Raw genomic sequence first — 132,634 nt, forward strand, 5'->3', positions numbered from 1 at the left:
TAAATGTTAAAGTCGGTCAGATATGGTACAATATATATGGGCACAAAGTTTTGGGACTAAATCTTAAAAAAATTAAAAATATTTCAAACCTCACTGTGTCCCATTTTGGTAGAATGGTCCTATAATAAAATCAAGATAAATCAAGCACTGTGCTTTGGTTTTATTGAGTTTCTTGTCATTAAAAGTGCTCTTTGTAGTTTTGTGAGAGAAATGTTAAAGTGGGAGAAGTGTACAGATTCTGTGGTATATCTTCATAACTCTATACACAAACTGTCCTCAGAGAAAAAGAGAGAAAATGTGGTCCTGTAACACCTTTCGAAGGTAAAATACTACGCGAGAAGGGTTTCCTGTGTTTGTTTATTCTTCACCCATCTGCCCTTCCCCTACAGGGTGCAGCCGGAGCTTGAAAACCTAGGCATGTAAAACCTTAATATTGTTTGAGAGTGCAGAGGGCGAGTGTATACTGTGTCAGGTGTTGTGCGAAAACCTAGGTTTTCGGGACAGGCGTGCAACCTATCTGAAAACCTAGTTCTTACAAAAACCTCGGTAAAGTTTTTCGTTCAAGCTGGATACCATGTGATGTCTTTGCTGCCATTAATTGCAGCCTCCAGTCTGTAAATGTTTTAAATAATAATCAAACAATAATCACCCACTTCCCATTAAACTATATAAAAAAAATCTAAAGTAATGGTTGGTCATCTCTAACATCTCTAAAAAAAGAACTTTACTCAGCTACAGTTTGAACAAAGCCAGACTGAAAAGAAGATGGACAAGTGATCCAGGAGTAAGTGTGTGTGCGTGTGTGTTTGTGTTCCAGTGTGACACATAGCTGTGACCTCTCACAGTATGGTGTGAGGTCTTCAGAGTCACAGTGCTATTGTGTCTTGACCTCTTACAACACAACCAGTCAATATTATTATGGACACACACACACACACACACACACACACACACACACACACACACACACACACACACACACACACACACACACACACACACACACACACACACACACACACACACACACACACACACTCTCTCTCTCTCTCTTTCTGTCTTCTGGTCCAGGTGGTCATTATTGTCTTATTGGTGGGTGTGGGAGGAGGGTGTCACTGGTTCACTGCATGGGAACCAATTGGCTTACATTAGCACTCAATGACCAGTAGTCAATATCTGTTTAACCCCCAGCACGCACGCACGCACGCACGCACGCACACACGCACACACGCACACACGCACACACTTTATTTATAATTAAAGAAACATAGCACTTCCTTTTTGGGTTTGGATCAGTCATTTGAATTTGCCAGTAACAAATAATCCAATACTTTCTCTGTGATAAATTATTCTACAAAATAAATGTATTGTGAAATATTCATCATAATCATTTGAAATCCATAATGATGCCTTCAAAATACAGCAAACAATGTCTACAATGTCTGTAGTCCACTATGACGCCATAATGAGAATATGTGCCTTTACATAAATGCTATGTGTAGTTCGACAGAACAACAACATAAACAAAAGAGCAAACAAACTGGTGAACAGACTACATGACATAACTCGTAATAACATGATCAGAAATTGTAAAACTTCTGTGAAAATGTCTACAGAGAATATAACTCATCACCCTCTCCCCCTCTCTCAAGGAGATTTCTCTTGATTTTATCCTGCATTCTCGCGTTTGCTTACTCAGAAATAACCGGGACAAAAGGGGGCTGGCAGGAAAAACTCTGGAAAAAGTCTGAGTAAAAGATTTGGCAATTTGTATTTAAAAAAAAAAAAAAACTCCTGTTGTTACTCTATAGACTTCAGCTGTTCTTCAGGAGTTTTCTTCAAATATTTAAAGAGATTTTACAATGTGGTTTGCGGAAAAAAAAAAGATGACAATGTTGCGGTGAAAAAAGTTATATATTTGGGTTCACACATGCACAAAACTACTAAAAATGTTGTGCACGTGTGGAAAGGATGTCTTATTGAAAAGTACTAATTAAACAGGAGTTATATTTTCCACCGATCCTCCTTTTTGCTCAACTTTTACTTTTCTGCTGAGTAGTATTAATACGAGCAATATTTAACACTTTTTTTCTTGAGCTACAAGCTGTTTCACACACTGAAGCCACAACTGATTGCAAAGGCCATCAACAACAAGAGCCAGAATTCAAACAAAGTGCCACTAGAGCTACCTCTTTTGTAAAGGCAGGAAAGAAGCTACAGGCAGGATAGAAAAATGATAAAGGGAGCGTTGCTACTGCTTGGGACAGGCAGCTTTCAGTGCACTGTTATGCCAATGCTCTTTCACCAATATGATTAATATTACCAGTAGACTTGCTTTAAGACTTTTAACGTAAATTATTATTTAATTTCTTTATTGACAACTTGAGTGAACACACTTCCATGAGCTGTGGCATGTGCCAGGTTCTGCTTTGCGATCTCGGCATTACTCTAGTAAAGACCATTTGTTGGGCTTAGTATTGGACCTTTTACACTTAAGAAACTGATCTGACGTTGCTCTGCATGCCAAAAATACAATATTTTCTAGATATTTTGAGGCTGTTCACAATGTTAATACATTTTGCAAGTGTTTAGAAACCAAATTACCTGGGTCTTAGGTAAAAAATACTCAGTAACTCATTCTCTATGCTTGGGTTGGGGACCTTCTTTTATGGGCTTCATTTGTGTAAAGCTTAGTCGCTGAGACACAGTATTTAAGTTTGGACCAAAAGGACCTTAAGCATTACGGTTAATATTTTGATTTGACTTTTCATTTTATATTTCAATGTACAGGTTGGCAACACTTAGCAAGTATACACATTGACACTTTTTATTTTACTTTGTCTACTGTATCAGATTCTTCTCTATTTTACTCCACAAACACAGTGACCATCTACCAGCTCATGAGTTTCTATGTTTCCTTTGCGTTTTGTTAAGAAAAAGAGCTTTTTTTAAAAAAACATTTCTTTCTGGGCTTTTTGAGTCTTTATTGGAGAGATGTGATGGAAACCAAGGGGAGAGAGTGAGGACCTATACTGTACGTGCAGGAAAAGAGCCACAAGCCAGACTCAAACGCTGGCTGTCTGTGACAAGGATGATAGCCTCCATAACACGTGCACACTAACCACTGCGCCACCAGCATCCTAATGAAATGAACTTTGTGCAGATAAGAATTAATGAAGTATTATTTGACTCATTAGTGAGCTTTTACTCTATAAGACTTTATTTTAGTTACTGCAACCACACTATTAACAAACACAACTTAGAAGTACTGGGTCAGCGTGATTCCTTTAAAATGTTCTTCATTATGGTTTTCATTATTTCCATCATCATCGTTCTAAACAGGATGTTAAGAATTGTGGTTAAAACACAATTTAACATGAACCAAGTCAGATACTTACAGCCATCCACACACGTTCCCACACTCGGAGGAATTGATCAGTATTGATCACATGTAAATGATATTGATTGTCTCAACCTTTTGTCTTCTATGATTGATTTGTGTGCACTAAAGTGTTAAACCTAACACTGTGTGTGTGTGTGTGTGTGTGTGTGTGTGTGTGTGTGTGTGTGTGTGTGTGTGTGTGTGTGTGTGTGTGTGTGTGTGTGTGTGTGTGTGTGTGTGTGTGTGTGTGTGTGTGTGTGTGTGTGTGTGTGTGTGTGTGTGTGTGTGTGTGTGTGTGTGTGTGTGTGTGTGTGTGTGTGTGTGTGTGTGTGTGTGTGTGTCTCCATCCATCAAAGGCACACCAACTTCTGCCTCAGCAGCAACAAGGATTGTTTTAATACAATAATGACATATTTGAGCAGATTAATGTTTCATTACCATGTTTTCCTTTAGGAGCTAAAAATACATATTCATATTGGAAAGCACAACATCTTATTGTCAAGAGGCATTTCAAATTAAAGAAAACATTCTCACAGATCTTCAATGGAAGATTATTTCTTACTTTATTTATAAACCTAGATGTGGTATCAGCAAAGCCCTTTAGATGACTCATAACTACAATCTAACTGCTTATACTGGCTTCTACCTTAATGGCAGATGTGTAAGCATCATTTTGATCCTGAGTGTCAATATCTCAACATTCAACTCTCAGTTTGCACAATAAGGGAAACACTGTATGCAAGTAAAGAAAAGTATTCAATCTTCAAACGCTTTCCCAATAAATTTGTAAATTCTTCTGTAAATGTTTCTTTTAAATATTATTCACAACTAATCGTGACAATGACTACATAAGCCCATGTGGACAAAAGACTGATGACCAAGAAATCTGCAAGAAATTAAAGTACAGGTCTGTTAACATGCCACCTTTTGATGATTCTGAATGTTATCCTAATACAAATTTAATTGGCAGGATATCATAACGCTATCATAAAGATCACAGCTGTTAGTCACCTTTATTCTGGGTATATCAAAAAAATAACTCAGATCATTACAGCATCCAGTATATAAGGATTTAGCAATACTTAAATACACTCCCAGTTACACTCCATCCAACACAAGACACAGTGGGAGTCAGAGTGAGTATAAAACATTTTTATTGTAGATTATGCATTTAGATTTTGCCCTTTTATTTTGTTATGGCCATGATGTTTATTCTTTAGGCACCAGAATCTCAATGCCAGTGATGTCTGATAAGAGACAGGGGGAGACAGAGGAAAGAGAAAAGTGCCAGGACAGAAACCCCACCCACTCAGGAGGTGGACTGCGGTTTGGAGGAGGAGCGGCACTCGTATCACACTGAGCACAGAGAGAAACTCTCTATATTCTGAGAGAGAGACAGAGGGAGAGAGGAAGGAAACCCTCACAGTGCAGACAAAAGCGGGTTTCTCGCTGGACTTTGTTTACCCCCTCTGCTGCCATTTCCACTCGAACAAGGCGGATTATTGAACCATTCTGCGGGGGTATCTTCAGCGCAAACTCTGGGAATATTTCATTGACATTATTTTTGAACTTTTGTTTTCTGAAGTGTGTGTTTTTCTCACTTTGGACCTCTGGATTCTATTGGACTTGCGGTATTATAATCAAGATATTGTTATTACAGCCAACTTGTCATCGTGTTATTCTCTAAGGCATCGGTGATGGCCCACCACTGACATGCACCATCCGTCCAGGTGAGTTTGTTTTTTGACAATATGCCTTTAGTAAGACGCAGTTTCCCTCCGTGCCGACCGGCATGTCATTTGTCACGCCGCAGTCAGTTGTATTTACCTCATTTAGAGTTTCTAAATACAAAACACAAGACAATCAATTACTTTAACATATTGTGCTCAAGATGTCAAAAGCTGACGTATTCTTTGTGACGAATGTTTATTATGCGTAAAAAGTGACGTAAAACAATTATATAGTGTATTTGATTGTAGTACAATATTTTAAACTGCAGTATTACACAAACTGTTTTTGTGCATAATATGAAGAAGGCTTTTGGAGTATGTTATTGCGTTTTGCAGCGACAGTTTGACGTGCCGGTCTGTTTGTCAACGCAGTGCCATGGCTTAAGTTCCTATTAATAACCCATTAGCCTATACTTAAGAGTGTGTCTACAGGTTTTTAATTCAGAAGGAAATGAACATGTGTCTTAAATAATGTCAAGCTATATACGTGAAAAAACTTACTGTTTCCACTCGAAAGAGTGAGCACATTTTTGTTTACAGATTAGAGAGGGCTTTGTTATGATCGAGGGCACTGAGTTCAGCCGCCTCCTACTTTAACACTCCACGTCAGGTAATGAGTCCACATGAGTTTTTTTAAGAATCATTAAGGCCAGTTAATGTTACACTATTCTGTAATTAACACTTGTGATAATAGTCAAGTAGCCCACCAGACAGTGAAGATTCACGTGAGCGCTGTCTCAGTAAGTTCGCGCGCAGACCTGTGGGAGGCGCACGCGGTTTGGAAAAAAAGAAAAGAAAAAAAAAGTCTGACTTTTCCAAGAGGCACATAGTCAAATATTTAGCACTTTCAGACCTTATCAAATCATTTTTCAGTATCCTGGTGTTATGAGGTTTCCTCTCTCTCTTGCACTTTTTTTTTAATACGTTGATAAGTGTTGTGGCCACCGGTACGTTTTGGTGCCATTCCACTCTAAATGCAGCCTGCACGCTTTACATCTCTCCTTGCAGCGCTTGGGTGTGCAATTAAACCAAAAAGACAAGCTCACGTTTTCATGTGGCTGAAGTATAGACGTCACGTCCAGTTTGAGTGCTGTTTATGTCGCTGTTTCTCCGTGCGTAAAAAGGCGAAAGGACTGTTGACATCAAAGATGGTTAAAAGTGTGTATGCATGTGATCTTCGCGCTGACAAATGTAACGTTTGTGGCCATTTTGGCACAGAAGTAGGTCAATGAAGCTGGGAATCCGTGCGTGTGCGGAACTGTAGTTTAGTCTGGACAAACAGGAAGCGCTGCAGCTAAATAGTTAAAGTTCATTTTTAGAATGTCACGTTTCGTCTGCCATTTTTCAATCCCCAATTTGCAAAGTTGTTTTGTCAATGCAACTCTGCATAAGTTAAATTAAGTGTCAGGATCATAATAGGCTTCTTTGATTAAACTACTTCGTAAAACAGTCATAAGCATACACCTAACAACATAATTGCTTTAGTGGTTTAATTAAAAAAAAAATGAAACATCCAGACGGACTCCGTTCTGTGCATTTATTTCAGGCTGTTTTGTGTGACGCAGTTGAAGTTACTCCAGCCGCTTCCTTCATGCTTGATTATTTTCTCTCCACGAGTCAAACAAATATCTGCTGCAATCAGCAACTTCTGACAAACAATGGAGACGCAATTGGGCCAGTTTGTGCAGGAAACCAGGACTACCTCTTGGACAGCGACATACTGTATTCACTGCACATAAACTGACCCAGCACACGCTGCATAACTCCACATGGAATTCGCTGCAATATGATGTTAAAATACTAGCTATTCGTAAAAGATAACCCCACTGTGTAATGTGTTTTCGCTACGTCCGCGTTTATTGAACAAAAAGTGACCTAGAGGTCCCACAGTTTAGGTGGAAAACTCGAACCCACGAGTCCTGGCACAGCATTGCGCATCAAGCTGCAGCCCCACACCCAGCAGAGACGTGAGGCTGTATAGGCTGTATTGGGAAGAGAGAGGGATGAAAGCCCACCCTGACGGTGCCGCTCTGTTCATCCAACAGACCACCGAACCGGTTGGATGGCTCGCCCACAGTAGCGGAATCACACGGGAGCAGAGGGGAGCCACCACAAACTTCCCGTTCAGACAGCAGCGGGGGGCGAAACTTTGGCCGCACCGATTCCACAGGAGGAGGAGAGCCGGAGTCACCGTCCTGGTGCCGAATCAAACCAGTCTCCCCTCCTGACAGCCTCGGCGTGTTTCAGAAGAGATCTATATTCTACTTCCCTCGCCGCGCCTCAAGTGGATATTTCTCCAACGACGGAGACTCGCTGCCGAGCCCTCCGTTCTCCCCGAGGCCACTGACTGCAGATAAAGCTACACAGACTCCCAGCCCCAGTGGCCAGGTGATGCAACACGCCCTGCAGCACATGACTGAGGCGCACGGAGGAGGACCGGGGATGCAGCAGCAGTACGGTGAGCACAGGCACTTTGCATACTTAACCGGTGAATCGCCCCAGCTAACCACGTGGGGAGGGGTGTGTTGAGGAATGTCATTTCAAAGTCATTTGACATTGGGACTTACAAATACATTTGTGTCTTAAGAGTAGTAAACTGTATCCAGTAGGTGTGTGTAATACAAAGTAGTGCAAATAAATGAATGCACTTCCTGATGCAATACAACTACAGCACTTGTTCTGTGTGAAGTTCTTCACCTGAATCTGCCATAACATGCTGCTCTGGCTGTTTCACTCTGAAATGCTGTTGCTGCTGTGTGGGTGTTCAGCAAAATATGAAACCTGATAGGAGCCCAGTACAGCTCCCTGAAGCTTCTTTTATCACAGATTAGGTGGTGTTGAATGTTAACAGTGATAATAAAAAGATGAACAAACACACACTCAGGATGTTTTTGTTCAACCTTCCCATTATATTTTAATTGCATAACCCTAACTCTTTTTACACCACTTTGTAACGACTAGACCTCACTCTTTTGGCACAAAGGGAAACCTGACAAATTCAGGCTGATACATAGAGTTCAAAACATACTAACATGATTCCACACAGTCAAACCAATTTTAACTCCATTATACAACAGCTCATCTTCCTGCTGAGTCATAGCAGCTGCTTTTTAGTGTGTAAAGCCCTACAAATTCCAGCCCAGAGGAAACACTTAAATCACTCACAAAGCTAATCTGATTGGAAAAACCATAATTTATGCAAAACTTTTGCCAAAATACATATTTTTTTCAGAAGGAGCTGGACAGTTGGGACTAAATCTGCCATATTTCGCGATATAAAACAAGTGATGCCATTAAATCTTAAACCACTGGTCAATAATCAAATGTTCTCTTTTCATTATTCTCTATTTCAAAGAGGTTTTCTACCATTGACATTTTGTCGATATTGTGTAAAGACGGCAACATTTCATTTTTATCTGTCTTTTTGAATGAGTTTTTTAGGAGCCTTTGCAAAGCTACTGATGTTGGTTCGCAGCCTTCAATTCACAATTTTAATGGACTCCTGCTGAGTCAGATTTACAGGAAGGAAGAAGGGTCTTGATTTCTCATTAAATCCACCACACCCTGGGGTTTGTGTGTGTGCGTGTGTGTGTGCGTGAAGGGGTGTGTGTGTTTGTGAGAGGGACAGAGAGAGTACCATGTCAGTGAAAGAAAAGTTATACTCATGGAAAGGATACTCTTTACATGTTTTCACATTGTACTGAACAGTTCTTAGAGGTTTTGACTGAAATGTGGATCTTCTTCTCAAGTAAAAAAAAAAAAAAAAAAAACAGTCTTGTCATCACAAAATAAGCTGAGCCGATTAGGTTGAATCAATGCAACTTTAAATGCAACACAAATGTACCTGCTTACATCAGATCACTTCATTTAGAACAGATCCTGTTTTTTGTTGTTTATATAAAAACAGAATAGGACTGATGTTTTTTTAGGCAGACGAGCATGACAGGGGCAGAAGCTTTGTGCGGCTACTTTAATATTTAAACTTATGAATGCACTTACTCTTCTAAATGATGATAAAAATAAGGAACTGTTTTTAGATGAAAGCAATATTTTACTCCAAAAATAAATCCTGTCCTTAGTTGTTCCCGCCTGCAGTGGTGCTGTATGAATGCTTTCGACCAAAGTTTTCTATTGTGTTGCCTGGTAACAAACAAAACGGAGGCATGAGGCACAAAAAAAGATCTATCAAAGTAAATCCCCTCATAGCGTTGTTGCTTTATATGATAGATCAATAACGTTGTAATGACAGTTTCTCTTATCATGCAATGATTTAGAAAACTTGTTTTCTCCTTACTCAATTGCAGAGACAAGTCCTTTTGCATGTTCGAATTGTGTGAAATGTACAAATGTAAACCTTTGCTTGTGCTGCATTTATATCAAACTGCATTTTTAAAGGGTTTCCTCTGAGGGTGGCTTTATTGTTAGGTAAAAAAGTAATGTATGGAGGCTAAAGCAAAACTTCCTCAGTGTATTGTAACCTCTTTATGTGTGACTCTGCTTTTTATAATAGCTGTGATTAGCCTCACTGATTGCTTTGTGTCTCTTTTATTGTTTCTCATTGTAGCCAGACAGACAAGATGCCAGTCAAAACAGATCACTGTGTGTGTGTGTGACATTCATTAAGCACGCCAATCAAAATGGGCCTCAGTTTGTGTGTGTGTGAGTGCGTACGTGCATGTGTGTGTGTGTGTGTGTGTGTGTGTGCGTGTGTGTGCGTGTGTGTGTGTGTGTGTGCGTGTGTGTGTGTGTGTGTGTGTGTGTGTGTGTGTGTGTGTGTGTGTGTGTGTATAGCAGTCAAAATAGGCCTGCAGGTCTTTTGTAATAAGCAGACAGAAATCCTTTGCCTCTCATTCAGTCTGTTACATCCATCAGAAAAAACAGATCAGAGATAAACACACACACACACACACACACACACACACACACACACACACACACAGGCATACAAAACATCGTACATTGTCCTCTGAGTAAAAGAACCATCTGAGTTATCGAGACTCCTGGCATGATGTTGTGTAAAGGAGCTAGATAAGATGCTGGAGCTTAAACAGGAATCTGTTTATCATCCTGTTGTTGTCTCTCTTTGACAGCGTGATTATAGCCTCACTATCAAAACACAACTCCTGCTGCAGGAAGATCACACCTTCAGTCAGGTTGCTTCGGTTGCAGCCAGAGTGGAACTGCAGACTTTTTATGCACTTTTGTATCTGAATTTTTCATGTATGAATATATATATAAATGTGTACAATTGAATTTGAACACAGCTCCAGTGGACAGTGATGGCCTTTATATTGGCTTACAAATAAATGTAAGAGAGACATCCTTGTTCATTGTTTGCAAAGACATACATGATTGTCTCAGGAAGGAGTAATTCATTTTGTATTCAGGGGAAATCAAGACGTACTTTATGTGACGGTTTATGTTTTGTGGAATATCTTTATATGGAAATTAGAGTCATCCAAAATATGACTCTAAATATGTTGGCTTTTAATTGCTTGTCATGCAGCATGATCAACCCACTGTGAACATGTCTATTGTGTCATCATATATCCTTTTATTTTGTCCTTATAAAACAACTGAAAGCAAAGAGGCATCGCTGGCATCTTGCGGTACACATAACGTAAGCATCGGGCTAGAATTCAAATGCAAACCAGCAACGAGCTCTTGTGGATGTTGTGGGTGATTTTTTTTTGGAGTGACTGGAAAGCAGCCACTGTATTTCTATGTTTGACTATTGGAGGATGTGAGAAATAATATGTCTGGGTTTCATAACATGCATGAGTCATAAGTGAAGATGGGTGAAAGGGTCAAAGCCTTTCATAGTCATACAAGATTTCAGATTGAAAATATAACAGATAACCACGAAAACACACACATATATTCAGTTACCCTTCACACTGTTATTCAGCTAATCATACGTACGCAAACAACACAAATACGTCATACAGGATTCTTGAAGATCATATTCCTTTCAATCCTTTTATATCTTTCTTTTGCACATCCACTGCTAGGTGATGCCCGCTGTTTGAAATGTGAGGGCTCCCACAAGTGGGCCACAGGCTCACTCAACATTGACTTTACTTAATTGGCACAAGATTGTGATTGAACTAGTTTAATTGGCTAAAAATCATCTCCAAAATCAATCGCACATAAAGCTGCAGACTCCATTCTACTACATTTTGTTCTTCACATGTCTCAGTTGATGGGCTTCAAGTGTTTCATTATTAGAAAACCGTACGAAACTAATAACATTTATGTTATTTATCTGTGTTCCAGGGCACTCTCCTAGCCTCTCTAGCCCGCGACAACGAACTGCAGCAGGGGACATGCAGGCAGAGGCTATTGGACGAGAGCTCCGACTCATTGGAGACGACTTCAATAGACTACTTTTAACGGTCAGTGATTACAGAAAGTGTGTGTGTGCGTGTGCTTCCATCCATGAGGATTAAATTATTTCTTTGTACGCCACCATCAATCAGTCATTTTTTGGTCAAGTAACTGCAATCTGAAGCACAGAAATCAAAGAAAACCACAATTAACATCATAACAGCACACGCAGTTTTATAGGATGTTGAACGGTATTTAAAATGAACAATGTGCTCAGGGGGCAAGAAGCAACATTGGGGGGATTTGGACAAAATGTCCCAAAAAATGTTGCCATGGGTGACCTAAGGGAGCCTGAGACCAGCTGTTTGTTACCACTGCTATTGGGGTTAGAAAATAGAAAATGACTTTTCATCAGTAAATAAGAAGACAGCCTGAAGCAGCAGAAAATCCAGATGCCACCGTTACCACTTCATAAACAAAACAGCAACATGAAACAAGAAAATACACCATGCACCCATAAGCTCTTTTTGAGAAGTGGGAAAGAAACAACAATAAAACAGGAAGTTATATAGCTTGTAAGTGTTTAAAATGTTAGCACATTGTGATAGCATTAATGCAAAAATTGTGTTTCATGGAAAATCGGCTTTCAGAGTTTTCTACTGTCGTGATTAAGAAACAGAGAAAAAGTTTCATCAGGGACTTGCTTTGCAGTTTTGACCACTAGGAGAGCTCCAGAGGATTGAGCCGCAAACATGTAAGTTGCATGGAAAAGAAAAAAAAACTAGTTAAAAAGTGTCATTCTGTGACTGAAGAGATTCAGCAGGGAATATAAATAGTCCAGTTAATATCACTGTAAAGTTTATTTCCTCTTGGATTCCAATGCTTTGGCAATATTTCTGCTTCTTGCATCATCACTGCTTTACTCGTCTATTGAAGAGCTGACTGGAGCTTTGGGAAGTCAGTGAGGGAGAAGGAAAAAAATCACCCAAGTCTTTAATACCAGTGGAGAAACAGAATTTTTGAATAAAGCTAAAGCAGACTCAACAGGACTCTTTTTAAGCCTGGAGCATAAAAGGCTCCATTGGTGTCAAAAGCTTAACAGTGAAAAAGCTACAACTCACCGGCCGAGCAGTCTCTATTGAACCCTCTGGCTGCAATTGAGAAGTATGTTTAATCCTCTCTGCATGTTTTAATTCTGCATTTCCCCCCCCTCAAAAAAAAAAGAAAAGAAAAAAAGAAAAGAAAGCGGGCACACACAGTCCTTAACCAAGATGTCATGGGAGGCCTTAAAGGATGTGCTTTAAGTGCTCTTGTGGTTCCAGCAGTCATCACCTTGCTCTCAGACCCATCATTTACTCAACAGGGTTACTCATTTATCTTTCAAGTTTCAGATTTGATCAATCCCTGAATTAATCTGCCCGCTCAGTGATCTAACGTGCTCCTTTTACGAACATTTTACCAAGTAAGATTTTGTTTTGCCTGCTGCGTCACTCAAGAATTGTAAAAACTCCTGGAAGCTGAGATGAGTAACATGTCAGGATTTATTTGAGACAAAGCGGGCTTGGCGTCCACAGCTGTGACTAAAGCTGCAGAGGAAGAGAAACAGAGGAAGGTTGGAAAAAGATGTGAGAATTTGATGAGTCAAGAATGTGACTCAACACTAAGTAGGTGCCATAAAGACGGGGAAAAAAAAGATTGGACAATAATGTGTCTTTGTATGTCTCATCAAGATACAATTTCTGTTTCTTAAACAGAACAGAACAATGTGTGAAATACATTTGACTTATCTAAGAATGCACAGGTGATTTCACTGGTGAATAACTAAACAGTCTTAAGCAGAAACTTTTAAACAAAGACAAAAAGAGTGCACCATTGTTCACTAATAGGAAGCTAGTAAGCAAGCATGTCTCTGGCGGGTTATTCTGTGTGACATGATGCAGATTACACAACTATGCATTTTTGTGGCATTGCTAACAGTGTGCAAGGACCATAGTACAGGAGATTGTGTAAAGAAAAAGAGAAAATTGTGAAACATTGCTGTTGGATAGCGGACATCTAAAAAAACTGCTGATACACCTTGCATGGGGGAACGATGTCATCGGGTTCAATGTCTGCTTGGAAGCGGTAAACCCACATAATCATGTCTGGTGTCTCACTTGAGATCATCATCATCAGATCATCTCTAAGAGTGATCACATCTGAATTTTCATCAAACTCACCATTGATATTATATCTTCAGGCGTACACTTGACAGTCAAGAGATCTTAGAGCTAGATGATGGAGTTTCTCAGCTACGGAAGAAGTTTTTAACGATGCAGTGAACTGCTCTGCTCTGGAACTGGCCCATCAGGATGGATGAATCATTATGAATCACCGACGTGGTTCAGCATTGGTTTTACTTTATTTTTTTTGTCACTGTACTCTCAGCGCTCTCAATTGAAACAAGATTAACTTTAAGAACAGCGCCATGCTTGCCGTTGCCACTTCACCTCCACCAACCAGTAGAAATAAAGAGGTGGGACTTTTTACTTTCGTGACACTTCACAAAACTATCCAAATGATGATGTTTGGTTCTGGTATTCATGGTGACAAGTCGAAGAATCCGTTTGCATAAAGTGTTCCTCTGACTTTCCCTAAATTGTGCCAAGATTTTTAGCTCATTTTTATTTCAATGGTGGTGCCCAGAGGATGAGCCATGATGGTTTTTAGTAATCCTGCTGACTACTTTTCTATAACCACAATAAGATTGACTTGACAGCCTCTCCAAAAACACTATTATAGCCGGAAAGAAATGTGAATATGAAACAAAACAAACAAAGAAAAGATGACACTGATCATATATTAATACAAGAATTGTTGGGAATTATCCATGAATGAATCGACAGGTCGGAAGACAAATTGTTGCACACAATGACGAGTTCTCATATCATTACCAGTTTAGCAGGCAATGACTGTTAAACAATAAGCTGCCAGCCACTGTTGACAGGAGAGCTGTACTCAGTTCTGTTGGCATCATCCAAGAGTCAAAGCTGTATTACTTTAGGCTGTAGAGGCTATAAAATGACTCACATCATCTAAGAATACACTCACACACAAGCACACAGGTGCTTCCTCTCAGCTCAGCTCAGTTAATTTTATTGACAGAGAAACTAAGGAAACAATTGTTAGGAACACTTTTGTATGCAGTACAATTAGAGGTTTTTGGTCTGGAAAATATGCATACAAGTAATCACGCATAAAATCAGTAATTATTTTTTTCTTCTCATTTATCCAGCCTCTCTTGCCCCACTTGCTCTCTCTCAGTTAAACATTTACACAAGTGTGTCTGATTATGCGTGTGTTTTTAATAGTTTGTACCAGAAAAAAAGTATGCAGTGTGTGTTTGTGCGTGTGTGCATGTGTGTGTGTGTGAGACAGTTCAGTATCCGTGACTGTGTAGTTTCATTACGGCTCAGCCCTGTGGTTAAAGAACTCTAAGGGAGCAAAGCACAAGGTCTAATTATCTTGCCAAAACACACAAACACACACATGCACACTTAGAGACAGTCAAACACACACACTCCAATATACAAACTGTCATCTGTCAAAGAGGTGAAGCTCTTTGTCCTGCAGACAGAAATAACTAAGAAACCCTACAGAGCAGTGGACACTCGTCTTTTTTGTTTGTGTCTGGGTGAGTGGGAAAGATGATAGTGGAAAAAATATAGTATATTTTAAACTCTAGTTTAGCCAAGATTCCTTCACTTTTTTCCATTTGTAGAGCTTGGGACCAAACACTATTTAGTTCAGCATCTCGCCTAAAGGAAGATTTTGTTGAATAACACCTGGATCCTGTGGATGATCAAACAGTAAAATACTTGGGGTTTTTTTTTACCATCACTAAGCTCTCTGATAACTCCTTATCAACAATAATGACTTCCTTAGTTATAATTTGTTGACAGAATGCAATGAAACTTAAATATTTTCTCTGTTCAGTTTTAAAACTCAGAGACGTGTACACTATCAGACTCGAAGGAAGACTTGTTAACATATTTCTCTTTCCATTCATAAAGCTTTGAGTAGGTTTTTGAGTTAAGCTGTGTTACTAAGAATATTTTGATCCTTATAATTTCAAAGTTTTAGATTAAATTGACTATTACCCCCTGCTGAAAACAAACGTTTCAGTACATCAGCTCATTGGAACTGATTGAACACTCATAGCTCTCTCCTTCTTTACTCATCGGATTACTATTGCAAACTAATCAGTTCTGTTATTGTCTATACGCTACTTTAACTCAGTGTTTTACATCTGTCCCCCCTTCTTCCTGCTGTGTCCTGCACCAGGTGTTTATCTAGTCCTCTGACTCCCACAGAGACAGGGGTAAACTTTATAAGTGTGGTATCTATTTGCTGTGGTATACTTATTTGGAAACTTGTATCTGAAACATTGAAACAAAAGCAATAGCTGCTGTAGTTAGCCATCCCCAATTACTGTAGGTGGTGCAGGAAATCTTATCTAACCATAGCTGTCTAAAGAAAGGCATGCCTGCTGAAAACTGAATGCGCTTTTCAGTACAGTGTACAGTATTATACTCAGTTCAGTGACAACAACGTATCTAAAGTTTCTACTTAATAAACGTAAAGTCTGTTGTTTGTTCTTTGGTCTCAGTAGAAGGCTCATTTACATAAGCTTACGTAAATAGGACCCGCTGGCAGTGTTCCACTGTGAAGTTTCTGAAGAGGAACTTGGGTTGATTCTAGAATAGCAGTAGCAGTAAAGAATTAGCTTGGCATGACCAAGCTAATGTTGGACAGCTAGGATCAATGAAAGTAGCAAGTAAAAATCCTTCACTGTCACACACCAGCAATGTGCAGTCATTGCAAAGCAAAATGTGCTCATCAACTAACAGTACACCTCTGATTTGTACTGATCGGCCACTGATAAATGGTGCCTGACCTCCTTCATTTTACACACCAAGTTATATTTTTACCTGCATTTAGAGAGTGGCAGGTGCTGATTTTGGACCCTGTGCACAGGTGCTGGTGTTTGATCAGTTTGCATGTAAATGATAACCAACAGACAGATGATAATTGTTTATAGAGAATTGATCACTTAAATTTGTGTTTTTGATGGGTTTTCTTCTGGGCAGCCTTTAAAAAGTCTGAAACTGATTGTGTTAAGTTATGCTTGAATAGTTATGCTTCAAAGCAGAGAGTATAAAAGTAAGAGGAAAAAAGAAAAGAAAAAAAACCCCAACACAGCTTGGGTCAGTTTGAGTGTGTGCACGTGTGCACTAGTTTACTGTGTACTTGTAAGTGTAGCCTTGTTTTGAAAGCTATTTTAAGAGCCAGCATAGTAAGTTGTGGTCACAAAACAAAATCACATGAGCTTCTTGGAATGAACTGACTCAATCTTTCCGTTGTAAAAAAAATAGTCAAATGAGAAATTTGGAAAGATTTGCATCGTAAATCTTTTTTTTTTTTTTTTTCCCAAATGTCAAGATATTGACAGTTTTAAAATAGAAAATTAAAATTAAAAAAACAACATGTGACTAAGTAATGTAGAGAGATGGTATATACATTGTGTTTCTTATTTTGTCTGATTCTGTGCTTCGTTTTTCCAGAACTTCAAATTTTGTAGGAAACACTGAGGAGTCTCATTGGACTTTCTGAATTAATCTGATGTTTCTAATAACATTCAAATAACTCTTCTTCATCATTCTTTGTTAAATAGCTGTAAATTAAAGTTTCTCAGAATTTCATTGTCGTCTGTGGTAAGTATCTCAAACGTCCTGCGCGATGCATAATGTCTAAAACTGCTGATGATCCCTTTCCATAGTTTCATAGTCAGGGATCATCAATACATCAACAATTGAGTATATTACAGTTAAACAGGGTGTCTGTCAGTGTACTTTATGTTGTGAGACCCATACATTTGACAGCATGGCCCCTTCTGTTACTATGAACTCTGCACCATACTGACAGTTAAATCATTACAGGGGTTCGTGAGGTGAGGAAAAAGCACAGGAACTCTGCCAACTTAAAAAACCACAAAGACTGTCTTTCAAAACTGTTTAAATGAGAGACATATCTTGAATAATAACGTGATAAACACTGTGGCAAGTAAATGACCATCTTTTACATAATGTGACGTTTCGTAAATATTTATGTAAGAATGTAAGTCAAAGGGTTTATCTCGAAAATTAAATCTATAGGAGAATTGCATGTTAAAGAACTTGAGTTTAAAATCTATTGCAGCTGTATGCCCAAAACTAAGATGAAGCTCTCAGCAGCAACAAAGCAAAACAAAGTAGTCCCGTGGTGATATTCAGGCAAATAAAGGTTCCATTTAAAGCAGCGTTATGCAACTTTTCCTCCTTTAAATAGTAGTCCAAAAGTGTTTTTGCAGCTCTTAAGTCCTCTCTAACTTATTTGTTGGACTTGATTGGTATCAGAAGCAGAATTAGAAGTAGAATGATTCCACAAAAAAAGGGTTAACTACTCTTCCCCTCACCTGCTTCCTCTTCTGGCAGTCAGGGTTTCTGTGGTTTTGGCTGGCTTTTCACTTTAAACCACAGCTTGATTCCTTTCTAGCTCTCAAAGATCCAGTTTTTTAGAGTCTTGCTCCAGGGAAGGAGGCTTATTCGCTGTCAATGTAGCCGATGTCTGGATGCTAGTGGAAACTCATATATTTGAAGGGCATGATTCTTCGAATATAAACGGATTCCTTGTCTCATAAATGTCTCTCTTATTCTTTGTAAATGCCAAGTTGTAATGTTTTGTTATTCATCTTTGTATATTTTCTGAAGACGGCTAAAATTGTTTTGCCTGATATTATCAGTTTTTGTTGTAATGGTGCCACTGGAAATGGAGATCCCCTCAAACCACAAGGACCCTTGTTTTGTAAGTGTTTTCTTTGTGGAAAGCTTCACGGTGTGTTTCAACAGAGAGGAATTGCACTTCCTCATCTGTCTCGCTGCAGATCAGTGAGAGGTTGCATCTGCTGGTGTGATGGACTGAAGCCAAGGCAGAGGACATCTGACTGCCGTGATAGAGAGTGGAAAGGAAAACACCTGTTTCTCTCAACTGTGTGCCAATTGTGTCAGAAGGACTGCAGATGTGCTAAAGTAGCAAGAGACAAGACATTCTGTTGATGTTACAGTATCACTGCTCAAAATAAAACAAACAAACTTTTTACAGATAATGTGTTGTCTAAAGGAAAAGGCTCCACAGCAGGAGTTATTTAGAATCTAATCACCAGTAAGATGTGTAAATCCAGCTAAATTCAACTTACATTCAGTGGGCCGTCATTGGCTATCGATTTCCAAAATTAGGGGGAAAATTCAGGCCATTACTATTTGAAAAGGTAAAGTAATATGCAGTATGTTGTTAGGAGACTTTAATGGGCTAGTCTAACATTTTTATGCTTTTTTTTTTTTTTTTTTTTTTTTTTTTTACTAAGTTCACTACTCAACAACATAAACAGCCCTAGCTTTGTTTTTTTGCTACAAAGGTTCCTAAACCGTCATCCTGGGCTAGGCCCAAAACTTGAAACTAATATTCAACAGTTGCATTGTGAGAAACAGAGGATCCAGGTGTTGTACCATGACTCTTAGGAGGGATAAGTGTCAGGATATGTCTGCTACTGTTGCTTCGACTTCTACCTCTTTTGTTGTCGACCTTCTGCCACTCTTTTTAACAGTTTAACAGTTGTGCCATTTTAAATAAATGATGTAGCCCCTTGGTGCTACATTAACACCAACAGCTATTAGATGTGATTAAAACACCTGTCATTAAAAATTCAAACATATAAACACATGTTGAGCATATGCATTCATTGATGCACCACCCTGATGAAATCACACCTAGAGACAGGAAGGAAAGGGAGAGTTATTACAGGATGTAGAGAACTGTACTTAACGGCTTCCTAAGGATGTAAACATGCGGTATATGTCTGCGTGTGCGCCTTTGATTCAGGGACTTGGTTTACCTGAACATTTGATTTATATTACATCTAATTCAGAACATTTTATGAAATGTTAGAACAATATCACTGCACCACACTTTCAAATGTTATTAATTTGTTTAGTCATGAATAATATCATGAACTGCCAAGAAATTCTACCTTAATTGGCCAGCTGTTGGCTGGAGTTTGTGCAGGTACAACAACCTCCAACTATCTACTTTTGTCACCAATTAACCACCTTCAAAAAGCAAGGTGTCTTCTTCTTCAATAGCTTACCATTTGTGAAAAATGAGTTAGGCTAATTCTGAAACACTATAGGCAAACAAATGGGGTCATAAACATACATTTTGTGTCTTGTGATACTTGAACTATCTAACAAAAGTAATGATGTTTTAGTATTTGCACATTTTTCTAAAGGATCTGCTGATGGATGCTGTTTACCTATAGCACATTTAGCTTCAGTCATTAAGCACAACATCAGGGACATGGTGGGGACATTCACCCATACAAGAACCTTTGTGAGAGGGTTTCAAAATACAGTAAGTCAGCTGACAAACCAATGACAGTGTTCTCTGCAATGTCATTGAACCAAAGTATGCTTGTTTTGCCTACAGCTGATAAAATCTTCCCCACAACTAATGTCATCTCAACTGGCAACCAGTCATTGACTTGAAAGCTCGAGACAGGATGTCTGATCTTCAACGAACTAATAATTTTGGAGTAAATATCCTATATGTTTTACAAACAACCAGTAATGAACCAGGAAAGACTGGAAAGTTTTACACATAAACATGAGGATAAGCTAATTTTCCAACGAACAAGGATAATCAAAGTGAACATACAGTAGTTGACTTTTCCAATCTATTCTTGTTGCCAAAGCTTTTCTACTGCTGACCATGTTGTGTCAAATTGTGACAAATCTTTTACTGCTCAAAAAACAATGTGAAATTCAGCTTGGTCCATCATGCTTTATGTTCGTAACGTTGTTAATGTGTGTAACTTTATTACAACAACATATTCTATGCTCTCTTCCAGGGAATGGCAGGTAGACATGGTCGGCTTGTGGTCCATCCAAACCAGCAGCCGCACATCCAACCGGAGCCCACCATGCTGTTGTGTGTGGGTCTCCTGATCCTTCTGATTGGACGGATTATCTACTTGCAAGGCAATACAAACAGCCATGACCACTCTCAGGTGTAGCCTTTAGGAAACCCAGCAGACGTAGCATTTTTCTTTTAAAATTTTATCAAATATTGAGACTCCTTTATGCTTATGGGAACATTTTTTCCAAAATTCCTGGCCTTTACAATGGAGGAAGAAGACTTTGGACTATGTTTTTTATTCATGTCAGATGGAGAAACAACTTTGAGGAGCTATAATGCCTGGTTTCTCACCTCTGTTTATTTGTCTTGGCCTGTGAGCCATTGTCATTCAACCAAAGAGCTGGAATTTTGCACTCCGTTCCAGGATTTGTCAATTGACCCTGTGGAAATTTGAAAGTGCCTTGTACAGTTTCACGTTTACTCTTTTAGCTTTTTTAAATATATTTTTATTGTACAGCGATGGTAAGGTGTTTTCCAGGGGTTATTAAAATGTAAGGGTCCAGTTCGACAAATTCCCTCTCTTTTCCCACTAAATTGTTCACATTGGTCATGTCAGATCCAGCATGCAAACTGGCCAAATACATTTTTTATTTCTTTTTTGCATTGTTTATTATCTCACAATGTTCCTGAACGTCTGTGCCAGCTGATGTTTTGTTACTGTAACGTCTAGCTTTGACAATAACATAGGGGACAATAGCTTTCATCAGTGCTATAATCTCTTTTTTCCACAAATGTATATATCTTAATTGCCATTGAGACAGGGTTGATTTTCCAGGGAGAGTTACATATTTTTACATATATTTGCTTTGAGCCCAAGCAAAAAACAAGTATATCAACTGCATAAAATGATAGGGAAGTCTTTGCTTGCAGAAAAAAAAGTGTAATACAGAAAATTAAGACTTTTGAGAGGAAGTAGAAAAAGTACTGGTAAGCATATACAAAAATTAAATTACCTAAAAATTCATCCTATTTGAAAATAACTTAATGCTGGTTATTTCTGAATAATTACGCTTCCTTTTTTTGTCTATGTGTCATATTTCAATACCCTGGTTAAGTCCTATATCTAACTATATCTCCTGACAGATAGGTAAGGACCTTGTCAGGGTCTAACCTTTAGTCTGGTTTATCCTTTTAAAGTACTTCTGTAAGAGTCCTGCAACAGACCAATGAGGTAACCTTTTTAACTAGTCTTAAAGACTTCACAGAAATGTCTAGAATTTGAAAATACATGATTTTTCAAGTTAATGAAAAAATGATGGAAAATTATAGACAATGGGACCTGTTCATGTGAATAGTGAACATGCACAACACAAATGTTATTGGTTGAGATGCATTTAGGATTGATATTGAGACTTTATGGAAGGAGGATGACGAGCTTTGTTTCTGTAACCACTGGATCCAGAATTGATAGTGACAGCAAGTGACTTCCTCCCTTCTGACTTAAGTCTGAATTACCTCTCAATTTGTCTCTATTACAAACACTGTCTCTAGACTTGAATTTGTAAACTTATGATTAGACATAAGAGCACATTTCCTCACTTTTCAATACAATACATTTTTAATTTATGTCAGTAAGTAAAACAGATCAATGGAGTGTAAGTCATAAGCACAAGAAGATAACCTCTTTATAGCATCCTATACATTAAGTGTTTAAAAACTTTCACTAAATTAACATTTTTCAACAATCGCTTACAGTATGTTAAGCCTATATTGAGATTCTGTATCACCGTCAAGCAGTCAGACTGTAGTTTGCATTCCTAGGTCTGTTGACAAGGTCATGCTATCCATTTATTAGCTCAGAGTGTACATTTCGGCCAAGAGTCCCTCACGCCCTGAGAGATTTCTGGAAAACAACCAAGCACTGAATAGTGTGCTAACAGCAGGACATTAAACTGTGGTGATGCAGGTTTTGGTTTAAATTTTTATTTTTGAACTCTCTAGGCTCATCCAAATATATGGTTTATGAGCCACGATGGATGTTTGTATATTGTTGTCTTGACCTCTGTGATACAGGCTTTGATTGTGATAAGTTTTGTTTTAAAACGTAAAAATAAAAATAAAAAGAAGAGAAAGAGATAGTAGTCATAAACGGTACATTAAATGTCTCTATCATAGAGAGTTAAACAACAGAGACATAAAAACCACTAAAGTGATGTCAAACAACCAACAGATGTAAACTACAAAAAAGGAGAGACTCAAGTCAACACCAACATATAGACAAAATATTCACTTAACTGGATTAACCACAAAGAGATGCAAAAACGAGGAGATTGAAAACGAGAGGAAAAAGGCTCAAGACAAGAACAAGGATTCATGAAACATTTAGAGAGACTCACAAAGAGATAAAAAAAAAACACACATCGGTTCAAAACAACGAGAGAAGTACAACATCACCAAAATTTACCCCAACTCCAAAGTAGGCAAAACATCACTCAAGATGCAACTGCAGAGAGACATTATTTGAATGTAAAGGGATATACTGTATGCATAGAGTTAAAACTACGCAAAAATATGAATAATCACAGTGACTCAGAATAACCACACACACATTACTGCAAGGATACAAAAAAAAACCATAAAGAGTAGCAAATGTCATGGGTCTCTCTCCAACCATATATAAGAACCGTAGATGATATATAAACTTGGACGAAGCCTGTGGGATGTCACCTATTAGTTACTGTAGGGGGCTTTTGAATCCAGTCAATAGTGGTTAGCACGCTCGACAACCTGTCTCAGACTAACTTTGTCAATTTAACAACAAGCGAAGAGCTCGAACTGAAGCCAGTCTTAAGCCTTCTGACAAATGGCTTGCTTTTCAGTCATCTCAGCCATGCACTCCGGAATAATTATCCTTTATAAAATAAAAACTAATGAGTTATAAAATGAATTCACCCCTGTTCAGTGGGAGATTACACACTTTTACTTTTTCAACCAGGCTGTAACCCTTTTTTTCTGCCATAAAAACATTACTGTTTGTATATGAAATCTGAATCATAAGTGGACACTTGATGAACTGCAGATTTTTGCACTCCCGCATTGGCTTCATTTTTAAATTGTGGATTCTTTATCCTGGAATCAGTTCAATAACGGTCCTTCTCCCTTTTCAAGGATTTAAAACTGAAAACAAATGATAATTTTAACTTTTATTCTTTTTTGTTTCCTGCTGTACTTTCGCCATGTTCTAATCTGTCACCTTGGAAATGAATACTTCCACATCACCATTGTTTTTTCCTCTACACCCAATTTTTGTAGTTTTCTTTTCCTTCACTGTGATGTATAGAGCGCTGTGACTGTGTGCTGATTTCTGATATTGTGCCATGTGAAACCTAAGACCTCATTTAGAAGTACTGTGTTACAGTTGGAGAGCATGGCCAGATGGAAACTGAAAGATGAATTACTGTCTTTTGAAACTGATATGGAAACTGTGTTTATTCACAGCCTGTGGATGTGGGTGTCACAGTACAGACAAGCTTGTGTCACATTCAGGGCTTTTTGTTGTTTGTTTGTTTGTTAAATAAAAAGTCCATGATCCGTACATGAAAAAAAAACAAAAAAATAAATTCTTGTATTTTTTTAATTGACATGACAAAAAGATAAAACATAAGAGGTAAAGGAGGCACACTGCTGTGTCATGCTATCATGCAAATGCTGTACAGAAATGCATCTTGAGAGTCAGAAACAAACTAATTGGAATGATTCCAAATGACCCAGTTCAACTGTAGCATTAAGTTTTTGTTTATACTTTCATTTTACACTGAATATATTGTAATTGTGCCACTTTGAATTCTTGAAATGCTTTAAACTTTTGTAAATAAAGCTTTTTTACAATGAACTGCAAGACTTTTTTTTATAGATTTGTCATGTTGACAGAAAAATGTCATCAACATCTAGTGTGTTTACATGACTCTTATTCAATTTAGCATTACTTGTACTTTGGTTGAAAGTTACATTTTTTACTTAGGTAATACTTTTTTGCACTTAATCCTCACTGCTTTTAAATGAGAACTATTTTATAATTATTTGTATTCCTCTTTACAGTTTGAGCAGCTGCTTTAGTCACTTCTACAGTACATGTTAGTACACAAATAATGAGAGGCTGCTTCTATTGCCCCAGGTAAAGAGTAAGGGGCTAGGTACTGACCACATTTGAACCTATACCATGACTTTTATTTTTAAAAAGTTGTGTTTGTTTTTAACTCTAAAACAACCCCTAAGGTTGGCTGCATGGTATCAGGGTCATTTTCAGAACATGATGACGATAGTATGAAAGTCATCCTGTCAGAAGAACTCTGTCAAAGGTTTGTTTATTCTGAATTAATCTGACAATACACAGAAATAAATCTGAGAAAGGATTAGCGCACGCGTGTGTAACCTATACAGTGTTCAAGCAGAAGCACAGCAATGTAACAACTTCAACTTTTCAATGAAACTTTAAAAAAAAAAAAAAGTTAAACACAAAACTTGCAGTAATTAACTCAATAACCTAATGTTTTTTTCTACAAACCTATGTTCCTATTTAACAAAGGCTTTACTTCAGAGTTAGTTTTTTTCATGCATTACCAGAAATAAATAAAATATAAAAACATTATTAACTTTCACTTATGTCATATAATGCCACTTTCTTCAGTTCGGTTCGAACAGCACAACGTCTCGGGCTAACTAGCCAAAAATCAGCAGGCTAACCTCCCCCTTTTCTCTTTGCATGTGTGTGTGCCTGTGCATGCAGGAACCGTTTGAGCACAACTCTGTGTTTGTATCAGCTGTGTGTATGTGTGTGTCTGTCAGTGAGTGGGAGATATATAATTATCTGAGCATGTGTTGGTGCCGAGTCGTGGAAGGCACCGTACTTTCCATGTCCTGCAGATGAGCATGCTTCCACACACACACATGCCTCAACACACACATTTTCACACGCGTATGAGTCAGTGCAGCGGTCCAGCCAGGTGGATTCCTCCATCTGCAGAGAAAAGAGAAGTTGCTGTTCAACCCTTTGTGATCACAAGGCGACAGAACACAGGGACGTTTTACTTTCATCATAAACAGTTTTTGTGAAAGTGTTGTGATTACTAGTTACATTATTGCTCTCTGATTATATTTTCTGTTTTTAGTAATCTTTGTTAAATTCACATCATCCGTATTTCACCAACCCTATATCTTTTCCCTAACTTTCCTAATCCATACACTTTGTGTTGAAGTTAGAATAATTAATGTACGCTCTGGGATACAACATAGGATTCAAAGTCTAGAAAGGCTTAAAAGCAAGAGTGATTATGCTTTGAGAGTGCAGTCTTTGGGGCCTGGAGGAAACTGGAGGTTGGGCCACCAGGGAGGGGAGTTATAGTGTGTACACGTATGAAATCTTAAAAACAACAACAAAAAACAGTCTGTTATGTTTTCAGTTGAACCCCAAAATGCAGGGATTGACACAGGATCAAAAGGTTTTAACACTTCTTTCATGTTCAACAAAAAACGTGAAGGCAGGGAGCTGGCTGGCCACAAAAGAACTCCACAACGTCATTCTGGAAGCTGCGGCAGAAATCTGAGGCACACCAGCGAATCTGGAGATAGTGGAGACAAAATCAGGTTCTTATAGGTGAGATGATTACTGAGTAAAGTAAGGTGTGCCTCGTCTGCTGAGTGGAGAAGCCAGCCACACCCCCTGCCACTCACATACCTGCAGAAGACAGGAAACAGAAGGGGGAGGGGGAGAAGGAGAACAAACAAAAACAATCCTCCTGAAACCAAACTGAACCGAATCATCACAAAGTGTTCTGCTCGCCGAGGTAGCTGTCTTAAACATGAGTCACCCACAAGTCTAACCAGCTAAAGGAAGCATCCATAAGTTGATAAATATCATGTTTGTAGCACATTCTGTATATGGGCTGATGCCGTCCTGAGGTCTTTTCAAACTTCTTGTTATGTGTGGTGGGCCATTTAACAAAAATTGACACAGGAGAAAATTGCAGTGTGTCACTGGCTAACAAACCAGTTCACCTTGCTTTAAAATACTTAAGAGAAATGGTTTAAAAAGGAGAAAAGACTTTTATCTGCAATACAGCTTTGAAAACATGAAAGCAAAATCACGTTTGTGTTACAAGAACTGTATACCTGAAGTTCTAAACACTGTGGATAAAATCACCTGCAGGCCCTTGGGTTGGTTTGTGATACTGAAGCACAATTTCAGCTGTCATGAAAAGGGCAGTCATAGGTCTGCCTGACTGTTTTGATTCAATTTTGGCTTTAAGTGTCACATTATTGTATCCTTCATTCATACTGATCTTTTTCCTGTAAATTGTAAAAAAAATACTAAGTTGCTCAACTCTTACTCGCTTTAATCTGCTCCAGTGTGGGAGCAGTTCCTGACTGAGTCCGAACTGGTGCGACTCATATATTAATCATTCTGACACTAAAGCTAAAGAGGACACAGGGAGCTCTGTTTTCAACATTCTAGCACTTTGTGTCGCATCGAAATTACACTGTAGTGTAAATACTACAGCAACCAGATGTGCACATACTTTGCTTTCTTTTACATTTCACTCTCAACATCTCACTATCCGTGTCTCTCCCACACCCACACATGCATACACACACACACGCACGCGCACACACACACACACACACACACACGTGAGCAAGTGCCGGAGCTCTGTATGTTGGTGTTCTCAGCGCTTGGGGCCAAGAGGAGACACATTCAGGATGCTGTGGTTAGAGACCTCCTGTCTTTTCTCTTCCTCTATTGACTGCTTTCAGTGTGTGAGTAGTGTGTCACCAGTGATGAAGGAGGAGCACAAGTAGAAGTTATCACCACAACGATTGTCCTCCTATCGATACTTATTACACTTGACTAAGATCTATATCAATGCGTCATATTATTAATTATCATATTGCTTTGAATGTTGGGGTTAGCGGTTGAGGAAAGGGAAAGGAATGGCCAAGTGAGAAGGGATACATTATTTCTCTTTAAAATCAAGAGGGGTGGAAATAGAAAGTGATGAAATATGAATAAACACAAGTATAACTGTTCTGTACTTGTCATTTATCCCAATGTAAGCTTGGCAGACATTACCATTTTGCTAACCACCTAATTTGGTTTGACATCAAAGGAGAAAACCCAGGTATTAGAACATTAATAATATCTTTGTTCCTCTGTATGGCTGCACCCAATACACCAATACAAAACTGGTACTGTGTCAACCTAGGACTAGGAGGTTTTTGTAATAATCCGTCAGACATAATGTTGTCCTCTGTCCGACTCATGCGTTTTCAAAAAAGGTCTTATCAGCCTCTCTATCCAGATGCACTTGTTATGCACTTGTCCTTGGTACTTTCCAGTAGAGCTGTCATTATATGAATTTGTGCTCATCCTTTTCAGAGCTGGGACACTCCAGGCCAAGCTGCTTTTATCTTAGCATGTGATTTTACTCTTAGTGCTTCAGCTCTATCTGTATTTTACAAGTGCATAGTACATTTCCTAGCCTAAGTGGATTATTTGAAATATATATAATATGCAGCACAAACGCATAGATTTTTTTGGGATATGGGGACAATTTTATAAAAAGCGAGAGGGAGTTGTTACAGCTTGCTGAGTGCCAACAACACTGCTTGGATTGTAAGGGCAGAGAATGTCCTTACAATGTAAGTATGTAAACCATAATCAGGTCCAACACACACACACACACTGAGACTTGACACAACGATGGCTGGAATACAACCTAGCAAAAGCCCAGTAAAAACTGATGGGCGTCGGTTTATCACGATAAACTCCCACACACAGACACTTCCTTGTGCTTCATCAAATACGTTCGGATGTGTGGCAAACAGCACAGCCTTTCTGACACAGCAGATAATATCTTGTTCTTTTTATTACATGGCAGGGTATCTGCACGCACCATGTGGGATCAGCAAGGATTAGTGACGCTGCCAGCTAACACTCACAACAGCTACAAGCAACACAAAGGTATCAGATCTTAACTGTTTATCTGCAGCAGAACGAAAACCGAATATGGAAAAGCAGATGTTAGGTAAGGGTTAGTAAATGCAAAATAGATGTTTGGTTGGCTACTGACTTAAAAATAAAATAAAAATAAAAATGGAAAACAGTTTAGTTTCTACCAGTTGTAGTGGGAACCAGTGTGACTAATAAATGACCAGAATCAGCCTATTTACATGGATGAATGAGGATCAACACTTTCTTTGTATTTATGAAACCTTTTTAAAATGAAACAGGATAATTATTAGTTTTGAGTAAAACTTAATGTTCAATCAAGTCAAAAATAATAGCTGCACTTTTTAAAAATCTCATATTAGCTGCTGCTGCTGTCATCTTTTTTAGTAATGTAAATGTTTCATCAATTGGCACTGATTATCTCAAATTACACCTGCCATTGTTTTGAACATCCTTAACCATGGATGACACTAATGTGATCAATCATATCAGTCAGCCTTAAGCATTAGCTTTCTTGTCACATTAGCTTGCAAACTGTACACCATTATGTGAGCTGGGACTGATAAAAAAAAAAAAAAAAAAAATCGACTAAACACAACAGAGGATCCATTGATTGAAAAAAGGAATGATAATTTTTCTTTACTAACATCATGAAACAATTTGACCTTGAAAAATGGTCTTTTAGAGGTTTATTTGAATTGTAATTGGAAGGGTGATGCTTATTTATTTACATTCAGCACCCTGTACACCTGCTGTAGTACTTTAATTGCAGGGTTAATAGGCTCTCCCAAAAGAAATGCAAAATGCTTAATGCTTTGACTGAACGTTTTTTTTCTCTGTTCAGATGTACGAGCAGAGACAAGGAGACACAAAAGGACATTGACAGTAAAGAGAAAAACAAGAAACAATAAATGTACATGCTGTATATGCTGGTGAGAGAGAGAGAGAGAGAGAGAGAGAGAGAGAGAGAGAGAGAGAGAGAGAGAGAGAGAGAGAGAGAGTTTTGGAAACATTAGTTGGGGAAAAAGAAGCTTTCATTTCTAAATACTCATCCTTTCCTTGTCTCATTAGGACCTCAGTATAAGTAAACCTAGCCAGCTGGTTTGCACGTCTCCTGCAACATTTTCTCTATAAAATCTTTCCTTACAGAAAAGCTTACATCATGTGACCCTGCTGTTTCTTTTGAAAATTGTGCTCACATCTCCTCATTAAGATTTAGAATACTTCCTATGTGATGTCCCTTTGATGAGTGCTGCAGTATAAAAAAAAAAAAAGACAGTTCCTCTTCTGAAGGCTGTTTCTTTCTGAGAGAATCTGCACGTGTGTGCGTGTCCATACACAAACAGCATATGAGCCTGGTTTTTTTGGGGGGGGGGTCTGGTATCAAAGCATGTCTATATGTAAGCAGCTCTGCAGTGTCTGGAGCAAAGTTGCAGCTCTCTGACTCAGTGTTACATCAGCCTCAGTGAAGCAGATAATGCAGCTCTAAAACAGCTCAGAACTTACACCACCAGAGTGAATCGAGCCAGCTGCTTCAGAGCTAACCCTGAAAATCCCACCTCAAGGGTTCAAAACATGAGTGAAATAAGTAAAGGGACTGAAATTTACTTAAATAACCCAAGGTAATGTAATAGGATATTAACCTTTTGTAGATAGTAAATCCACAAAATGACCAACTAAAGGTTTAAGTCTGTTAAAGTGATCCTATGCAAACTAAATTGACCAGCCAACAAACACCAAATTAACTTTCATATCAACCAAATAAGTCAACTATTAAAACCAACCAGCCTTTCTAGCTGAATTAAATTATTTGGACATCAGTGTGCAAAGCTCCAGATCAGATCCAGATGTAACTCTGGTCAGAGTGCTGCAAAGATAGGAGCTGCTCGAGGAATTACACACTGCTGGAGCCTTCCTGGGTGGAGGAAGGAAGCCACATCCGCACGATGCAGGGCTGGACTGGCCATCTGGAACTGGGATTTGATGAGTCAATTTGCCTTCTCTGGTGACATAACTGGTGTTTTGTTTTTTCTCTCTCTCTTCCTCTTAATAGGTTCATGAAAGAGGTAGAACAGACAACAAATATGAGGTGTCGCCTACTGGGATGTGCAGACCCACCCGGAAATCCTTTTTAGCTTGCTCTTGTTACGAGTTTCATAGGTTTTTACAAATTAAATTGTTCTAGCTGTGATTCATATTGACACCAGTTTATGGCAAACTTTGTAATAAAACAGATTAAAATAAACAATGAAGTTTTCCCTTGGATCCATGATTACAAAGAGTAAAGTCAACTTTTATATCCGATCTTAAGTCTGTGATTCATTGTCTCTTTCTCTGTCTGCTTACAAAATGTTAGCCACAGTTTTTATATGCCCTCATAGAAGTACACATTTGTTTTCTTATGATTTTCTAAAACATGCATCAAACTGATGTGAGTTATTGGAAATAATAAGTTGTGTTTGACTGATACACTTCCTGTGCTGGCACTCATGCTCAACTTCACTTCCTGTTTACAACTCCAACATCCCACAATCCCCTGCTCCATTTTATAGGAAATGCTACACGCAGACCGCAAAGCTTGCTGCCACCTGAATTTCAGTAAGTTGCTCAAAGTAAAGTCATGATATGATGGTTAAAAATGGTCATTGTGCTTTTCAGTGAGACCTGTGAGAGTGAACTTCTCACAGAAATACACTAAAGCTTGTGGTGCAGAGAGCAAACACAAGTGGCCCTTTTAAGGTCACATTCTGCTCTTACATGTGTTGGTAGTATTGTGAAAATGCGTTGTTTTGCTAAAAAGCTATGTCAACATAAGCATGTAAAAGCTTCATTTGGTGAACTTATAGGGTAAAATGTAAGATTGATTGAGTATCCTAAAAACAAAAAAATGTTTCAATATGTTGACTGACTGAAAAGATCAAAAAACTTGATGGAGTAGAACAAGGTTAAGAACAAGATGGAGTAAAGTAGAAGAAGTTAACTATTTTGTATAGTAGTTCCACGCTCTAATGAGAAACTTAATGTAAAAATGAATCTGCCAATTGAAGGATTCTCAGAACTCCATAAATACGTTGCTGTCAATCCAGGACATACTTCTGTGCGGTAGGCATCTCTGTGGAAACAGTCGTCTTCTGTAATATTGGTGATTTTATGTATGTCTTTTTTATCGTGTTTGTTTTTGATCTGTTTTCTAATGGACTCTTGAGTCTGTCAACAAAGATGAGGATAACGATGATGATGAAAGTTGTTTTCAAGCTTTAACAATGTTTCTTTTTGTCTGGGGGAACCTGATAACTGAAGTCTGAAAGAGCTACACAGGATCCATTGTCTTCAACAGAAGAAAAGAAAACTCCCCATAGGAGAAAAATCACTTCACCTCCACAGGACATATTTACCTGTGCAGTCATCCTAACTCAAGAAGAGCTGAGGTGATAAAAATAACAAAGGCTGAACAAACTTTATGTTCAGTTTCATGTTGAACCTGGACTAATTCCAGGTTAACGTTTGCTTTGTTGTTCTTCCTATATAAAAAAGGTTGCATGGATATTTTATAATACATTTAGTTTCTGTATTTAGCCTGCCGGAGGGTCTAGTTTCATTCGTTTTTTCTTGAGTACATATTATCTCCCCTACATATCCTATGCTACTTTATTTCACAGTAAATGTGTTAAATGTGGCAAATGTCATGCAAGTCTGAGGGCAAAAGGGCAAAAGTGCTCACATAAATTTCAGGAAGTTTACATCTGATGAAAACAGAAGTCTTTTAAGTGCTTTCAGTTTGAAATGCTGTGTTAATAAATATAGACAACACTTGTAGAGATTCCACTTAAGCATCATATTATATATTATATATATCATATTATTATATATTATATATATTATATAAATATTGGAAATGTGACTTGACTTTGCACTTGGATGTTTGGTTCTCAGGCCGTGCTGCCCTGGTGCCCTTGGGGTTAATGATAGGTTTGTCTCACACAACATATAATCGCTGACAGTTAGCAGAGCAAACACGTCATTCAGTGACTCACAGCAAGATTCAGTGATACTCTGTCTCATTATCTTCCCCAAACAACACAAGCTCTTCTTCCCCACGGCTTAAAAAACATTACATGATTAATTAGACACTTAAAGTAGTCTGTGATATTTTTTCAGACATCTAGATACGAATCAAAGTTAAACTTTTATTAAAAGAATGTACAGAACATTAGATCTGAATATGTCGCCTGGAGGAGCGCCTTAAAAGGGAGAAAATTTAAGACAACTGAAAGGGACCATGACTGACAGGGGCCCTACAAAAATGGCAACATTAGGTAACTTTTATTCATATTAAATTATAAGCGTCTCACTGTAAGTGAAGACTTTCCTATAGTGTTGCTGATGGTTTGGCCTAATGAGATATTTTTTCGTGGGGCCCAGAGTTTCTGATGGCCCCCCATGGTTGTCTGAGTCACAGTCACATCTTAATGGTGCAAGGCTGGTCGGCTTTGTGAAAGATTTCAATCTACACATCTTTTTTAGTTGTTTTTTTTTTTTTTTTTTTCTCTGACTGGTCACAGGGATGATTGCTTGCCCAATCATATCATTAAACCCCTCCCACATTGTATTCATATATCGTTATCCTCATATAGAATAGTTGCTTAAGTCGTATTTTGATCAAATTGTGATAACTGCCTAACTCTACTCTGCCAACACTGCTGACCTTGTATTATTGCCTATATGTTCTCAGCCTATCAATGTGCTTGTTATGCCAAAATCACTATCTGCCTCATGTCTTTGACTTTTGCACTTTTGACGCTAAATACAAATATGGCCGCCTACATGAAAAACAGGGCTCAGCTGACCACAAGTGAAGCATCACAGTAGCTCTTCTCATTGAGTCATCTGGTAAGCTAGTTCATATTTATTAAACCTTCTATACAGTAAATGTACCTTCAGTCGTTCTGAGTTACAAACGATATGGACTCAAGACACATACATTGGACAGTGTTTTTTTCTTCTTTTCTGAAAACCATCAAATATGACTTAGACAAGTGTGCTATGAGGCTAGCAATATGTTCTTTCCCTGATTTGCGTCTACTGATCTCACATATTGTAAACAGAAAATTCTCTTACTGTATTAAACATTGCAGTGCATTTACATATTCAAACCTAACTTGAAAAGTGACGTTTGTTTTAAACATTGAAAAAAATGGCACTAACTGTGAGCAGTTTTAAACTCAGTTACTAAACATTCAGCCTATTTATGAAAATGAACACGTTTAAAATTGACAGAGAAGAATGCTAAATTGGTGAAATAAAAGGATGGACATCCCCATCCATGTGACACTCTGGTTTAAGCTTTAACAAACGTTGAGGTTTTCCATCACAAGACTTCCTGCCATGTGACTCCTCACGCCACTCTGCAATATTTCCTCAGCCGTTTGACTCACTGCACAACTGTAAAGCCGTCACAGACAAATAGATCTAATCTGTGAGAAGCTGGTGGATGGACTCTTAAACCCCACTTAAGTTAAACAAATCAGGTGCTGTTGCAGAAACTTCACCACAGGTTTCAGAATCAAAAGCTTTCACATCTTCAAAAACAAAGAAATCAAAGCTATAGCATCACCTCGGGCAACTAAACAACCTCAGACTCCTGTAATGGATTTTTTCTCCCCGAACTCAGGGGACATGATGTGAGATACACCTGACTTGCACGAGAAGTTGAAAGGCTTGTGCAACAATCTTCTTTAGATTTGTGTTTACTGCTTTTACTCACTTTAGACGTACAGTGTTGTTTTGAGGGTCTGTGTTGCAGAGAGTTGCATTTTGTTCTGCTGTTGTTTTGTTTTTTCGTGTTTTTGAATAGCATTGGGTTGCATTGTGTTGCACTACGTTGTGCGGCATTGTGATAAAAATGCATGAAACTGAGTGTTAAATTTACTCAGGGAACAATAATTGAAGGAAAAATGAGAGTGAATGCATGAACACAATTCACACATCAAAGTCAGGTTACTTGTCACATGGCATACAGTGTTTTTTTTTTACATCTTTGGTTATTGTGTTAAATCACATTTATTATCAGAAGGTCTGAATGACTGAGAATGGAAGTTCTGATAAAAAGATTTTGTGTGCTGCACCAAGGGAATTGTAGTATTTTCAATTTTAACTAAACATTTGGATATGTCACTGCTTTAACTATTTGTTCTTTAAAAAAAAAACTCTGAAGTAAACCTTTGAATGTTTTCAAGAACGCTTTGTTAGCTTTGATGTTGTCATGGTTTACTGGATCAGTGAAAAAGCCTTTTTTGAAATGACTTCACAAGCATATGAAACAGGACATACACTTATATAGTTTATTCTATAACTAATCTAATATTATAATTAGATTATTGTTAATAGCTATAATCTTGGGGTGCATGTGGCCTAGTGGTAGGTGTGCGTGCTCCATGTACAGAGGCTGTGGCCTTCTGAACAGACGGCCCAGGTTCAAATTCAACGTTTGGTTCTTCTCAGATTTCTGACTCTATCCACTGTCCTATCTCTAGAGGCATAAAAAGCCCCAAAATAAATCTTTTAAAAAGCTCACTCAGGGAGGCGCTCATGTGGCTGGATGAGTCAACAAAATTAACAACCAAAGGATTTATCATCTTAAAAATGATGATAAATGTGCGCTTGACATAATGTTTATAAAAAATGTTGCCATTTTATAGAAAACTGACCACAACACATTTATTTCATTTTAAAGACCACTTTTTCTTTTTATGTTATATATGCTTTAAATACGTTACACTTTTAAACATGATTGAATAAGATTTGTCATTCCTGTTTCATAAACTTTCTGGGGGGAAAAAGGAGCTGTCAGAGACAAAAGAGAACTACACATGAAAAGAGGTCAACTTTAAACCTGTTGAGAAAACCTGATGCTTGCCGATTACTCTAAAAACCTTGAATTCCCAGAAAAGACACAATGAGAGTTAAATGAGGAAGTGATGTTCAGCATCAGAAAATGACTAATTCTCAACCACAAGAAAACTGACGTAAAACCATATCAAACAGGCATCATTTGTCAAAAAACACAGCCACACTACATGGTCTCATTTTGAAGCACTTGTACACTCATGATTCCCTTTTCAGAAGCTATACGGCTCTACAGCAGAATTTAAGAAATTCAGGAAGACTATATAATTGCCTTAATTCCTCTTACCCACGCTCACCAACCTTTCTGATGTAATTGCTGGGGCTGTCATTGGGTAATTAGCTGTCCAACCGTAGTACTCGTCTAACCAATTGCATGGCGTTCCTCCCTCATTGTCAGCATATTGGGTTTTTTTCCCCTTTTAAATAGGATTCTTTCTCTGCCTCAGTTTCTAATTGCCAATGTTTTGTGCGCCCCTCCACATCTTTGCAGAATCGTCATCCATATTTTCCACCTGTTCTCGACAAGTCATCAGCTTCAACCTCACTAGTGTCTCTCCATGGGGTATTTATTCTGTTTACGCTCAGAATCGACGTTCTCTCAACACATCAACCACTACATAGAGTCCGAGCGCCACAGTCTTTCTGTCAAGCCACATTTCCATGATATCCAATGTAATAAATCATTGTATTTATTCACTTGTCTCTTCTGATTGACCTTTATCAAAGTCCATAATGTCTTCCTGCATGTAGTCATTGTGAAATAGCTTTTTGTGCTCCACTTCCTGATTCTGAAAAAAATCAAAGATTGTAAGTCAGCATTGTTTTTGTGCAATGGTGATAATCAAAAAGAGTTTATATAAATAAAAAGAGTTTATGTTGTACGGTACAGCTCCTACCTCCTACAGCTACCTGAAATAAATGATTTAAATGCCAGAATTAAGTGTATGTGTTTACATCAGCCTTATTGTTTAATTTCTTCTGACACTGTGAGAGCTATTTGAAGTTACTGCTGACTGGCTGCTTCAGGTATAAACATTTTAAACAATGAAACATGGAGTTTCCTTTTTTTTTATGTCACAGGACTCATTGTTTTTTGTTTGTTTTGTGCTTTTGTTTTTAGTTATGTCATGTGCCCCATGAATGGAGGCTGAGTCCTCATCGCAGCAGCCGATAGTTCGAGTACGACTTCGTCTTTGTAAATATTGCAGGACAAAACAGAAAAAAAGTAGTCACATGAAGGTGTTTCATAAAGGTAGAAGTTCATAAGCAGCACATTTCCAATTCTTCAGCAGCATGACAGTGTTTCATGGCAGAATGGAAACAGATTATAATTGACCAGCATTCTTTGGCTACACTGTCAAAACACTTTAAGCACTTGTTTGGATCATGTTAGATGCTTTTGTGTAGTGTTCAAACTTACCATCCATGCAGCCATAAAAAAAATTTGTTTTATAAGGTTCTGTAAATTTACCTTGAAACAGAATTAAGAGTGCAGTCATTTTACCTATCTGGACGTGCACAGATTCAAAAACAGTTAATTTCTAATGTGAACATAGAACTTGCATTGAGAGGTTGCCGTTGCTAATCCAGGTTCAGGTTGGTTTTCATAAGGAAAATTTGTGGCATTTGTGTGGAAAGTGACTTAAATGTATAGCCATTGCCATTTTGTTTGACATTACTGGCTTCAATGTGCATATGTACATATAACTTGAGTAGAAAGTCCAATATTCAGTGTCCCTGAAAGCAACTGTGGCAGACCTGATGGTGTGGACTTTTTTTTTTTTTTAATCTGGGGAAAAAGATTCAAAAGTATATAAAAAATGTATATAAAATGTTACAATTGTTACATTGTTACAATTTGTATATAAGTAACAGTTAAACAACTATTCCTCTCCTGCCATTAACAGCCCAATTAGGCACCATTTTCAATTAATTCAAAACAATCCAAAATGGTGTTTTACAAACATGATTGTGTTCAATTCATGTCGTGTATGTGGACACAGTCTAGGCTTTAGCCACACCTTAGTGGAGGGCCGTTAAAGGATCCACAGCAAACAATGTTTGGGTGTAAAAGTTTCTATCAATTCACCTCTTGTCCGGTTTTTGAAATGATCCATGAGTAAGTCAAAATTTTCAAATGAAAAAAAAAGAACAAAACTTTTTTTTTCTGTCATATTCTTTCTCCTCTGAAAGGTGCAGTCTTTATCTCCCTCTGGATGAACCTGTGTCAGCCTGCGAAGTATGACTGAGCAGCACTGCTCTGAGTCATTAAACACACAGGTATGTCGCGCAAGAAGCTCTTCAATAGCAGGTGATCAGGTAAATAGACTTTTAAGATTTGTTAGCCAAACACCCGCTCGTCCCCTGAATGAAAAGATCCAAAAATAAAAATGTGTTAGTGGCAATTTTAAAAAAAAATAGAATAAACAACTTGAGTGTCTCCTTAATAAAGATTTTTTTTGTCTCAAAACAAACTGTAAGGCTACAGATAATTATACATAGAAACACACACACACACACACACCTGCACCTACACACAAAATTAAAAACATTTGACCCTGTTTTGACTCCTGGCCCAACAAGAATCTTCAGGTACTTTCCATTAGGATTCTTCCCCATTTACTAGAAATGACACCATACCTAAGCCCTGCCTCTTTTTGTTCTCCATGCACCAAGTTCAGAGTTTTGTGTTTGTTTCTGAGAATGAAGTAATCTGTGAGTCCTGCTGGATGTGCAAAGTGTTTTTCAGGTTCTTCTTCTATCCTGGATATCTAGTTGTTCTGTATGTATGCTATCCCTTCCCTCTCAGTTAATGTTGCTAACTTTTTAGCTCGCTTTGCTAATTCAAGCTTCCTTCCTCATTTGACACGACCTGGCAGCTGCACAACGTCTAATTCCTACTCAACCAGCAGTAATAAAGTTATATTTCTTGTATCTTGCCCAAAAAACATTTCAAGATTTTTTAAGGACCAGAACACCAAAAAGTCTTCAGTTTACAATTGTATCTGTTAAACTTAAATTGAGGTTATACTGACTTGTGCTTATTCTTGTATTTCAAAGATACCATGATAAGTTGTTATGTAGTAATGAAACTGAACAAATGAATAGCTTTAACCATAAGATCTATTATTTGTAGTAACACATAAACCAGTAATAAAGCCAGAAACTTGTGCTGTATGTTAGCTGTCAGAGGTTTTTAGCAACATGCTGTAGAAACCACCATTTACATATTCCATTACAAATGTTTTCCACTGCGAATAGCTTTATGAAAATATTGTATGTTAAAAAAAATCTAAATGTTGTAGTAACCATAGGCTCGTATCGGTTATGTTGTCTTTTAACCAACCCTTTTTTAAGGGTTAACCTAATAACCTTGAATTAAAGCTATAGTAATTAATATTTAATTGGATGATAGTTTTATTAAGAGGTCAAGTAGTGTTCATGAACAAGTGTGAAATACATTGTGAGGAAACAGCTTTCCAGGTCTAGGTTGGAGAAACTAAAGGCCAAAAAGCATTCTGAATCTCAGGACGGCAGAGTCTGGGCTATGAATGAGGTTTACCAACCAGGAAGTAATAGAGGCGAGGCAGTGCATAAAGAGAACCCACTTGACTCCAAGAAAGTTGCAAATCTGCTTATGATTGCACCACATATTGTATGTAGGCATGTAACCTCTGGGAAGTACATGGACACTTCTCATGTGGCATAAGTTGTTGATGGTGTGTTGAGGTAGAAATTCCTTAAAGCTTTGTTATTCATTGACTTCCTGAATTAGTTATTAAAGATATACGTGTAGAAATTCAATATCAAGTTTTTATATGGAGTTATATGGAGACTTACAATAAGCAGGTACTTTAAATAAAATGAGTAACCATAGTTTGACCAGCATACGTTCATGTTTCCCTCCACATCCCAAATGAAACAATGGGGAGAATGACTGGCTGTGGCTTTCATCAGCTGCCTCTGTAAATGAGAGCTCAGTGTTTATTTAAAACCACAAAGTGTTTCATGGAAAGTAAAACCTGTAACGGAGAACCTCTGATGAAGCAAACGTGAAAAAATAATCCCATCTGCGTTAGGAAAAAGAGGGTGGCATAAAGAGAGATTATATGCTATAGTTGCTCTTTGTCTTAAGTCTGCTAAGGCTTTTTAGTGGGAAACTGGACACAACAATGACATATGTACATGGGGCCCAGAGCATTACAAAGTTGCTTAAATCTGGATTTGCAGTCATCTTTATACAAAGAATCCAGTCCCCATAGAGAGCAAAAGCGAGTTTACAATTATTAATTGAACAGTTTAGGAAAAGATATATATGCAATGTCTTTAGCAATTAGACTCTGTCATTAGACTGTCATCATGCTCTCTGAGGAATAGTGAGGCCAACAGCAGGATAGGATACCCCCTATAGAGTCTAGACACTGGTTGTGGTGGTGATAGAAGAATGCGGGATGTGATGAGGAGTGGGTTTATGAGGCTGAAATGACAAACTGACTGCGGAAGAGAAGACAGATTTACAAAATTTAACTGCTGGTTGATTGTTTGAGGTTGTGGCAGAATCGGGTTGGAAACGAGTAAAAGTCCAAAGTCAGCTGATCCCAACACAGGGAGTGGCTAAATTCAATGAAGAAAATTGAACAAGAGAATATAACCAGTCTTCCAGTCAACAAACATTTTAAACATTGTTTTCTATTCTTCTTAAATCTGTCTTCATAAATATTAAATTTCTAATTTGTACAAATACATATCATCAAATCAATATTTAGGCAAACATAAAATCTGTTGATTTAAGGTAAATCCCAAGAAAATTCCAAAAGTAATGGACACTAGAAATGTCTGTGATTACCTTTCATGCTGATGAAAACAATGCAATGGAAAAGGAAGTCTTGACTTTGAGTAGTTTAACATTTACCACTGATATACAAGACACTGGCAAATGTCCCATGTCGTAGGATATCAAGGGTTCCATGATTGGATTTACAGACGTTTATTTTCCTAATAATTAAGGTGAAATAAAAACGCACTCAAGGTTAATCGTCGACACATCCAAAATACACAGACTACTTAACAGCTTTAAAAACAAATCAAAGGTTGTGATCTGCTGAGTTTGAAAAATTGTAAGAAAAGTAAAAACTGTACTCCCCTTTTTAAGTGCAAGTTAATCATTAATTTGTTTCCTTCCAAAACAGGATCTCACTTTGAAGATTCTTGTTTATCATTGGTAAGGGTTTTAACAAATCAGGGGCTGTTGCCTGGTGACTCAGAACTCTTCCACCCTATGAGCTTCATGTCTCTTTACCACATTAGATGAGTCAATGTACCTGTCACTGTTGTCTCATGTGATTGGCTGGGCTATTCTTGTACAAATATAAAACACCAGCAGAGACTTTGTGGATGTATTAGACAGACAGTTAAAGAGAGAGAGGAAGGGAGAGAGTATACAACAGAGAACACAAAATAGTTAACGTATTTTAGAAATGTTGGGCAGCTGGTGTTATTGTATATGTTACGTTAGCTGTGTGAAGTCATTAATACCAAATGACTTGTACTTTTTTGAGTTTATGTTTTCAGTTGAATGTATCTTCTTACAAATAATGTGTGTGTGTGTGTGTGTGTGTGTGTGTGTGTGTGTGTGTGTGTATATATATGGCAAGCCTTTGTTTTCTCAGCTGATCATTTAGCTTAAATAGCTAGAATATAGAAGTGAAACTGTTGTCAGAGCTCTGAACGGCACTTCATGTAGTGTGTGAGGTTTGTTAAAAATAAAATGTATACATGTATACACTTCATGCTTTTCACTCTTTTTGTATTGATTGCAAAAATTCCCATGTTAAAACTCATCAAGAAAACGTCCATCCACCAGAGCAAAGACAACTTCACCTGCTGATAAAGGATGCAGAATTATCCCGATCACTTCCAGGTGTATTTCAGGATGCCAGTGGTCCAGATTAACACACACACACATACACACACACACACACACACACACAACCTTGAATGCTAACACGGAAGTGCAGAACCACAAAATCATCTTCAGTGCTTGATGACTCCGCCTGAAAAAAGTTGCATCCAAACAAAAAACCAGACTCAGTGTGAAAAAGCCTGAAAAGACACAAACAATTAAACCTGTACCAGATAAAATATTGACAAAAGTTTGTGCAAACATGATTGATACTATGTAAGATCTTCTTTTTTTACCATGCAGAAATTTCAGACTAGAACATTGGACTCAGTGTGCAAAGGCTTTTAGTTTATACATTTGTAAATGTCAAAAAAGGACACTTTGTTGTGGTTTCAGCATTTCTTTTTCAAACATGAAGTACATTCTTTTTCAATGGTACGTTTTCTTCTAGCTCATTTTTCTATTGTTTTTAGTGACCTACTTGTACTTCTTTTACCCAAGGATTTTTTTTTTCTTGTGTTCATATTTGAGCAGGGATCAAAGATTGAATTTTCTGCACATTTTGTCAACCTTTTAACAAGATGGAATCGGAAGCATTTATTCTGTATATCAGAATGAAGTCCTTTGAATGAACACAAAGCAACTGTTTTCAACAATCACAATACTTTCAAACTCTGAGGTACTTTAGGCATCTGCAAGTGTGTTATGTTGAAATTTACTAAACAATTCAGTATTAGCGAATGATTGGAACTTTAATTCAAACTTAATTCAGGGGGCAGTTTCACACTTTCAGGAGTATTCAGGACCAGAATTGCGACACTTCCTCTTGATATCACCCACAGCTACGTCAGGCTGAGTATGATTATGCAGTTTCACATTTCAACATGTCCGCCTGATGTCCAGTTTGTCGGAGCAAAAAGACAGCATGTTCCTTCTACACAACAGCAACCTCAACATTGTGTGTGTGTGTGTGTGTGTGTGTGTGTAGGTGTGTGTGTGTGTGTGTGTGTGTGTGTGTGTGTGTGTGTGTGTGTAGGTGTGTGTGTGTGTGTTTTTGTGTGGTTCACAGCAACAAGCTTCTCCATTTTAACCAAAGCTCTGTTAACCGTTTAGGCGAGACATAAGATGCAAAATAATTTTGCAAGCCCTAGTTCAAATAAGATATCCAAAAGTGTTTTTCCTTTAGAGTTCAATTAACGTTATTTTGCTTAGCCACGTGTTATTTTTCAATAATACGTGATAATGCTTCAAAATAAACATTTCTCTTTTTATTCACATGGTAGAAGACAACATTTCAGACTCATTGGTACCCCAGAGTGAGGAGGGCTGCATGGAAAACATTATGAAAATGTATTTCTTTTTAATTTGAATATTATTAATTTTGTACATATTGACTGACTATGTTATTTATAATTACATTTTCATGAGCCTATAAACCAGATATTATTTTTCTGTTCTGCTTAAACTATCCTCTTCTGACGCTGTAGGGCAGAATAAGTACAATATGAAACTTTTTGTAAAACGAAAACATTCTGAAAAGTGACAAAAATAGATTTGACATTTAACATTAGCAGTCACAACACTACATGCCCCACACCACTGATACACATCTAAACTACTCAGCTACTTTCAAAATAGCACATTGTGTTACATCTATGAGTCTGTGTGTGGTTAAACACATGTAATGATAGGATTTAAAGCACGAAAAAGAAATGAGTTCTCAACAATAAACATGAAAATTTGTCGCAACTTGGAAATGAGTTCACCATCCACAGGAATTCTTTTTCAGTTGACTAAACTGCACTCTAATATTTGAGCCTTTGGTTTATTATGTAACTTAACGGTCACTCTGGTAGATGCTGAGTTATTCCAGATTCATGGAAATATGGAATATGGAAAGCAATACATTAATACTCAATATACAGTGTTCACGTCCTAAAGAAAGGGAATGTATTTGTCGTAAGGATAAATTATTCTAGTGGATTTCTCTACTCAAGTCTTGACTGTCTTGTTAAAACACATACAAGAATTTGTGGTTTTGAGTGTTTAACGATAATTCCATTTGTTGCAACACATAATTTTATTTTCCTTAGCTTCCATTGACCTTTTCTGTTTCTAGATATATACAACTTGTAGGCAAGGCAAGTCTACTTGCAACAGGGCAATTCAAAGTGTGTCGCACAAGACATCATGACAAAGACTTTTTTTTTTTAAATCACGAGAACAAACCATCAAAGATCACAGAGAAGGTTAAATATGAAGATATGTTCAAACAGCATACAGCTTAGTTCAGCAACATCACCAGAAAGCCATCTAAAAACTCGAGAAACAAGCACAAAGGAGCGTTCATATTTAATGAGCCAGATAAGTCAACCTTTGACCAAAGCCAACAATGTAATATTAATTATTAAATATGTTCCTCTTTCAACTTTGACCTTACTTACTCAGTCTTTGTTGCAACACTACACTCTATGTATGTATAGCTTTAAGCTCTCCTATTCTTATGAATATCTGAACTTGCAACAATGCTTTGTTTTTAGATGTAAACTCATTAAATCTTGTTTCCACAATTAGTGATGTAGGAGGTTTAACTGGTTATAATAGGTGTTAAAAATATACATACCATGATACATGAAGTGATGGCAGATTATTATAATTATTTTTAATGGATGAAGTTTTGTGGTCTGATATTTCAATTATCTGTTAAAACAAAAGCAAAAATAAAATCATGTAACTGCTGGCATTATCTTTCAAAACTATACTGAATCATTCTCATCTTTATTATATTTATTGACTTATTATACCATACTTGACTTTTGGATTCACTCAGGAGTGAAGGCGGATCCACACCCCTCCATGGGTAGTGTTTTAACAGAAATTCGCAAATTTTACAAACTCTTTTTGCGCATTCCTTTTCATTATTATAGTATTAGCACTTCCATTGAAGCACTGATCGTCGTTCTGCTCTCTCCTGCTGGGTAAGTCTGAAATTCAGCTTCTGGAGAAAAGGAAAATGAAACACAAACTAGTTCCACTTTTACTTAATTTCTCTTTTCTTTTCCTGACACTTCCCTTTAACATAAAGACAAAAGTTACACATGTTGCTGCAGATCTGAACTTTGACAAAATTACAGATTGACTTTATTTCAAATCATTTCTTTTAATTGCTCCTTTTCGGGTGTCCGTTGTTAATTGTACCAAAGCAGTTAGTCCATGGTGTCAAATTTAAGGCTGAATGCAGCCCATCTAATCTGGGCTGTAAATCAACTGGCTATAACCACACTGCACGTGTGTGTTGTGTGTGTCTGTGTGTGTGTGTGTGTGTGTGTGTGTTTACGGAAGCCTGTGTGCTTTGCGTTATGTTAGTTGTGTATCTCAGCCGCATACAGATTTAAAAGTGATTGCGCACATCTGCGTTTCTGTGTGTGTGTGGTTAGGTTGCCCTTAGACATGTCCGGGCGTATTCTCAGTCAGACGCCTGAGGCAATGCACTGACTGAACTACAGATACAGATAGAAAGGGATAGTTTATGGTGAAGCATAAATTAAGTCTTTAATCCTTTAATAGAAAAAGGCAAACAGCAGAAAAGAAATAATTATTAATACTTTCTTTTCATTAAAGACCAATCACACACTTGCTCATGAGATTCTATGGTGTGACTGTGTTTAACCTGTGTTGGCTGTCATCACATTGTTCTACATGAACTCAACACCAACAGTTTGTAACAATGTACCTGTGGTGAACTCTGAGATATTATTTGCTGAAGCAAACTGCAGCTCAAAAGGCAGACTTTGCGAGGCCACTTGGCACACTTTTTTCACAGTTGGTGATAGGTTGGTTGAAGTTAAAACACATTTTGAATTGAAATCAGTGATTAACATGCTCACATATTAAAAAATCTGATAATGGAAGAATGATGGTAATGCAAGCATCATGTATAAGGCTTTGTATTTACACTTTCTGCCATTTTAGGAATACACTTAAAGACAATAAAAAAAGTTGGTAAGTGGTGTTCGATTCCAAGCTCCTGCAGCTATATGTGTAATGAATTTACTCAACGACACTAAACCATTGTCATAATTTTTGAAACAAGTTATTTGGGAGGATGTGTTGAAAGAAATGTCGAGTAATTGAAACATTTGTATAAACCCGCAAAAGCAGAATGAGATTACGGTGGAAAAATGCTATATAGAAACTGAATAGAATTATTCAAATGGGACAGAAAATAACTGGAAAGCCTTTGGATACAAAATATTTCTTCAGAGGGGATTTAAAACAAGACACTAATAGTGAATATAATGTTAACAGATGTATTAAAGTGAAAAGATGGTAGACAAAGAGACAGAGCGAGAGTAGTAGTGAGTCAGCACAGTAAAGAAAGAAACAGCCCTGGTGTCAGAGTACACGTGAGACACATCTCGATGAATATCTGTTTACACTGCTCTTATCATCTCTGACGTCTGCAGGAAAAACACTCCAGTGACTCATCTTTATCAGAGAGTTGTGTTGAAGTATATAGCCTCACCTCGGTCATCCACCTGCCTGCCTTTATTTCCTTATACCTGCTGCACCTGGACACAGTGAATTATTAATTAATTACCTTACTTGTTTTAAAAGACAAAATGACAATACACTAAAACATGATAGAGGCTGTTTAAGATGCGTTCATGTGATGTTGAAATATTTGTGTTTTCAGAAGCATTTTAAGGTTTTGACAAGTTGTCTGTGTGAAATTGCTAAAGTTAAGATTGTCGTAACAGGATATGTGAATGATAGTAACTCGGGTCAAAGGATTCTGTCCACATGGAGTGACCGACATGACTGACATGGATATTGTTTCTACTGTGGCCAAAAAGTCCAAATGACTGTAAATATTAATGGATGAAGCCTGAGTGACTTCAGCCATCTGATACTGCAGGGAGCTCCAGAGGCTCATCGGTAGTCATTCCCATGCTGGAAATCCTGTCTCAGCCTAACTTTCACTCAACCTAACCACAAGCTTAGAGGCAGGTTTCAAGCCCCCTAACAAACCATTACGCCCACCTGTCAATCGTGTTGTCTCCGAGCTTAACTATGGATAACACATATTGCTATCTAAATCAAACCAGAGCCTTTTATTCATGTACCATGCTGTAACCATATGTCGTCATATACGTCATGTGTATGTGACTTTTAGTGTTCCTGTGTTCCAGCCTCATGCCAACACTTAAGAAACTGCAGGATTTTGCACTTTTGCATTGGCGTCATTTTTCAAGAAAGTTACCTCATAGTTACCTCATATTTTTCACCCCAAGTTTATACTAAATAGCTCGTCAATCAAAATGTAATTGCAAAATCTAAGCAAATTTTAATTCTATTTAAACTTTTTGTACGTCACAGATCTTTAGTAATCACTTTTATTGATGACGAATATTAAAAGGTAAAAACACGTTTCAAAATAAAGCACAAAGTCCTTCACCTCTGCACTCCAGCTGACCTTATCTCACTTTCACAGAGCAAACAGAAGTTTATCAACTCTTATTTGTGTTAACATACATTTATGACCTTCTCTAACCACGTAACCAACCATGAACCTTCAAGTCAGATGATGAGTTCATCTTTGCTGCCCACACAAGCCAAAGCTATTTGACCTTTGATGAAATGATCAACTGTTCATTTTAAGAGCTCGTCTCTTGTCACTGGAGTGCGACAGTTATAAACACGTTCACATGCCAACTTGCAGGGAAGCTTCTCACAAAGCCTATTGTGAATTTCTTGGACAATTATTGAAAGTGCAGAAGAAAGTAAGAAGTGTGAGAAAATTAACAACATTGGAATAAAAAGAAGAACGACAACGACAGCTCTTATTTCACTAATTTGAACCAGCACAACTCAGAATAATTGAAATTCATTCCTTAATGCATCTATGCTTTAAGTGGATGTGATCATGTCCTTTACTCACAGTGAAATTAAAAAGGATATTGTTTTTAGGTGTGTGCGCAAGCATGAACAACAACATCAACAACACCAGCACACAGCTTCCTTGTTTTGGAGACATTTTCATGATTTATTGTCTTGACTTCTTACAGACCAGATTCAGTTCTGCTTAAGTTCACACGCCAGACCTGAAATCAGAGAACAAGAAGCCGTAGGAGCTTTATAGGCAGACAAATATAGCTCCTCCTCCTTCTCCTCCTCTCCCTGACTCACTCCTTCTTACTCGCTTTCACACGCACACCTTCATGTTGCCTCTCTTACTTCACTTGTTCACACACTGCCTTACACAAACAAAAAAAAAAATACATCTTGCTGCTCTCACTGCTTCTTTTCTTCTCTCACTTTTGATCTTTTTCTTTATCTGTTATAGTTTCATCTGCTGCTGCTGAAAACCGAAATCACAACCCTCAAACTTAAATCATCTGAAAGGCCTGCTTTGTTAAGATTTTCTTCCGGGCGAAATAGAAAGTCTTCCTTGTAGATGAGATAGAAAGAAGTTACATCATTTTCCAGACTATGCAAAGTAAGAATAGACTGTAATGCTGACACCACCTGCATTCACTTTTTCAACCCTGGTATCTTAATATAAACTATCTAATCAACAAACTTAAGGTCACTCTGTTTTTCAAGCGTTTGTAGGAGATTAATGCCAAGTGAGCAATTAACCCCGTCCCTTTGCTGAATGTCATCCCACCCCACACTTCTTTTGCTCTGTTTTCTTAATTTCTGTTGCATTCTTTCCTTAAGCTTTGTTTTACTGTGTGTCTGTTTTTATGTCTGTAAAGCACTGTGAATTGCCTTGTGTCTGAACAGCGCTACATAAATAAACCTTGCCTCTCTCTCTCTCCTCCCAACGCTTCCTTTCTCTTCAGCTGCCCTTTACAATAAATGCGAAAATGGCTGAAAAGTATCTTAAAACAAATAATTATAATAATAATCACTTGCTTTTTACATGACTTTGGTTCAGGAATTTGAAATATGGAATATGCTGTTTTTGCGTATTGCATGTTGCCTGTCAGCAGTATAATCATGTAGCAGTCATCATTATAAGGATTCATGTTGATAGTCCAAAAATCTCAAAAGTTGATATTCACCATTAACAGGTTGGTTATTGATATGCTAATTGGCAGCATACTGCCTGCTTATCAGTCATTATTAAGCACTCAGCAGTACATTATTCTACATGACCACAGTCAATTGTTTGTTTTTGATTGAGATCTTATTAAAGGTCCTTTTTTTTGTAATAACTTAAAACAAATTTCATATCCATCATTAAGATTGTAGTTTTAAATATTGTAGTCTTATGTCACATTTCTTCCTGAACTCAATCTGCTTATGAAGTGCTTCTTCGACAGATTCAATATTATCAGTCTAGTAACCTTAAAAGTTTTCAGCTCTTAAAGTCCAAAACCTTCCACAAGGGTTTTCATTGAGTGCCTAAAAATAAAATACTATAACTTTACTATATTAGTCTACATGTTACTCTATGGCTGGTTTCCATCTGTTGGCACAAAATCAGTCATAAATCATAAATATGAATGAAGTTTTTAGTGAATATCTCACATGATATTACAGAGCAGGTTACAGTTGTTATGAAAAAAAAAATCAGTGTTTCAGTTTTAACAAGAAAAAAAGACAGCAGGAAATAAATAAAATTACATTTTCTTCAGACGCAAAGTATTGATTCTAACTCCTTTTGTAACTTTTCAATTGAAAGTCTAAATCATAAAATAAAAATATAAAATACCTTAAATAACTGTCTTTTCAAATGTTTGCTTTGAAAGAAAAAAGCCCAGATCAGTGCTTTCCCTTTGTTTTCTTAGCTTGTCTCTTTCATGTATAAATAATCTGTTAACGTTAGAATTTGAACAGCAGAGAGGGATTCATTTACATTTATGTGTTAATGTTGTTTTATATCCAACTGCTGGGATTTGAACTGCATCAGCATGACTTCACTGTTATGACTTGTTTACACATAATCAACTCACAAGCCAGAAAACATTTTGAAAAGACAAAATCCTCAACCAAACTCCCTCCCGCTATGTGACAATAATCAAACTTACTGCCATATAAAACCTCGATGATTTTTTTTCCATTAATCTAGTAAAACATTCACTGAGAAAACAGAGCAGCACTAACTTTTTTTTTTTCCAAGAACCAGCAGCTGAAAAAAACCATACAAAGGTGACGCCTCTCCCGTTGCTGCCTGTGGTCGCCACTCAGCCTCCCCGTCTCATGATGATGATGTCATGACCCTAAACTGACTCAGCTACCTCCTGGCTGTGAAAGAACAGTAGAAAAAAAAACATTTTAAGGATGCAGGGAAAACAAACAGAAACATGTAGAATAAAGGTAAACACAGGAAAATGAGGCTTACAACAAGAGTACATTGCACAAGTGGTACTCAGGTGGCGTCATTAAGTGGTTTATAGGCCTGGTGTGAGCAAATAAAACACAACAGGCTAGAACAGGACACAACGCAATCCAATTTACTATCAGCATTTATTGCGATAAAAGCGTGTTGTTTTTTTCAGAAGTGCAGGAAGGAAACATTTAAAATCTCTCAAAATAAAGCCAATAAAAGGAACACCTTGGATTTACTAACCCTCCTCAGATTGTCTGCAGGTGTTATAACAGAGTATCAACAATAATACAAGAGAACTAGAATTAGCATTAGTAGTGTGCGGTGCGTAAGCTATGACCTGAGTGAGATAGTGCTCTATAAAGGAGCACTGACAATCTGAATTGATAAACACCAAAATCAATTATTCAGTCTCCCCTGAAGGGTCAAAGTTCAAGTAGAATTAAAAATAAATTATAGTAAAAGTCACTCAAGTGTTTTTTGCAAAATCACTGCCTTTAGCAACATAATAACGATACCAAACCAAAAAAACTACTTTACAAATGTGAATGCATCATTTCTTCACCACAACATATATTTAATGAAACATCTGTTCAGAGGCTGTAATCCTTGAATCGAGCAGCCCTGTTCAAATCCGACCTGTGCCTCCTTCCCGCATGTCATCCCTGACTCTCTCTGCCCTTGATTTGATTCTATCCTGTCTCTGCATAAAAAGCCCCCCAAGAAACCTTTAAAAAAAACAAACATCTGCAAACAAAGTTAAAACTGTCAGCTTCCTGCTTTCCTTCAAGAAAGACTGTAAACATGATCTACACACACACACACACACACACACACACACACACACACACACACACACACACACACACACACACACACACACACACACACACACACACACACACACACACACACACACACACACACACACACACACACACACACACACACACACACACACACACACAAGGCAGCATTGGTGAAAACAAAGGAAATGTTAGGCTATGATTTTGACTAAAAATACACCCTAAGTCACAATCCAGAGATGATGTTCCCGCTCTTTATGAAGCAGAATTTTATTTGTTTTTCCTTTTACACTTTGAAGACCCGACAATAAGAGAGGTGAAGAGAGGCAAAGAAAAAAGGAAAAAAAAAACATCTGTATCGCTTCTATTTTACGATCTTTTTTTGCTGACTACCATTTTTTTTTTTTTAATTGTGGGATTATTCTTTGGTGAAAACTGACTGTGCTATAATTGCTCTAAAGAAAAATTGCATGTGTTGGAATCATTTGATGAGAACAACTTTATAAAAAACAACTCCTGTGGACGATCATTGTTCATTTCATGTAACTTAAAAGCAATAGTGAAAATGTAGAGTTATATCACAATATACGCAAGTTTACCTTTTACATCAGCCAGAGAGCAATAGATAAAAGCAACCTGACTGATGTAAATTGTAAAAAAAAAAAAAGGAAATGTCTTTAACCAGCATAGATACATATAATATATTAAGCATTATCTTAAGGAAACAACAAAGGGTTTGCATTAAAACCTGACCAATTAGAGCTACAGTATCCTTGAGAGCCTGAGCTATTAAACTGCTTTCAACATCGCTGTGTTTGAGGCGACACAAACAGAAAATCGCTGTGGCACATAATATGAAAGTGTAATATGAAATGCTTTAAAGTAAAAAAAATAGAAAATAAAAAAAAGTCCTGGTGTTCTCCAGCAATAATAGCACAGATAAGGAGATGTGTGTGTTATGAGGCTGCCTGCAAAGATACTGTACGGCATGCTCTACAAAAGGAAATGGACAACAACATCAACACACAATCTGCAGCACAGACGATGTTCTGATGTCACATCTGCACGAGTATAGCATTCATCTATTTGAGCAACAAAACACCCACCCATGTCCAAAACGGTTCATAAATAATGAGCATGCACGTTTAGCATCATGATGGAATAGAAACTGTTGCATAGAGAAAACAGTATAAAAAGGATCAAAATGTTTCCGTCCTTGTCTCATGAATTTATTTACTTTTAAATGATAGGACTAAACCAAACTTTCCAAATCTAAATCTAAATATACAGTAGGTGTTGTTGATTATATGTATTGACAGGACCTCGGTCAGTATAATTCCTGAAACTGTAAGAAAAAAAAATATATTAAGGAGAAGGTTAGATACGCTCTAAAGAAGAATAATGAGGGTCACTTTGATATTGTATAACCACACTTTGTAAAGTCGTAATAGATCCCCATTGTAAACAGATTAAAGCAAAGTGTTTTCCTTTGAAGAGTTTTCCTTTTTTTTATTCTAGCCTCCCTGCTAGAATAAAAGCTCCTCACACTGCTGACTGTACAAAACAACAATCTGACCTCCACCACTGAGCTTTGTAAAAGATGAAGAAGAAGTTTTACAGTGAATAGAACATCATATGTTTTCTGTTTGTACTACAGATCCTACTTCACAGGGTTTTTTTTTTATATAAATAGTTTTGAACGAAGTGAAGAATCCCACAAAGAAGCCCTGTGGACTTCATACCTGCACCCTAACGCCTGCAGTATTATAAAGCTTGCACATTTATTTCTGGTTAACACATGATGATATCAGTGACTCATTATTGTAGCATTGTTAAAAAGGGATCAGTGAATACAATAAGTCAGTCTGTATGTGTATGTAATATTTTCAGTTCATTCCAATTCATTTGTGTCAAATTCTGAGTCTTATTTTTCTCAAAACAAGTGAAAAACAGAATGTTAACAGTTACTAATTCAATAAGAAAATCTAGTTGTTATCGTAATGTCATTCCAGTGCAGTGATTTGCTTTCTTTGAAGACTTTAAGAGAAAACAACAAGATCTCAATGCTCACAAGTAAACAAAAAATAGTCCCAAAAATGGAGGTTAAATGAAACACGTATGTAATGCACAATAAAATTCCATAGAAACAATACTCTGTATGTCAACATGAGACACTTCTACACAGCCCTGTTCATTGAGACAAATTGCTCATGTTGTACTTTAAAGGATAAATGTCTCTTACTACCTTAGAGTCCTATACTGAAGTTGCATCAGATGATTAAAGACTTTGTAACATGTAAAAGATAAATTGCACTCTTCCATTTATAACCCAGCAGCTCTCCTCTCACACCACATAGCCATTACATTGAGCACAGACCAGACAGTTAAAAAATTGCTCTGCTTCAGTGACACTTTAAATCATCCTGTTTAGAGCTGAGGAGATGAATTAGTCTTTTGACCTCTTTAAATGAAGGAAGACTTAGTTTGAGAGTCAACATGAAGCTGATTTGAAAAAGACAGTTCAATCTTACTCTGAGAGACTTTACATGACTGTGAAAAATAATGTACAAAAAAGTAAAGATACGTTCTGTTATATCCAAAGGCCTTAAAGCCCAGCATGTTCATGACCATTTAAACCTTGACGCCATAAGAAACAGAAACAATGATGCATAGCTGCATGCAAGTCAAGAAAACAAGGAATTACACAAAGCTGCCCTTTCACTTCAGTGTCCTTTTTTACTGAAGGACAAAGACGTATTCCTACGGTGAATAATTTACTGAAGAGAAGAACCAGATGAACCAGTCTGATTGATGAGATGTGATTTGTCTTTCTTCCTGATAAAGTGGATCTGCATATCAGCGCTCTCTAGAGTACATTTATCTAAAAAAGAGAGAGACAGGATGCTTTTAAAGCCTATAGCCCACAATTTTAGATATTTACAGCAGCAATATCTTTATTAACTGCCATCATGCTACAATTGGTAAAGATTGGTAAATATATCTAAGAAAAATTTAAGATGTTCTATGCCCATAATACTGTTTATACAATTAATATTACTTGTAAGTATACGTTTTGAACATGAATTATGTCTGTGATGCACCTGCCTTACATGCCTTACATCTCACTTCACCAATATCTTTCAGGCGCACCTTCAAATCATATTTAGCACCTAAAACTCCTAACTTCACTTACGTTATGTAGCCTAAGAGTGCGAAAACAAATTGCAATTTATAAGATCAGGGGTTAGGCCATGATATCTCTGCTTAATTAATCATTTCATGATTCATTGCTTCTGAAAGGAGTTTAACAACTTTGATGTATGGGTAGATGTTCTGTCTTGTCGTCCTTGTTGATGGATTGGGAACTTGCGTCAGCGTTAAGCAGATGTAAGAGTGCTTAACAGCCCTTGTATATTGGCTGAAGATCAGAGGTGGAGACAGGAGACTTGCGTAGCAGACAAGTCATCCTCCTAGCATTTTGTTTTTTAATACTGCGTGGTTTCTGCGTCATTCAACTGGATATTACAGTTATTGAGTTAATTGCCTTACACAGCCTCCAGGCAAGATCGACGTGTCAATATATTAAAAAAAATCTCTCCTGCTATATGCAGGGGTGTGTCCAGAGGGATGTTCAGCAGCTGCGTCCCCCTTGAAAATGTAAACTGGCCACCCCATGTGCCACCCGAAAATACTTAACGATTGTGTTTTTGTCAGAGGCATCGCTTGAGTTAAAACCAACTATTTATTAACAGTTGCAAAGGAGGAGAATGTATCCATGACAAAATTGCAAGCAAACCCCAAGGGCCCCCCAGGGGGTTGATAGCTGCTAGAAGTATAGAAGTGTTGCATTGGATAGACAAACTTGTAGTTGTCGGCCCCAATAAGTGTGCATACCAGAGAAGCAACACAGCCTCGGTGTAAAGTCACATACAGCTATACAGACAGGGAATGAAGAGTACAAACTGCAGTGATGCCTGTGTGTGTGTGTGTGTGTGTGTGTGTGTGTGTGTTTGTGTGTGTGTGTGTGTGTGTGTGTGTGTGTGTGTGTGTGTATGTGTGTGCGTGTGTGTGTTTGTGTGTGTAGGTGTGTGTGTGAGACCAATAGGTGCATTATGCAAAATTAACCTTTAAACAAAATGCAAATCAAGATGAACTTGACATGACGTGGTTTCTTTGGTTCTTTATCACAAACCTTATATAAGCAGGGAGCCTGAGTGAGAGATTTTAGCTGAATCTGTTTTCAGTGGATTCAGCTTAGAGCTGTTTACTCTGATCACGTCCAGTCGCTCCTGAGGTTTATTAGATCTTAAACCAGGAACTCTGGCCCAAATGGAGTGCCATTTGCCATGTCAGTCCTGGCCACATCTCCAAATACATCTTCAGTGATCCACTTGTGATCCCTTCGTTCTATTGCAAATAAACACGTCATCTCATTTCCCCTTTTAACATTTAGAAAAACAATAACTTACAGAACAAAAACTGATGCAGACGACCTGCAGAGAAGAAAGATGGGGGAATAAGAGAAAAAGAAAGTCACATTAAAAGTAACACTAGGATATAAAAACTTTCTTCGATCATGAGGACAAATGTTGCACTACAGGGATTTTTAAGTGAGTGTGTATACTATGACTAAAGTCTATTGACAGTTAAAAACTGATAAATACATTTTGATTACTTCCATTTTTCTCCTCTGTGAAACGTGAATCATCAAAGTGCTGCATTAATATAATAAACTGTTTGTTATATCAGTCATCCATGTCCAGGCAGGAAGCTGAAGGGGTCTGGATTAATAAGCATGAGTATATGCTGAACAACTGTTCTCAGAACAAATATATGTGGTCTGAGGGATCAGATCTCAACGCATCCTCACTGTAAAACTATCATTAAGACCAGGTGTAAAACTAGGACTTGATTATAGTTCTAAAGGTTACTGTTGCAACACTGGACTCCAACTTCAACAACACTTAAATAATTATTGCCAATGTACGCGAGTCATGCAACCACATTCGAGTTATAGAAAAATAGCTACTGTGCATGAAACCACCCTCATGTTCGAGATGAAACCTTTTTAAAAAATCTCAGTTTTGCTTGCCTTAGCATCGGAACTTCAGCCCTATCTATAACTTTTATGAATACTTTGTCAGCAGCTGTTATTCACGTCTTTATAGCTCTTGGCTCTTGGTATTGCCTCAGTTGCTGGGCAGTTTTTCTCTAAAGCACCAAACATGCATTTACATAAACACACGCAGCGCTGTAATATACAAGCTTCGAGTGTTGGCACATCCTTTTTACCTCCGCCTGACACCATGACACTTATAGTATGGATCATTAGGACTGTGTGATGAATGTATGGACTCCACTTTAGATAATTAATCTGAGCCGCTGCACTCACTGCACTCACTGTCACTCACCTCGCACCAGAGAGTCAACTAAACAGCCAAAATTCAAACAGCAGATGAACGAGGAAAGCTAAAGGATGAGGTAGCAATGTGAAAAAAAGAGGAAGCATGCAGCTTCCAAGATTTGAGTATGGAGGTGTTTATGAAACGTTTGCATTTTGGATCGTTTCTCAGCCCGTTTTCAGTTAGCTGTCGGAGAAAAAGCTTAATTTTCAGCAGGACTTAGTAGCAAGAAAATATATCCAGACATACAAAGTGAAGAATTACATAAAGATTGCATAATTGTGCTGTCAGGGGAGCTGGCTTTCAAGGATTCTGGGAATTAAGGAAGTAGTCAACTGGACAGAGCTGACCAGAGATTTCAATTTGAGTTGCATTAGGACCAGGACTGGTCATTTGTTCCCTTAGTGTAGAGGCTGCACCTTCTGTTTGATGAGATTTTTTGTATGTATTGTGGAGAGAAAAAAACAAAAAAAAACAAAAACAAAAAACATTTGCTTTTCTTTCCTTGTCATTATAAAAAACGGTGCTCAATATTTTCCATTGGATTTTTAACAAATGTATGTTTTTGGTCTCTTCTTTAGATTTCAATAATTGACAGCTTTCATGTAACACAGTGCAGTTAGTATGAAGTGGGTTTTTTATGTGTTAACTGATAATGTCTCAAAAAAATGGACTCAGATCTTAGTCAATAAAACTGCGGTTGGGATATGGACCCATGCTGTGATTCTGGGTGGTCTTGTTTGGCCCTAGTGTTATTCCAGCAGCTTTGTGGGCAGTCTGGTTTATAAACTGTTTTTTTGTTTGTCTTTCTGTAAAAGAATATTCACATGCATATTCATAAAACAAAAAGTTGCCCAAAAGAAGACAGGAGAACTCGAACTTTGTTTCCTTCAAACAAGTCAAAAATTGAGTCTTAGAACACTCTAACCAACAAATAATTATTTAACTGCTTCCCCTTGGTTAAAGTTTTCAATAAGTGTATCATTTAGTCATTATTTAAATACTAAAACACATTTTTTTATTAACCACTTATTATCCCAGCAATCAGAGCCAGAGAAATGTTTTACCTTGACAACACAATATATTAAAGACTGACTATGGGATCAACTGCCTGCATTGTAGGTTACAGTAGTGTTCATATACATTATTGTATGCTATATATACATATGACAATGTTTTAAAATAGCAAGTTTAATATGAAAGTAAAATTCAGCACTCGTATCTATTACTGATTCTACTTCTTGATAGACCTAAGCACCCTCATCGTACCTTTTTTTTAAACACACTTAAAAAATAAAACTACATGTTTTCAACAGTGGACGTATATTCACATCAAAAAAATATTTAACCAGAGCTACAAAAGCATTACAATGTGTAACTTCCAACAAATAGCGAGGTTCAATTTAGAAACTCTATGTAGACGGTTACCAGAGTCGTATAGATTTTCACAAATCAAGTAAGAAAACTTTGCTGATTAATACTGCATGTGTAGTTTTATTCTATTTCCTTTTAATGGAAGTCTTTTGGAATATTTACTGTAAAAAATCTGAACTGACATGTTCAGTAGTCAAGGAAGAACAAGACTTATTGGTCAAGAAAACAGTGTTGAGAGAGAGCCATAATGTCTTGTTAAATAATACTTTATCTCACGGTGTGTGTGTTAGTTTGACACATCAGGCAATGTCTACAAGTCATCCCACACAGGAGAGAGATGATGAGAGGTGTGGGCAGCTTTGTCTCTCAATCTGTCTGTTAGTGCATGTGTGTGTGTGTGTGTGTGTGTGTACATTATTATTATATTTTTATACACTGAGGCATCACAAAATTCTTAGCTTTCATAAATCTTTATTCATGAATATACTTTTTTTCATCACCTAATTCTTATTTCAAGCCTGTGAAGTCAACATCTGTTGTTCTCGTTTGTCTCTGGCTTCAGAAAGCATTAACTATGAATATTTCAAACACAAATAGTTTTTTCACCTCCTGTGGTCTCCCTTTCGTTACATTCTTTGTATGTCTGCATGTTTTGTACCTGTAAATTAAACTTTCTGTGGCTGTCTCATACTTCCCCCTCATGTCTGTCTTTGTTTCTTCTTCCTACGTTGTCATGCACAGACAGTCAAGTGATTTAACAACAATCCTGCCTGAGGGTCACTGTCTGCATCAACACAGAGAGAACATCACATTTCCAAATCCTAAACCTAAACTTGTGTCAAACATTACCTCGTTTCACCTTCAGCCTAAACCTGAGCGCTTGCCCTAAAATGACCCCAGGACACCTTTACTTAAGAGGTGGGTGGTAGCTCATGTGAACATGTGACCTGTCAGTGTCTTTTTGTGTGTGTTGCAGGTTCAGATGATACGCGTTAGAAATGAACTGACAATTCAATTTAAAACTGCCTCAAAGCACAGCAGGTTTACAATTACATTAAAACCTTAATATAGAAAAGTCGAGGTTTATAGATTTATGTTTTTTTCATTTATCTATCGTTCCCTGAATCTCATTGTTCATGCTAGTTTTTATTTTGTAAATTTCCACAATCATGTGGTTGAAATGCTCATTATTTCCCTTTTATTGTTTGGAAATCATATGGTTTATATAGTTTAAAAGCTTTTTTTTCACACAGTAAAGTTGAGCTTTAACAATAGCATGAAACAAATCTTAATCAACCTTATTGCGTGATGTGCTTTCCAAAATATCTGACCATAACCTGCAAGCCACAACTTTCTCACACATATTTTGTGACAGTAGTTTCCATCTACTAATAAGTGTTTTGGAACATTTAAACTTGTTTTAAATGGTTGAGAATGACTCAGCACTAAATGAACCGAGGAGCTGCAGCCTCACGACTGACAAAACAGCTTGCTCAGCAACATCGACACTAATCAAACATAAACCGAGGACCAAAGCTTTGAAAAAAAGGATCCGAGATATTTATGGAAATATGAAAAGAAGGCATCCCTGTCGTTGTGAGTTTTCCACTTAATGACCATTAGAAAAAAATCAGTAAGAGCCTTTAAAAATGTGTGATATGATAATTTAGTACATCATATGTAGGAAAGAAACTCTTCACATCACATGACACAAAGACAACATTAAAGTTTCTCTTCTGACGTGCTGTTATAAAACCTAAAGCTGCTATGAAAAACTTTCAGCCGTGTGTATGATATTACCTCTTATCTCCTGTCTGATCTTGCTCTGTTCATGTGTAAATAGTGTTTTTTTATTTTTTTATTTAAAAAAAAAAAAGTGTGGCTTGCCTTCTTTAAACAGTCCATCTCATCTCTCACTGTGAATTTTTGACATGGGAAATGTACACAAAGGCTGTTTCTGTCGCACAAGCAGTGCTAACAAGCATTCAAATATAAACTCAGAAGTGATCAACATTGTTGCTTATTGCTTTAGTTTGCTCTTATGAAGAGGCATCAATAATGGTTTATGTTGTTTTCAGCTAAATTCTCCATACGGAAGCACTCAGTTTGGTTGGTTCATTCAGGAACATTCAGGTGAAACGATCTCGCATGCAAATCAGAGGCAACTTACCGAAAGTAGATAAATCATCATACCTGGGAAATTCTATTGTATACCACTGTAAACACTGGTGCATGTTAATCCAAACTAAACACGTGCTGAACACATCCTTTTCACAGCAAACTGAGGTATTGTGAGTGAGCAGAGAGGCCTCCAATAAAAATAGCGTGTAGACTGGTAAACAAAGCAACTTCAAAAAGGAAGTGAGAGGTTCAATATCAGTGAATCGCTAAAGCAGCAGAGCTCAGGGAAAATCCAGTCAATGTTTCAATTCTCAGTACATGGCCTACTGTAGCATGTTTACATCCAGCTGAGGTTTGATACAGGTCACAAGTCATCAACAAAGAGTGATTCTTACACAGAAAACAAGCAACAATGAGGCATGTTGATTAAGTAAGACATGAATGAGATGTTTGGGAACCGAAAACGTTTACCATCGTTTTAAATGACCTAACAAGTCTGATTCTGATCTCTTCACGCATGTCTTACAATGCCCACTTTTTTTCATCATCAATGGATTTTGCTCTCCCACGCAGGATCATAAACAGAACACAGAGAATGCAGTGATATCTGGGTAAGAGGATTTCCTGTTCTAATAGACCATTCACATTTCTCTGCTTACTTTAGGTTTTGTTTTTTTTTGTTTTTTCAAACTACACTTAACATGACGTCCAGATGTCCACATTTTTCCTTGACTTGAGGGAGAATGACTTTGTATGCTGAATTTTGTTCTGTAGTTTATACTGCTTTGCTGCATACATGCCTCTCTCACTTTACTATTGTTAATAGCTTGTATAATGTATTTGTGTTTTTATGTGGCGTTTTTTTTAATTACCTGAAGATATCTGTGATGATGTTTCATCCTGGACCCCCTGAATGTTGTTTCTCGGTAGGACTTTCCTGAATAAAAGGATGAAAATATAAAATTAGAATATGCAAATTAACACATGAATGAGGTTTTCAGTCTAGGTTTGAATTGATTATCTCTTCCCAATGTTAAAAACATAAAACAAATGTGTCTCTCGCTCTCTTTTTTTATGCTTGAACTTTGGTAAATGGTCAGTGGATTTGAGATTGACATTTACACATGGCAGAAGCTGCTGAAGTATCCAACAGTAATCCCATTCATACACATTCACACACAACAGTAAGAGCAATACGTTTTTACTCATCCTTAAAACGGTGGTTGCTAACAAGTGGCTAAATGAGACTACTGTGGTTGTCGGGAACATGAAGCATCGTCATTTTTTCATTTAACCAGGAAGAAAAAAAACTAATTGAGATTAAAAATCTCTCTTTCATGAGTGTCCTGGACGAAAACAAGCACCAACAACGAGCAGCCAATAATACAAACACAAAAACACATCCTTGGGTTCCTCATGCCGGGAACTCTCCCATTAGTCCGCCTTACAGCCTCTAATGATGTTTCATGTTTTCAATGCTCTTGCAATGTTATGCAAACAATTTAATAGGCTACGGTTTTGCTAGCTTGTCCCACTTGCTAACACTGAGCAGCTCAGTTGCCCCCTTCCCACTTTCATCCTAGCTCTCTTTCTTTCTCTTTCTCTCTTTCTCTTTCTCTCTCTCTCTCTCTCTCTCTATCTATCTATCTCTCACCAGCTCACTCCCTTCCTCCCACCTCTTTTCCACCCCCAGCCACACACACTACCAGGCCAATCTCGGAATCTTAGAGAGCAGCTTCAGGGAACACGGAATGGTATCAAGGTCTAGCTCTGCAGGGAGAGAGGATAGGCTTTATTGTCCTCATTTGGACACGATAAAGGGTGCATATCCAATGTTAGGCAGTGCCTACACAGCAAAGCTCATTTCTGGTAGCAGTATTAAAGTGTATGTGATTAGGGCTAGGATACAAATATAAAGGGAAAGAAAAAAGACATTCAAAGCTGTCAGGCCTATGGTGTTGGGCATACTGTACAGGAAATGTTTGGAAAAGGGATATCATAAATATTGTTTAAAAGTAGGAACCTTTTTTATTAAATGTCCTTCTATAACCTAAGAAGTGGTTGAGAGAGAAAGTTCACATGTTTTTATTCTAACCCTACACGTACAAAGGTTTTGCAGTGGTGACACTAATCTGCGTATGTGATAAAATGAATGGCCATGAAGAATTATTGTAACAGTTAATGCAGTTAATTTTGTTATGTATATTCTTTATAATTTAATTCCTGTGTCATAAAAACCGTTGAGTGTGTTGTAAATTCATGTTTTTATGAAGACATACGTTATAAACCTTAAATTATAGGAAGGACGTAAGTAATTAAGCCTTTTTTATATAGCACTTTTAAAACAATTAGTTTCAAGGTGCTTTACAAATACAAAAAAGGGAAAAAAAAGTGTCATTGTCAAGAAGACATTGAAAACACGCTTTCATGTCATAATATGTCAGTCTGGCAAGTCAGTGTTTTATATTTAATTGCTAAAGATGATCAGGGGTCTCCAGGACCTTAAACAAAACACAAACAATCATTGATGAACCAACTTTCAAGGAACCCAAAATCATGGGTGGAAAGGGCAGTGACATCGTGATGGTGCTTTATACAATGTTGCATGTAGCTCCTCAAAAAAGTTCACTTTGAAGAGTTGTGAGGCTTCTATTCAAGGTGAACAGAGCATCAGCTTGAAATAGTCTTAGAGCATAACATAGTGCCAGAGTGAGAAAGTGACGCAAGCAGATCGTCATGAATAGGCATGAAATCTTGTCATGTGCCTCACACAGCCATAAACATTCTCTGATTTGAATGTGTAAATGTCAGTTGAGACAGACGAAGAGTCCAGAAGAGGGAACAAGCTGTTTCACTCATCCATGTGCATGCAAATAAACACATATACACACACACACTGCATATTAACACAGAACTATGGTTACTACGCCAGATTATTAAAAAGATCAAATTAATTGTGGTGCAAAAATAAGAATCCAAACCAGCTTCAATACGTCTCAAAATAAAAATAAAATAAAATAAAAATGTATTGAAAAAAAATCTATCTTTTCCAAACATATGTCCTCATATGAGTTTTCATGATGGTGGTGGACCAAAATCTAACTGGTAGCAATCTGGTAATTTTGAAAAACACATGATATGTGACCCTGACTTATATGAATAAAAGAACTTCTTATTGTCATTTACTGGATTTATTTTCTGCTGTTTTGGCATCCTTCACACAATGTTGAGTTCAGTAAACATTACATTTGTAACAGATTTGAGGGTAACATGAACTAAAATAACACAGAAATTGTGTCCTATATATCCGGTCTCATATTGGGTAATTCAACAAACAGGAAGGTTATAAAAAAAAAAAAAAGAACTGTGGGTCACAACAACTAAATGATTAAATACAGTAATTTTAGTGTGTATGATTGTGCTCTCCATTAAGTAGCATTTTCACTTTATCTTCAGATACCTAAGAACTCCCACTTATAGAACCAAATATACTGCCAGATATAAACACAGATACGTTCATTATGAAAGCATACCTGCATGTACACATGTGGTTATACACTTATTGTGCAACAAAGCACACACACACACACACACGCAGACACACACACACACACACACAGAGAGAGAGACATCGTCAATATAGTAATTAGCATATATAATATACAGCCATGCAGTTTACAAAAAAGAAAGCCAAAGTGCACGCAACATGAACACAAATAAGACAAGACCACATTGCATGGACACACACAGTACACCAAAGACTCACAAATGTAATTTTAGTCACAAATAAATGTACCTTATCATTATCAAATACAACAAAATATGCCCCCCCAAAACAAACACACAGACATGCATACAAAGACTCAAAGTGACAAAAAGCACACACTTAGTACTTCTAGACTCCCACAGATGTAACAAAATATTATAATTGCACACTCACACAAGCTAAATGTGTGCAGAAAGACACACACCTGTATACATAAAGAGTTAGAAATAGAAGTAGAACTGTATTAGTTATTGGTAACACACACAGACACACTATGCATTAGTTAGGATATGTACACACACAATAACAGCAGAGAGACAAATGTGACAAATGTGTAAACAAACAAACATACACACTGACAAATATAGATGCACAAAAGATGTGAGAAAAAACCTCCACAAACAAAGTTAAAAAGCACACACACAAAAATAAACTTAAAGAACCCAGTAAGTCCCTCAAGAAGACATCATGCTTTACAAAACTGTTACTGTCATATTATTTGCCACAGGTTATTAAAACACACAAACACACTTGTTGGAAAAACACACATTTCTATACAAATAAATGCACACAAACACAACCTAATCCCAGCCTCATAAACACTTGCACACAAATACACAAAAGACCCACCGAGGTCTCTGGAGAACTGTACATTATGTACACACATGTTCTATATACTGTGCGCGTGCTTCATTTCACACACTCGTACACAGACAGATCAATACACATTTACTGTCACTGCAATCCCACTATACTGTATATAAAAGTAGCTTTATAAATATACACACACACGGAATATGTGAGTGCGGTGATTAGTCAATGCCTTGCTGATGGCAACGATGTGATGCCACCCACGGACTGTAGCATTCAACACTAGCTGACTGAAACCATCAACATGTTTTTAATCACTCATCAGTGAGTCTGACATTTGACATCAGACACAAGATACTGCATGCACAAACTTTCAGAAAAATGACTCAGGAAAATCCTCAGGGTAGAAATAAGGGACAATAACATCACAAAGGGTTTTCATGTTTCACAAAATCCTGTTCATAAAAAATCCCTATCCCGAAGAAAATCTACTTGGCAATAAAAAAAATGTAGAAACACATTTATAGAGACTTCTGAATATGTAACCCCCTCCATTACATTTCAGCATACTAATTATAATGACAAATGATGTTGGAATTTTTACAAGAAGAAAATCAGGTCAACACAGCTTCAGCTAAATTATTAAAAGAGTCCCATAACAAAAAACATTACAATAAATACTATGTTCTGTCATCCCAGCTGGATCATCAATATAATAAATGCTGTCATTATTGTATGTGCACGGTAAGCTGTGAAATATTGTAAATCTCGTTGTGAGATTTGAAACTGCTCATATCAGTCATAAACACAAGATAAAATATCAAATAGACATGTGACATGTGAAACAGAAAATGTATAAATGTGCAAACACTTAAAAACAACCAAAAAGGTGAGTCAAACTGTTTCTTTGAATGACTGTGTGATTCTTTCAAATTATTCCTCTCTGTGTGCAGTAGCAGGATTTACACTTTGAGACATCGCAACAATGATCAGCCTCCCTCGTTTCACTCCTCTTTTTTTTCACTTTTGCATTTGTTGTTGCTGAAAAGGTTAAATACTTCTTTTTTTTTCCAGTCGAAACTGAGTGGGTTGTCAGAGAAAGAACATTTCACGAGGCAAATTTCCCCCAGTGTCTCTGGTAAAATTATCACTCCAAAGCATCACAGTTTCAGTTTGACTTATGGATTTATTTATACGAAGAAAACAAGCCTGACACCAATCCACCCTCAAAACAGTCGCAGGTTATTTATCAGGTACAGTTTATATTTTCAGCCAAACGTACGAAGTGAAAAACATAAATGTCACGTATAGAGTTTCAGTATCTTCTTTCCTATTATGATTGTTTATAGATCACATTTAAGTGAGGTATTGCTCATATTGTGGAATCATAAATTGCCTATTTGATTATTCTGGTTCATTTATAATAAATCTTATCAAATGAAGATCAAGATCAAGATTATAATTTTAATTTAACTTTTGAATTTCATTTCATTTCAGGTGTTAAAAATATGTTAGCAAGGCTGAACTTTGTTGATAGGAATAAACATAGAATAACAAACTATGTGACTTTTTGAATTTTTTGTACCTGAAAATAAATAAATAACCGTTTGCCAACATTTAACAGCACTCCACCCACACCAAAAACGTTATATGTCACCTCTGCAGGATCATCGATAAAAGAAATTCTCCTTCTGATTCAGAGTTTCACTTTTACTGTTACATTTATTTCTAAAAAAAACACTAACCTGATGGTGAGAAACCACACTGTTGTGCACAATCAAAGTTCCAATAATTACTTTGCACTCTTTTCAACTCTCATATCTGCACTTTAACTTTGTTGTTGTTAGTTTATTGCCCGGAGGAAACAGTTAGGGGCCTGTGACAAAACAACAGCAACAATTTTCTGAAGTCCGACAAAAACAGAAGGCACAAAGTCAAATCAGAACTAAGGTTGACAATTTTTCCCCGGACAGCAGAGCTCGAGTTTGACTCCGTGGGACGTAAAGAGCCGATGTTTGAGACCAAAACCTTACCGACCTGTTTCACAAAGTTCACCTTAAAAGCATGACATAATGCAAAATGACTGTCACCTTAAAACACAAGAGGAGACCAATGAAGCTTTACTCAGCGTCTCTTTTTACTATCAAAATTAGTCAGTGAGTAAAGAAGAAGACAACGAGACTGAGCTTTGATGCGATCAGGCAGTGTGTGTGTGTGTGTGTGGCCAAGTGAGTGTGTGTTAGAAAAAGTGAAAAGGGAAGCTGAAAGCATGAGAGAGCAGTGGGCAGAGAAGCTGAAATGCTTTTCCTTTTTTCTCTACTATACCAATAAATATATTGAATTGTAAAAGAGGGAAGCAAACTGAACGAATAGAAGAACAAAAGAGATGCAACCAAGATTAAATTTAAGATTTTCTTCAAATAAGAGCATTTGAAGATGTATTCATTTCTACCTTCAAATAATTCAAAGCTAATTCAAAAGCAGTAATTCTTCTTGTTTGAATTCAGTTTTAGGTATTGAGCTGAATGAAGCAGTTCTCTATTATGTTGTTGGTAGAAGAAGAAAGAAATTAGAGAAACAGACAGATAAAATTAAAGGTGAAGTCAAATCATAAACAGAATGGAAATGTTGGAGACCTTTCTTGTTCTCATTTTTTTTTTAAAAAAGGCTGACATACATATTGCATTATATTCACAACAGTCATACTTCAAATATCAGTATGACTTGTTTTTTTAAAGGGTAAGCTCATTTTGAATCATGTCACCTTTAATGCGTCACCGATCAAAGCACTTCTCTTTTCGGCTCACTTTCACAGCGTGCAGACGAATAGAAAAGGTCTTTTCTCGCTCTCATAATTTGTGCTGTGAATGATTTGCAGCAGAAAAAAAAGTGGGGAGAAAAAAAAGAGGATCAAAAAGTCTCCCTAAAAAAAATAAAAGTAAAAACAGGCTGGTGAAGTTGTGGTGCATGTCGACCTGCTCAGTTGACATAGCAGTGACGTGTGGGAGGCCGAGCAGAGGCCTTGCTGTGGTCTCCATTTTGCAGTGAGATGTGAAAACGATAACGCCCTCTGTTGAAAGTGTTGAAGTAATGAAAGAGGACAAGTGACATGAAAGCCTCGCACACCTCCACAACAACTAAAAATGTCTTGAGAATTCAACCATTGTTGCTGTTTTCTTCAGCTTGTTTGGTATTTTTTTAACAGAGTACCTTAAAGCTTTGTAAGTCTGTGCTACTGATTTTACAAAAAAACAATAATATTCAGGGAGCTCATCCAGTGAAAGTGACAACTGTAATTTAATGATTTCTGAATCGTGGAGCCGAGGATTAAGTAGTGCTACTCATTGTGACTAATAAGTCATTGTGCCTGATTTCTGTGGCTGTAAAATATAGAGTTGAGAAAGTTGAGCTCAGAAATAAGTATGAAAAGTGGATGACTAATCCTCACCCACGCCTTTAAGAAATCATTATAACTCAAACGTGTTTTAATTAGTTTTTTTTAGCAACACCAGGTTTGACAACTGTGATGTGGCTGAAACTATGTTGGTGCCCGTAAAGTAAGTGTTCAATGGATTTGCCCCAAAAAAAAAAAAAAAAAAAATACTGCTCAATTTTGTTCTTTTTCAGGGGATGAAGTAAAGATGAAGAGTGGAGAAGAGTTTGTTTTTTCTTAATTATATGTGTGAGGAGCAAAAAAAAAAAAAAGCCTTTCTTAAGCTGTGAGGGATCTGGAACAGATGAACTGCATCAGTCAAAAATACATGGTCTTCATGAATGAACTCAGAAAAAAAAGGTTTCATAAGCTGATTTTATAAAGCTTTATCTACAAATCAAAAGCCAGCCGAATGACCTAAAATAACTTCTGTTGTTTGCACAACAACAGACCTTGAGAAAACAGGAGCAAACTAAAGTGTCACCAAGCACTGACAGTGTGACTTTAAGTTAGCATTCTCAGCATCAGCACCCTGAAAGTGAAGCACCTCCATAGAAGTCAGCCATCATTGGACCATTTAGCACACCTTCACTTTCTTTACTGTCACATCTCAGAATATCTTTCCTTAAAAAGGCATCAAGAGGGAAACATCCCAGACACAATCTAACATCATACTGTAACTCTCCAGAGTCTGTAAGTACACAGTGTAAAACAAACAAATGCAAAGACTAAAGAAACAGACATACAGAAGACGAAGACACCTAAAACAAGTACAACGCAAGTACAACGCATGTGGCTGTGTCGATGTATACAGATGTGGAACTGTGGTCATAGAATATCCAGTGAGCATAGTATACCAGTGAGAAGTTTTCCTTCTCTTGCCCTCACCATCTGGTCATTTAAGTGCATGCAAAACATATCAGGTGGCTCTTATAGTTCTGAAATGAGCTGCAGAGGACTAAGTACTGAATGTATTTTACCCTCTTAATTTCTTTTAGCGTCTTATACATCTTCCATTCACTTTGTCTTATTTACTATGGTTTACAAGCTGGCCCATGGATGGTTGATTTATCCTTAACACCATTATTGTTAATGAACTAACACAATTTAATTGGAAAATAAGAAGAGGACAGCTGACAGCATCAGGACATTTCACTTGGACATACTCAACATTATGTCTGACCTTTATTGGAAAATCTGGACTTAAATTATGTAGGGTTTTTTAAGTGGTTAAGCTACATTTAGCTACTAACATACATGAGGGAACAGTGGTAGAACTCTTATCCTGGGTAGCATTTGATTGCACAGATGGTCTTAATGTTATGGCTGATTGGTGTGTTTAAAATTGTCTATTTTCTATATATATGTTTCATGTCAGCCATAGTACTGTCGTTACTGTTTCTGTTTTGTATTCTATTTAAATGTTTCCATTGAAACAACAAAACAAAGATCTTGTACGTGTAAAATAAATAGGATAAAAAATCCCATCCCTATCAGGCTTTGCCCTTTAATTCACACTTATATGCCTAATTCTTTCTTAAAGCATAGTTAGCATTATATCCAGTGCACTGTAATGAAATGTGAGCAATGGCTGTTGCAACCATTTAACTTTGAGCATCAGAGTAAGTTTAGGAGAAACCACTGTATTATATCTCCTTCAGTAACCTTTACCTCTCTGTTCACATGAATAAAACCTGAAATAGAAGGAGACTGTTCATCTCTCACCGTGTTCTCATCACCTAATGTGTGTGTGTGTGTGTGTGTGTGTGTGTGTGTGTGTGTGTGTGTGTGTGTGTGTGCGTGTGTGTGTGTGTGTGCGTGTGTGTGTGGCATGCATAAGATGCAGCGCTGTCCTGATGTGAGAGACTGCAAGCCGCCTACAGTCTGGGAGACAAGACAACCACAAGTGGGAGAGGTCTCACACACTTGCTTGTTCACACATAACAGCACAAATCCACTGATAATAAGAGGACCAATATGAAGACACATCTCATTATTTTAAACTTATCCACCTAACAAAGAAACACCTTTTCTTTTTTGTGCCAAATATTATTAATTAATTATTATTTTAAAATTGATCTGCATTGAAGGCCTGTCAGACTTTTCACCCGTTGTATGGAAATCTGCTTCAAAGCACACGACTATAGACAAAAATGACTTGTAGACAACACAATGTGTCTGTATTTCTACCTCCCTTGAAGTGCAGATGAGACACTTTCATTTAAATGTTAAGTGCATGTTTTGGCAATCAAGTGCCATGTAACAAACGCTCAGTAAGATTACTCCAATTTTTACTCACTAGGTTTCATTGATTATAAATAATTACAGTAATTGCACAAGCTGTCATTACTGTAGATATAATAGTGATGAGATAAGGCATATGTTGTTATTGTAACATTCTCTGTGTGTTTAACCTAAAAATGGTGACTCCATCACAGCACAAATGATGATAACAAACTGATTCAGCAGTCATTTCCAACAATGAGGCATTCATGATGAAAGCTTGTGTGCTTTTTAACTTGATCAAAAAAGTGAAGGTTTTTTTAAAAGCTCATTTGTAGATCGTCGTAGTGTAACGCTCTCCAGCAACAGAAACTTAGAGTACAGCATCCCAGAAGAGGCCGATAGTTTTTAACAATGTTTAGAGAGCACCAAAGATAAAAGAAACTTGCGCTGCCTTTAAGGTTGATGGAAAAACACTGAACCGAAACTATTTAACTAATACAGTGCAGTTACAGATGTTATAACAGTGTGTTAGTGTGTTACGTAAAGGCTACAAGAGAGAAATTTAGCCTGTCAAAAAAATAAATTAAATCTGCACACAAGCACAAAAAAAAGTAAAAAAGTAAAAGGCACACCTTCGAGATAATGCTTAAGGTGATGCATTTCACATTAGTTTCCCACAATGCAAACATTCAAACACACCAGTTGCACCAAGAAGTACACGTGATATAACAGGGTACACCACCCAAACGATTGTGTAACTTCAATCCTAGCTTAAAGTTATGAAATATTTGCAAGTCACTATTAAAGGCAGTTCAGGAAAAGCAGAATAGAAATCTGTGACTTTTCTAGCTTTCATTCACTGTTGTAGCTGTGTGATTACATGTACACTTTTAATAGTTTTTGATCAAACTTTTTTTAAGACGAGACTTAATGTAAGCAGCAGATGTGTTGTGTTTTAAAAGGCTGTAGTCTTTCCTCTCAATCCATCCATCACCTGAAAAAAAAATAAAGTCAAAACACTGGTGGCTTTGAGGTCATTGTCAGAAATCCCTGCCAGATTGCAGCTGTGCAGTAAAGTCCTGTCAAGTAATTGACAAAACATGGCTTTTCCCAGCTAACACATGACTCATGAAAGAAAAAACAATAAATATGGCTGAGAGTAAAGTCTTTCTCAAATTGTTTGCCATCTCAGTCACCCCCTCAACCCTTTCTTATTTTTAGTTTGTCATCTGGGAGCTTTCACTGTGACTTAAAGCCGAGCAACAATAAATCAAGATGGCATGTGTGCTTTAGGCTCTGCGTGAAGCAACTAAAGCTCTTTATACTGTATTTTAATTGAGCAGTTCTATCGTTAGCTGACAGGAGATACATACAGCGTATACAGAAAAAAGACTCCACGTAGCATTCCAGCCAATTACCTGCTGCACTCGAGTAGCTTGTTAGAAGCACATCAGTATTACTTAAAAGATTCCAGTTTTTTGGCCACATAGTCTACTTTTATTAGATGAGTACCCTATCAGTCTTTAATTGACCACACCTCCTTAGTTTTTTTTAATACTTCCATCCAGTGTTGTAGTGGTGGCTAAAGAAGTGGGTATACACATAAATTATATCCATGTCATTTCCCATAGGCTGTAGAAAAGAGGATGTATCTCAGTGATGTCAGCCATTAGCTATTAGCTATCGGAAGGCATTTTAGAAGCCCAATGCTTGGGGTCATCATTTTGAAAAAAGGTTAATAATATCAACTTGGACTCTGATGATGTTAACAAGTTGAGCTGTTCGGTTGTGCTGTTAATGGCTGCAAAGTTGTGGGTGGTTGCTAAGAGATGCCATTTTGCCAGAAACAACCAGTGCACTTTGCTGTTGCACTGCCAGGTTGTTGCCACCACAAAGGTGACTGCCACACGCCTTTAAACTTCGCTGGTGCTTTTCCAGCAGGAATAAGTCATGTTCCTAATTAGGCAATACCTCTATCCTTTATAAATCCATGAGTGATGAAAAAAAGCTGATTCTGTAGAACTTCTCTGAGGTATCCTAGGACTTTTGCACAAGAAACAGGGTTGCACCTTTTAAAGGAATAAGAGAATCTGTTGGAGCGCTAGTCTCAGAAAGTTTTTATCCAATCCTTCATGGAGCGACGCACTGCATGTGAGATTTTAAAACAGCTCGCTCGTGAAGAGAAATGTTAATCTATGGATACATTACTGTTGGAACCGAAACAGGATTGCCAAACAGCTAAGGTAAGAGCAGCTGAGATAACAAACATTCACCACATTGAGAACACACACAGAACTTAGAATCATCCAACTCAGCTGAGCAGAGTTAGCTCTGGTCATTGTTCCAGACTAAGATATCGAACACAAAAAAAAATTGACGTAAAAAAAAAATGATGTGCTTGCCTTTGCAGAAGAATGCAAAACCTGCATAGTGTGTGATCCAATCAACCCATGGTAATGCACTGCTGATGTTTATAAGCTAATGGTTTCAAGAGAAGTGTTTATTTGTATCATTAGATTGACATTAAAGCATTTTCAAAACTACCTTTCAGAACTGTGGTAACATGTTCAACATAATCTGTGCTTTATTGTCCCGCACAAACACAGTTTTTGTACCACATGCGGCTTGTTAACACCTGGTCACCCTGTTTCTCAATAGGTATTTATAATAATGAGAGATAATTCATTAAGTCATAAGGAACATAATGATTGACAAAGCATTTGAAATGTGTAATGTGGCCAATAAAATTTGCATGAATTGGTAATTTCCAGCTTTTTTTTTGGACAAACTATGTTGTGGCATCTTTGTTTCTTATCTATCCATTTCTGAACTATCATACACACAGTATTTTGGTCTTTTTAATGAACAACAAATGGACATATTTTTTTAAGACATTTGTTAATGTTGACCTGCAGCCAGGCAGGTAACACCTGTGCATGACTTACAGTAACAGATTTTAAAAAGATTGGAAAGTCCAGTTTGTGCCAGAGTTCTGCTTTAATGATGACACATTTGGAGATCAGATAAGAACAGAAGCAGGTTTGATGTACTCGACACATGGTGTGTACCTCACATGGTTAGATAGCTTCCTCGTACATCGCGGTCGATGCTGCAGACAGGAACAGAGAGGGGAATCCATCAGAAACGTGCAGTTTCTCATAAACAAACAGGTGATTATTGGAGATGATGCTGCATGTTTACGTTCCAGGAATATAAAAAAGAAAATCTCCACCCCATATATACACCGCATGTACAGATGCGGTGTATATATTGGAAGGTCAGGTGAGATAAGAGTTTTTTGTCTTTAGTCAACTTCTGAAAAACAAAACTGAGAACAGCTTTGTGGGTTTCATGCTTTACTATTCAGGGAGACGTGTTTGTCAGGAGGCAAACGTTAAGATGAAATTTGACATTTAACATTTTCTGTGTGCATGCATGCGTGCGTGCGTTTGCCATCTGTGGAGCCAAATAAAGCCCACACATTTCTCTCACCTGAACGCTCAAGACGGAATATGATGTTTTTTATTCTTGATTGTCAGTCGCTTTGCTTTCAGTGATGTACAAATAAACTAATACCCAGATAACTCATTAGTTGAATTTTATTTAGTTGGTTTACAGAAAAGTAACCTGAAACCATTTTAATGGCTGATTTATGAAAATGTATTCAAATAAAAAAAAAATGCTGTTTTTCTGCTTCCCTATGAAAATGTTTGGTGATTTTTGTTATCTCCTTTGATGATCAATTTAGGAATACATGTCAGTATTTATATGGAATAAACAGCTCCTGATTAAGTTACCTTACACATGTGTTTTTTCATGGATGCTGAACGCAAATGTTGATCCTTCTATCCTTCTGTTTTGATGTCAGCCATACTCAGTGAATCTCAAAGGGGGCATAATGAGTTTCTAGCACTCTTCAAAGTCAGGAGAGGACTTATCTTCTGCACAGAGTTCAGCTCTTTATTTCATCATTTGCTCATCATCAGTCTTTGTTTTTCTGTAAGAATACTGCACATTTATTGAGTTATATGCACTTTCATGTACCTGCTGTTTACAGCTGTGTGCAAGATTCAAATTAGTAGTTTTTTTTTTCTTTTAATCTTTGCATTCAAAGGTCACACCCTTCAGCTTTAAATGCCATGCTAACAACATCAGGAAATGCATTCAAACTGCAGAGAGAAAAGTGACATTTCTGACAGCAACAAATGAAAGGTGGTTAATATTTAACACAATTTACTAATTTGCTTAATATAACACTGAGCTAATTTCTGATGCTAACTGACTGAACACAGTCGAATTGTTTGTCAAAAATATATAGTTGTTCGTCTTCTTTGTAATTCCTTCAGTCATATTTAATTCAAGTGTTAAAAAAGTGAAAACCTGTAAATTCAATAGTTGAACACTTAAAGGAACATCAGAACTTTGTCATCATATAGATGGGTCAATTACGCTGTGCCTCAAAAGTTGAAGGTCTAGTTTATAATTCAAAGCACGTCGTCAGTCAAGTATTCAATAAGTTATATGCATCTCAGCTTAGACTTTCAAAGTAAAGACATCAAGGTAAAGATCACAATAAGTAACATAGATGTGATTTTTCTAAATAAAGCTTGCTGTCAAATATGTATCATGTCTGTACGAGGAGCGGCACTTGTAAGCTCTTGTTAAGAGCACACAGCACTCATCATACCATTAAAAAAACTCCTCTCTGACAGGCTGTGGGACAGTGTTCAGAAATGTTCTGAGAGGGATTCCTTCAGCATCATATTTTATATGTTTTAACAAGTTACAGTAGGCCACTAACCTGGCTGCAGTATATGACTTAGAGTGACCACAGATTCTCTCTTTACTTCCCCAAACAAGTTCTGAGGAATAATGGAGTTATACTCCTATAAAAATAAGATAAGATACTTTACAGAGGATAAATTCGGGGGTTGCAACACTAAGACAGACACGTAACACAAAATGTAAAATAATAACAGAATAGGTAAGATGCAAACTAATAAAATAAAATATAAGGTATAAAAAAAGAAATAGTAGAGTGAACTATACAGGACAATTAGGAAATTAAGTGCAGTGAATGTTAAGTTAAACTGAGAAGTGATAATTTAAAGTCACGTGTTATTCATAGCAGCAAGTTAGGTAAACTTAATAAGAAAATACAGTCTCGTGATTAAACATTTTCACTTAAAGTTAAAGGTCCAAGTACTCTTTCTTCGTCTTCTTTATGCTTACAGAAGTAAAAACAAACGCACGAAAGGTATACAGGACTGAACAGCAGCTGGACTTCTGTTGCCCAGGAACTGACGCGTAGGATGGTGAGTAAGCAAAATGCTGGTTTACCACAAACAACGAACATGTGCTGGAAGTTGTTTACTATCCAGAGTTTTTCTGACCGCCTTAAACATTCATTGTTGTGGGCATGGCTGTTTTTAACTGGACAGGATGGTGCAGGTTCATTTACAAGCTGATATCTGTTTTTTATAATGCCACAGTTTAATGCCGACCCACAGCGGCACACCAGCCTGTCTTTGCAACCGCTTATAATGTTGTACAAAAAAATGACTGTCAAACAACGGTTTATGTTGAAAATATGATTTGACCAAATACATACTTTGAAGAATTGTCAGCTCTATTGTCACTACGGTAGATTTTTGAGTAGCAATAGTAACTGCACAGATAATATAGCAGGTTGTCATAATAATGGTTCAAGTCAAACTGTTGCAGCGTTTTTAACAGGGATTACAGTAAAGGAGAATCAGGGTTTTATCATGGTTTAATAATAAAATAAGTAAAATCTGGTGATGGTCCTCTTTTTTTATCATCTGTTTCAGTTATTCCTAAAAATGCATTTTCCAGTTACAATGTACAGACTATTGAATAGATCTACCGGCACAAGCTGAGGCCTGAGTTTTAAGGGGGACCCTAAAGTAAAACTTATCACGTGCCCCCCACAAAAACACTAAACACAGCCAAAAATCATCACCACTGCAAGTCTTTCTCTTCTGTAGAAGGGCTAAGGGGGCTAAGACATGTATGTGCCCAGGGATCTATTGAATAACAAGTAGGACTCTTGGCTCAATCAACAAATACTGATAAATGATTGAATAAATTATTGAAGTCATGGTGCGATTGTACCTTCTTCCAAACATGAAATAATCAGCAATTTTCTCAATTATGTAACCTTTGTTTGTAAAGGTTTTAAAGGTACAAAAGATTAGTTTTCAGCTATTGTTGTCAGAGTAGAAGTAATGACATATAATGGTACAAACTTTAATAATAAGAGACGACGGCTGCACTGATGTTAATCCATGAATAGTTGATTTATGGTTGTGTTATAGCAGTAGAAGGATCCATATTTTTAAGTTGTTTTTATATTTAAAATCATTTCTCACAAAATCATCTGCTATAAAAATTACAAACAGGAGATGTAAAAGTTTAATCATTTTTATGTATGACTTCAAAGCGTATTTTTTGAACACTTAATTTAGCATCGTAATGTATTGTACATTATTTACTTGTACATGTGTTAGGTAAAACACTTTTAATTGCCTTTGTGTAAAATAGTTCCTTTCTTTCCTCGCACATCTTCAGACTCTGTGACACTGGAGAGAATTTTGTCGGAATCATTCAAAATGCTTGGAAATGACGAATCACAGCAGCAACAAAAGTAAAAATTAAAAAGTGCACTCAACAAATACAGTAAGTAATCTCAGTCAAGGTGACCCATGGAGAAAACACTAGTGACACACTTTCTTTGAAAATGACAAGATACATGTAAAAGTGTGTGTTGAGACAAAGAGACAATGTGGGTGTCTGAGTGTTTACCTGCGTGACACAGTATGAGGTGTGTGTGTGTGTGTGTGTGTGTGTGTGTGTGTGTGTGTGTGTGTGTGTGTGTGTGTGTGTTCTGTGAGTGGGTCAAAATGACAAAATGATAATAATCTCTCATTTCCATAGCCGACATGCTTCATGGCAGAATCCTTCCCTGATTTCTGTATGAAGCTTCACAACAGCAGCGAGTAGACACAAACACTTGGTTTCACTGGACAGGAAGACCTCCCTTTACAAATAATCTGTGCTTTAATTTAATAAAACTACATTCAATTAAAGTCATCCACACTCCCACATGTTTTCCAATTTAGCAGTTAGTAGTGACGTAGATATTTTAGGACAGCTCTATCTCAGTTGGATGTAAACAGTAGGATGTTGCTGTGTTGTTAACGCTGCTATTGATTCAACATCCTCTTGCATGGAGGCCTTACATAACAAACTCAATACCAATGTGTCAGCATGCACGACAGATGCAGGGAGGTTATTTTAGTGCAATTTCTCTTGTCATAAGAAACTCAGAAATACTGTACCATGAATGAGCCAATGCAGATTTGAAAATGATTACAAACAAAAGCTGTACGTTTATTATCAGATGTTAAAATCCTATGATGTTCATATTTTCAGGCTTACTTGCACGCACACGTAATTGTTATGGGGGGGGGGGGGGGGGGGTTGCAACATGTGACATTCATTTCCCATAATTCAGTCTGGTACACAGCACTTGGTGAGATTTTAAACCAAAGGGGTATGTTCTGCGATAGTTAACGTGTAGACGATACGTGTTCCAAAATTGGACCTCAGAGGGTTACAGTTTACGACTTCATGGTTGTTTGGGGTTTTTTTCCCGCAATATTAACAAGAAACATCTCAACATATTCAACTCAGTGTGTCAAACTAACTCTTGTTATCTTTTACAACATGCAGCAAAGCACAGCAGTTCATTTCACATTTTGAATGAACACATGCAACAAAAACACTTCATACACATGCTGGGGTTACAGGTACAGTAATACTCATACTTAGCTAATAGATAAATGACTGTCCTGATTACAAACAAAGCTTGTTGTGAAGAAAGGGAGTCTAAAGTCCGGGTCAATACTTTATAAACAGGGATGTGTCTACGCAACTGAGTCTCCGTCAGGACATAATACAGGATACATAACAAAGGATTTTTATACTCCATCGGAGTGCCCCGGACATTCAGTTCAGACTCCCTTTCTTCACAACAAACTGTTTGTAATCAGCACAGTCATTTATTTTTTTTTAGCAGCACATACTTTTGTCTTTAAGAATGTACAACGTCCCCCACCAAGGTTTTGTGCTTTGTTGTGTTGTAGGTTTTTTTGATTATAGGTTTGTCAGAAGGGTCAAAACTACAAGCCAAATTCTCAAGATGTTTCACGATGAAATGACAATTCATGGACTGAAGAAGAAACCATTACATTTCAGAGTGAATGCTTGTTCAATTCACAAACGAGCAGTAGCAGCAGATTCCACTTGTAATATTGTAGTTATTATTTTAGTGGCAACTGTTTTGATATCCAGCTGACTTAACAACATTATTAGTCTATCTTTTATATTAGTTCACGTGTGCACGTTAAACATGTTGATGATGAACATCACTACTTCAGCAAGGAACAATCGATCAAAAAGAGTCAGTAACAACAAGGTTCGAGAGCCGACTGTCAGCTTGTTTTTGAAGCTGATACTCAGCCTTGAAACTCAGCCTTGAAACTCAGCCTTGAAGTTTTTGGAAAAGAGTTTCAAAAAAATAAAAATAAAAGCTTGAATGCCTGTTGGTTACACTGTTCATGAAAACTGTTAAAGAGACAGCGAGAGTGAGGGGAATGATACCTGTTGGTGGTGTTACATTATCTATTATTCTATAAGTGTCACTGTTTGAAAAGTCACTTCAACAATAACACACTTTTTTAAAAGCCTTTAACTCACCAGGAAATGTTTAGAGATCATAAAACATAGTATAGGAGACATGTTAATATCCCCATGGTATTGAATACTTACGATAATATCAAGGTTTTTTTTATCAGTAACTGATTGAAGGCAGGCCATATTTGAATATTAAATTAAAGCAGAGCGTCTGCTCACCACAACACTATCAAAGGCAAGCTTTGATGCCCACGATGCTTTAGACGCAGGTGTCACTTCAACCTTATTTACCGTTTGAACTGAAGTATCATGTTTACTGAACAGTTTCACTGTGTGCGTATCTCCTATCAGATAAAAGAGGATTTTAGTCTGTGACGCAAATGCTACAGTTACAGTCAGGAGTCCCTGGAGATTTTCTTTATCCACAACACTGTAAAACAGATAGAAAAAAAATAAAGACGGGATTCATTCGATAGCACTTTTCACTACAAGTGTTATACAACCACCAGTGCTCTTTGCTTAAAAAATTAAGTCCCCAAATATACAACCTAAAGCAACGTTTTTTTGGTCTTTTTAAAAATGTATACCAGTTGAGCTAAAACTGATGCCGCCTGAAGTGGACCTGCATTTGTTCTTCTCATTCTTATTCTAGGAAATACATTCAGTTTCTCTTCAAACTCTCTTGATTTCACTTCATGGTCACTGTGGACCCTGACGTTTGTCATAGATGTTTGTTTTTATAAGAATTTAGAAGAGTTTACATTAGAACAAACGTCAACAAAGAAAACAAATGTCCACCTACAATATAAAAGGAGCAAAAAGTAAAATCCACACCTCTGTCACTCTAATGAAGGGAGGATTAAAGCAGCACTGTTAGATTTTAAAGGGGTTTAGCTACAAGTGCTTAATCAACTGGTTACAGAGTTTTACAATATTAAGTTCCTGTGGATGATTTAGTGATCACACAGTCACAATCACCACTGTGTTCACACATCCTTAAAGTCTTTTGTTTTCAGTTTCTGCAAATCACGTTTTGTTCTTCGTGAAGTCTTTCAGCTGAGTTCTTTAAATAAACAGATTTGTCGAAAGAGGTTTGGGGACTTACTGTACCATGATATTTATCCTTACATTGTAAATAATACACAGCACCTTACATACAGAGTGAGAACATTTCATCTATTTTATTTGTAAAACTATAACATTGACATTTTCCCCAAACAATGAAAGTTTGTATTTTTTTTTAACCTCCTTACTTTTTTTTCCTAACACCAAACACTTACAGTACATTTCTGTGTTTTCCGTCTCTCAGTTAAGTAACTATAACTTTGTCTTATGTTGGATGAGTATAGCTTCTATTTGAACTTTTCTAAGATTAGATTTTTTTAAAAGCTGACTTAAAGTGAGAGACAGCAGCGGGCTGAATATTATCTTCTTCATGACCGCAGGTGACTCAGAAACACAAACACACACTCACACAAGAAGAAAGATGTGAAACTTTAAATATTTAAAGTTCAAAGAAATTGAAAATTCAAAGGGTGCTGTTGTTTTCACAGTCAGATGTGTTTCTGAAGCTGCTTTAGGATTTAATACCAAATGTCTCTTGAATTCAGAGGCATGACTCAGAGGATGAAAAAAAGCATTAAGCTGCCCTGAAGAAGGATCTAAATGTGGCTGTAAATTATCACACACAAAAATAACACAAATGATTTATCTCTGAGTCCGTTTAGCCCATGTTCATTAAATTGATGAATTTATCACTTCATGTCATCTGAAAAAATAAAAACAGTAATTTAGCACATTTGAGAAATAAAATTAGTATTTTATTCTTTTTGTATTTATCTCATTAAAACACCATCTAAAACGTTTACACTTTAAAAAACAATTAAATTAAATGATGTTTCTGCTTGAGTGTGACGTGCCATCATTTCTTGTGTTAGTAGAGAATAGTGTGATAAGGAAAAAGGACGCCGAATTTTAAGAGGTCTGTCTTCTTATCACACGGGAAGCTTGAGTGACATTACTTTCAGCTTCTTGTTGATATCTGTGTTTCCAGTGAAAGCATGGCCTCGGCCTTACTCGTCAATGACACGAACAAATCATTTCATGTCCTGAAAGGAAAGTCGTCACAACTTGTTATCTTAAATATTTTGTATGTATCGTTATTGTAGGCAAAGAAAAAGAAAAACAACACTCTATGCCTATGTGAAGGCTTATTAATAATTTTAAGTAGCCTCGATGTGTGGACTCCCGCGAACCCGAACCGGAGGCGGCATGTATCGGTGTTAATGACGGACAGACGTTTTATTGTGTTTTAATAACAAGCCTATTACAAAGTCCAATCGATGATTAGCATTAGTACATTACATGTTGGATAATACGGTGCTCTGTATCGCTATAATAGGACTATAATATGAAGTGAAATGATGGCTCAGGGACAAGAGGGTCAATAAACTAAATAGTACTGAAAATCATTCACGATGAAGAGGAGGACAGCTGTGAAGAACAGATAGGTCTCGAGCTGACGGGCTGACAGTAAAGGCTATAATAAAGGTTACTTTGAATTCACCGGCATTTCGTGTTTGTGCAGCAGCTCAGTCAGGATATTCTGCAGGCCGTCTGCTCTCATCAAAATGGAAATCTAAAACTCTATAAAAACGCATCGGCTACAGAAATCTAAAAATAGCTATCATAGTAGGCTGTGTTGATATAGCCAATCACACTGATCAAAAAAATGAGGTTATGACTAATCATGAGTCACGTAGGCTATCAGCAATTCATATCCAGCAGCTTTGCAAAATAAGACATTTTTAGTCTTCAATCATAGAGCCAACTTTAAATAGCCTGTTGAAGTTAAGTTTCCTTTTTTTAAAATTTCGATTTCAAGGAAACCCCTCAAGTGATGACTTGTTAAAGTGAATGAGACGGCCTTTATTGGTTTATTTACAGCCTATGTTGGCAGCAAGTTAGAAAATAACCATAGCCCAGGCCACTTAAAAAAATAAATAAAAGTATTACTGTCTCTAAAGTAGCCTGAAAAGAAAGACAGTCAAGACTTAGCCCTATACCCTACATCTACTGTTATTTGATGGTTTGCTACTATTGTAGCCTAAAATAAAAGAAAGTGACATGTACTATGATGCAGCCTATAGTGAAAATTGAATTTCAGATATTTAAGAGGCTATCGATTTTTTTTCCCGCTTTTTATAAAAATCCACCGACCTTGAAATCCTGCGAAAGGGACAAAAGAAAATAGCCCAGTCTCAACAGCCTATACACTCAGGAGGACGTGATGTCTTTGGTGAATATGTCAAGGCCAACTATTAGGCTAGACATAGGTCTATGCCCCATTAAATATGCTATTGAGCAGTGTAAAATTAATTTCAAAATAATACGTAGGCTACACTGTTTAGAACCGAAATAAAAGTTATTATTTGTGTTTTTCGGTGTGGTTATTTCTAAGTGAAACGGGTTTTTTTTGTTTTGACAAATGCCCGCTGTAACCCTCAACACTTCGGTTGACAGATAAATCCGAGTACAGTCTGTCTCTTGAAACATGATAACATATGTTCAACCTTCGCTGGTTTAAGTTCACTTTCGCGTTAGATCGAAATGTTAACAAAAACGTAAAAATAAATAAATAACTTTTTACAGGTGAAGCAAATGATCGCTCAGAGAAAAACACCATTGCACCAGGCTTCTAGATATGGAGCGGAGTCGCCCTCTAGTGGACGAAACAATGGACTACACCAGCTTGTGGTTATCTCCATCATTTCCTTCTATTTAATTTTATTCACACAGGGCCTGCTCAGACCCCACCTCAGTGTCAAGGAAGTGTGGAGAACAGGAACGCCAGGAATACAAAGGACCAATCCTCCCTGCAAATGACCCCATATGCTCTTTTGTAAAGTGTCTCAATATAACACTTGTTATGAATTGGCACCAGACAACTAAGGATTGTTTGATTGATGTACCACACAAGTATCATGGTTTTGCTTCACTGTCAGTCACTCTGTCTGGTTTCTTTACCACCTAATGTTGAGATGTTCAGGTACAGTCAGGTAAACTCTGTGAGACAACGAATGAAGAGGAAACACAGTCCAGCACTACCAGGAAACAATCAGGATATGATAACAACATGCTACACACAGATAAAAAATCCGTATCATTCCTCTACTGTAATTTATGATCATGTAAAGCTTCCCTCCCAGCATACTGGGTCAGTCATCATATATTCCTCAATAAAAAAAGAACTCTATTACAAGTGCATTTGAAATGTGACTCAAGTGGAAGCAACAAAGATATTCACTTGACAATAATATGTGATGAATCCTCACCTTATATAAGTTACAACATAATAGTTGGATTCTCCTCTCTTGATTATCAATGACCAGTTTTAAAAATATTTTCACTTAATTAAGTCTCAAAAAAAGTATTGATGAATGAACAGAGCTTTATGCATTGTGAAATCAGCAAGTTTATCTAAATGAATGAATGCAAAGGTAACACAACATTCATCTTCATTTCACAACAAACAAAGCAGAATGAAAAAAAACCGCTAAATATGACACAAGGCCACTAGAGGCTGATAGTCATCTACATGAGGGTTGCTTGTTAAGCGTTCCGCGTTTAAAATTCAAGTACAGCTATAACTCAGAAGCGTATTTATAATTCGACACAAAGCACATGAAGGTTTGCTGCGAGTCCAAACCTTGGTAATTTCCGGATTTCTATGAGCACAATGACAGTCATTTTCCAATAGAGGTCATGGCCTTAAAATGGGTTTTAGCAAATACGTTATGAAGATTATATAAGATTCTGAAACATCTTTGACTCAGTGATTTTTTTTTTTTTTTTTTTACAACCCCCCCGAGTAATAAGCAGAGTGATGGTTGTGGCGCTCTCAGTCATTTACTGTATCTCAGAGCGTATGTTTGTGATGAGTAAAGCTGCAACAGAACCCTCACACCCATGCACACCCACACAACTTCACTGACCTACTACTGTTTTCACTTTGATTCAATGTTCAGCTGTGACATTTATTGATCTTAAACCTTAGCAACCGCATTCACACACTCTCACACAGCTCTACAACACAGAGAAAATCATCATGTGTGTTATGTCAGACCACCAATGAAGTTTATCACATTATGTCATTTTCATTCATTTATTTAAATCTGAATAGAATCTATGAAACAGCAACACAATTACCAAGACTCTTCTGACAATCACTTGTTGTAAATCCAACTGTTGGTTAAGAAACGTCCCACCACTGACTCATGAATTTCTTCTGTGACTAGGCATTTTGACAGCAATGTCATGGTTTCACACAGAAAAGCCAAAACCAGTCTGATTAAAACCAGTACTAACTAATCATATATGCACTATAAGTCATTCTGGCATGTTGCTCATCGCTCTCTTGTTTTCTTCTTCATATTGAGGCTTGTTTTCTTGTTCCTTGTGATAAGCAGTTATGGTAAAGTGTACACAGTGTAAAAGTTACTCACTTTGAAAGAAGATTAGCCTCAAAGAGATAATCATTTCCACTCTACATAGCTTTGGATCTTTTCAAAGACAATTACTTTGTTAACATGGGTAGTTTTACCCCCTGCATTATACTTTCTTAAGTAGGAACTAACACATGGATAAAAAATAATGTAGTGTGACAACACATGTTCTTCCATAGTTACAGTTTTTGTTATTTTGAGTTAATGTGCTTACATTGATCCTTTAGGGCCGAATACATAGAGTGTAAATACAGTCTAAAGTTAAGCGAGAAATGCTTTATCCTCTGAACCCTTTTGGTTGCCATCTTGGCTAGGTAGCAGAAGAAGAGTTGTCAGAGCAGATGGCCACATAGTGTTTCTTTAAATTAATTGAATAAACTAGAGTTAAAGTCCAGCGAGCAATCAAGCTGATTGTTATTTCATCACGGTGTAATGTTAGTGATAATGCACAGCTTAGTCTTTGATGAACGGTTGAGTTAGATTTGAAATTAAACTCTCCTGCAAAAATTCACTTACAACATTATGCAGTTGAGAACATGATGTACAGAATGTACTACATAAGGCAACTGTGTTCAGACTATTAAACTCCCTCTTTTGATCATGTATGTCTTTACAACAGGGATCAAAACGCAAGGGGAGTGTAGACCAAAAAAACTGTACATTCAGTATTGAATCTTCTTTGCTTCTTGAATTATGAAAAAGAAGAAAGTAATTTTCTTGACCTTTGAAACAGAACAGATACTAAAAGAAAGTCAGTGTAGAGAGAGTTAGCTTAATTTAGTACCCAATGACTAAAATTAAATTTTAAGTCATTATAATTTAAGTTCGTTTTAAAAGCATCTGAAGAGGCCTTTTGTTAATGTTTTTTTTGGATTTAAGCGGGAAAAACTGACATTTTAAATCATTTATAATACATTGCAGGTTTAGTTTTAGCATGTGTTATTATATCATGTAGTGTTACCTTGAGTCCAATTTATCAGCCTGTAATATCATTACAGAAGTGTAAAACAACAGTCTCATTTACGCACACATAGCTAACTATCAGCTGGTTACTGGTTAACCTGCCATGTAAAATGATCATCATCTTCAGTTTAGTTTACTCGGGGCTCTGTCACATTCAGGACAGCTACATCAGATAGGGTTGTAGGTTGTTTTTTTTCGATATATGGGGGTTGGAGTGTGTTTGGTGCTTCTCTACCCAGCAACAGAGAGCTGAGTCATCTCTGTCATAGCCCTCCCCCGCATGCCCACGCTGCACTGCTCTCGGTCTCTCAGTAGTGGAGATGCATGGACATGATACCAAAACTAACTGCATCACTTCACCCAGACCCACGGAAGACAAAAACGCACTTTTTACCGTAAATAAGGGACAGAACCTTGACGGAATAGGGCTGACATACGCGGTTGAGTGTAGGTAGCCTCTTCTGACAAAATACAGAAACCGATACGACTTACATAACATTATGAAGAATGTCTGAGATGAAAGGAGAAAGAAAGAGACAAGAGCGAGAAAGAATTAATTAAAAGATCATTCATTACACAAAATACCTCCTTCTTTGTCTTCAACCTTTGTTTTCTATCTCTTAAAACCAAGCATCAAACTCGGGTTTGAGGTTCTTTATCAACTCTGACCTGTATGAAGGTCAAGATTAGCCTTCCTGCTGTAAAGATATGATGTGGACAAGAAAATATTCAAACTAAACTATACTTTTTACATCTACAAAAACATGACGATCTGAGAGACATTGAATTCAACATGTGAATGTCGCTGAGTTTCTGTACACAAGTAGATCAGATGTTGCTGTTTTCTTATACCTATCAATGAAAACCTCTTAAAGGCCTATAAACAGATCTGCACTGTGAATTGACTACAGTTACGAGTTACAAACCGCTAAGTAAGCTAACGGTTTTTAAACCAATTAATGGCTGAATGCCAATGTTATCTTTTGTCAGGTATAGTTTATGGCTTATCAAATATATAGTTTATAGGCCACCTGAAATAAATCCAGGGTTCCCTAAATTAGTGATCAATCTACATTGGAATGATTATGGTGTGTCAGATAACCTCAATTTATAGTTATTACAGTCATCAAACCAGCAGAATAACATAATCAGAATCAGCATCTGAATAAGCCTTATTTGCTAGGGACGCTCACACATACAAGTAATTTGACTTCGGGGAACTATGCTCTCTATATAGAGATTATTAAGGTATTTGAGTTTACCACCCTGAGCATTACACCAGAAGAAATGGCAACATTTGGATGATGGTATAAACCATATTGACAGTGCATTTAACCTCACCCTGGTCTCAGGAGAATGCATCATTGTAGCCAGTCCAATGCTTAATCTCATGGTGAGTAATATCTGATGTCATGTAGCATTTTTACTTTGCTGTGAATGGGACACTAATCCAGTGATGGTGAGATTTTGTTGGCCAACCCAGAGTGGGAAAATGTAGCCTACAATAAGGTTAAATTTAATCAACTTCATATACACTATGTACACTTTGACAAGAGCCAAAAGTTACGGAAGCTTAAGAAGAACTGGCTTCCTGGTGAGTTCCGAGAACAGAGGATGAACTCAGCACAGACACACTATGGGCTTCACACCACAAAACATAGATGACCACTGTGTCCAAATATAGTCCTATTAAGAGTTTCCTATTTTGTATCGTCTTATCTGAATGTCTTAAAAAAAAAAAACATTATACACTAGTGGACTCTGTGTACCTGAAAATGTTTGGTGAAAGTAGTGTAGCCTATAGTTCTACAAATCCAGTGCTAAATACTGAGCTATAACACAGACAACGTAAATTAACTGCACAGAAAAAAAAGCGTCAAGCACTATTTAATTTTTTTCTCAAATAACCCCCCTATACTCGTCTCTTTATAGCACACTGGGATCACTGACTCAGTGAGTTATTTCAGAACCAACCAGGGTGTGATGCTAGCAAGTTTTCAGCTAACATCTCAGCTGTTTTGTACAAATAAGCTTACATAGCATTTACAGTAGAGTCTGCTAAGATTTCTGTTTGTACAAACAGAAACTATGGAGTAAAACAATAAAGGTGTCCAGCTGGCTTATGAGTCTGTAGGTCAATGATGCACGTTTGGGTGCAAAACGCTTGGCTAGTTCAAAACCCTGTTCCTTCATGCACAAAACAGCATTGTCTTTGACCTGTCAAAATATGTGCAGCTGTATCCGATAAACCATTTCTGCCTATGTAACTCACAAACAGCTTTCATTGAATGATTGATAAAACCAACTTGGGGAAGGTTACCAACCATTTCTCATACGTCATTGGAAGTGATGGTTCCAAGGCAGTATTAGCTAGTTGGGAGTTACGGGAAAGCAAAAGATCAGCCAAGATCAGATGTCAATCAGACACATATATCCTAATCTGCTGTTTGTTCAGGAACACAGATAAACAGCAAACAAGGACCAATATGGCTGCCATAGGATGAAAATATTGCGTGAACACCTATGAATTTTTTTTTGAAAAAATACATACCTAAAGCCAATACCTTTTTCGTGAAAGTTATAATTTTATAAAAGACAACATATTTTATAGTTTCGTGCCAAATACATCCCGACTAGACTACACAAGTAAACTGCAGAATTAGGACCTCAAAGAAGTATGACACTAATCAAAGCTTTTAAAACAGATTAAAAGTCTGAATCTGGAGAGCAGTTCAGTGCATGTTATTCGCTCATGTTATGTGTTCATAGAGATCTTCTATGAAGTGCGTCAATATAGATTGTGAAACTCCCACTAACGTCACTGAAACACACATTCCATTTCACCAATTAAACAATATGATTAAGGTTCTTCTGGGCTCTTTACTCAATTGTTTCATCTTAAAGCTGCTGTAATATCACCTTTCATTATAAGACCGTCACTTTCACTTTAGTCCTTCACATGTGCGGTCAATGTGTCACACCATGATTACATGACTAAGTTTGGAGAAGCGGCTACTTGCCAAGTGCCAAATATAGCAGATATCTTAGCATCCTTAGAGGTTGCCATCAACTTAACACCCATAGCTGCAGAGCAACAAACAAACAAAACATTGACTTATGGGACATTTCCTGATTATGTTTTTTTTGTTTTGTTTTTTACAAAAAGGGGATTTTTCTGTTGCTTTATGAAAACTTGTCGAAAAGATATAAAAAATATTCAGAGAAACATCAAATATAGCCATTCAGAACCTCAAAAAGTCAAATCCACCAAAGTTCAGAAACAATCGTAAGACTTTCCATCTAGGTCTTGAAAGCTTCATGCTATTTTATCGTGTTTTATCTTTACTCTGACAAATGGATCACTTAAAATAAACATAAATTAAAATACATTTTAATTAGGGTTTGCTAAAACTTCACCATGAGAAATGCTGATCTAGAACGACAGAGATTTTTTCCCTCACCAGCCCAAACTTTCAAATTCAAAAGAAGAGAGTCCCCCAGACATGCATTCATTAAAGCAACACGGCAAATACGTAGACAAATAGATGTCCAGCTTGTCTTTACTCACCAGTTTGTGTCCTGATCCCCCTCTTCATCAGAAGGTCTTGACTGAAAAGTGAAAACTAAAACGAGAGAGGAAAAAGAAGAGAGAAGGAATGTTTTAATCAGACTGAAGGAGGACAGTTATCTTCCCACACACAATCCTGAGTGTGTTGCTCACACAGAACACAGACAAACCTATGGACCTCTAAAGGTCAAGGATAAATCAGGATAAAAGAAATGGGGGAAAAAAAAGATTGAGAGAAAGGCAGAAGGACATCAAATGAAAGGAGCAGAAAAGGAAAGAGGAATGTAGAAAATGCAGAAAGAAAAGCAGATGATAGAATGAGAGGCGAGAGCAAAGAGAGAATGAAAGGCATGGCTTGGCTGAGTCATCGGTAACCACCACTTCCTCCAAAAAGCTCTAAACTAATGAGTGGCCAACTTTCTCAAAGCAAGCGCAAACACACACTAAGAGACCTACACAATTACACATAAGGAAAAATACACAAGAATCTCATGCTTAAACTGAAATCTTTTTTTTTTTTTCATTCCAGCTTTAATCTGCTCACAAAATGTTTCCTGTGTGTTTGAGTATGTGTTTGTTTCAGAGAAAGTCTGAGATATCGACCCATGAACTGACCTCATTGTGTGTGTCATGAGAAACAGCCCAGCCCCCTGCTAAATTAGTTGCGTTTCTATTTTCCCAGAAGCACAGTTTTTGCTTCTTTCTTTTTTTTTAATCCAAAAAAGAGTTGATCACTCAGCTCTACACTCAAACATCATGTTGGGGGACTCTCTATGTATCGGGCCTTGCCTAAAAGAATAGTTGATTTTTTTCAGACTGAAACTAACAGACTATTGTGCATATTGATGTGTTAAAGTGAACAACAATAATGCCATTTTATTTCCCTTCTTTGTGACCCTGTCTAGGTTTTGCACAAAACCTTGGTTTAAGCCATTAGGGGATGTAGTTCCTTTTTAGTGTGCAAATCAGTGCGTTAGACACATCACTTGGCCTGACCTGCACTTTCAGTGCCATTTAAGTTACTATTATCTGACATATCGTTATACATATGACACAGCAGCCGTAGTGTGACACCTTAAAAACGTACCTATTGTGTCATCTTGAAAATCGTGTATGATATTCATGCTTATTGTACAGTCAGATGTTACCGTAAAGAAACTCAATCTGATACAGTTTGCAGTGTCTATGTATTGGCCCACCTATCATACCATACAAAATGGAACCACAGATTTTAGTGTTACTCTGCATATTCATGTTAGACATCATCCTGTCTCTCGGGTGACTGTGCTAAAAATGAGTTTCTGCCTCTCCAGCTCTGTTTCTCATCCGGAGGAAGTCATGGGAATTTGGTAAATACAAACATCCTCCTCTGCAGTTCCCACACTTTCCAGGAGTGACACACACACACATAAACACACATAAGGGTAATTACACACAATGGACACACAGTAGAGCAAAGTACAGACGTGGAAATGATCTTTCATATTATGTGTAGTCAGTCATATTGGCAGTGATAAGCATGGAGACCACACAGTGAGCATTGTATCGAATGCTAATGAACAGGACAAAATGGTTCTACAAGGTTACTTGTGCTCTGCTGACCGTATTGTGTCAGTCTTGTGATAGACCATCAAGTCCTTTCAGCCTTAGGCTATAGTATTTTTTTTTAAGTTAATTAACTGTAAATAAAAACTTAAAAAGTAATTTAATGTCAATTTAAATGGAGGAACATAACTTCCTCTAATCAGATGACACAAACTTTTGAGTGCACAAGTTACTCTTTTAAAGTCCCCTTGAAACGGGACTTTGGCTAACTGCAGTGTTGTGAAGAATTCCCAATTGAAACATCACATGATAGGACATGTAACATAGGTAGGAATTTGATTGGACTGATTGGACAGGAAGAGAAAGTGATTTTGGTGTAAAATACTCAGATATGTATGTATTTTAATATGTTAGGCCGCTAAATTAAGATTTCATACAGAAATGCTGGATAAAAACCAAGAAAATGTATATTTCATTCCAAGGCTCTGCAGAGTGCTGCGTTAAGCATTATATGCTAACATGCTCATACTGCTATGATGCAGGTATAATGTTTGCCACTGACAGCATGCTGACATTTGCTAGTTAGCTCTTGAAATAATGCCATCTGTATATTCAAATAAAATGACAGAGTCAGAGAAGTGCTGTCTCAGCAATGAGCTCTTTGTGGGAGGATTGGAGGGAGGTTTAGTCAACACATGAGTCAAATTGATTACACATAACACATCTTCTTAAAATGAATTGTACTCTGCTCTATCTGTTCTTATGGGGGGAAAAAAACTAAGAAAAGTTCATTGTGTGTTATATGCCTTTATCTCATTATTGTACTATAGTTTATCTGAGATATATTGGTTGAACTCACTTAACCAAAAAAGAAACAAGACATCTGGCTTACATCAACATTTAAAGAATCCTGTGCTGGTACATAAAACAGACACAAAAAAAGTCTTCTTTAAATAGGAAGCTAGAGCCCTTTAAGGCTCACAGAGGAATGTTCCTCCTCAAACCCCATATAATTACTTTTCCTACAGAGTCATTACTTATGGCTGGAGGAAAGTCTGTCAGCCTCTGTATCTTCAGAGAACGCTTGTCACAGTGTTATTTTACTTCTGGAAGTACACAACATTTGATCTGACAGAGGGCAGTGGTTGGTTAAGTTTTAAACCTGTGCCTCAGGATGTATTTTATGTGAATATGCTCCTTTGAAAAGGTGACTTTAAGTGTTTCAGTTGTATTGCAGTCACAAAAAACAAAAACAATATTGTTTATTGTTTTACTTTCTATGTTTTAGTAGTTGTCAAATATAGTTGGCCACATGAATTTGAAGCTAAACGCCAGTATATAGATGTTTATTAGAGGGAATGTCAGTTTGTGTTATTTGATAATCTACAGTATGTCGCTTAATTACACATAAAATAAAGTTTTTGAAGTGATATCTTAATTCAAAGTATGCCTATGTTAAGCCTTCATTAAGCACAGAATAAGAGCTTCCGTTTAAGATAAGTGATGAAGGCCTACTGATGGTATCTTAGTTATTTTTTTATGTGGGCAAAACAAGAGTTTATATTTGATAACACAGTAAACTGAAGTGATGAAGTAATTGAAATTATAAAAATAAAGACTCACTAAATACTAAAAGAAGCCAGTTATCTGAAGAGAACCAGACCATGACCATTCAAGGAGATTGGTCTTTCACTCTTCTCGTCTTGATTGCTTAACTTCAGATGAAGTAAAAAAAAAAAAAAAAAAAAAAAGCTATAACTCATTTGTTATTGCTAAAAAGGCCAGCGACTGTTGTCTATATTTGTGTTCATACATAGCACATTGTTCCCTATGGACATTTATATAAAGGCATAATTATAGACATTTAGTTTCACTTTCAGTTGGGACCTCAATTAGGTAGTGTGCCATGTGCTCCCACATGTTTCTGAGTTGTGAATGTCTGCTGACCTCTACTTTTCAGCATGTTGTCTGTGCATTCAGCTAATGTAAGTCACTCGTTCATTTCATATTTTAGTGTTGCTTGATTGTTTGCTAAATGTATGTTGTAAATACTACTTGTACCAGTTTACATTGACATACAAGCTAGTGCTGATTGTATATGCCTCTGTATTGCATACAATGATTGTTTCTGTTATGATTCATATGTCATTGGTATTCATTTGTATCTCTACTTCAAAAACCACACATGTAACAGCACAAGTTAAGCTATGAGAGGAGGAATGTGACTATCTCTACTCATTAAACTGCTTTAAGTGAAGGACAATTTTCTCGTGCTCTTACCGGACATGCTGTAGTGGGTGCCAAAGTAACTCAACGTAACAAATCTAATACCTAACTTCATTTTTTTTGTGATCAAAGACGTTAAAACCATTTGGTTCGGATGCTTCAGCCTCTGATTGAGGCAACACCATGGTCTATTTTAGGATACTTTAGGTGTGCTTAGCTTAGGTGTGTAGTTCGAGTTAAGTGTTTAATGCTCCCAATAAAAGCCACATTTTAACAAACAGCAATAAATATTGGATTCGATATTTATTCATTTCAATAATATTTATCAACATGTGTTTCAAACCACAAAGTAATTTCTTTCAGGAAAAGGACATTGTGCATGTCATCTCATTTTCATTTAGTTGCCAGCATCATGCACGTGTTAACCTGCCTCTCACAGATCAGCCATACCAGTGGTAAAGTAATTACAGTAAGCTTGCTTACATTACAATGCCATTTTCAAGACCCTTATTATTGATTGTTACTTGACAACTAAAAAGCATAGACATTATTATTTCTTCAATTGATTCAAAATGATAGACAGAAAATGTAATTCAGAACTTTTCAATATTGATATTTCAGGGGTGCTTAAATAACATGTGAGGGTGCTTCAGCAACCGTAAAAGGGTCTTAAATCAAGTATGGGCATCATCGTGGATGTGTTGAGTCACCAGACGCTGTCTCATCACTCTGTGGGGGGTCCCACTGACTCAGCAGGTGACGGGGTCCCAACACTGACCTCCATTCAGGCTGTTTGCCACTGGGAAACATCATTTTAAATTCATTTTATATGTAGGGCTTAAACACATTAAGTCCTTAGGCTATAAGATATTATACTGTGAGATCAAAGAAAACATCAAACTGTTTTATGTTTTCAGTGTGATTTCAGTAAGTTTTCTTCATATGAGTTGAAATACAACACTAAGAAAACTGATGATAAATAAGTGTAAAAGCTGTAAATGTATCCTGCTAAAAATCTAAAGGCAATATAAAGTTTTACGTTAGCCCCCTGAACGGAGAACATCTGGAACATCCAGACCCCTCTTCATTATTTAGCTACAATATGGTAATGTCAAAGTGTACAACCACAGTGCAAAAAAAACAAACAAAATGCATTTCAACTAGTAGAGTCTTTTCCATTGCCTCAAAGCCACACTACCTACACTGTCCTCTGAACTTAAAAGTTTACTGGCAATGAATGGCTGCTGTGTGGAACAAATTGATGTTTTATACCATGGAAACTCTGTTGGCAGGAGAACTTGGATATTTCACCATTAAAGAACCAGCACCCACACACAGCCATTTAGTGAGTCCCTCTTTTAGTAAGTGTGACAGTATATTTATTAATCATGCACATAAAGGGAGGTGAACAATAGAGGACACAACAGAAACATAAGAAGTCATTTCACATGTCAAGTTGTCAAATAACGTTTGTAGTGCTGGGCAGGGTCAGAATACATGAGAGCCCTATAATGTGTGGATTTTCTACTTATTTGAATGTATGAAAGGTGATAGAAAAGGTTGATTCCTTCACACATATTCCTAATTGTTTTCTCCCTGTCTGTCTCTCTTTGTCTTCTCCTCGTCTTTCTTTTGTCATCTCCCTTTCTTCTCCCATTCAGTTTGGACGGATGGTTGCTCACCAACGACTCTGGTTCTACTCAAGACTTCGTCCTGTTAAAAGAATGTTTTTGCCAGACACTTTTGCCATGAGCTTGTTTGATATTGAGTAAAATTAAATAAAGAATACAGTCTCGACCTTCTCTTTATTGAAGTGTCATGAAAGTACGTATGCAGTATGTACAGACAGACAGACAGACAGACAGACTAACCAAAAGAGCAGTGGATCAGTTTGTTTAAACCATTTGTAGAAACTTTAAAAAAAAAAAAAAGGGACTATTAAAAGTAGAAAACTATTACTTACTATGTAATGTAAGAATTAAATATTAATAACAATCTAAACCAACCAGCTACAGCATTGAATGACCATCAAGACACTAAGTCTCAACAAAAATGTTTTCTTTACTAAGATGCAAAGTTCATTCTATAACTTACAGTTTTGTCGTCATGACCCCCCATTCACATTTCCCGACGTCTCCCCTCCAATTGTTTCCTTTTTCTTTCTTCTCTATCCAGACCGGGAGAGTCGGAGATGTGTCAGAGGGCTGCAGAGGATCTGACTCACCTTCCTTCTGAGTCTAAACATTATTAGTCCCCAGGTGAAACACTGAGACTGTATGTATGAGGTTCTTTTTTCCCACTGAAGAAGTTGGTTTGGGAGCCTCTGTGGCTTTGCTAATGTCTACATGAAAATGACTTTATGTTGGAGGTTTTGTGTATTTTCCAAGATGTTAGTGTGTGGTCCTGTGGGCAGAGTGTGTGACGAAAAGAAAAGATAGAGTGTGAACTATGATAATGTCTGAGTGAGACCAGACCACCATGATTGTCTTTGTCTCCACCTAAGGCCCACTAGTGACTCACTGAAGACTCTATTTTAAGAAAAGCATTAATCTGACATAGCTGATATACTGGACTGTTAACACATCCACCAATCTCAATCTCAATGTGGATGGATCAATTAAAAGTCACTGACTGTAAATAAATTCCTAGAGTTTTCAATTCTTTATGATGTTGATTCACAAATTTGAAAAAAGAGAATAATTCTTATTCTTTTTGCAAAATATATTTGTATTTCAATGTGCATGGCGGCATTGTAGTTGGAATTTGTTACAATAACTTGTCTTATAATACGGTTCATTAAACATTTTTGATTTTCTTACTGTCAGACCAATTAACCCTTTTTTGTCCCCTTGGAAAATGTCACACTTTTTAAAGTCCATGTAACTGAGAAATGCTCTTGCTTGATTTGAGCTGACATCACCTACTGTTTTTGTGCTTGTTTGATGTCTGTGTTTAACCTATCTGGTCTTTTATTTAAATTTAACTGTTAATTTTGTGCTGTCTTTTCATTGTCTCCCTTTGAAAAGTCATTTTTTCACTGCTAACCTGATGAGTCGTTAAGATATTGTGCTGATATTGGGAGAGACAGGATCTCATCGGTTTGGAATTTATCTTAAAACTTATTTTGTGATCGAATAATGATCTTCATTCATTAAAACTGCCAAAAACTCATTCAGTCTCTATGGCTATAGTCAATTATTGCTCTTTGAATTATTTCAGATCATCAATGGAACTCATTTTCTACTATTAGCCAGTTAGGTTTATATTAATATTAATGATCACATGGACACTGCCTGCAGTGCAGATGAACTTAGTAGCATGTTTAAAAAATATGTTTCAAATGGAAAAAAAATAAAACTAATAATAATAGAAATTGACAGAAATTGACAACAGCAAAAAGAGTTTAAATAGAAAAGCATGATCCAGAATAAAGAACCCTGAACAGCTGCTCCTCTGTCCTACTGGAACATTTTACTGCAGCTCAATCAATATTCAGTGCAGGATAATACACACATACACACACACACCTACACTCGAACATAAATACACACACACACACACACACACACACACACTTACACTCGAACATAAACACACACACACACAATTAGCCTAATGCATTGGCTCAGCTGTCTCTTCTCACTGAGCTGATCTTCTGTGTGAAACCAAACTCGACTGCTTCTCACTGCTCTCCTCCATTGTTGTCTGTAACTCTGCCAATCAATATGGCCAGCTGATACCCTCCAACCAATCAATAAGACCCATTGCCCATGAGGGGCAGGGTTTGAAACATTTACAATTTGGAGATTACAGAGGTTGAAAGGGTCCACTGGTGTAGGGTCAGAGGGAACAACGCAATGAGCTGCAACTCCAACACACAGACATCCATAAGAGTAATGTGGAAAATAGCGCCCTCTTCTTGCATTGACTAGTTCCTACAATAAGGACAACACTGTGTTTTTCTCTGGTGCATAGTTCATCTACTCCTGTATACTTCTGGTCAACACTTTTAGAATAAACTAAAGCCTTCAAAAGACAATGCAGAGGAAACTTCCTGTGGTTAAACTTACCAAATTAGCATTTTTCTTTTTTGACTTTAGAGTAGTATAATTCCAGTGCGGTAAGTTAGGGAATGTTAGATAACATGATTATATGTTCTCACTGAAATAACTTTTTCCATTTCAGTGGAATATAGAGATTTGATCTAGGCGATATGGACAACAAATCTAATTTCTTTTTTAGCTGAATGGCGATACACAATGTATATCTGAAAATAAATTTCAGGAGAAAAAACCCTGCAAAAACAGAAAAGTCAAATCCACTTGAACCACATTCTAACTGTCAGCCAGTCACAATCATCATCATCCACCTGCACAATGTCAACATTCACGTGGAAAATGACATACAAAAAAACATAATGATATAGACTACTGCTTAAAAATGAATTTAAAAAATACAGCTGTGTATTTTGTTTTGCAGGCAGATTTTGAGTTTTGCTCAGACAGGGAGAAAGAAGGACAAACAGGAAAGAGTAGCGTGCCGTACTGAACTGGACCGCTTGGTGGAAACAGGGTTAATGCGTCAATGTGCAAATTAGCCCCATGTAGAGATCGGTTTGCATGGCATCTATCTCATAATTTACATATGAAGCAATGTTCATTGTATGTGTCCCTGTTCAATAATTAATTCAATAAAAAATGAAAATTGCTTTGGATCCAATGGCCCTTAAAGCTAATCAACTCTTGAACTGAACGTGTCTACAAAGAAATAAGAGAAGTAAATCTGACAAAAAATATGAAACTGAAAGAGGTAAAAAAAAAAAATGTGTAAAAATATCAAACCCAATATGATTGTCTTGTTGTTTTTCAAGGTTTTTAAAATGTAGTAAATAGTTAATTGTTTCAAATCCAGCAGTCTCAAACTCTCACACCAGGTGGGACTAGAGAGCTCCTGTTGGTATTTGGCCAAAACTGTCTCAACTAAACTGGCTCAAGATATCTGGACAGTTGTGTGTATGACTAGTACTAACTATTATTGTCATCACTATTTCATTATGTTGATTATTTGATGAATAATTAAATGTATAAAATGTCAGAAAATAATGAAGAATGCACACCCTATGTTACTGTTAAAGCTGTTTTAAAGCTGATTTTCTATAAAAAAGAATTTCCTGCACTTATTTACTTTTTTTCCATTGATATGCTTTTAACAGTATGTAGGATCTTTAAAAGCTATGGTCATACAAACGCATGTGTTCTTGCCATTATGAAAACTGGGATTACTTTGGTTCTGAATGTGTGCATATGTTGATACATCCTCTAAATGTAATGTCTTTGCTTTTCCACTAAGTGGCACTATAAGTCTGTGTATGGCAAAGGGTGATGCTGTTGGCTCCACGTTAGCTCACATTGTAAATGTGATGAACCAAAGATACATAAAGGAAATCCTGTACAGTAAAGATCCTTTTTTAAGCTTCCTTTAAGCCTTTAAAATCTTTAACATGGCTGATTTCTGTCAGAAGCTGTGAACATGAAGAGCAGATCTTTGTTGGTCATTTCTGTCACATGAAGTTTCATGTCAGCACTGTACTTCAGAAGGAATTATCAGAACTGCAGAATCAAGCGTTGATACACCTAAAAGTGCCAACATTTTTTTCTATTTATTGTAGAGAGGTGTCTTCTTGCTCACAGGAAGCTTCCATCAGCTAAATGATGTAAAAGGAAGAATGGAAATCTGTCAGATTATATTTTTGCTTGAAAAGAGAAGCCACTAATACTTGAAAACCTCTTTTCTTCTTCTGTAAAGAGTTTCAGGCTCCACCACGACTTCCTCTGCACTGAAGCCCTGGGTGCAGGTCTTTACTGGAAACCAGTAGCTCTGACTAAAAACCCCACAGCAGGACTGTAGGGTTCGTTTGTAGCAGCCGTTAGGAACAGGTAAGCTGCACAGTGTGAGACAGTTAACCTGTTCGTGGTCTTTGCACAAGAACTGTCACCACCCAGTTGCGCCCAGATGCTGCATCTGGTTGCCCACCAAAACCTTTGTGTTCTATGAGTGTGCGGGAACTGTTAAAGTTACAACCTCAATTCAGAAACAGGATTTGTTTCAAAGGTCATGCTCTGTTCACAGACATAAGACATAAAACGAATGCTGCAGAAGTCAGTGCAGTTACTTTTAGAAAACTGAAAATGTAACCCGACCAGTTCCTAAAGAACTGGCTATAGAGAACAAAAACCTAAAACGACAGAAAAAAAATGAACTAAGATATGGGCCTGAAGTTACGAAACTGCACTTGCTAGTCAAACAAGTGGAAGAAAGCCCATTACAATGTTTAAAATGAGAAAATCCAAATGGAAATGTTACTATATAAATGATGTATACATTCACTGTATGCTGCTTGCTCATTACAGCCTTATTTAAAATGTTCACATCACATTGTAATGGCACTATTTTACCCAGCAGCAGCTGTGATGTTAACACAAAGTAACAACCAACTTTGACAACACGCACACCGATGAACACATATTCTTTGCTCTTGATAAAAACAAAATGTTTCTGCCAGAAGTTTCTGGACATCACAAGCAGACAATTTGGCCTAAGTACAATTACAACAAAGTAGTGCAATCAAATCAAAAAGCAGTCTGATACATTTTCCTAAGAAGCATACAAGAATAAAAACATATCTCACAACTTGATGGTCGAATACAAAAGTGATACAACAGCCCCCATATGTTCTGCCAGTGATCAAACAATAAGATTTTAAAACTACTGATAAAATTTGATAGCTGCTGACAGGTCTGGACGTGTGTACTTTCACTTTACCTTCCAAAATATAAGGAACAGTGTGCACAAAAAAACATCGGAAAATTCACACACAAGCCTTAACTCTCTCACTCTGGTTCTTATGGGTCTTTTGCATTAAACAAATGTTGTGGTTTAGGTATTTGAACCTGCACAGGTAGAAGGATCTTTCTAATTCAAACCCAGGCCTTCAGAGAACCCTGATCCAGATTGGGTTCTTAAAATATGTACCACAATGCCTGTGAAGCTACAAATAAGGCCACTGTTGGTACTTTAAAGGGGAAATGATAAGAGTTTTGTTTCTTTTTTATTTTTTTTTAAATGGTGGCTTTCATGTGAAATTCAAGGCTTTGCAACGACAGAAGAGGAAGTGCTTATCACTGTGCTGTGAGTGATGCATGTGTGCACTAACATGCAAGATATTGGAGCACATACTCTGTTAGACGCTCTGTGTGAATGTTTGCAAAACCAAGCAATGGGGGGGACTAGAAATCCAAGCTGCAAGCTGCATGATGTGTCTGGAAGACCAACAGATTTAACATCTGAACAAAGGAAAAACACAGTGTTGGATATTTTAGACAGATGAGGGTATGATTGACTTTCATCTTAAATACAAGGACAAAAAAGTTGTACTTTATTCTAATCTGACTCTAAGAAATAAAAGAAATGTGTACCCTCAATGTGAAATACTTCCTTAATATGACCATTAAACACTCCACTTAAAGATCTACTACTGGAAATGAAACACAGTGGCTGCCCAGTGTAGAAATGGTTAGAGAAAACCACAATGCGTAAGTGAGACTTACTATCGAACATGGTTAGGTAAAGGTTTCATAAGATTATAAGTGGAAAAAGAGGAGGAGCAGAGGAAGAAGGTACTCCTTCACCTGAAGTGAAAGTACGATAATGGCACTGCACGCCAGTTTGCTGAATGCACATGTTTTGGGTAAAGGTCTATGAACTACAAGCTCAACTTGAAAATGATAAATACAATAAAACCAACTCAATCATGTCTATGCATGACGTAAAAAGAAAAGTTAATAACATCACAATGAGAGGAGTTGAGCTAGTCTAAGCATGTGTGCTGTGTAGAAGCTTCCGACTAATTTGGTTTTGTCGGTGCACAAATAGACAAGGTCTACTTTCATTTGAATGAGCCATTGTGGTTTGCATTGCTTGCTGCAAGAATGAAAGCAGAAGTAGGCTATAGAGACACCTGCTGGGGATCAGGGAGGTACAGCACCACCACCACTACTGAAGGACAGTATGTGCAGCAGTCACCTCTCCTGACATTGAATGAGTGATAATATACGGCATGGATAAGGATACGTTTAAAGGAGTCAAAATGGAAAAAAGTGTTTGATTTTTGTTTTTGTATGATAAATTCACTGCGAGACCTTTTATTTCTGCACTTTTCGACCTTCTTGTCTCATTTTGAACTTCTCATAAACAATTACCCCAAATTTCCACAGATGCCACGGCCCGTCAGCGCCACACATTGGGGGTCAAAGATGATTGGTTTTTGAGACAAGATAAACATCTCACTTGGTGATGCAAGTTTTGTTTTTGGAACACTTTCAACATCCTTTCACTTTCTTCGGCAGCAAATGCTTCAACACATCAGCTGACCACAAATGAAATGAAATTTCATGGGGCACTCGTGCCGAGGAAAAAGTCCTTGCCACACTAGTTCCTGGTTAAGTCATCCCTCACTCTCTCTCCAAACAATTCCCCTTTATCTTCATCTTTGAAAAAGATCTTACTGAACTGAATCAGTTGAACTTTAAATGAACCATAGACCTTCCTCTCTCTCCTCCTCTACTAGTGTCTCCATGACAACATCTCTCTCTGGTTGTTTCCTATAAATTGTCTATACAAAGGCCGAGCACACAGGAAAACCTGTAATCAACCAGTTCCTGCTTTGAATTCATTTTCATGCTCACTGACTCACAGGCTGAATATCAGAACCACACCTGAGAAAATGTATTCTCTACTGTGACCATGGTTGTCACATAAGTGTCATTTACTTTATCGTAAATGGATCCATTCATGATGGAAGAATTTATTTATTCAATGAATAGTGAAGGCAGCAAAGGTTTTTCAAGCAGACTTCCAGTTTTCAGTTGATATGCTTAGCTGTGCAAACAAAGCTTGGACCAAATTAAAACTTTAGCATTGTTGCTAAAAGCACACTTTTTTTTTTTTTTTTTACCTCTGACAGCTGTGCCATTTCATTTATGTATACACTGCCATGTGTCATGGCAAAAGAAAGTTATGAGAGTTAAGTTAACATCTGACAAACTGTGCATGTATTGTATGTGTTTGCAAGTGTTTGTCTGAGTCTATGTGTTTGCATGTGTGTGTTTGCATGTGTGTGTGTGTGTGTGTTTAGATTTTCCTGTTAAATATATTTAGTTGCCGGGGAATGCAAAATGGTGCAGATGATAAAAAGGAAGTTTGTGCTGCTGAGGTCACTATAGAGGAAATGAATAAGCACTATATCCACCCCTCTCCACACACGCAGCATACCATCTCAGAGATTAAACCTATTAGAATAAAGGTTGTGTAAATAAAACATGCAAACACACACCCTCTCTCTTTTCCTCTCATACTGATAATTCAGCTCACATCTGGTTGACATCTTCTTATCAATCTCCAGCCACATGAATGAAGGAAACAGGGCAGGGAATCCCCGTGTCACTCATTATGAAACTCCCTTAAACACCCACACAAATGCATGTGCACAAGTACAAGTCATTTATAACTCAAGTTTCTTTTGGTGGGACAATTATATGTTATATGATGAAAGGGGAGAGAGAAATGTTTGGGACATTGTCTAAGGCTTAATTTGATATTTTCTGATATTTTATTTTCTGATTTCAGATATTTTGATCTGTTTCAGTGAAATTATGTTATGTTTCACAGGAAACAGACGGATGTGCATTAATACCCGAATCTTCAATTATCCAAAATAAATAAATAAATAATAATTCACAAATTGATGGCAGTGGCTGCTATGTAAAGTTTCCATTGTTAACAGCTGATCCCATTCATAAACATTCATAAACCACCTACAAAGCAGTGGGAGTGGAATTATTTATCTTGTCACTGTCGAAGCTAATAAAACAGGTCTTTTTAATCTCTAAATGTGGCCTATGCCTCATGTTTCATTACAACATGCAATGTCACAAACTGTGTCTTTTTAAGTCAAAGATTTTTTTATAGGCTAATCCTTATGTTGTTCAAAATATTCTTTACTTAAATTCTTCACTTGAAATGAAAAATGCCTGGTATTATTCTTGATTATTCTAACAAGAGCCCAATTTATGACGATGTATGATCACCGAACGACGGGCCGTTTCCGACAGCCCCTGAACGCAGCATCTGCCAGTGACTTCACTCACTGAGATCTCTCGTCAAGTATTTAACTGACGCCCACTGCTTTCTATTTCCTTAAGACTCTTGACTCCTTCCAGGAGGGGCCGGCCACCAAACAAGCTTCACATAGCGCTCCGTGATCAAACTATAAAAGATCAATTAAGCTTACGCGGGTCACAAGGACATTTTTTGTCGGGTTTCTTACCAGGTGCTGCTCATATGATGCTCCTTGAGCATCTTTGCCTTCAGCATAAAATTGAAACTGCTGACAAGCTGCCACCAGATCATAGAAACGCGTTTCAGGCAAAGTCATTCAATAACTCTGAAAAAATAAAAGAGGAAGACCGTGTTACTATCTCTACCTAACACCGCATACTTCCTTTTATCTGTGCGCAAAACCTCCTTTTACGCATGACAGTTATGCTGCACGTCCCCCTAAACCCTCTCAACTTCTTACAATAGTTCTGCAAAGTCTTATTTTGAGCAACAAATGTCCCTATGAATATGCACAAACTTAACCAAAAGTGAATTCAAAGTTGAATTCAACCTGCTTCCTTGTTTGGACTTCGAGGCTACACAGATGTAAGATAGAACTTTCTCTTAAATGCGTCTGATTCATACAAGAAAGTGGACTGACTTACCTCACATCACTGGCGATCAGGAGCAAACTTTGCATGCCTTTTCTTTAACTTTTTGATCTCCACTAAATTTTGCGCGGCACGCATTTGCACCAGCAATTGACACATTTCCTCACTCCTAAACGTTTGCACTGCGCACTAGAAATCCCCTTGAACACACCCGTAAACTATTGACGCGCACACTCTTATCTGTTTCTCCTCACTGACGACCTCCACTTCAATTACTTCATCAGGGCTGAAACTCTTGAAGTTCCACCATTCATACTGTGGTGGCTCTAAGATGTGTAGGGTAATAAGTTTTTGCGTAGTCACACCCTCCTGTCAGTCCTTCCCTCTGTGCTGCCTCAGAGGAAGCCTCAGCATGAATGGAGCCGTTTGAACTCAGAGGTTATAAACTACCTCAAACACCTGCATTCATTCTCTAAACAATGGTGGAACTAGGCACACTCATTAATTAAAACCACACAAGTGGAGTGTTTGAAATGAAGGTCACTTTTCTGAGGCTTCTGCAAAAAATACAAACATTAACACAAATACTTGGCACATTAGGAAGTTGCAACACAGTTTGAAATAATCTTTTTTTTTTTTTAACAGGTGAATAGAGATTTTTATCTTGCTTTGTGTTTTCAGTATGATGGCCTTCCCTCTCATCTTGGAGTCCACACAAATAAAACAGCTTTGTGAAAGAAGTTGCTGATCTACATGATGTAACAATGAGGTAGAGGAAGGGAACTTCTGTTTCCGCCCAAAAGCTTTAAAGTTCAGTTCATTCATCCTCAAATGTTGTATATAAATGCAGCTTACAGACAAACATGGATAACAGAACATGCAGTACGATATGAAATAATTCAGCACATTATGCAGACCTATTGAAACGAGTCCTGAGTCCATGTGAGATGACAGGAGAATTCACCCCATCTTTATGAACACATGTAAAAGAAAAGTACCTGCTCAGGTCACTTTCCAGCAGAATGTCTCATGTAAATCTTGACGATTTCCCCCATGTTGAAGCTCACTGCTGTATTCAAATACAGTGGACTGTAACAGATCTTAGATGTTTTGCTCAGAGAGTAATGAAGAAATATCCTGTTTGGATTCACATGAATTCTCTCTCATGTTCAAACTGGGCGTTAACAGTTGCAGTTTTGACCCTGTGAAGAAAAATGGATGTTAGGGAGGGAAGTACACATTCTGAACTCCTCCATGACGAATGCTTCCATTACATAAAAATAAAATGAATACATTTCTGATAAGATAGAGGATCACACTGTAGAGTTTCTTGGTGGTGAACTGATTGATTAGTATCAAGAGATGAGTATGGTTGTAATACCAGCCACTATGACCTAGATCAGTACTGTAGGTCTCTCTAATTTAGTTTCTCTTCGCTGGCATTGGGTAATCCAGTCACTATTTGATTGAACGAGCCAATTCAAGACCTGATTAGTTGACTAACTTTAACCAACCACATTTTGACCAATTTGTTTCAGTTTTGTTACATTTAGAAGCCAAGACTACTTGGTCACCTTTACAAGATGATTGAGCTTTAGGCTAAAGTATTATGTCGACATTGTATTTACACAGCAGTTTTTTGTGTGGATTGATAAAAAGCTTTGCTGTGAAGGTCATGGAGGTAGTCAAAGCAGACATGTGGACAGGTTGACCTGGATGAGAAATCCCTCAAGCCCTTGTTATGAAGAAAGTATGCCTGCGCACAAAGCTAGTGTCACTTTAAGAAGATGATAAAGCAACCCGATGCTCAACAACAGTCCAAAAACACTGGGCACCTTCACAATACTTCAAAATTTAAAAAAGACATCAGTACAGTTGATTAAATGAGTGGATCTTAAGAAGGGATATAAGTTTTCTCAGCACCTCAGATGTACTTGTGTAAGCACCCACCCCCACAACTTTTTCTTGGTGGTCCAAGTCAGGCAGCTAATTTATTTAAAAGCTGCTGGTAATTGCTCCAGAGTCTTTGAAAGTGTTCTTTGTTCAATTATTTGAGTAAGGGTTCAAACTAAATGCTGCTAACTACTTGGTGCTCTTGTGTGTTCAGTTAAGACGTGAGGGTTTGAGGGTGTGTTCACTGTGACCCAATGAGACCGGCTTATTGTGGAAACAAACAGAACAGAATTCTTTCCTGGAAGCAGCGCTCTTTTTTCCCACAAGACAAGAACGCAGTCAAGGCTGTCTCTTTCCAAACACATGCCTCAGTGCAGACTGGGACAAAAACAACACCCACATTATTACCCAATCTTCCTTTCTGCTAAGCATTTAGATCTGATCCAGAATGCATTTAATTACTATGAAGGTCAGGATTTTCTTTGGAATGAAAAGCTTATGTAAAGTATTTGTAACAGACCACCCTGGGAGCTAAAGAGGGAAGTGCTATTGAAAAGTGAAAGCTAGTTTTGACTAGAAAGTTAAAATGTTTGGTATGAGGCGAGGTTCAATTTGTTTGGTGCTACAGCAGAACAGGGAAAGATATTAAGCCTGTCCTTGCTGATAAAATTATGTACGGAAATACTTTTCAATAAGACAGGAGACTGTAAATCTGCTGTTTGCCGTGCCGACAGGTTGTCATGAGCAAAAGTTTCCCGCGTGGAAAAGAAATAATTGTTCTTCTCAGCCAATCGATCAGTTAATAGACTTAAAATACCAGGAAAGCGTTTCTGAGCGTGCGCTCTCATGGCATGGCATCGACAGACCAACGTGTCTCCGGATTCAATCAGAAAGATTTGTAACCAATCAGAGTAACAAACCCTGTGATGTGTGCAGCTAAAGCAGATCTTCAATCAATTTCATCATCGGATATTGAACTTTGATCAGGTTCCTGCCTGGTTAGGGGAGTTAGTATATGCTAGTTAGTATATATACTGTTAGTATATAAATTCTGACGCTTCATCATCAACTTCACTTTTAACATGACAATGAACGACACGATTATTCTTCTGGTGTAATGGAAAAGACTTGAATGGAGTGACTGAGAGCATTTCCACTGCTGCTTCCAATACATTACACATCTTGTTGCAACCAGAAGAGTCGCCCCCTCGATGGAAAATAAAAAGAATTTGAGGTTAAGGCATTTTTGTTTGGCCTCCCTTAAAAAGTAAAATGTTGAGACTATTACATTTATAGTCTGTGATTCTGCGATCCTCCCCTTTTTCTGAGGTCAGCTGTACTCTTCTACAAGCTGCAGCCACATCTCACTTTTTGTTTTCAGTGTTGCTGAATGTGACAGGCCGGTATTTTTAATTTAGAAAACAAAGTAAAACAGACCACATAAAGTTGTTTTAGTGCTTCTTATAAAGCTCTATTGAACCAGGTTTGAAAATAGAAAGATGCCGCTGTGAGTTTGTTGTAAGAGAGGAAATTCAAAAACTATTAAAGATCTCATGACCAAGCATGTGTACCGATGAAGAGTTTCCTCCTGATGAAAAACTCGAGCTAAAAAGCTGCAGACTGCATGACTCCACATCAGGAAGAGGCATTACCCTTGAATAAAAGTCTGTGATTCATTTTTTTCCCCCTGAAATTCCAAGAACGTAGCCCAGTACTTAAATTCCTGCAGCGTCAGGAATACAAGCAGCTCATATAAGTTCAAGCAAAGAAGAGTCCTTTAAAAATCCTGTACAGAGGAGACTTCCTCATTCAACCACCAGACTTTGATCATCTTAAGAACACCCAGTCCTGTCACAGTTCCGGTCGGCCCTGGACTCTCTGTTTACAGTCTCATGTCATGTGACACTTCCCTGGAATGTCTTTTGACACGTTGACTGAGATGCCACGTGTTTCCATGGAATCACACGTTTTATCAGCAGGAAAAAACACTAAATAAGACACTGAGGGTGTGTTTATCCTGCAAGTTACACTTTGTGATGTTCAAGTAATATGAAAACTACAGAGGTGGTGTGTTGTCATATAGAAAAGGTAGGTTGACTGAATGTTGCAGGCGTCTTCATGATACTTTAAAACTAATCGAGGTAAATGACTCGTTTAATGCGCACACTTTCCCCGAAAAAAACGACCTCTACTGTTTTTGATTATTTGTATCTATTCCAATTTAAAAGACATCTGAGAGCAATATAGTTGCATTTTACGTTGTCTTCAGGCATGTGAACAAAAAAACAATCAATACACATAAAAGTTGTAGCAGCTTTAAACTGCAACAGAAACCGAGCAACATTTAAGTCCAACATTCATTCTGAGGGACAAATCTCCCTCTGTTGTTTCTTTATGCTCCACTGTGTTTAGTGTTTTCAAACAATAACCATCAGTTAAGTCGAACGATAGCTTTACTTGTTTTTTTGTTTTTTTTTACTTTGTGTTTAAATTCTTCATGTGGCTGCGCACACACCGCTGATCATGTGGCCATCAGCTGTGCGGGTGTGGTTTAATCATCATGGGACTGACAGCGCCTTTGCAACATAAGCAAACAACCCACTGCCATAAGACTGTATGTCAATATTTACAAACCCTGGTGCTGAGGCACTGACGCTTCCACCCAGTGTTTCCCATGCACTCTAGGTTTACCTGGTGGGGGGGGGGGGGGCTTGATGCTCTGCTGAAATCAGACCAGTGCACATAAACTCCATTGTACACTGATTCCCCCACCATGATATTAAAGGGGGCGGGCAGCACACAGATCAGGACCTAAAAATGTGTTTCAAACTATATCAAGTGTGGGAGTCATGTCTGGTGGTTTTCTTTGCATGTTATTTTAAAGACTAATATGTTAGGAGACCTCGCAGGAAGCAGAATGGTATTACAATGTGGGTGGACCAGAACATTCAGAGCTCATCAAGTCCTGTGTCTGCACAAACCAGGGGAACAAGAGGCTCTGTAAGAGAAAGACAGACTTACACCAGATAGATCCATTAGTGTAACCTGCAGCTATTGACTGAAAAGTTTTCGTCTTTAGCTGTGTGCTTGCAGTAAACTATCCTGTGGAATTTGAAATGTTTCATTCTTCCTTTGAAAGAAATATTTGTCTTTTTAACGAGGAGTTTCTCATAGGCAGGTATCGTCGTCTGTGCTCGCTACACCTGCCTTGATGGATGGTTTAGTAGGTTTTCATACATTGATGTATTTCATGTATATGCAGAGAAGAATCTGTCAGTGATGGTGAGATCTGTTCAGAAATATAAAGGGTTGAAGTTTTTTAACTGCTGCTCGTCTTAGGCCATTCTAAGTGAAAAATAGTGCCGTTCTCTAAGTGGTTTTATCAAGCAGCAAAACTTCAGCTGATCTTACAAAAAACATAAAACAAACTAGGAATTCAAAAAATGTAACAGAGTAAGACTACTTGAAGTAAAAGAAAAAGGGGAAAACACAAAATGATGACAACTTCTGACTGTTGAAGAAAAACAAACTATCGTATTCATTGAGTGTGAGTACATTTATCTGGTTTATTGTCTCATCTTCTCAGACGTTATAAAAGAGCAGTTTGAACTCTCTCAGGCAGCATCGCCTCTTGTGATCTTCAGCTGAAACTCTAACCAGTCCCATTTGGTCTTTGTTGAACAGTGAAGTTATTAAAAGAGGTTTTCATCACAATAGTCTCCATTATGGATTTGTTGCACCACAAAATAGGCACATGTACTGCAAACACTATTTCAGCCAAACTTTCTTCACTGCGTAAAAAAAAAAAAAAAAAAGCTACATAGAATACAACTATTAAATTACAAAGCGAGTTAATGTTTTTAGGAGGCTGAGAAGGCAGAAAGTCTGTACGTTCACATCAGCTCCTCTCAGCTGCTGTCCTACCTGTGATCGTTGTAGGACAAAAAACGGGACATCTGAAAATCTACTTTTCCAGTTTGATTCTTTCTAAGCATCGGGATCAAAATGCCTGCAGAGGGAAGCCCTGCAGTGTCTGTGCCCCTGAGTCCAGCAGGACAGGTACCAGCCGCAGCAGGTCTCTGAGAGGGATCCCCAGCCGAGTGCTGCGTGCCAAGAAATCCCCCAGTGAGCTGCAGCCTGCAGAAATAGAGCGAGAGAGAGAGAGAGAGACAGAGAGCCTCCGATGAGTTCTTTATCTGTCACAAGAGTCATTTTCTTTTGTAGTTTACAGCTTCTTGGGATTTGAAGGATGCTGGAATAGGACCCTTCGTAGTTGCACAATAAATCTGGGGCCTTCAGAGATGATGATAAACGTAGAAATAAAACAGAAAACTGTTTATTTTTTAGTGAGTTTTTTTTTAGCCTCACAGTGTAACTCAAATAGAAACACCACACTTTTATGCATTTCTATAAAACACACAACTAACCCTAACCCTTCTTCCACAACTGAAATCTAGACAACAAAATCTTCTACTCTATTTTAAACCTTACATACTGTTGCTTTTTAAAACACACCGCTGACCCCCGTGATGGTTGAAAACTGAGGCATTTTGCAACCGCACACATGCACGAACAAGACCTGTGGACATGCATCAGTGGGGCTGTTGCGCACCACAGCAGTTGGGGAGGGGTTCAATGCCTTGCCCGTTGGCGGTACTCAGGAAGTGCCCCAGCACCTCTAAAGCTACCAGAACAACTTCCGTATTTTGATCCACACCGGGTCTTGAACCGGCGACACTCCGAATCCCCACCACGTTGGAGTTAAAGGTATAAAACCTCCCATCTACATGTAGTGGTGTAGCATCTTTAATCCACAGAAAAGGAATCTGCTCACGTAAAGTGTATACACCTCAAAAATAACCTGTAAGCTAGCAGGTAAATTATAGGACTTGATTAGCACTCAGTACGTCTACAGCTGACGGGAGGTGTCACAGGTAAACAAGGCGGTGTATTCTCCTGCTGTTGTATGTGTGAGCAGAGCTCTGGCTGTTTACATGCAAATATTAAGAGCACACAGGGGAAGTTGTCCGGTTTAGTATTTTTTTTCTTTTACCCTCCAGATGTGTGTCTGTGTTCCTGAGGCATGGGATTGAGCGGTACACCAGGAAGCAGGCCAGCATGATGGTCTGGGCGTCCTTAGGAAGGGCCTCGCCCCTCATGTAGGACCTCAACACTGAGCTGTTGCCTAGAGGAAAAATACACATAAGGCAAACAAATGTTGTTGTTTTTTACTTAAAGCTGCCCTTTATAAACACAGTGAAAGCAACATACCCCTTTGAGGGAGGCTAAAGGCGCAGAGAGCACAGCAGCAGAACAAGAATCACAACAATAACAAAGTTCGTCTTTTCATTCACGGGAGAGTTCCGGAGAAACATTCCTGATGATTGAGGTCAAGTTAGTTTGTCTTTGAGGCTTTATTAAAGGTATGAAAGTGAAGACAGCTCGGAGGTGTTAAAAGAATTCACAGTCTCGTCCAACCACTTCACCCGTTTCCCACGCCTCTGTGGCAACTCAGAACTCTGTGGGTGGATGCACGTGGTGGAATGTTTTTTATGAACGTCCATTTAAGCTTCGAAAGTATGACATTAATGTGCTACACCCTGTGCAGCAAAACAAGCAGAAACACATCGAGTGTGAGACATACTCAACCAGAGTCACCGCAAGTACACAAAGCATACAGGATTTCATTCTAGGAAATTCTGTGTAGAATTAAACGTGTTACAAGGCTGTGTCTCTTCACCATGTGTCATTCTGTCCGCACGTTTAGTAATCAACAAACAGAAAGGTAGATTTATTCTTTCAGCTGATGAACTGGTTCACGATCAAGTATACGCGCTGTGAAGTCCGTCAACCAAACGATGTCAACATTCAATTCTGTTGCAAAAACCAGGGCCAAAAATAGATGAAAGAATGTCGATGTTACAAACCAGACAAAAAGGAAGCACTGAAACCATCTGCACAAGAAAAAAACTGAAATTATTTTTTGAAGTTTTGATTGTTCTCTCATATCAGAAAGTATTGGCCGGGTGACATGTTGTCCCTGAGTGAAAGAGAAATGTATGAAGAGATTCTAACGTGTGCCGCATTGATCAGCTGTTCTCTTCATTGTTTGCTGAGTCATCTTATCGAGTAAAGGTGTTTGCTTATCTCGTTTCAGCTCTTTCAGCAAACACCTTAAAAGTGACCGTAAAAAAAAACTCTGTGCAATTGAAATCAATCAATCAATTTTTATTCAAGCTTTTTTTTAATTTTTTATAAAAGGTATGAATAAGCGACTTTGGACCCAGTAGATGTCCCACTTGATGAACAGCATTTAAGACCAAAACAATAAACTCCTCATCGCCCCGCCTCCCATGCAGCTCTGTGTAGGACTCAGCTCCCTTCTGATGCCTTCCGGTTTTTAGTTCTTTGAGGAGCTTTGGATCAAACTAATCCTGATAAACAGCTGATATAAGGAAGGTGAGGAAGGACTTTAACACACAACACCAAAGTGTATCATATGTCATAATGCAGTATTGGGCTTTCCTTATATTCAACCACTGTATTTGTGTTTGCATTCTTTTCGGGCATTACGCTCACTTTATGCGTCAATCAGTTCAATTCAATTCAATTTGATTTGAATTGACGCTCACTTTATTGAGTGTACAGAGACAGCAGTCCTCATTGCACTGGTAAAAAGTTCAACTCCCGATCCCGTTTGTTGCATGTCCATGCCCACTTTCTCTCCTTTCATTTTCGTATCACTCTACACATCTGGACTTCATCTGTACAACCACTCCATCCGTCCACCCGCCACCCTGCCTCCTCACCTCTCAGCCAGCTGTCCAGCGCTACATCCACCATGTTCTTCATGACGGGGAGAAACTCGGATGTGAGCAGGGCGTTGTGTTGGCTAGCGGGACCCAGCAGCACCCTCCTGTCCCACAGCTCCACCACCAGGCGCATCTGCCACAGGGAGAAGGTCTGCTGCAAGTCACCCCGATGCAGAGCACTGACCGTCTGAAAGACACAGGACGAGCATCAGAACTGTCACTTCAATGTCATTCAACTACCTACGAATTCTGCTTTCCAGAGTTTGAAAACGATTCACCAAATGTGTTTTTAAATATCTAGTTGAAAGCTAAAAAAAACAACTACAGTAAGTCTGAACAAATTGGTCTGAGGAGGACAAATTACCTGCTCAATGGCGATGTACGTGGGCAGCATCTCTGGACATTCCTGCGTCACACACTCATACAGCATGGCCGAGAACAGCGCCAGAGTGTCCTCTCTCTGCAAACAAAGCACAGACAGAGTCAATGACGAAGGCTACGTTCACACTGCAGGTAAATGTGACAAATCCAAATCGGATTTTTGTTTGCTCACATGCGAGTCATTTTAATACAGTTCGAACAGGATAAGTTGTTTTGGATGTTATCTTATTATATCAGATCTGGGCTTCCTTCAATGTTGGTCGTAAATCTGATACAGGTGGGATCTTAAGCAGTGCGACGTCACCTCAGACTGAAGAGACGAGTCAAGATGGTTCTGTGCTGTCAGGATGGGTAGGAGCGAAGGCCATGTTCAACTAAAGTAAGACGATCACTGACATCAGCCAGCACATCACCATGTTTAACACACTCTGTTGTCTTTGATTTGACATTTTGCTTTTTTATTTTAAAGCTGCTGCTTTGTTACCGTGTGTTCATTCTCTTCATGTATGATCATCTTTTTATCTCTCTTTTTGTTTGTTGACTTCGTTATTATGAAGGCTGAATTTTGATTTTTTGATTTTTTTTTTCCTTTCTGGGCAAATGTCATCGAACACACCACGACTGCGAAAAAAGGCCAAAGCCTATAATGTATTCACTTTTTCCCTCCTTAAATGTAAAAAAGTTCATGTTCCATTAAAGAATAACACACATTATGTGAAAGGTGAAAAGTTAACTATTCTCACGATGGGAAGTTGTTAAATTTAATAGCCGAACGTTACGCTTCTAAATGACTGATTTTTATTCCATTTCACTGTTGACGCTGAAAGCAGCGACCTCTGGTGAACCTGAAGCGGCCTCTTCACTTGGAAAAACAGGAGTCAAGAGATACGCAGACTGAGCGCGACATTCATGACAATCTATGAAATCTCATTTAATTACAATGTTTATAACAAGTTATGGATGCGACGCTTCAGGACAGAAACTTGAAGTGCTCTCTTCCTGTCGTGAGCAACATCGTGAAACCTTAAGAACCCTCCTCCCACTCCGAGGGGTGAGCGAGGCTGGTGGTTTAATGTTTATGTTCCCAGGCCTCGAAAAAAAAAAACTAATGTAAACAAAACACCCCTCGTCCTCATAAAGCACATTCAATAACTGTTCTGATTTGATCTTAACTTACTTTGTCATGAATATTTGAGGCGCCACTCTAGATATTAAGTGAAGACTATCCATGATGCAGTGTGCCTCACAATTCTAAATAAGATTAAAAATTCAAGACCAAACCAGTAAACTGTAAACCTCGGAAACCTGTGAGCGAGTCCAGACTCATGTCTCAAACAGGCACTTTGTTTAATTTAATTTGTTAAATAAATGTCTGATAAACAGTCAGTCTAGATAAATCAACATATTTCATTCACTCCCCGGTGAGAGAAGACACCCCACTGTGTAAACTAAGAGCTTTATTATGGTATGGACCGTTTCAGTTTATATCCAAACACTCAGTGAGCGAGCATCCTTTGTGGCTTTTACATATTTCAGGAGAGCTTACGATCTATTAGGAAGGTGTGAACAGACGTTTTTGGGGTATTATTTCTGTGATGGATACAGAGGAGGCTTATGAATTCCTTTTTCTTATTTATTGTTTGTGCTGGCAACTTCTTACGTTTAGTCTGAATGTAATATTCAAAACTGTCTGTTTCTCACATATGTATTTATGGATATGAGGATGCTTATAAATAGGCTATCCGGAGAAATGCTATATTCAGGATATATCAGATCAGTAGGTTTGCAGGTTGCATGAGAACAATCTTATGTTCCTCTCAGGCTAAAAGAAAGTTTTCCGTTGCTAAAGGAAGAGCTGGGAAACTGACAAAGAAAACTGGCCACATATTAAATTGATAAACATTTAAGAAAGAGAATGACACTTCTTCTTCTTCTTCTGTGTGTTCAACTCACATGTTTCATTCCATCCGACGTTTTACAGAAGAACTCTGCAAAGGAGACCAGGGCAGGCTCGGAGGTGAAAGTAGAGATGGCTTCAGGCTGCAGAAAAAACACACACACACACACACACACACACATTGTACATGTATTAATGTGAACCAACACTTAAAAAGAAAAGGAGAGAAGAGAGGGAAGGAAAGAAAAGAAAGTGAAGGAGGAGGCTGAGAGGGATGAAGAAATGATGGAGAAAAGGAAAAAAAGAAGACTGAAAGGAGAGTGAGGACGGCTGTTTTGTGTTTTTTCTTCCTCTTCAGACCTGCAGGTGTATTGACAGCTTACACTGAAGCCATCAGGGAACCGGTAATAGTGTGTCAACCAAACAGCGGCCCCCTGGACCTGCAGTGACAGCCTGCCAACACTGGAGACAAAACACCGCTCGGGAGGAGGAGGAGGTCAATTCAGTTCCACGGCTTTCATTGACTAGTCCGTCACCTATTTCTTTGGAACTCTGTTTTTAACCCGGTCACTTGACGAAATAAACCCAATATTATCAACGTTTTCTTTATCGCAGGACATTTTGAAAGTTAATATGGCCACAGAGAGGAAATATCAGAAAAGTCTATCGTAAACCTCAATTCATACAGCCAGAAAAGTATTTTAAAGAAAATCAGATCCAAATTTGTCAACAGAATTTTGACAAAAATAAAAACACACATTGCTGTCTGTTTTGTGACCTTCCCTACTACACACACACTTTGACTGTCTGGAGTATATCACCACACTTGGCACTCTTTTCCAGAGATATCAAATACATGTGTTAAGATGGATTCGGCTGTTTGTGACATCTGCATGCATTCACCTTGAAAGCTCTGACTCCAGAGTTACGATGGTTGACCGAGGAGGCCAGGAGGCTCTTCCAACCTTGAGGGTCGTCTTTGTAGGGCAGCTGACCGGCCCGCAGTTTTACATACAACACCCCATCTCTGGACAGGATGGACCTGAAGGTAAGGAAACACAACGAGTTTTCTTTTAATTCAGCAGACTCAAAACGCGATTAGAGCTTCTGGCTGGGTTTCACTAATCCTTCGTTTCAGACAGATATGGGCTCTGTATTGAGAGGTTTCATTCCATTTCCCTCGACACTCACTTTATTTTTATTTTTTTTTGAACTCTTTATTTAGACTTTTTCAGTTTAACATAGAACATTATCTGAGACACGATCAGTGGTGCGAGAAAAAAAATAAAATAAAAAAAAATCGACACTCACTTTAGATGCTGTGTTTCTTTGCTGAGGTCCACAGACAGTTCCCAGTATCGAGGCCCTTTCACCTTCACCTGAGACGAAGGGAAAAAACACAAGTTAGACCCCATTTATGTAAGAGGGAAAAATCTGCATGGGATATATTTATAACTAAATGGCTCTTTGTGCAGAAGTAGCGTGACTATAATTTGTTGCTGTATTCATCCTTTTTTTTTTTTTTTTTACAGCCCCATGACCTCAGAGGAGAGGGAGCTTCACAGAAACTCTAATTTCAGCTGGACTACAAAGTTCAGCAGCGGTGGTCCAAAGGTTTACCCGTTTAAGAAGGTGCAGCTCAGGAAGCATGGTGGGAGCCATCAGTTCCACCGTCGTCTCCTCGTACCATTTGGTCTCCTGAAATGACAACAAAATGCTCATCGCAGTGAGCAAGCAGTGGAGACAGACGACGCTTCCCATAGTGAGATACTCAGCTTTCAAAGAACCGAGGTTAAAATGAAGGTTTAGATTCTAAAATGTGCAAATGTGACCAAATTGCAGCTACAAAATGGATATGATGAATGTGTGTGTTGATCACACTGTTTATAGTTCTTAATTCTTGAAATCCTTTGACTTTTAGTCGGAAACAGAGGAACAGCTCATATGCTCTGGTCTTGACTAGTTTACATCAGGGGATTTCTAATTACCTTCACGGGCATCTTGTATCTATAAACATCTATCGTCTACCCTCTACTTGGCTTCCTACACACGTCTGATCGTTCCCATAAAAACACACCGACTCGGCTTCAGCATACAGCCACAATGATCGAAGAAAACTCTCAAGAAGAATTCAGACACTCTTTCAACTTCAGACAGATGCCTTTAAACAATGCTGCAACAGCCGGGCGTCGCAGTGCAGCAGAACGTTAGAGGAACAACGCAAGGCCTCTGAACTTGCCACATCTATACAAAGCAGCAACCAGAGCCCACAGAGGAAGATTTAGAAAAGGCTGTTCCTGTAATTCAGAGGCTTTTTAGAGCAAGTCTGAAGAAATCACTTTTGCAACAATAGAGACGAGGGTTGCAAAGACGTGGAAAGTTTCCGGAAGCTTTCCATGGGAAGTTAAGCTGGGGAATTTTGGAAAAATTCCAAATCGGAAACTTTCCATGGGAATTTATGGCAATTAATTGGAAATTCAGGATAATTTTATTAAATTGTATTTTATCCATGCATAAATGTAACAATTTTGTTTTTGTCTATGCAAAATAACACAATAAAAAAACAAACCTATCAACAGATTTACATCACATAACTTATAACTTACTTCCTTTTATGTAGTTCACGAGATAAAATGTGTGGCTTTAACAGTATTGTGTTCAAGGCTCAAAGTGTGGTCCAGAGTTGCATGTGATGTAGGAGTGCACAGTGCATGTAGGGGGCGTGGCCGCATGAGCATATGATGGAGGAATAGCATAGATACTTCTGTAGTCGCAGGAAATCTGGTTGCTTTAGTCTAAATTATGCTAAAATACATTTTACCCAACTATATTTAAGTTCCCTGTTCAGAGCCAACCTTCAGTTTTGTTCATTCACAGTTTATTCTGATAAATTTCTGTGAATTCCCATTAATTCCCCCATGGAAAGTTTCCGACTTTAAAAATTCACGGAATTTTGCAACACTAATGGAGACTGAATGCAGCAGTTGGAAAGATTCTGGGCCACCACAGTTTCAGTCCTCCAATAGAAAAAAAGCACGATCCCCCATTGCACCTTGTCCTGTATGACTAACTGTCTGGTTAAACAATCTGACAGATGTGACGGCTTTAAAAAGTCTCCTGAAAATGAAAGCGTTGGATTAGGAACAGTTCAAACCAGTGTCTTTCTACTTCCTGCTTCACAGGAACGCACATGATCCAAATGACTTCACTGTAGTGTTAAAATGAAAGGACACACTGTAGTCCTTTTTTTGGGTGTTCGCAAGAGTCGACGTCTGAGCCACTGTAGCCTGCTCGATGAGAGCGTCAACACTTTGATCTGACCTACAAGTTTGTACATTAAACCGTTTTTTTATAGCCTTCATTTTAACTGAGGTTGGCAGTTTGACAACAAGCAGGATTTTAAAGGTTAAATGCCAACGTGTGGCCTGGTCTCCCTCTGCCTACGACACGCTCACACACAACTCTGCCCAGAAGGTGATGAGCTCTTTTGCTCGCCTATGTTTTTGGTTTCCCCCCCCATGCATGTCCGGGGGGGGGGGGGGGATAACTCCTACATGAATCAACAGGAGGGAATGTGGAGCTGTTAAAAAAGTTAACAGTGAAAAACAGTTTACCAAGCTCTGAGCTCTCCTACTTTTTTCAAAAGGCTCATAAATGAGTTTCCTCCATTGAATTGTTTTTTACAGTGGTAGGAAGTTGCATTAGTACTGTACAGGTCACGATTTGGACTTATGCTTAAAGAGGTTGATCTTGCCTGACTGAATGGTCTCCGCAAGTTTCACACGTTACGTGTCAATGGTCTGACGGAGCTAAACCGAGACATCCTGCTCACAGCATTAATGCTAACAAAAGCAGAAGCTGCTGGTGTGATGCACAGAGTGTTTTTTTCTTTTTCTCACAATGAAGAGAAAACCAGCAAGAAGGAAGTCAGTTTACAAGATTATGTTCAAAGGAACTGCAATGAATGAAGCGTAGGACATGCGTTCTAATACTCAACGAGTTCTGGCTGTGTCAGATCTTTGCCATTTTAAGGGCAGACTACAAACCACAGTAAGAAATGACAGCGTCTTCATTTGTCCCCGGTTTTTGTTTTACCTATGCCAGCAGGAACATATTGATGAACTGACCTTGTAGGTGACCTCTAAGAGGGCGTAGCAGGGCTTTAGGGAGTCCACGTCCACAGGGACGAGCAGGCGCGGCTCTGCAGCCAGCACAGCCAGGTGGCGCAGAGCCTGCAGGTGATAACTGCAACACCAACATAAAAACACAGCTTTGTGAGTTTACATATCTCATGATGGTGTACATGTTGTAGAAATAACTTTCTTCAAAATAATCACATATTGATTGAAGTTAAATAAAAAAATATATATCAGACATCAGAAATGGGTCTGTGGGGTTATGATACAAGTTACCAAATGGATTTGAAAGGTTTTGTGCTTTTAACCATTGAGAGTGTGCTGTGTAAAGAGAGTCCATCTCATGTTATCCATCCCATTAGTGTTAAAGTCTCTTATATGATCCAAATCCTTCATTGTTATATCTTTACTGTCACATCATATTATTTAAAACTAAACATGCAGCCATCTGTGATGATCTGTTGATGTGTTTTAAGCCAGAAAAGGGATTTCTTATAAATCAACAAACGTTGACTTCCATGTGCCTCGCTCTCACCGGTTGTCAGTGCTGTGAGCAGGAAAGTGGGGGTACAGGGCACACAGCAGAGCAGCGATGGCTGAATTGGATGTGCTCAGGGTGTACCTGCAGTAAGACAACATCATTAGTCATGAAAATATATTCCTGTCCTACCAACAAGAGGAAAGGGGTTATTTTTTTAAATTAATGTTAAACATTTAGTTGAAAAAACAAACCCAAATAGAACAACATAAAAGGGAACACAGAGTGAGCTAAGGGGGTTTGACGACATGGAAACCTTTGCAGCTTCTTGGCTGACCAGATTTATAACATATAATCAATAATATCTATTTGAACTACGTAAACAACTAAATAAATTCAGAGGAGCAAGAACATGAATGCTCACATGAAATGTACCCTGGTACATGTAGTCACTACCAACTACAGTCCGACTGATTAATCAGCCAGCCGATAATAATCGGCCGATATTAGCACATTCAGTTACTATCGGTATCCAAACATTTTATAGCAGACTACATTGCTCGATTTATTTACCAGTAAATTAGAATTTCAATTACCGGTAAGCCTCATTATACAGCAGAGGGCGCTACATGGACTACAACAAGCATTATCACACTCCAGAGTGTCAAGTGATGATGCACATACATGTGCAGGGGCCATCTTGTCTTCATTGCACATCTATATATCATCTTAAGAAGATATGCGTTGATATTTTTCAGGATTAGATTTTTTTTCTCCTCCCCGATATCGACAACAGTATCGGCTGCAAAAATCTCAATAATCGGTCGGGCCCTAATGCTAAAACACCTTTACAAACAGGAGAACTCCGCTCTTTCAGTCAATACAGCAGGCGCTGATATTGTGTTTGTTGTTGCTTCAGTTCAATACATTTAACATCAGCACTGATAAGACATCCACATAAACGGAAAAACCTTGAATCACTTAACACGAGCTACAGAACGCAGGCAAAACAAACACAAAGGCTAGTTGATGTAACGGTCAATCAAAGACTACAATCAGTGCTTACTTCAACATACTGTGATGGGTATGTGAAGGGTAATGTAAAGAACAAAAACATTGTTATTGGTGAAAGTAGGTGTGTTTTGTACTCTTGTTGACGTCCTCTCAGGCCTCAGCAGGGCCTCTTAAACATAACCGTTGGCGGTCGAGTGCGTACTCTGACTAATGGTGTGATTATAATAAAGCTGGGTCAGACAAAAAAGCCGCTTGTCCTTGTGAGGTCACTTATGAGAGTGCTCAAAGTCAGCAGGGCTAAAAGATGTCAATGACATGGCTGCTTCAGACACATCAAGCCTGTTGAAAGATCCTCAACCACACTGAACAGGAGAGTTTTTCCCCCCCAACAAGATAATATTTCAAACATTCGGAAATAGAGCCTCAGTGTGTTAAAGACAATAAACTGGCATACTTTGGGACAAACATGGTCCAAACTTATCAGCATGGGTTTATATTGAACTGATATTTATGGTGATTGGAAGGCTGCCATCATTGGACTGGTACTGTATTGGCTTCCAATAGAAAGCAAGATTTGCGGAATTAATTAACCAGTTTTTTTTAAGGTGTAAAAAAATGAAACCCCCGACAAGTAGGTATCACCATCAAATCGAAAAGACACTTCCTGCTATGAGGGTTAGGACGACCTCTGCTACAGAAAGACGCAGGACTGCTGTTTACAACCAGTTCTTCCTCACCACATGACTTTTATACCGGTCTAAAACGTCTAACTTCTGTTGTATGACCTGCCCGGGTGAGCAGGGGAAGTTAGAGAACTGATTTCCACAAGCTACAAAATAAATGAAGTTGCACTTTGTAGGTCCATGATGAGGCTCTATCTTGTCATGAAAGCTATTTTCGAGGTAGTGGGCAGTGTGAATGGACCGACTCCAGTTCTGATGTCAGTGTTTGGGTGAAAGGTAAAAGCAGTAGTAAACACCTCAACTGCTCAGGACTGGTTGAAGAAAATACTGCTGACAGGAGAAAACCGCGCAAAAGTGTAGCCAAAAAAATAAAATAAAAAATTGCAGGCAGGCTTTGGTTTAGTTGATATAGAACGACAACAGAGTGCAGTTTTCACTCTGAAAGACGTATGACATTGGTTTAAAAACGTAACTTTCACTTCAATTTCCTGCTGAAATGTTTTTAAAAAATGGGAAGAGAAAGTAACTGAGCAGACTGAACCAGATGGAAGAAGCGAGAAAAGAAAATATATATACAGCATCAACAGAACTTAGAACTAGAGAGTCAACAAATGGGAAATTGAAATACCAGAAAATAATCATGGATGGAGCTATGACAAAAAAAAACCTGCGAGGGAAGAAAATAATGTTGAGCATTTTCTATCAGGTGAGACACTGAATGACACACAAACAGAAGGAGGCTTAAAGAAATCCCACATTGACTTGACATGTTGGAGGCCACTGCATAATACACTCTTTGGTTCCCAAGCTTCAAACTGACTTTGCAGCTTTGTGGGGTTTTCAGCTGGCAGAGCTAAAATAAAATGTGACCGTGGTGAAACAACAAGGTTCGTCAGATTACAGTTGTAGGTGGAGAAACATTTGCAACATTTAATGAGAGCGTGGGAGCAGATGTTTCTCTATAAAATACACAGCCTGAGGTCAGTGGTTGGAGGAACCTGGTTTGTGTCTGTACACATTTGAGCAATTCTGGGTAAAAAAAAATGTCATAAGAAATGTGTAGATTTAGATCATGCAACGCCTCGTGTTTGTGACGATTTAGGGACTTTTTAAGCACACAGTGGTTCAGGCCATATACATCTAGAAGAGTCCATCGAGTTTGAATCTTTTTTTGTTCTGGTGTTTTTGCACCACTCTGCTTCAGAAAGGCGAGTTTTAAACAATCAATGCTTTCGAACCATGAATACAACATATCCTTTTGTATGTACTAGTCGTATACGAGCACAAATACCTGAAAGAAACCTCAAAAGAAAAGGAAAAGTATGCACATGTATGATGGGGCTTTTGTTTCTGTAAAGGGGACCATGTACAAGATGAAACATACATGTTGCCATGTGATGCACTGTACCAAGTTAGCTCAGAGCTAGTTTAAATCCATCAGAAGTCCCTTGTTATTTCTATAGATTTGTAAATTCTGGCATGTTCTAAGCTCAAATCTTGAATTACAAAATGTTGAGTCAAGAGTACAGAAGCGGTAAAAATTCACATTTTGACAAACAATATTTGTGTTGAACTACAATGACCAGCAGCCACAGATTTATATGAACAAAAGACAGAAACAAACAAGTGAAAACATGTCACTACATGTATGTGTTTGGTTGATCAGTAAATCTAGTCAGCACCACAAACATTCGAGCACGTGTTGACCTCTCACCTGCCCCCTCCCAGGAAGAGCAGACCCAGGGCCATGTGATGAGCCATGTGGAAGCCGTAGTTCATCTCCCCGCCAGTACGTTTGTGGAAGAATCGACAGAGCTGCAGGACCTTCAGGTTCCCCGTGCCGGACATCACCATGGACATGGCCAGCAGTATCATGGACAGGCCTGTCTGCAGGTTGTAATAACCCGTTTGCTAACAAGCACACAAGTTCACGAACAGACAGGGAGAGAAAGGGGGGGAAATATTATGAAATATAATCTTCAGTATAAGAGAGGTTTAGTCACAACCTCATGAGGCTGTTTGTGTTTGCAGGATCAGTAGAAATGTGCACAGACACTTACCACGGCAGCTGTACCGCTGAGGGATAGGAGCTGCATAAAGGTCCCTGCAAACTTGTAGAGGCAGTCGAAGGCATCAGAGTTGGCAGAACCAGCGAAACGTAAGCCCAAAGCCAAACAAGCCCCCGCCGTTATGTAGTCCTGTGCTTGACTGATCGGATATAAAATAAAACGTAGATGATCAGTCATGGTGACAATGTGGAAAAAAAAAAAAAAAACTCTTTCAAAACTAAAGAAGGAGCCGACACCAAGCAGGCATCGATGATGCTGAATGACCGACAAGGTGTAATATTGAAGCGTTCAACCAGAAATGTAGATGATAAAAATGACTGAAAGGATTCAAATACTTACGACATTGTCTCTAAATTAAAGTCCTCTGAAGGATCAAAAGCCCCCCTAATGATCTAAAAACACAGAGTCACAGTTTTAGTGATGGCTTCGCAAGTCAATTCAAACAACTTTGTCGACTTTATCCTAATTTGGCCTGAAGCAGATAGTGGATCAGATACATTATCAGTCTTTCAGTACAACAAAGGATTTTATTAAGTGGAAAAGGCTTTATAAAATGATACTGACAACAACCACAGCTACAGAAGTCGGGTACCTCTCGGCACACTTTGCTGCTCGGACTAGCTACATGAAAGTAACTGAAATGAGAATGATTAGCTCGCTCCACAGAAAACAACAAGTCATGGTGACTCGTTTTCAAGGTCTGCAGCATGACGAAAACAAATATGTCAGCTGTGTGTGTAAATACTGAGTGTGTGTATTTCTCACCTGGGGTATGTTACTCTTGACCCAATCAGCATTCGGAAGGATTTCATCCCACATAATGATGCACCTGGCCAGAGTCTGAGAGGGTAGAGAAGAAAGACAGAGATAAGGGGAAGTTAGACGAAGCAGGCAGGTATGGGCAGGTGGTAAAAGAAAAACAAAAAGATTCCACATACTAACAAACAACACACACACACGCACACACACATAGTACCACACTAACCCTCAGCAGCAGAAACTCAGGCTTGATGAAATCCAACAGGAACCAAGTGTCTGGAGGTTTCAGCCAATCAGCAATCGACCTTGTGGACAGAATCAGGAAGAGAAAATGAGGTGTTAATATCCTCCTTCACACTCGTTCACAAGACAGACGGCATGAGACGAGCCTTAGAGAAGACTGGAACCCCTTGACCAATAGCAGAGGCCTGGACGATGGAAGAGATTTGTTCTGTAGGAAGATAAAGTGAGAACTCGACACGCCGAGGGATGAGATGTGTCTTTGGGAGAGTCAAGATGTTCTGCTCAGAGCTCACATGGACATGAAATGAGTGAAAGGCAGAAGGCAAGGCGAGAGGCACACTTTTAAAACTGCGTCTGGGTCAAAGCAGTATTTGTGTTCACGCTGTTTCTTATGCATACATGCACAACGCTAGCTCTGAGGCACCACGCGTTTCTCCAATCAAATCCAAGAGGTTCAAATGTAGATTCAATTGCAAAGAGAGTATGTTTTTCATTTAGTGAAGCAGAACTTTATAAATGTCAGTTTCCATCTATTTCTGCAATAGCTTACATTTTACACTGTGCAAATATTTATTTTACCACACATAGCCCAACTTACATGAATGAGAGTGACTTTTTATTTTTTCCTTCTATTATTTTTTCACTGTGTGCACTTTAAGGTGAAGCCGAATGATTTCGTTGTACAATTGTATAATGACAATGAACGCATTTTATCTCTAATGGATCCCTCAAATCATGAGCCAAAAAGCTTGTCATGTCCATTTTTTACTTGACCTTTCCTCACCTGTTGTTGGTCTTGAGGTAGATCATGGCGAGGGCCAGCGTGGCTCCGGGACACGTCACGTCCACATTTATAGTGTCACCCTCCTGAAACACGGAGTGATGATGACTTTAAGAGGGCTTTATTTATCGTTTGGTAAACAAGTCGAGAACAGGAACTAAACAAACTCGTCACATAACTATCGGTGTCTTCTCTTGTTTTGGACACAACATAAATACCAGACTCATGAATGTATAAACTGAGCAGATTATTACAAACAAACAACAGCACAGTTGGTGACAGAACACTGAAATGACCTGTAATAGTGTTTCATGGGAGATTAGAGAAAAGTGTCCGTCTACCTTGATTTGGTAGCTGGGGGACTTGTGTCTCTCCCTGTTCGCTCCGGCCTGAGCTCTGCGGTGCCCCCCCACCATATACTGGTACAACTGCTCAGGGACATTCAGGTCCGTCATCCCAATCAGGTTACTGCCATGCTGCAAGGAGAGAAACAAACAAAGAAATACAAATCAGGGAAAGACGTAACGAGGGAAAAGGAAACAGGATGGTGAAAAGAAGCAAAGGGATGACATGGACGTTAGAGAGGAAAATTGGTTTACACGAGACCGAGAATGCTGAGAGAAAAGTGGGAGAAAATGAAGGATAAAGTCAGGGATAAGATGAACGTGATCTTTCCTCAAGATAATTTAGAAATGACAAAAAATATCAGCTGAAGGAGAAAGAGACAAAGAAACCCAAAGACAAGAACAGTGAGACATCACTCTATCAGTGAGCATATTGTAAAGAGCGACAATTACCAACAGCTTCTCGTGATTTTTCTTTTTTTTAAAAAGATGATAACAAACTGTTGTTTCTCATCTTTTAATTCCCCCCCAATTGTTCAAAAATATCAGGCAGTGGTCGTTCTAACAGGAAGGTATTGTGATGTGTTTTCACCACGGATACTTGACTCAAAGCAAACACTAAACTAGAAAAGGACAAATACAATAACACGCCACAGAATAAAATGTTTCTCTGGTCTTGTTTCTCGATTCCAGTGTTCATTGGGCGAGAGTCGGGGTAAACCTGTATTTTATGATAATGACAGCTTCAAGGTAGGGTTGGAAATTTCATTCGTTTTGCAGACAATTTGGAGTCAGCAATTAACGTAACGAGCATGTCTTTGGACTGCGGGAGGAATCAGGGAACCTGGTGTACGCATGCATGGGAAGAACATCTACACTGTTTGACAAGGATTCAAAGCAGGAACCTTCTTGCTTTGAGGTAACAGCGTAGACGACTTCGTCACTCTGCAGTCCCAGATCAACTTCATTTGACAGTTTGGGAAGGGACAATCGAATCCATTCTGATAGATACAGCTCACCTTTAATTTCCAACCGGCTGGAAGACTTCAAATGTTTCTTCAAATGTTTACTGAAGCAGTGATGCGTTTCTTTGTGTGACTTACCCCAAGACAGACCATGCCCAGGGCGAGACCTGCAGCCAGGGAGTAGGACTCTCTGTCAGTACAGTACTCCATCTCTGGTCCGGGTGGTCGACCTGGAAGACGCACACAGACGAAAAAATAAATAAATAAATAAATGTAGTAGTATGCAATATATGCAATATAGTATAGTATGCAACATGTGATCCTAAAAGGCAAACAGGACACAATACATCGTATAGACATGTCAGAGTTTATGTTTCATGTTTACAGGTAGAAAAAAAAATAAATGGTGTTTGTTATAAAGCTTGTTTCTTTACAGCAACATGAGTTGTATTCAAATGTATTGGTGCTTGTTGTTTGACCCCAAGTCTCGTTTAAAAAGACTTTTTTATTATTATTCTTCACAAACAAACAAAGACAAACCTATCTCGGACAGCAAGACCTCAGCATTGTGTCTGTGTCCTGTTCCCTGGTAAACCAGTCCAATGCCGATCACAGCAGCGACCTGCAGACCAGACAGGAAGAACAGAAATGAGTCCTCGTTGTTTAACTATCCTGAGTGGAAAATAGAAGACGGCAGATGTGTGTGGTTTGCAGAGTGTCAAACATTTTCCTGCACAGACGCACTAATAGCCGTGTAATGACTCTCTTACGCTTAACTTAATACATAATAGTCATTTCACAGCCTTTCCCTGATAAGATAATCCATTCTGATGTAGACACTTCAGTCTGCACCGCTCACACCTGAACATTGTGAGGCACATCCAGCTCAGTGGACGTGGGAGGCAGGAGGGCAGGGATGTGAATACTCAGCAGGCGGGTAATCGACATGTCCATGGTGCCCAGTTTGGCTGAAGACACACCCAGAAGGAGTCCAATGCTTGTCATCTCGTGGCCCTGAGGGGGGGGGGGAGCAAAAATGGCACATTTCTCAAAAAATAACAAATTCAAGTTCAATTTTATTTTCCTTCTGCGTAGCACCGGAATACAGACTCTGATTGTGCACACTGAAGCATTGTATTGGTTTTGAGAGAAGTGTGTAAAACTATTAAGTGTATACAACAAGTAGCAGCTAATGTTGCTAACGGGAATTACAAAGAAATTTTAGAAAAAACATTAGAATGATATGTTTTTGTTTTTTGTAAAATACATTGACTTCCATAAACGTAAAGCAGGTCTGTGTGTAGTCGATAACTGCTACAAGCAGAACAAACAACCTCAAAATGTAATCAGCTCTGACTGGGATAAATGTCCAATCAGTTTTCAGGCCAGCTCAACGTCACTGACAGTTTCCATTAGACCCCTGTGGATCACCTCTCTGTGTGTGATCAATAATGACCGAGGCAAAAACACACAGGTGAGGTGACCTACATGTTTGCAGTCCTACAGTAGCAAAAAAAAAAAAAAACAGCTCGTCTACAAATCAACACATTGACCGTGACTGACTGATATATGAAGATTAATTCAACAACTTGACTTTTGTGTTATTAAGTAACGATGACTATATATGAATCCAACTTTATAACTGATCACAACAACTTTTTCAAACACACTGGCTAAACTACTGTTTGTCAGGTTAATTCGATTAACATAAACAACACGTTTGTCATTTTTATCAGTTCTTTGGGAGCTGAAGAAACAGCGACATCTTTTAAAAAAACTGTTTTGGCAGAAAGTATTTACAGCTAACATGTGTCCAATGGCAACCATTTTTAAAGTTTGGCAAACAATTCTTGGCCTTTGGTTTTCAACAGAGGCAAGGATTTGGGTAACCCTGAATAAATACACATTCAATGTTTGTTGTCTAAAGTGTTTGGCGACTTTCTTTTTAAGACGCCTTTAAGGAAGCAGCTTACTGAGAACACAGAAAACGTAAAAGATGAGGGACAGACACACAAACGCCCCCACAGTCTCTTTCAAACCACAACCACACACAATCAAGCCCAGCACAGGAATGCCTATGTAATTTCTCTTTTACAGCCAGAATAGAAACCTAGAGAGAACCACTAACGGCAGCACGCTTCGCTGTCAACCACATGTACAGCTTTACTTCAGAGCGAGGGTTGTGTGCTGAGGACAACTTTATTGTATAAGATGCCTTTTTTGGTCAGTTTTTTGTTCCCTTTAAGAAATGGTTGCTATATCTGGAAAGCTAGGAAGGTTTGAAGTAACGCCTCCTCGGGAACCTGTCCCCTCCTCTCCCTCTAACACCACGCCTCCCACACATCTGCACGAGCCCTGCTACTTATAAAAGGCACAAAAAAATATATATATATCAATAATGAAGACTTGAAAAGGAGCCTCTCGAAAAGATCTTATTTTCCCAGGTGGCAGCTTTGTGAACAGATCTGAGACGATTTTTTTCTTTCTTTCTTTCTTTCAGCCATTTGAGGAAGTGAACTTTTTCCAAATTACATTTTCTCTAACATCTGTATGATGACTCTTAGTCCGCGATGTTGAGAAATGACTCATAAGGAAAGCGCACTCAGATTTTTTATGAAATGCAACCTGAATCAGAGTTAAACCAGAACAAAAACCATTTCTTGAAGACTTGAGTGGGCTCAGTGTGTCCTCATTCTCCCCAGTGCTCTTGTGCAATGGTGGATCTTTTTTTTTTTTTTTTTCTTCAACCACATGTTTAACACAATCTGCATAATGGATAGAAAATAAGGTTTGGTTTTCAGCATCCTGTTGTTTTTCTCACCTGAAAGTGGGAAGAGCTCGTCTCGTTTGAAAGCTCTGAGAGGGCAGAGTTTCAGTTTGACTGTCTGCCTGCCTCGGTCGAGTTCACCTCTCTCATTTACAGTCATTTGAGAACTACGTGTGTGTCTGTGTCTGTGCACGAGGTAATGACAGTAGATGGGTGTATTTTTGTTATAAACTGTAATTAAGTTCATATTTGTTTCCCTTTCACACAACTGTTCCTCCTCGTGTTGTGTGTCTGTGTCACACAGGGAAACAGTCATTTAAAGAACTTTGGTCTGTGAACTTATTGTTTGTTAGGCAGGAAGTATTCATTAAGTTAATCCAAAATACACGCTCACCCTCACTACCTTATATGGGTGCTGAATCAAAAGGATGGACGTGTTCTGTCCTGAAAAACTTTTGATATGTCTTTTGGTAGCTGCAGACGTTTTCGGGACCGACAAAGAGAGGAGGGATTCATGAAAGATTAAATATGTCTGCCTGCATACGTCAGAAGGGTTCAAAGTTGATCTGTTTGCTTTATGCTGTGAAACGATCTGTGCGTGCATGTTTGTACCTTAGTGAGGTAGTCGTGGATGTTGAGCGTGGCCAGCTTGGTGAGGTGTCCGTTGAGGCCGAGGGCCATAAGGAAGCCTGCATACTCATTAGCTAACTCTGGGTTCTTTGGCTTGTTGTAGGCTATCCACGCTGAGTCCACCTTAACAGACAAAAAAAAAAAGGAAAAAAAAGGATAAGTCATGTTTATTTGTACGACAAAAAGAAGAGGCTGTTTAGGGAGACTGAGAAGGTTCACACCGCAAAGTTTCAATGAGTCTGTTTCGAGAAATATGACAAATATAGAAAGGCTAGACTACAGAGGCAGGTTAGTAATCAGACGCAGCTGAACGTAAAAACACGAGGGCCTGCTTTTAACCTGACCTGGGAAGCAGGAGCGATTTTGAGTCCAGCAGCTACTCCGTTATGAAAGCTGGGCCAGCTGGTCATGTTGGGAGGAACGTCGATGTTTCCGCTGTTTAGGTCAACCATAGTATTTCTAGGAGGGGCGCGGCCTGCAGGAGAAACCATAAATAAACAATAGACATACAGAATTACAGAAGCCATCATTTTAAACGTTTACAGGATTTACAATGTTTTATTTCTCCTTATCCGGAACACACGTCTTGAAATGTTGCGTAATTCCAAACAGATTTGGAATCATCACATTAAGACGAGGATGAGCGAGTGCAAGGTTCACCATGACGTTACCTGTGAGGTTGAGCTTTGGGACAGGCAAAGGCTCAGTCGGCACGGGTTGATAGGAGAAAAGAGTGAAGAGGCCTCGGCCAACAGAGAGAGCCATGGTCCTCTGACACAACTGCAGGAGTCTGAGGAAGAGATACAAGAGAGAGAGAGACAGACAGAGAGTGTCAAATTGAAAATCTGTTCACTTCGTTAATTATTATTTACATACTGTAAGTTCACTAGTAGACATGCTGAATGTTATTTTAAAAGTGAGAGAGGTAAATACGGTCGAATCCTAATAAAAAAAACGAGGAATGAAGTTTAACTAAAGAGACAGTTAAGAGAGAACAATCTAAATAATTGACAGGAGTTTCCAGCTATCAGCTAGCCGAGTGATTATTCAAAGTGTCAAAACACTAATACCGTAGAGTAGACCATAATAAAGAAAGTAGATGACAAGTCTTAAATCGTTCAACAGGATGACACAAATATCAGAATCATAAGCAATTCACCAGATGACAGTTCAATGTGTCCTTTGAATGAGACCTTTTCTTTCTTTGAGTATCTATGTTGCAGGACCAGAGGATATCACAGCACTCACTTGTTTTCTTTCTCCTCGATGTACTCGTGATCAGAAACTTCTGGTAGTTGGACAACACTGACCCGGACCGGCCTGGAGCTCTGCAGGAGCCTCCTGACCTCTTGGATCCTCAGGTCCTGACTCCAGATTAGTCCTGTGACCTGCAGAGGAGAATAAAATTCTACTCAGGAACTGTATTTGCTGTATTTGTTAAACATTCTAGGAAGGTTAGGAAGAACTAAAGGTTCTAGGAAACACGGTTATATTTGAGCAGATGTCTGTTACCTCTTGGATAATGTCCGACATCCCGTCTTCCTCCTCGTCTGCTTCTGTGGTCGGAGGAGGCTCCAAAGAAAGGCCTGAACCAACAGACTAAACATACACCCAAATCATTCTAATATTCACATGCAGCTCATTACAGTATGACACTTTGAACAGTGCAAGGGGAACGAGCCTACATCCAAACTATCTTACTGGTTTAAACAGGATTCCAAAAGGAAAGGACAGCTAATGGAAAAAAATATGGCTTCCACAAGAACACAAAATATTGTTAAAGTTATTTCTTTAATTTGCAGGTAGGGGGGTTCAGACTGACTGAACGAAGAACTGCTTTAAAAAATTGGTATTACATTTGACACTTTTTCAACAATTGCATCTTGAGCCAACTTCATGCTGCATGAAATAATGCAGGGGCTGGATGAACGTTTATACATTCTCTGTGATTAGACATTTTGCGATGGAATAGAGACCTCGACGAACAGGATCAAAGATTGTTTTGTCATATCTTTGATGGCGATGCTCGTGTTAAAACAATCAGGGTACTCTGACAATGGCTTATACATCCTTTCACACTCACAGATTTGCTCTTGGCCAGAGTCATCTTGTGAGCTTGTTTGGTCAGATCCTGTCGCCCAATCAGCAAACAGACCTCCTCGGACCAATCAGAGCACGGCTGCTCCCTGCAGCGGTAGATGGCCTCTCTGATGGGTAAAGCCACGCCGAAGGGGACAGACTCCAGGTCCTTCAGAGTGAAACCTTAAGTGAGTGAAAAAAAAAAAAAAAAAGAGAGGAAATGAACAACAATATACAACATCCCAAAAACTCTTCAAAATGCAAAAAAATAAATGCAGCATTGTATCAGTCATGGGGGTTGTAAAGGTGAGTGATGATTTACAAATAAGCGTTTCTAACTGATACATGAATAGCGTCCATTAATCTAATGCCATTAAACTACTTTGATAGAAGATCTAATGTGGTGTGTCTTCTTAAGTGTTCAAAAGCTGTTCAGAAGAACTGAAACAACCAACACTCTTAAATTAAATCTGGCTGTTAGAAAGTCAAATTAAACCATGTAGTGTGGCTGCTGTGATTGTGTACATTTGCATTATTAAAAATAAGTCTTTTAATAAGTAATATACTAGACATCCATATCATGAATAGAAAAAAACAACCCTGCTTGTCTTACCTTCCGAGGTGAGCCAGACGACCAGCTGCTCAGCAAGATTCTCACTGGGCGACGTCATCTTCACACCGCTCTGTCTAAAACACAAAAGAAATATCAATTACAGCGGTCCGTTACCAAAGAGGTTGATTAAGAATTGAAAAAGAAAAAGGATTCAACATCTGTAGAGACTTTGTTCATTCAGGAGAAACGATTCTGAAATAGGAATTGTTTTGACAATTCATGTAGTAATACACTCTTCCTCAGAGTTTTTCACCTCAAGCTAATTATAAAACAGCTTCTGTTCATACGGTTTTAAATTCATATCAATGATGAGCTCTCACCACTCAACTGATCTACAGGTGGCAGTAATGCACCAATAAACTCGGTGATGCGCCACAACAGGGTATGAAGAAGCAGACATCTGTATCGTGGTACATTTTTTTTTCTTCTGAACAACGCAGATAGAAAATGGTCAAAAGGTGAGACATGCTGATGTGTTTCAGACCTTGACGTATTTCAACACACTTACCCGAAAAACTCCTCATACAAACGTTTCTTGCCTTTTTTTTTTGATGCAACAGGTTCATCCAATCACTTACAGGGGGTTAAACTTTTTCTATCAAACATATCTGCATGTAAAAAGGTTTCCTTCATTGCTCTGAATACCTTCTGTAACGGGGTTCACTGGTGCATGACTTCTGGCCTGAGGAAGAGGAGGATAAGACAGAAAAAGAAAGGAGAGCGAGACAGCAGGTCAGTGGGTTGATTCATTAGGTCTCTCTTTGTGAAATGTGAATTCATGATCTTTCCTTTCACTGTTGGTTTATTTTAAAACCTGATCAAATATGCACAGTTTGGTGGCTTAAGGTTTGCCTCTAAGGGAACACTCACACTAGGCAATCTGTGCCATCCCCAAACACGCTTCAAGCCCTAAAGTCCAGTTCGTTTGACTAGTGGGAGTGCTCCCATCTGTGCTCCAGCACGGACGAGTGCTTAAGTGCTGAAGTGCTCTGACTGTGCCTGACTAAAATGACTCAAAATAAGCCACAAAGTCAGCTCAGTATCGCTCAGCTACTCTGCGTAGTCCACCAAAGTGCAGACGCGGAAAGGCATGTGTTGTGTTAAGACCTGATGTACAAGAGGTAACCATGCTTAGCTCTGGTTAGTCCTGCAGCAGGGAGGAGGTGTGTGTGTGTGTGTGTGGGGTGGGGGGGGGGGGGGGGGGGACTGTCGTGATTACGCTCATGTAAGTGCGCGCTAACAGGACAAGAAATTAATGAAAGGTTCAAGTGAAGGTGACTTTTTTTTGTTCCTGGTGCGTGGGAGGAGAGCGTTCATGTGGGAAGATATGAACTGGTGTCTTGTTTTGTGAAACCCCCAAAAATGTCAACATGAGGAGGGAGAAAAAAAAAACAAACACTCACTCTGGATTCTGTCACACCGCCTACAGAGTCAATGACCAATTCTGTATCAGTGTAAAGAGGCAGCTCATATACCCGCAGCGACTGCTGTCACCTCAACACT

At 38.1% G+C, this 132,634-nt stretch overlaps 2 protein-coding genes and 1 long non-coding RNA gene across 4 annotated transcripts in view; 1 reads left to right on the top strand and 2 right to left on the bottom strand.

Annotated features, from left to right (window-relative positions):
* The first annotated feature begins 4,778 nt into the window (after positions 1-4,778).
* bcl2l11 (BCL2 like 11) lies at positions 4,779-24,319 on the top strand. The gene is made up of 4 exons (XM_079362488.1): positions 4,779-5,112; positions 7,158-7,570; positions 11,389-11,507; positions 20,420-24,319. The coding sequence occupies exons 1-4, from the start codon at positions 5,096-5,098 to the stop codon at positions 20,582-20,584; spliced, it is 714 nt and encodes a 237-aa protein (XP_079218614.1). The 5' UTR covers positions 4,779-5,095; the 3' UTR covers positions 20,585-24,319.
* On the bottom strand, positions 24,044-102,927 carry LOC306835769. 2 transcript variants are annotated; one of them, XR_013780693.1, is made up of 5 exons: positions 102,642-102,927; positions 88,051-88,105; positions 60,154-60,218; positions 49,397-49,496; positions 24,044-25,444 (listed from the first exon to the last, which is right to left on the bottom strand). It is a non-coding gene; the product is annotated as an uncharacterized lncRNA (long non-coding RNA). The 2 variants fall into 2 exon arrangements; XR_013780694.1 differs by lacking the exon at positions 24,044-25,444 and having other exon boundaries at positions 48,759-49,496.
* Positions 102,928-108,021: 5,094 nt separating this feature from the next.
* Positions 108,022-132,634, bottom strand: part of anapc1 (anaphase promoting complex subunit 1) — a 42,786-nt gene continuing 18,173 nt past the window's right edge. Inside the window, exons 26-53 of the mRNA XM_079362878.1 lie at positions 131,777-131,813; positions 131,132-131,205; positions 130,523-130,701; positions 129,952-130,038; positions 129,688-129,827; positions 129,111-129,229; positions 128,784-128,914; positions 128,422-128,562; positions 125,904-126,056; positions 125,583-125,664; positions 125,181-125,272; positions 124,075-124,209; positions 123,737-123,819; positions 122,936-123,014; positions 122,716-122,790; positions 122,290-122,342; positions 121,942-122,089; positions 121,596-121,792; positions 118,242-118,328; positions 117,698-117,815; positions 115,191-115,268; positions 114,882-114,949; positions 114,474-114,612; positions 113,627-113,713; positions 111,657-111,752; positions 111,290-111,479; positions 109,534-109,665; positions 108,022-108,617 (exon numbers count right to left, since the gene is read on the bottom strand). Of these exons, the coding sequence (XP_079219004.1) occupies positions 108,481-108,617; positions 109,534-109,665; positions 111,290-111,479; positions 111,657-111,752; positions 113,627-113,713; positions 114,474-114,612; positions 114,882-114,949; positions 115,191-115,268; positions 117,698-117,815; positions 118,242-118,328; positions 121,596-121,792; positions 121,942-122,089; positions 122,290-122,342; positions 122,716-122,790; positions 122,936-123,014; positions 123,737-123,819; positions 124,075-124,209; positions 125,181-125,272; positions 125,583-125,664; positions 125,904-126,056; positions 128,422-128,562; positions 128,784-128,914; positions 129,111-129,229; positions 129,688-129,827; positions 129,952-130,038; positions 130,523-130,701; positions 131,132-131,205; positions 131,777-131,813 (3,137 nt within the window). The 3' untranslated portion in view covers positions 108,022-108,480. The remainder of the gene's footprint in view (positions 108,618-109,533; positions 109,666-111,289; positions 111,480-111,656; positions 111,753-113,626; positions 113,714-114,473; positions 114,613-114,881; positions 114,950-115,190; positions 115,269-117,697; positions 117,816-118,241; positions 118,329-121,595; positions 121,793-121,941; positions 122,090-122,289; positions 122,343-122,715; positions 122,791-122,935; positions 123,015-123,736; positions 123,820-124,074; positions 124,210-125,180; positions 125,273-125,582; positions 125,665-125,903; positions 126,057-128,421; positions 128,563-128,783; positions 128,915-129,110; positions 129,230-129,687; positions 129,828-129,951; positions 130,039-130,522; positions 130,702-131,131; positions 131,206-131,776; positions 131,814-132,634) is intronic.

The sequence above is a fragment of the Symphodus melops genome (assembly GCF_947650265.1).
Source record: "Symphodus melops genome assembly, chromosome: 15".
In the NCBI taxonomy this organism is placed as follows: Eukaryota; Metazoa; Chordata; class Actinopteri; order Labriformes; family Labridae; genus Symphodus; species Symphodus melops.

Excerpts from the sequence above, each read along its gene's own strand:
- bcl2l11 (XM_079362488.1), top strand. Across the intron at positions 7,571-11,388 it reads GGGGATGCAGCAGCAGTACG|GGCACTCTCCTAGCCTCTCT; the intron begins GTGAGCACAGGC and ends TCTGTGTTCCAG. Across the intron at positions 11,508-20,419 it reads TCAATAGACTACTTTTAACG|GGAATGGCAGGTAGACATGG; the intron begins GTCAGTGATTAC and ends GCTCTCTTCCAG.